The 144,179-nt window shown below is 42.5% G+C and overlaps 6 protein-coding genes across 8 annotated transcripts; 1 reads left to right on the plus strand and 5 right to left on the minus strand.

Moving 5' to 3' along the window:
- Positions 1–22,866: 22,866 nt before the first annotated feature.
- On the plus strand, positions 22,867–35,263 carry adgrf3b (adhesion G protein-coupled receptor F3b; the record flags this gene model as incomplete). The annotated part of the gene is made up of 16 exons (XM_084150791.1): positions 22,867–22,972; positions 26,933–27,018; positions 27,516–27,528; positions 29,340–29,468; positions 29,585–29,730; positions 30,168–30,226; positions 30,370–30,491; positions 30,862–31,089; positions 31,258–31,476; positions 31,685–31,825; positions 32,029–32,222; positions 32,513–32,683; positions 32,767–34,089; positions 34,197–34,238; positions 34,362–34,397; positions 35,210–35,263. 16 exons carry the CDS (start codon positions 22,867–22,869, stop codon positions 35,261–35,263), a joined length of 3,069 nt encoding a protein of 1,022 aa, XP_084006917.1.
- A 1,422-nt stretch (positions 35,264–36,685) lies between these two features.
- On the minus strand, positions 36,686–59,187 carry LOC311108174 (meprin A subunit alpha-like; the record flags this gene model as incomplete). The annotated part of the gene is made up of 24 exons (XM_084150792.1): positions 36,686–37,169; positions 37,748–37,961; positions 40,166–40,342; positions 40,578–41,027; positions 41,176–41,391; positions 41,510–41,656; positions 41,841–42,062; positions 50,991–51,166; positions 52,515–52,632; positions 52,723–52,798; positions 52,892–52,932; positions 53,065–53,118; positions 55,578–55,748; positions 55,989–56,315; positions 56,433–56,567; positions 56,732–56,947; positions 57,124–57,270; positions 57,455–57,676; positions 57,772–57,947; positions 58,151–58,268; positions 58,432–58,507; positions 58,748–58,788; positions 58,892–58,948; positions 59,172–59,187. The coding sequence occupies 24 exons, from the start codon at positions 59,185–59,187 to the stop codon at positions 37,019–37,021; spliced, it is 3,744 nt and encodes a 1,247-aa protein (XP_084006918.1). The 3' UTR covers positions 36,686–37,018.
- Positions 59,188–61,716: 2,529 nt separating this feature from the next.
- On the minus strand, positions 61,717–68,499 carry LOC311108283 (meprin A subunit alpha-like; the record flags this gene model as incomplete). The annotated part of the gene is made up of 14 exons (XM_084150905.1): positions 61,717–61,753; positions 61,869–61,946; positions 62,137–62,310; positions 62,463–62,927; positions 65,955–66,170; positions 66,295–66,441; positions 66,662–66,883; positions 67,081–67,256; positions 67,485–67,602; positions 67,752–67,827; positions 67,979–68,019; positions 68,151–68,195; positions 68,293–68,317; positions 68,440–68,499. The coding sequence occupies 13 exons, from the start codon at positions 68,497–68,499 to the stop codon at positions 61,897–61,899; spliced, it is 1,815 nt and encodes a 604-aa protein (XP_084007031.1). The 3' UTR covers positions 61,717–61,753; positions 61,869–61,896.
- A 637-nt stretch (positions 68,500–69,136) lies between these two features.
- LOC311108284 (uncharacterized protein) lies at positions 69,137–70,478 on the minus strand. Its single transcript, XM_084150906.1, has 2 exons — positions 70,322–70,478; positions 69,137–69,705 (listed from the first exon to the last, which is right to left on the minus strand). The coding sequence occupies exons 1-2, from the start codon at positions 70,449–70,451 to the stop codon at positions 69,188–69,190; spliced, it is 648 nt and encodes a 215-aa protein (XP_084007032.1). The 5' UTR covers positions 70,452–70,478; the 3' UTR covers positions 69,137–69,187.
- A 10,372-nt stretch (positions 70,479–80,850) lies between these two features.
- On the minus strand, positions 80,851–89,551 carry LOC311108285 (BRO1 domain-containing protein BROX; the record flags this gene model as incomplete). 3 transcript variants are annotated; one of them, XM_084150908.1, is made up of 13 exons in its annotated part: positions 89,274–89,551; positions 88,568–88,698; positions 88,379–88,485; positions 88,071–88,167; positions 84,725–84,820; positions 84,491–84,563; positions 84,110–84,215; positions 83,804–83,893; positions 83,577–83,662; positions 83,379–83,460; positions 83,112–83,262; positions 82,833–82,992; positions 80,851–82,626 (listed from the first exon to the last, which is right to left on the minus strand). In XM_084150908.1, the coding sequence occupies exons 1-13, from the start codon at positions 89,376–89,378 to the stop codon at positions 82,537–82,539; spliced, it is 1,374 nt and encodes a 457-aa protein (XP_084007034.1). In that variant the 5' UTR covers positions 89,379–89,551. The 3 variants fall into 3 exon arrangements, with proteins under 3 accessions (XP_084007034.1, XP_084007033.1, XP_084007035.1); XM_084150907.1 differs by having other exon boundaries at positions 88,568–88,701; positions 89,274–89,464; XM_084150909.1 differs by lacking the exons at positions 80,851–82,626; positions 82,833–82,992 and having other exon boundaries at positions 83,108–83,262; positions 89,274–89,412.
- Positions 89,552–92,136: 2,585 nt separating this feature from the next.
- LOC311108326 (alpha-1,6-mannosyl-glycoprotein 2-beta-N-acetylglucosaminyltransferase-like) lies at positions 92,137–94,791 on the minus strand. The gene is made up of 2 exons (XM_084150954.1): positions 94,711–94,791; positions 92,137–94,604 (listed from the first exon to the last, which is right to left on the minus strand). The coding sequence occupies exon 2, from the start codon at positions 94,333–94,335 to the stop codon at positions 93,091–93,093; it is 1,245 nt and encodes a 414-aa protein (XP_084007080.1). The 5' UTR covers positions 94,336–94,604; positions 94,711–94,791; the 3' UTR covers positions 92,137–93,090.
- Between the last annotated feature and the right edge of the window lie 49,388 nt (positions 94,792–144,179).

Genomic DNA, 144,179 nt, shown 5'->3' on the forward strand with positions numbered 1-144,179 from the left:
GGAGACTGGCCACTCCAGGACCTTGAAATGCTTCTTATGAAGCCACTCCTTCGTTGCCCGGGCGGTGTGTTTGGGATCATTGTCATGCTGAAAGACCCAGCCACGTTTCATCTTGAATGCCCTTGCTGATGGAAGGAGGTTTTCACTCAAAATCTCATGATACATGGCCCCATTCATTCTTTCCTTTACACGGATCAGTCGTCCTGGTCCCTTTGCAGAAAAACAGCCCCAAAGCATGATGTTTCCACCCCCATGCTTCACAGTAGGTATGGTGTTCTTTGGATGCAACTCAGCATTCTTTGTCCTCCAAACACGACGAGTTGAGTTTTTACCAAAAAGTTATATTTTGGTTTCATCTGACCATATGACATTCTCCCAATCCTCTTCTGGATCATCCAAATGCACTCTAGCAAACTTCAGACGGGCCTGGACATGTACTGGCTTAAGCAGGGGGACACGTCTGGCACTGCAGGAATTGAGTCCCTGGCGGCGTAGTGTGTTACTGATGGTAGGCTTTGTTACTTTGGTCCCAGCTCTCTGCAGGTCATTCACTAGGTCCCCCCGTGTGGTTCTGGGATTTTTGCTCACCATTCTTGTGATCATTTTGACCCCACGGAGTGAGATCTTGCGTGGAGCCCCAGATCGAGGGAGATTATCAGTGGTCTTGTATGTCTTCCATTTCCTAATAATTGCTCCCACAGTTGATTTCTTCAAACCAAGCTGCTTACCTATTGCAGATTCAGTCTTCCCAGCCTGGTGCAGGTCTACAATTTTGTTTCTGGTGTCCTTTGACAGCACTTTGGTCTTGGCCATAGTGGAGTTTGGAGTGTGACTGTTTGAGGTTGTGGAGAGGTGTCTTTTGTACTAATAACAAGTTCAAACAGGTGCCATTAATACAGGTAACGAGTGGAGGACAGAGGAGCCTCTTAAAGAAGAAGTTACAGGTCTGTGAGAGCCAGAAATCTTGCTTGTTTGTAGGTGACCAAATACTTATTTTCCACCATAATTTGCAAATAAATTCATTAAAAATCCTACAATGTGATTTTCTGGATTTTTTTTCCTCATTTTGTCTGTCATAGTTGACGTGTACCTATGATGAAAATTACAGGCCTCTCTCATCTTTTTAAGTGGGAGAACTTGCACAATTAGTGGCTGACTAAATACTTTTTTCCCCCACTGTATATGTGTATATATATATACATACAGTTGAAGTCGGAGGTTTACATACACCTTAGGCAAATACATTTAAACTCAGTTTTTCACAATTCCTGACATTTAATCCTAGTAAAAATCCCCTGTCTTAGGTCAGTTAGGATCACCACTTTATTTTAAGTATGTGAAATGTCAGAATAATAGTAGAGAGAATGATTTATTTCAGCTTTTCTTTATTTCATCACATTCCCAGTGGGTCAGAAGTTTACATACACTCAATTAGTATTTGGTATCATTGCCTTTAAATTGTTTAACTTCGGTCAAACGTTTCGGGTAGCCTTCCACAAGCTTCCCACAATAAGTTGGGTGAATTTTGGCCCATTCCTCCTGACAGAGCTGGTGTAACTGAGTCAGGTTTGTAGGCCTCCTTGCTCGCACACGCTTTTTCAGTTCTGCCCACATATTTTCTATAAGATTGAGGTCAGGGCTTTGTGATGGTCACGCCAATACCTTGACTTTGTTGTTCTTAAGCCATTTTGGCACAACTTTTGAAGTTTGCTTGCGGTCATTGTCCATTTGGAAGACCCATTTGCGACCAAGCTTTAACTTCCTGACTGATGTCTTGAGATGTTGCTTCAATATATCCACATAATTTTCCTTCCTCATGATGCCATCTATTTTGTGAAGTGCACCAGTCCCTCCTGCAGCAAAGCACCCCCACGGCATTATGCTGCCACCCCTGTGCTTCACGGTTGGGATGGTGTTCTTCGGCTTGCAAGCAACCCCTTTTTCCTCCAAACATAACGATGGTCATTATGGCCAAACAGTTATATTTTTGTTTCATCAGACCAGAGGACATTTCTCCAAAAAGTACGATCTTTGTCCCCATGTGCAGTTGCAAACCATAGTCTGGCTTTTTTATGGTGGTTTTGGAGCAGTGGCTTCTTCCTTGCTGAGCGGCCTTTCAGGTTATGTCGATACAGGACTCGTTTTACTGTGGATATAGATACTTTTGTACCTGTTTCCTCCAGCGTCTTCACAAGGTTCTTTACTGTTGTTCTGGGATTGATTTGCGCTTTTCGCACCAAAGTACGTTCATCTCTAGGAGACAGAACGCGTCTCCTTCCTGAGCGGTATGACAGCTGCTTGGTCCCATGGTGTTTATACTTGCGTAATATTGTTTGTACAGATGAAAGTGGTACCTTCAGGCATTTGGAAATTGCTCCCAAGGATGAACCAGACTTGTGGAGGTCTACAATTTCTTTTCTGAGGTCTTGGCTGATTTCTTTTGATTTTCCCATGATGTCAAGCAAAGAGGCACTTGAGTTTGAAAGTAGGCCTTGAAATACATCCACAGGTTCACCTCCAATTGACTCAAATTTTGTCAATTAGCCTATCAGAAGCTTCTAAAGACATGACATAATTTTCTGGAATTTTCCAAGCTGTTTAAAGGCACAGTCAACTTAGTGTATGTAAACTTCTGACCCACTGGAATTGTGATACAGTGCATTAGAAGTGAAATAATCTGTCTGTAAACAATTATTGGAAAAATTACTTGTGTCATGCACAAAGTAGATGTCCTAACCGACTTGCCAAAACTATAGTTTGTAAGCAAGAAATTTGTGGAGTGGTTGAAAAACAAGTTTTAATATGTGTATGTAAACCTCCGACTTCAACTGTAGATACTTTTGTACCTGTTTCCTCCAGCAGGTCCTTTGTTGTTGTTCTGGGATTGATTTGCACTTTTCGCACCAAAGTACGTTCATCTCTAGGAGACAGAACTTTTCTGCAACCCGCCTCACTCAACGTGGGAAGGATTCTATTATTTCTTTATAACTTTTATCAAGAACCTTAAGCTGAAACTAGTCTAGCTGCAACCGAATGGCTACTTGCTATTAGCCACCGTTAGCATCTTCACCATTGTCCTTGGCCTGCACTACCCACCAGCCAGCTCTAGCTCTAGCCTGGACAATTTGTCGGCCAGTCTGCACAGCGTGCTATCGACCCAGAGCATATAGGATTTTCTGCCGGAATCACTGGACCCTAGCGCCGGATCATCGCAACAAGCTAGCTGCAACCAAATGGCTGTTGTCTTTCGCTAATTACCATTGCCCATTAGCAAGCACCAGTTAGCCTTGAGCTAGCCTCGAGCCAGACCCATCTCCCGGCTATCTACCTCTCTGTCAACCGGACGGGACCCCCTAGTGTTGACACGGAGCCCCGCCGATCCAACACGACTGGTTTGCCCACGAAATCATCTGATGTGGTTTCAACAGGCTTCCCATTACGACGTCGACCACGAAGATCCATCTGCTAGCCCCGGCCCGCTAGCACACGCAAGCCGGGCCTCTTGCTCGCCAGTGCTGTAGCAGCCCCCGAACTACCTCCGAACTCTGCTATTGCTGTTCACCGGACCTTATGATATTTCAGCTATACAGCTGATGCCTGCTGGACTGTTCCTTTATACGGTACCACATCCTGTTTATGTTTAGCCTCAGCCCAAACTTTGCCACCATTACCAGCTGTTGTCTTAGCTCTCTCGAAAAACACCTGTGATTGCTTTATGCCTCTCTCCCGTGTCAATATGCCTTGCTTATTGCTGTTTCGGTTATTTCTTATTGTACTATTTCACTGTAGAGCCCCCAGCCCAGCTCAACCTGCCTTAGACAGCATATTTGTCCCACCCCCCCATACACGCGGAGACCAACTCAATCTGTGCCTCCAGTGATGCTATCTCTTTCATCGTTACCCAACGCTTAGGTTTACCTCCACTGTACTCATATCCTTTCATATCCTTGTCTGTACATAATGCCCTGAATCTATTCTACAACGCCCGGAAATCTGCCCCTTTTTTTCTCTGTACCCAACGCACTAGAATACCAGTTCTTAAAGCCTTTAGCCGTATCCTTCTTTTTGTTTTTTTATTTTATTTTTTGTCATTTAGCAGACGCTCTTATCCAGAGCAACTTACAGTTAGTGAGTGCATACATTATTATAATTTTTTTCATACTGGCCCCCCGTGGGAATCGAACCCACAATCCTCTGTTCCTCTGGTGATGTACAGGTTAACCCAGGCCCTGTAGCCCCCAGTATCACTCCTACTCCCCAGGCGTTATCATTTGTTGACTTCTGTAACCGTAAATGCCTTGTTTTTTTGCACGTTAACATCCGAAGCCTCCTCCCTAAGTTTGAGTTATTCACTGCGTTAGCACACTCCGCCAACCCTGATGTTCTAGCAGTGTCTGAATCCTGGCTTAGGAAGGCCACCAAAAATTCAGAGATGTCCATCCCCAATTACAACATTTTCCGTCTCGATAGAACTGCCAAAGGGGGTGGGGTTACAATCTACTGTAGAGTTTACAATCATACTATCCAGGTCTGTGCCCAAACAGTTTGAGCTTCTACTTCTAAAAATCCACCTTTCCAGAAATAAGTCTCTCACTGTTGCCGCTTGCTACAGACCCCCCTCAGCCCCCAGCTGTGCCCTGGACACCATATGTGAATTGATTGCCCCCCATTTATCCTCAGAGTTCGTACTGCTTGGTGACCTAAATTGGGATATGCTTAACTCCCCGGCCATCCTACAATCCAAACTAGATGCCCTCAATCTCACACAAATTATCAACGAACCTACCAGGTACAACCCTAAATCCGTAAACATGGGCACCCTCATAGATATCATCCTGACTAACTTACCCTCTAAATACACCTCCGCTGTCTTCAACCAGGATCTCAGCGATCACTGCCTTATTGCCTGTGTCCGTAACGGGTCCGCGGTCAAATGACCACCCCTCATCACTGTCAAACGCACCCTAAAACACTTTAGCGAGCAGGCCTTCCTAATTGACCAGGCCTAGGTATCCTGGATGGATATCGATCTCATTCCGTCAGTAGATGATGCCTGGTTGTTCTTTAAAAGTAATTTCCTCTCAATCTTAAATAAACATGCCCCATTCAAAAAATACAGAACTAAGAACAGATATAGCCCCTGGTTCTCCTCAGACTTGACTGCCCTTGACCAGCACAAAAACATCCTGTGGCGTACTGCATTAGCATCGAATAGCCCCCGCGATATGCAACTTTTCAGGGAAGTTAGGAACCAATATACACAAGCAGTTAGGAAAGCAAAGGCACATTTTTTCAAACAGAAATTCGCATCCTGTAGCACTAACTCCAAAACGTTTTGGGACACTGTAAAGTCCATGGAGAATAAGAGCACCTACTCCCAGCTGCCCACTGCACTGAGGCTAGGAAACACTATCACCACGATAAATCTACAATAATCGAGAATTTCAACAAGCATTTTGCTACGGCTGGACATGCTTTCCACCTGGCTACCACTACCCCAGCCACCAACTCTGCACCCTCCGCTGCAACTTGCCCATGCCCCCCCGCTTCTCCTTCACACAAATTCAGACAGCTGATGTTCTGAAAGAGCTGCAAAATCTGGACCCCTACAAATTATCTTTGCTAGACAATCTGGAACCTTTCTTTCTAAAACTAGCCGCCAAAATTGTCGCAACCCCTATTACTAGCCTGTTCAACCTATCTTTTGTAACATCTGAGATCCCCAGAGATTGGAAAGCTGCCGCGGTCATCCCCCTCTTCAAAGGGGGTGACACTCTAGATCCAAACTGTTACAGACCTATATCCATCCTGCCCTGCCTTTCGAAAGTTTTTGAAAGCCAAGTTAACAAACAGATCACCGACCTTTTCGAATCCCACCGTACCTTCTCCGCTATGCAATCCGGTTTCCGCTGGTCATGGGTGCACCTCAGCCACGCTCAAGGTCCTAAACGATATTATAACCGCGATCGATAATAGACAGTACTGTGCAGCCGTCTTCATCAACATGGCCAAGGCTTTCGACTCTGTCAACCACCGCATTCTTATTGGCAGACTAAATAGCCTTGGTTTCTCAAATGACTGCCTCGCCTGGTTCACCAACTACTTCTCAGATAGAGTTCAATGTGTCAAATCGGAGGGCCTGTTGTCTGGACCTATGGCAGTCTCTATGGGGGTGCCACAGGGTTCAATTCTTGGGCCGACTCTTTTCTCTGTGGATATCAATGATGTCAATCTTGCTGCTGGGGACTCTCAGATCCATCTCTACGCAGACGACACCATTTTGTATACATCTGGCCCTTCATTGGACACTGTGTTAACAAACCTCCAAACGAGCTTCAATGCCATACAACACTCCTTCAGTAGCCTCCAACTGCTCTTAAACACTAGTAAAACTAAATGCATGCTCTTCAATCGAATGCTGCTGGCACCCGCCCACCCGACTAGAATCACTACTCTCGACGGGTCTGACCTAGAGTATGTGGACAACTACAAATACCTAGGTGTGTGGTTAGACTGTAAACTCTCCTTCCAGACTCACATGAAGCATCTCCAATCCAAAGTTAAATCTAGAATCGGCTTCCTATTTCGCAACAAAGCCTCCTTCACTCATGCTGCCAAACATGCCCTCGTAAAACTGACTATCCTACCGATCCTTGACTTCGGCGATGTCATTTACAAAATAGCCTCCAACACTCTACTCAGCAAATTGGATGTAGTCTATCACAGTGCCATCCATTTTGTCACCAAAGCCTCATATACTACCCACCACTGTGACCTGTACGCTCTTGTTGGCTGGTCCTCACTACATATTCGTTGCCAAACCCACTGGCTCCAGGCCATCTATAAATCACTGCTAGGCAAATCCCTGCCTTATCTTAGCTCATTGGTCACCATGGCAACACCCACCCGTAGTATGCGCTCCAGCAGGTATATCTCACTGGTCATCCCCAAAGCCAACACCTCCTTTGGCCGCCATTCCTTCCAGTTCTCTGCTGCCAATGACTGGAACGAATTGCAAAAATCTCTGAAGCTAGAGACTCTTGTCTCCCTCACTAACTTTAAGCATCAGTTGTCAGAGCACCTTACCGATCACTGCACCTGTACACAGCCCATCTGAAATTAGCCCACCCAACTACCTCATCCCCATATTGTTATTTATTTAGCTAATTTGCACCCCAGTATCTCTATTTGCACATTATCTCTTGCACATCTATCATTCCAGTGTTAATACTAATTGTAATTATTTTGCACTATGGCCTATTTATTGCCTTACCTCCATAACTTGCTACATTTGCACACACTGTATATATATTTTCTGTTGTATTTTTGACTTTATGTTTTGTTTTACCCCATATGTAACTCTGTGTTGTTGTTTTTATCGCACTGCTTTGCTTTATCTTGGCCAGGTCGCAGTTGTAAATGAGAACTTGTTCTAAACTGGCTTACCTGGTTAAATAAAGGTGAATAAAAATAAAAATAAAAATAAAGAAATATCCTGGAGTCTGAGACCTTGTGGGAATCTGTGGTAGAGAAGACGAATGTATGACAATTTAGCATAAACACTACACATTACCCCTAGTTATCGTCATCATGATTTATATAGTTTAGGCATATAGCTAGCTAGGCCTAGCTAATTGATGTGTTATCCATCTAGCAATAATAGTGTTTGTGTCTCATGTAATACCCTTGGAGTATGGATATCCTGAGAACAAGGTTCAGGGAAGATAAGACCATCGAGCCCAGCTAACATTAGCTAGCTTGTTAGCTAGCAAGTAGTGACCATAGCATATTTGCCAGCTTTATGTAGGTAGCTAGCTAGTCAAGGACAAAAAACTAGCTAGCTAGCTAGAGTGCTAGCTAATTCCCCCCAAAATCTATTAACTAGCCTATAGTCCGGATGTTAACGTTACTTCCGTTAATGAACATTGGTAATTGTAGTCCTATGACTAAACTATGAACTATATAGTCAGTCAGGTTCTACATTTCCCCCTTCTTACTCTAAGACCCTAAGTCATGATAAAGTCATGGAGTCTAGCAGGTAGCCTTCTTTCACAAGCTGGTCGTGGCTCTGCTTGATGTTCTTCTTGTGTTCTTACTTCTGGCACATTTCCATGAGCAACTTCTTGTCTTTGACCTTAAATGTTCTGCTCTTGACCTTGAATATGGTCAGGTTGTGGAATGAACACCTCAGCATTCATTTCTTCTTCGGTGGGCTGGCTAGTACGAAAGTCTTCTTGAGTTCCAGAAGGTTCCATCTTCAATCTGGAAGGTGTATTTGCCAGGTCGGGCGATGATTCGATAAGGTCCAGACAAACTGGTTTTCAGCTTGTGTCCTCTCAGTGGTCTATTTACCCAGACACAATCTCCAACTTGCAGTGAGGGATCCTCCTTGACATTGTTTCTTTTGTCATAATACTTATTTTGAGCATCCTGATGTTTCTGTACTCTTCCCGTAGCTTTGCGTTGTCAGGAGGCTTGTAAGACGCAAAAGATGGATGGACTGTATCCAGCGGGACTCTCAAGGTTCTTCCAATCATGAGCTCTGCGGGTGATTTTCCTGTCACCTTGTGAGGTTTTGATCTGTAGCTCAACAGTAGGGTTTGCAATGCCTCAGAGAACTGTTTCCTTCTTGCAGCAGGGCACAAAGACTATACTTCAGGACTTTGTTAAACCTTTCCACACCTGCATTGGCTAGTGGATGGTACAATGAGGTCTTCTGGTGCACGACTCCTTTCTTCTCCAAGTAGGACGTGAAGTCAGCTTGGAATTGTGGGCCATTATCAGTCACTAGAACTTGAGGCTGGCCTCATTGTGTGAACAGATCTGAAAGTCCATTGATCACTGTTGCTGTGGTCACGTTGCTTGTGGTTATGACTTCAGACCATTTGCTGTCCAGGTCTGTCACAACGATCAGGTACTTCTGATAAGCTGGAGCTGCTTGTAGTTCTCCAAAGATGTCCACATGGATCTTCTCCCAAGGTCCTTTAGGCCATGGTGTAGGTTGTAGCAGTGTTTTTTCTGGTACAAGTGATTTTTCACTTAGTGCGCAGGGCACAGAGTTTTTCACAAAGTTGGTGATGTCATGGTCCATCTTATGCCACCCTACTTTGCTGCAAAGGAACTGCTTCATCTTTCTTGTTCCTGGGTGCCCTTCATGAGCTTGGATGAGGACTCTGTGTCTGAGAGTGATTGGTAGAATGGTAAGATCTCCTCTTCCAACACATTATTTTTTCCAACTGAAAAGTTTGTCTCTTACCATGTAGTATGGACTGAGCAGTATGTCTCTTGGTGTACCTTTACATCCTGCTTTCATGTAGCGTAGCATTTCACTTAATACTGGATCTTGTAGTGTTTCTCTTGCAAGCTCTTCTGGTGTGATGGCTGCTTTTAGTTTATCAATGGTCTGTTGAATGAATAGTTCATCTTCTTCCTCGTCAAAGTAATTGTCTTGTGGCGCCAGTCTTGAAAGGGTGTCAGCAACGTTGTTTGACTTTCCTGGGCGAAACTCTGTTTTGTATGTGTACTAGGCAAGCCGATCTGACCATCTGGTGATTCTCATGTGCCTTCTTCCTGTTCCTGCAGCCAACAGAAGAGTGGTGAAGGCCTGATGATCTGTTCTTAGTGTAAACGGTCTTCCGAACAAGTAGATGTGCCATTTCTCCATGCTCCATACACAAGCCAGCGCTTCTCTTTCTCCGACAAGTATTTCTGTTTGTGGCTGACAGAGTCTTCGATGCGTAAGCAACTGTTCGTTCTTCTCCATCCACGATCTGCGACAGGACTGTGCCTAATCCAAGTGCTGAAGCTGTGGCTCCGGCAAACTAAGTAATCAGCTCATCAAACGAAGGAAGTGGGTGTTTTCCAACTATGATCGTCTTGTTGACTCCTCGTAAGTCACAGCATGTGCAAATTTCTCCTAATTTCTTCCTGGAAACTGTAATATATCCATTCTGGAGCGTTGACTGATTCGAATATGTCCTCATGTTGCAGTCTTTTAGATAAGCTGCTACCTCATCCCTGACAGACAACATAAGTCTTCTCAGTGGTTGCACCACTGGTCGAGCATCCTCTCTCACTCTAGGTGCATGTTCAAAGCCTTAATACAGCCTAGATCTGTGAAGAGCTGTGCATTTTCCTTTACACACTCTGGTTCTGATTCTGTAGCAATCTGAAGAGCAGTCTGTGGGGGTGCAATGGTAGGGTCTCCCTGAACCAGGTGAAAGTTCAGTGCTTGTAGGAGAGGTCGTCCCATCAGACAGTCACCATTGCGTGCAACATACAGCTTAACTTGAACTGTTTTACTTTTGTGAGACACTGGCACAATTATATATCCATCAACAGGCATACTAGATCCATCATACTGACTGATTTTAGCATTCAGCAGCTGATGGAAAAAACGTATGTGCTAGCTTTGCATGGTAACATCATCAGAGTTCAGCAAAGACACCTGGGTTCCAGTGTCCAGTGTCATATTCACTTGTATGCCACCAACAGTGCACTGATGAGAAAAAATATCCTCTCTATTCTTCATGTGAAGACAGTACTTTGTATACTTGCATTACAGTGGTAACTTTCCAATCTTCATCATCATCTTCGTTATCTGTAACAGCTCTGATAGCTGAGTTTGAAGCTTTAGCTGAACGACACACTCTACTGAAATGTTCAAACTTGTTACTGTTATTACATATTTTTTATCTGGGCAGTTTCATCTTTTGACTTGTGACCCATTCTTCCACAGTTATAACATTTCACATTTGAGCTCTGCATCAACTGACTGAGTCTGTGTTCTATTTTCCATTTGGAATTACACCTACGATTTTGTGAGTAATTGATTCTCTGCACATCAACTTTTGTAGCCTGTGCTGTCCCCTGCAGGATTGTCACTTCCTCTTTTGGAGCTTCCATTGCAGTGGCAATGTCAACAGATCTAACTAAGGTAATGTCTCCCTCTTTAAGCAAATGTTCCCTCAACTTGTTGCTTGTAGTCTTATTTATCAACTGATCTCTTATCAACTGCTCTGTAAGTTCTCCCCATTCACAAGTACAGTGCCTTGCAAAAGTATTCATCCTCCTTGGCGTTTTTCCTAATTTGTTGCATTACAACCTGTAATTTAAATATATGTTTTTTGGGATTTCATGTAATGGATATACACAAAATTGTCCAAATTGGTGAAGTGAAAAAAATAAAAAAAACTTATTTCAAAAAATTCAAAGAAATAAATAACGGAAAAGTGATGTGTGCATATGTATTCACCCCCTTTGCTATGAAGTCCCTAAATAAGATCTGGTGCAACCAATTACCTTCAGAAGAAGTCACATAATTAGTTAAATAAAGTGTGCAATCTAAGTGCCACATGATCTCAGTATATATACACCTGTTCTGAAAGGCCCCAGAGTCTGCAACACCACTTAGCAAGGGGCACCACCAAGCAAGCTGCACCATGAAGACCAAGGAGCTCTCCAAACAGGTCAGGGACAAAGTTGTGGAGAACTACAGATCAGGGTTGAGTTATAAAAAAATATCAGAAACTTTGAACATCCCACGGAGCACCATTAAATCCATTATTAAAAGATGGAAAGAATATGGCACCACAACAAACCTGCCAAGAGAGGGCCGTCCACCAAAACTCACGGACCAGGCAAGGAGGGCATTAATCAGAGAGGCAACAAAGAGACCAAAGATAAACCTGAAGGAGCTGCAAAGCTCCACAGCGGAGATTGGAGTATCTGTCCATAGGACCACTTTAAGCTGTACACTCCACAGAGCTGGGCTTTTGGAAGAGTGGCCAGAAAAAAGCCATTGCTTAAAGAAAAAAATAAGCAAACACGTTTGGTGTTCGCCAAAAGCCATGTGGGAGACTCCCCAAACATATGGAAGAAGGTACTCTGGTCAGATGAGACTAAAATTGAGCTTTTTGGCCATCAAGGAAAACGTTATGTCTGGCGCAAACCCAACACCTCTCATCACCCCGAGAACACCATCCCCACAGTGAAGCATGGTGGTGGCAGCATCATGCTGTGGGGATGTTTTTCATCAGCAGGGACTGGGAAACTGGTCAGAATTGAAGGAATGATGGATGGCGCTAAATACAGGGAAATTCTTGAGGGAAACCTGTTTCAGTCTTCCAGAGATTTGAGCCTGGGACGGAGGTTCACCTTCCAGCAGGACAATGACCCTAAGTATACTGCTAAAGCAACACTCGAGTGGTTTAAGGGGAAACATTTAAATGTCTTGGAATGGCCTAGTCAAAGCCCAGACCTCAATCCAATTGAGAATCTGTGGAATGACTTAAAGAGTGCTGTACACCAGCGGAACCCATTAAACTTGAAGGAGCTGGAGCAGTTTTGCCTTGAAGAATGGGCAAAAATCCAATGGCTAGATGTGCCAAGATTATAGAGACATACCCCAAGAGACTTGCAGCTGTAATTGCTGCAAAAGGTGGCTCTACAAAGTATTGACTTTGGGGGGGTGAATAGTTATGCACGTTCAAGTTTTTTTTTCTTATTTCTTGTTTGTTTCACAACAACAAATATTTTGCATCTTCAAAGTGGTAGGCATGTTGTGTAAATCAAATGATACAAACCCCCCCAAAATCCAATTTAATTCCAGGTTGTAAGGCAACAAAATAGGAAAAATCCCAAGGGGGTGAATACTTTTGCAAGCCACTGTAGAGTTTGAAATAGCAGGTGCGATAGAGAGAGAGAGTTGAAAACAGCAAGGGCAGAAGAGTTGAAACTGGAGCAGCAGCACGACCAGGTGGACTGGGGACAGCAAGGAGTCATCAGGCCAGGTAGTCCTGAGGCATGGTCCTAGGGCTCAGGTCCTCTGGGAGGGGAGGGAGAGAGGGAGAGAGAGAGAAATTAGAAGGAGCATACTTAAATTCACACAGGACACTGGATAAGACAGGAGAATAACACCAGATATAACAGACTGACCCTAGCCCCCCAGCACATAGACTATAAGGGGGGGGAGACACTGTGGCCCTGTCCGACGATACCCCCGGAGAGGGCCAACCAGGCAGTATATAACCCCACCCACTTTGCCAAAGCACAGCCACCACATCACCAGAGGGATATCAACAGACCACCAACCTACTACCCTGAGACAAGGCTGAGTATAACCCACAAAGATTTCCTCCACTGCACATCAACTTCACCATCCGCCCATTTAATCAGGACACCACATTGCAATTTCGAGTTTGCATCTTTGAGAGACCCAATCCGTAATATAATAAACTTATCATAGTTGAGTTTTAGTCCAGAGAAACTGGAGAAATGATCCAGGTCCTCAATAAGGCCCTTCAAGGTTGAGAAAACTTGAATCATCTGTATACATTGAGACTTTTGTTGGCTTTGCCCATTTTTCATTTGAGCACCAGCCCCCTGAAAGGTCTGTGCATGGCCCTGCCTGGAAATGAATGCCACTGAGATCTGACCCTAGCTCACAGCGACTTCATTAGTCATTCTTTGTAACTAAGAGGCATTCATACTGAAATATATGGTTTGAACATTTTATCTGGATTGTTGAATATTATATTGAATAACATTATTAAATTGTTTGGATGGGGGTGGTGTTAAAATAAGAGTACTACTGTAAAACTGTTAATGGAATAATCAGTTTACATGACGAATTGAGATTGTTTCTCATTTAGTAGGGCATTAAATTGTGTCTTTAACTAATTCACTGTTAATTCATTTTGTCATCATCTATGTCAAGTTTGATCTACATGTGAAAGGTCATTTTTTGTGGAGCCTAACACATTGCACTTTGGATACTTGTTTTTGATATATCATGGTCATGGATTAAGTAATTACAGTGGGGAGAACAAGTATTTGATACACTGCCGATTTTGCAGGTTTTCCTACTTACAAAGCATGTAGAGGTCTGTAATTTTTATCATAGGTACACTTCAACTGTGAGAGACGGAATCTAAAACAAAAATCCAGAAAATCACATTGTATGATTTTTAAGTAATTAATTTTGTTTAATTAAACCTTTGTTTGCAATTAATTTCCTGTAGGTCTTGACCAGGTTGCACACACTGCAGCAGGGATTTTGGCCCACTCCTCCATATAGACCTTCTCCAGATCCTTCAGGTTTCGGGGCTGTCGCTGGGCAATACGGACTTTCAGCTCCATCCAAAGATTTTCTATTGGGTTCAGGTCTGGAGACTGGCTAGGCCACTCCAGGACCTTGAGATGCTTCTTACGGAGCCACTCCTTAGTTGCCCTGGCTGTGTGTTTCGGGTCGTTGTCATGCTGGAAGACCCAGCCACGACCCATTTACAATGCTCTTACTGAGGGAAGGAGGTTGTTGGCCAAGATCTCGCGATACATGGCCCCATCCATCCTCCCCTCAATACGGTGCAGTCGTCCTGTCCCCGTTGCAGAAAAGCATCCCCAAAGAATGATGTTTCCACCTCCATGCTTCATGGTTGGGATGGTGTTCTTGGGGTTGTACTCATCCTTCTTCTTCCTCCAAACACGGCGAGTGGAGTTTAGACCAAAAAGCTCTATTTTTGTCTCATCAGACCACTTGACCTTCTCCCATTCCTCCTCTGGATCATCCAGATGGTCATTGGCAAACTTCAGACAGCCTGGACATGCGCTGGCTTGAGCAGGGGGACCTTGCGTGCGCTGCAGGATTTTAATCCATGACGGCGTAGTGTGTTACTAATGGTTTTCTTTGAGACTGTGGTTCCAGCTCTCTTCAGGTCATTGACCAGGTCCTGCCGTGTAGTTCTGGGCTGATCCCTCACCTTCCTCATGATCATTGATGCCCCACGAGGTGAGATCTTGCATGGAGCCCCAGACCGAGGGTGATTGACCGTCATCTTGAACTTCTTCCATTTTCTAATAATTGCGCCAACAGTTGTTGCCTTCTCACCAAGCTGCTTGCCTATTGTCCTGTAGCCCATCCCAGCCTTGTGCAGGTCTACAATTGTATCCCTGATGTCCTTACACAGCTCTCTGGTCTTGGCCATTGTGGAGAGGTTGGAGTCTGTTTGATTGAGTGTGTGGACAGGTGTCTTTTATACAGGTAACGAGTTCAAACAGGTGCAGTTAATAAAGGTAATGAGTGGAGAACAGGAGGGCTTCTTAAAGAAAAACTAACAGGTCTGTGAGAGCCGGAATTCTTACTGGTTGGTAGGTGATCAAATACTTATGTCATGCAATAAAATGCAAATTAATTACTTAAAAATCATACAATGTGATTTTCTGGATTTTTGTTTTAGATTCCGTCTCTCACAGTTGAAGTGTACCTATGATACAAATTACAGACCTCTACATGCTTTGTAAGTAGGAAAACCTGCAAAATCGGCAGTGTATCAAATACTTGTTCTCCCCACTGTGTGTGTGTATGCATATTCTGAGGGAGACTAAAAAGAGGGCAAAACATGCAAAAGATAAACATTGTTATCAGTATTACATTGAGAGGAATGTAAGATGGATCCCCATTCACACTGATGTAAGCATTTGGCACAACTGAGTTTTTCTGTACCAAAATAATAACACAAGTTTGAGAAGACACAACACAATGGTTGTGTAAAATATGTTGTTTAGACAATCACCATTGTATCACAAAAATATCAGTTTTATCACAACCATTGTGTCAAATGCCTTGTATATTAGCTGAACAACCTGAGTGTGTACAGGTGCCATGATGTATCTCCTTTTTTCACTTTATTTTGATTTGGGCTTTCAGACCGCCTGGCCTCTCCAACCATACTTATCTCTTGCACGTTTTTATGTAATGTGTAGCTATCAGTTTACATGGTGTCAGCATGCTTTGTTTTTTGTATTTCAATGAAATGTGGCAAACAGCATTTTTTTGTTGCATGATCTTGCATGATCTTAATCATAGAAATGTATACCTAGACACCCCAAATGTCAGTGTCTGTAGAGATATGGAAGTTGACACACTGATGATGTAATCATTCTTTGAAGGGCAGCAATGTTAACAAAAGAGCATGAAAAGTAATGGGTCTTGGTATTGTTTGCTATTCAAATCACTGAGATGAGCACGAGACCAACCTCTTTCACACAGAGCACTTGGGCTAATTAGTTTTCAATCAAGAAAATGGCACATTAACTATTTTATACTTTCGCAAGTTTAATTATAAATAAATAAAGGATCCTTATTAAATTAGTTAAATGAATTAGATCGTTTTGTTTGTGTTGTTCTTTCTTGGTTGCAAGCATTGATACTGTAGCATGTTCAGTCCATGGGTAATCTTAATCTCTTGTGGACAGATCTACGTTAACAACTGGTACTGTAGAATCTGTCGGGAAGGAATGGGATCCCTGGGATAGCGAGCAGCAGTAGTTCCGGTGTTTGGGTTTTTCGTCACTGGTTATTTGGACAAATCACGATGTTGCAGATGTTTGCATCTTTAACATTTCGGAAGGGGAGGGGACATTTGGCCTGTAACTTGGAAAGAGAGAGGGTGGAGCTCCTTGTTCAGGTTCCACTCCTTGTTCTAGCATCTCTTCATTGCTTCTCTTAACACATATGGACCAGTGGAGGCTCCTCAGAGGAGGAAAGGGAAGACCATGCCATGTGTATCTATATGGATTGAATCTAGCCTTTTGTTCCTGCCAGTAACTATTTGCATGGTGATGATGTGTTTGCACATTGCAGCTGTATAGCTACAGAGAGCCTGTAAAACATTCATCCCAGTGTTCTAGGAGCACAACCTGGCCTTTGAGGAAACACTTATTTAACTCAGAATTGTACGTTGTCATACCATAGAACATGTTGTTTTGTCCATTTGAAGCAATATTGAGGTAGTTACTGAGGTCACTGTGGCTCAAATACAGTCAGGCCTCATCAAGCAATGTGTTCTGTAATGCTTTGCTGGTAAATATTTTCAATAAAAGAACCAAACACATTGGGCCTCTCACTGTTCCACCTGTTTGTACTCAATTCAATGTATAGGAATTACATAGAACATCCAGACAAATGTCCTCTTTACAGCCCTATTTGAACAGGACTTGTATTACTTAATTATATTACGGTTATGTAATTATTACCCCAGCAGTACTGTTTTTCCAGAGGACTATTTGGACGGGATTCATTTTACCAAACTGACCCCTGTAAAAAGTCCTGGAGAAAGCTAACAGCACCAGCATTGAGGCTAAGATCACTAAGACACAACTCCGATGGACCGGCCACACCATCAGGACGCCCCAACACCGTCTCCCAAGTAGGATCTTCTTTAGCGAACCCACAACCCCAATGGAAGCAGATGTCTGTCCCTGGACTCCAAAGCCACTCAAGAACACACAATAATATAATCTGCTTATTCTTTAAAAGAGAAATAGGCACTGGGAAAGTTAACCCATCTTTCCCAGTACACTGCCATTTTACTATTTATTTTGCAATACATCCTTCAATTTTACTGTGATGTCTTACGAGGGTCTTGAACCTCTCTATTTGTACCATTTCTACAGAGAGTGACCTAAAAATAGATACTTTATCTAAAAGTATAATCATATTTCCCATTGATTGATCGTGGTTTTTCAGATCCTAACAGTACTATTTTAGGTCCATCTGAACACAGACATTATGACTTAACAACCACTCCTGGACCTGACTCCAAAAGCGAGCCACTGAAGGATAGTACCAAAAGAGATGATCTTGTAATCGTTAAGGACTGGGGAGTTTTTCAGGATAAAAAATAAACGGAATGGAGCTAAGCACAGGCTATATCCTAGAGGAAATTCTGGTTCAGTCTGCTTTCTACCAGACTCTGGGAGATGAATTCACCTTTCAGCAGGACAATAAACTAAAACACAAGGCGAAATCTACACTGGAGTTGCTTATCAAGAAGACAGTGAATGTTCCTGAGTGACCGAGTTACAGTTTGACTTAAATCTGCTTATAAATCTGTGGCAAGATCTGAAAATGGTTGTTGAGCAATGATCAACAACCAATTTGACAGAGCTTGAAGAATTTTGAAAAGAATAATGGGCAAATGTTACACAATCCAGGTGTGGGAAGCTCTTAGAGACTTACCCAGAAATACTCAGCTGTAATCACTGCCAAAGGTGATTCTAACACGTCAAGGTGTTGAATATTTAACTAATCAAGATATATTTGTGTTTTTGTTGTGTTTTTTATTTATTTTTCTTCTAGTATTTTGTGTAGATTAAAAAAAGACAATTAAATCAATTTTAATCCCACTTTGTAACACAACAAATGTGGAAAAAGACAAGGGGTGTGAATACTTTCTGAAGGCACTGTATGTTTTGTATGCATGTATTTGAAAAAATATATTTTGGAATGTAACTGTAGAATTAGGACACCTCATTTCAAACTTTTAAACAGCTAAATACGAATCCCCAGGAGGAGTCATTCAAACTATGCAACGACAGTGCTGTCATTCAGCTGTGAAACCAAAACTAACCTCGATGACTAAGTTTAGGTATTAATTCAGAGTGGTTAAGGTTAGGATTGAGGTTTGGGTTAGGGTTAAAACAGAAACATTTTAATGAAGATAAAAAAACGAGTACCTAGGCTTGAACCCATGGTTTAGCCCATCCTCAACCCCATCCACAACACCCTAGCCCCAAGGCTACTAGGTGATCACAGCCCCTGCATTGATCACCTATTGGACGAATAATTGCTATATAAATAAATCGACCTGCCATCATGAAACTTCACTTATGTAAAAACATGTGGATAGCGCCCGATCCATTGGAGTTTGAGATTATATTTTGTCTCACAAAATAGGACTTGGGTTACAAAATACTGTAGTTGTTCTATCTATGCTGCGTTAACTTTCTAGTACATGTAGTTCTTAGAAAGAGGCAGATCTGGATTTCAATAAATTTGGCAGAAATAATGTTTGTTGATGTGCTGTACTCGTGCATCTTTATGGCTTTGTTTCCAACATTTGCATGATTGTGGCTTTGGCTCAGGCATTGTTTTAGTGAGTGGAACAACATCACGTGATGCTTCTTTAAAGACTACTGTAAGCATAACTTTATGATAGTAAGTGAACTGGCTTTGCGGTGTCATGACAACAGTCTCTCCCTCTCCCCTCAGTAAAACAAAGGAGTTGATTGTTGACTTCAGGAAGCATAGGGGGGAACATGCCCTGCTCCACATCAACGGGACTGCAGTAGAGAGAGTCACAAGTTTTAAGTTCCTCGGCATCCACATAACCGAGGACTTGTCATGGACCAACAACACCACCACTCTTGTCAATAGGGCGCAACAGCATCTCTACTTCCTAAGGCGGCTGAAGAAATTTGAGAGCGTCCTGATCGGTTGCATCACGGGCTGGTATGGGAATTGCTCTGTCCATGACTGTAATGCCCTCCAGCGGGTGGTGAAGACGTGCTCCCACTCACCCAGGACATCTACTCGAAATGGTGCCTGAGGAAAGCACGCAGGATCATCAAGGACCCCACACACCCCAGCCACAAGCTGTTCTCTCCTTTACCATCGGGCAGACGGTATCGGAGCATGAGGTCTGATACCAACAGGCTCAGAGACAATTTCTATCTACAAGCCATCAGACTGCTGAACCCTTGAACTGGACTGACCACCTGCTCTGATTCTCTGCACCGTAGCACACATGCATTCACTCATGCACACACCCGCACAGACATGCACACACACACATACACTGAGTCTACAAAACATGACGAACACCTGCTCTTTCCATGACATAGACTGACCAGGTGAATCCAGGTGAAAGCTATGATCCCTTATTGATGTGACTTGTTAAATCAACTTCAATCAGTGTAGATGAAGGGGAAGAGACAGGTTGAAGAATAATTTTTAAGCCTTGAGACAATTGAGACATGGATTGTGTATGTGTGCCATTCAGAAGGGGAATGGGCAAGACAAAATATTTAAGTGCCCTTGAACGGGGTATGGTAGAAGGTGCCAGGCGCACTGGTTTGTGTCAAGAACTGCAACGCTGCTGGGTTGTTCACGCTCCACAGTTTCCTGGGTGTGTCAAGAATGGTCCACCACCCAAAGGACATCAAGCCAACTTGACACAACTGTGGGAAGAATTGGAGTCAACATGGGCCAGCATCCCTGTGGAACGCCTTAGACACATTGTAGAATCCATGCCCCGACAAATTGAGGCTCCTCTGAGGGCAAACGGGCAACTCAATATTAGGAAGGTGTTCCTAATGTTTTGTACACTCAGTATCTATACATCCATGCTACACACATATTGCTACACACACCTTATTTACATAAGTATTCAGACCCTTTGCTATCGGACTCGAAATTGAGCTCAGGTGCATCCTGTTTCCATTGATCATCTTTGAGATGTTTCTACAACTTGATTGGAGTCCACCTGTGGTAAATTGAATTGATTGGACATGATTTGGAAAGGCACACACCTGCCTATATAAGGTCCCACAATTGGGAGTGCATGTCAGAACAAATACTAAGCCATGAGGTCGAAGAAATTGTCCGTAGAGCTCCGAGACAGGATTGTGTCGAGGCACAGATCTGGGGAAGGGTACCAAAAATGTCTGCAGCATTGAAGGTCCCCAAGAACACAGTGGCCTCCATCATTCTTAAATGGAAGAAGTTTGGAACCACCAAGACTCTTCATAGAGCTGGCCGCCCAGCCAAACTGAGCAATCGGGGGAGAAGGGCCTTGGTCAGGGAGGTGACCGAGAACCGATGGTCATTCTGACAGAGCTCCAGAGTTCCTCTGTGGAGATTGGAGAACCTTCCAGAAGAACAACCATCTCTGCAGCACTCCACCAATCAGGCCTTTATGGTAGAGTGGCCAGACGGAAGCCACTCCTCAGTTAAAGGCATATGACATCCCGCTTGGAGTTTGCCAAAAGACACCTAATGGACTCTCAGACAATGAGAAACAAGGTTCTCTGGTCTAATGAAACCAAGATTGAACTCTTTGGCCTGAATACCAAGCGTCACGTCTGGAGGAAACCTGGTACCATCCCTACGGTGAAGCATGCTGGTGGCAGCATCATGCTGTGGGGATGTCTTTCAGCGGCAGGGACTGGGAGACTAGTCAGGATCGAGGGAAAGATGAACGGAGCAAAGTGTACAGGGAGATCCTTGATGAAAACCTGCTCCAGAGCGCTCAGGACATCAGACTGGGGCGAAGGTTCACCATCCAACAGGACAACAACCCTAAGCACACAGCCAAGACAACGCAGGAGTGGCTTCAGGACAAGTCTCTGAATGTCCTTGAGTGGCCCAGCCACAGCCTGGACATGAACCCGATCGAACATCTCTGGATAGACCTGAAAATAGCTGGGAGAAACTCCCCAGATACTGGTGTGCCAAGCTTGTAACGTCATACCCAAGAAGACTTGAGGCTGCAATCGCTGCCAAAGGTGCTTCAACAAAGTACTGAGTAAAGGACCTGAATACTTATGTAAATGATATATAAAAGTTTTTTAGTTTTTTAGTTTTTGCTTTGTCTTTATGGGGTATTGTGTGTAGATTGATGATGGAAAAAAAGTGTTTTAATCAATTTTAGAATAAGGCTGTAACATAACAAAATGTGGAAAAAGTCAAGGGGTATGAATACTCTCCGAATGCACTGTAGTTATGCAAATCTGTGAGGTCAGGAAAATATGTAGACCTACCCATAGACAGTATAACCACATTTATGGTTGACATAACAGTAAAGTGGTAACTGAGTCCTAAACAAAAGTTAATGCTAAAATAAGACTACAAGTCATGTCATGAGTGAGATCAGTAAATTAGTTGAACAAAATTGATTTTCATGTTCAACCTGCCTTTGCATCAGTTGAAGATTGTGGAGGTATGAAAGTCAACTTATTTCAGTTTCAAGTTTCAAGTTTGAATGTCACGTGCATAAGTACAGTGAAATGCCTTTCTTGCAAACTCTAAACCCAACAATGCATTGATCAATATAAATGTAGTTATGAAACGGTCATAATCATGTCATAATATGTCATAACAGCTGACATAACTTGTCATAACCTGTCATTATATGCTCATAACACTGTCATGACCCATATTTTTACACCTGTTGTGACATACAGTATATTGTATTACTTTATGGCTGGTTATGACACCTACATAAGATGTGTTTTTTCTCTGCCAAGAAGTTTCCTTTCGTTTGAAAGTTTGTTTCTTAAGTCCTTTGTTGTTGTTGTAATGCATTCTTTACAGTCATGTTTTTTTCATCATATTTTAAATAACTTGTAGAAAATATGATCTGCTTTCTTTGTCACTGTGACCCTACTATCTGCCCCGTGAGTCCCCCCAATTGTTTGTTACCGTTGTGTACATTCAACCAAAAGCTAATATAGCGAAGGCTATCATTTGTCACAGAAACTGGAATCCATCTCCCCTGGCACACCCACATTTATTTTAGGGGGTTTTAACAACTGCACTTTGCACAAGGTCCTGCGCACATACCACCAGTATGGGAAATGTCACACTAGGAAAAATAAGACTCTTGATTTGTGCTATGGGACAATACCACATGCTTTCTCTGTCACCACCAGACCTCCCTTGGGGACATCAGACCGCAATGTTGTCTACCTCCCGCCAACCAACTGTCGGCTCCTGGAGAGGGAGAAACCAACAGTTAAAACTGTCCAGATCTGGAACGACAATAGAGTCAATCATCTCCAAGGGTGTTTTGACTGTACTATGTTGGAGATATTTGAGGACAACAGCTCTGATCTTAATGAACTCTTGCTGTAAACTTCTTTGTTGAGTCAGTTGTGCCTACTAAAACCTGTAAAATCTTCCCTAACAATAAGCCTTCGGTATCAAAACATCTAAAATCACTACTTAATAGGAAGAAGGCAGTTTACGCTAAGGGTGACAGACAGGCTTTAAGAGATGTACAACGTGAGATCAAAAGACAGATACTGATGGACAAGGAGGCATACAAGCAAAGGGTGGAGAGGACCCTCACCTCAGGAAACTCAAGGGTGGCCTGGCAAGGGATTCAATCCATGGCTAGTGCCCCCCACATAGGTAGGGGAAAACCAATGCCGACCTTGGGAGACCTGAGGGCCAGAACATGGCTAATGAACTGAATGTTTTCTTCTCACGATTTTAATCAGACAGCTTTGTGTCAGAGGTAAAACAAATGGAATTATCATTACAAATGTTTGAGAGGGTTGTTAAACAGGCAGATGTTTTGAAGTTGCAAAAAGGCAGATATCTCTATCTTAAACTGACAGATTTTAATGGGGTTTTTGTATTACGTTTCTTAGATTGACACATGGGTGCGTCAATAGACTCTTAATTAACCAGTATTGAAGTAGTTACGAGGTCACTGTGTCTCAATACAGTCAGGCCTCATCAAGTATTCTGTTCTGTAATGTCTAGCTGTTAAATATTTTCAATAAAAGAACCAAACACATTGGGCCTCTCACTGTTCCACCTGTCTTTCCTCAATTGAATATATAATAATTAAATGTATAGGAATTAAACATATAGGAATTACATGTAATGTCCAGGCAAATTTTCCTCTTGACATAGTCTGTAACCTCCTGAAGGAAAAGCTGGATTTGGTAGCCAAATGTGGATGGAAAGTTGAAGGTATGAAGGTCAATGTTGACCAGTCCAGATGGTATAGGGAGATACCAGCCATGCAAATGGCAGGGAACGCTTTTTCAAAGCAGCTGCTTATCGTTATCTGACGCATCTCTTTTGCTGCTTTCAAGCTTTAGCCAGACGCAGCCTGTTCACTGTGAGCATTCAGTCTACCCTGATGGCATCCTGGTAATCATGGATTACAAACTGCATCCCACCTGTTGATCACTGGTTTCACAAGTAAAACCCAGGTTTATGAACAGATTTCTTAAGTCAAGGTCAGTATCTCCTCTTCCTGAAAATATATTATCTTTCAAAGTTTCTATGAAGGACTGCATTTACAAATGGTTCATACTGTTTAATACTTGGTGGTTGCCTTGTATATTCTTCTTCAAACTTATGCCAAGTTGTGGTTTGAAAACAACTTTAAACAAAACATGTTATTGTGTGAGTGAAACATTTTGAATATTGTAATTTTTTTTTAGTTACCAATAATTAGTTAGGCTAGCAAAATGACGTACTGTATTGAGGTTGAAAAATTGTTTACTTATAGGGGAGATTTCCCAGACCCAAATTAGCCTACATCTGGACTAATAAGTGCTCAAGTTCTTTTTAAATAAACTGAGCTTCCATAGACAGAAAACAGATATGTCTGGAAGAATGAAGCCTGTTTATATAGCCTGCTTCTGCATAGTCTTCTGTTCTATTCACACTACCTGGTGTACCATCTCATTAATGCTCAAACTAATGTCATATTGAGAGGCCATACATTACTTTATAAAAGTGGCATAATTACTTTTTCTGTGTTGTGATAACTCTAAATGCACCAGGATGTTTTGTGCACACTAAAAAAGTAGAGTTCCACAAGGGTTCTTTGGGAAGGGTGATGGTTCTACGTGGAACCATACTGACTCAAATGTTCTTTGCCATTCAAAAAAGGGTTCTATCCTCTTTCAGTGATTATAAAAATGTAGGGGTGGCTTATTAGAATATTTGTGGCTTGGTTTGTTCACAGCTCTTTTTGTACAACCGTGAGTTCTACAAAGAACCTTTGAGATAGAGAAGGGTTCTTTATAGAACCATTCTCCATAAAGGTTCTATAAAGAACCATAAAAAAGAGATATATATATAGCCCCCAAAAGGGTTGTAACCATAGGGGAACTGATTTTTGGTGCTATATATAACCTTTATTTTTAAAGGAAAATGATTATTTGTAGCACCATACAGGTTCCATTTAGAACCTTATGAGCATGGTTCTTTACAGAACCTTCAAAAAAGGTACCATATAGCACCAAAAAGGGTTCTGCTATGGTTACAAGCCAAATAACCCATATTTGGCACAATATAGAACAATTTGTTTTTAGTGTGTAATTGTGCTAGCCCACAGGTTTTAGTATCATGTAAGATGGTGACGTGTAAGTTCCAGCTGACTGTGTAGGCCTACCCTTTTCACTGTTAAATTACCTCAAGTAAAATGTTTATGATATTCTTTAGTTAATAACCATATGCAATTATGTGTGCCATGCCGGTTTACACTGAAAAAATGAAGATTCTTTCATGGTTCTTCCTCAGAATTGTATGGAAGCCTGCAGATGTGTCCCTTTCATAGCACACAGCAAATTGGCCAGTGTTAACTAGTGTTGATTTTCCAGTGTAACATTTCTACTGTTGATTCAAGAGTTAACTAAACACTGTAAAGAAGTACAATAACCCTCAGTGGTGTAAAATAACCCCAGTGTAGGTGTTAATAAACAGAGTTGAACCAAAACTACACACATCATCATCATTTTTACCAGCATGCTCTATTGCAGTTATATTTTTATAATAGTTTTTATCAATATCTACAGTGCCTTCAGAAAGTATTCACACCCCTTTACTTTTTCCACATTTTGTTTTGTTACAGTCTGTATTAAAAATTCATAAAATTGAGATTTTATGTCACTGGCCTACATACAATAATGTCAAAGTGGAATTATGTTTTTCAACATTTTTACAAATTAATAAAAAATGAAGTCAATAAGTATTCAACCCCTTTGTTATGCAAGCATAAATAAGTTCAGGAGTAAAAATGTGCTTAACAAGTCACATATTAAGTTGCATGGACTCACTCTGTGTGTAAACGTAGTGTTTAACATGATTTTTTGAATGACTACCTCATCTCTGTACCCCACACATACAATTATCTGTAAGATCCCTTAGTCGAGCATTGTATTTCAAACACAAATTAAACCACAAAGACCAGGGAGGTTTTACAATGCGTCGCAAATAAGGGCACCTATTGATAGAAAAAAAAGCAGACATTGAATATCCCTTTGAGCATGGTGAAGTTATTAAGTTATTACACTTTGGATGGTGAATCAATACACTCAGTCTCTACAAATATACAAGCGTCCTTCCTAACCCAGTTGCCGGAGAGGAAGGAAACCATTCAGGGATTTCACCATGAGGCCAACGGTGACTTTAAAACAGTTGCAGAGTTTAATGGCTGTGATGGAAGAACAACATTGTAGTTACTCCACAATACTAACCGAAATGAAAGAGTGAAAAGAAGGAAGCCTGTATAAAATAAAACTATTCCAAAACATGCCTCCTGTTTGCAATAAGGCATTGAAGTAAAACTGCAAAAAATGTGGCAAATAAATTAACTTTATGTCCTGAATACAAGTGTTATGTATGAACCTGATTAAATCTGCTTTCCAACAGACATTGGGAGACAAATTCACCTTTCAGCAGGACAATAACCTAAAACACAAGGCCAAATATACACTGGAGTTGCTTACCAAGCCGACATTGAATGTTCCTGAGTGGCCTAATTAGAGTTTTGACTTAAATCGCCTTGAAAATCAATGGCAAGACTTGAAAATGTCTGTCTAGCAATTTTTTAAATAATAATGTTTGATCCAGGTCTGCAAAACTCTTCGAGACTTACCCAGAAAGACATGTATTGACTCAGGGGTGTGAATACTTATGTAAATTAGATATTTCTGTATTTCATTTTCAATACAATTACAAAATGTTATACAAACATGTTTTCACTTTGTCATTATGGGGTATTGTGTGTAGATGCTTGAGAAAAAAAAGGAAAGTTTGTCTAGTTATATTATGACTTTGTGTACCTCAGCTCATGAGATAAGAGGTTAATAATGGTTATGAAGTTGATTATTTATATGAGTAGCTACCTCACAGGGAAATATAAAAGGAAATCAATTCCCAGAGATGGATAATAACATCTGAATAGAATAAAAAAAAGCAACAAAAAGACAGACTCAAATGAGACAAATACAACAACAATGGGTATTGACTATCAGGAAAATTGATGTTATGTCTTCACTTTTTGTTTCACTCGAAGATCCGAACATTATATAATTAAGTTATGTGTCCAAATTATTGAAGCAGTGTCCATCTTCTTTACTTCCATCAGACAAACGATGTGGGCCAGAGCTGTAATACTTCTCTGTGGTGTGGTATTCCACTACCACCAGGTAAGCAGTACATTGTAATGCTATTTCAAATGAGCCAGTAAGACAATTTACACAGGAGCCATGGATGTTAGCCAAGTAAATCAAGTATAGCACAGATAAAAACAAGACACGTTATACAGAAATGGAAGTAGCCTAATGAATGTATATTATCTCACAGATTAATTATAGTGGTTATTTAAGCAATAAGGCCCGAGGGGGTGTGGTATATGGCCAATATACCACGGCTAAGGGCTGTCCTTATGCACGATGCAATGCGGAATGCCTGGACACAGCCCTTAGCCGTAGTATATTGGCCATATATCACAAACCCCCGAGGTGCCTTATTGCTATTATGAACTGGTTATCAACATAATTAGAGCAGTAAAAATAAAAGTTTTGTCATATACGGTCTGATGTACCATGGCTGTCAGCCAATCAGCATGCAGGGCTCAAATCAGCCAGTTTATAATGTTCCTTTAGTGATTAATTAAAATGTGTCTCTCTCTTCGTTGACACAGGCCTTAGCAGTGGGTGAGTTATTTATACATTTATGTCTGAATGCATAACAAACCAAGCAGCTTACTCTCTATGAAAATAACCATAAAGGGAACGCATGAGGAAAGGTGAAATTACTAACTCGCTCACACAAGCAGATGCACACTTGAAGACCCTCTGCCCTTATCATTTAAATCAGTTGTCGAACAGGCTCTCATACCTTCAGTGGGGGAAAAAAGTATTTAGTCAGCCACCAATTGTGCAAGTTCTCCCACTTAAAAAGATGAGAGAGGTCTGTTATTTTCATCATAGGTACACGTCAACTATGACAGACAAATTGAGAAAAAAAAATCCAGAAAATCACATTGTAGGATTTTTAATGAATTTATTTGCAAATTATGTTGGAAAATAAGTATTTGGTCACCTACAAACAAGCAAGATTTCTGGCTCTCACAGACCTGTAACTTCTTCTTTAAGAGGCTCCTCTGTCCTCCACTCGTTACCTGTATTAATGGCACCTGTTTGAACTATAAAAGACACCTGTCCACAACCTCAACAGTCACACTCCAAACTCCACTATGGCCAAGACCAAAGAGCTGTCAAAGGACACCAGAAACAAAATTGTAGACCTGCACCAGGCTGGGAAGACTGAATCTGCAATAGGTAAGCAGCTTGGTTTGAAGAAATCAACTGTGGGAGCAATTATTAGGAAATGGAAGACATACAAGACCACTGATAATCTCCCTCGATCTGGGGCTCCACGCAAGATCTCACCCTGTGGGGTCAAAATGATCACAAGAACGGTGAGCAAAAATCCCAGAACCACACGGGGGGACCTAGTGAATGACCTGCAGAGAGCTGGGACCAAAGTAACAAAGCCTACCATCAGTAACACACTACGCCGCCAGGGACTCAAATCCTGCAGTGCCAGACGTGTCCACCTGCTAAGCCAGTACATGTCCAGGCCCGTCTGAAGTTTGCTAGAGTGCATTTGGATGATCCAGAAGAGGACTGGGAGAATGTCATATGGTCAGATGAAACCAAAATATAACTTTTTGGTAAAAACTCAACTCGTCGTGTTTGGAGGACAAAGAATGCTGAATTGCATCCAAAGAACACCATACCTACTGTGAAGCATGGGGGTGGAAACATCATGCTTTGGGGCTGTTTTTCTGCAAAGGGACCAGGACGACTGATCCGTGTAAAGGAAAGAATGAATGGGGCCATGTATCATGAGATTTGGAGTGAAAACCTCCTTCCATCAGCAAGGGCATTGAAGATGAAACGTGGCTGGGTCTTTCAGCATGACAATGATCCCAAACACACCGCCCGGGCAACGAAGGAGTGGCTTCGTAAGAAGCATTTCAGGGTCCTGGAGTTGCCTAGCCAGTCTCCAGATCTCAACCCCATAGAAAATCTTTGGAGGGAGTTGAAAGTCTGTGTTGCCCAGCGACAGCCCCAAAACATCACCGCTCTAGAGGAGATCTGCATGGAGGAATGGGCCAAAATACCAGCAACAGTGTGTGAAAACCTTCTGAAGACTTACAGAAAACGTTTGACCTGTGTCATTGCCAACAAAGGGTATATAACAAAGTATTGAGAATCTTTTGTTATTGACCAAATACTTATTTTCCAACATAATTTGCAAATAAATTCATTAAAAATGGATGAATTCTGGATTTTTATTTATCATTTTGTCTGTCATTGTACGTGTACCTATGATGAAAATTACAGGCCTCTCTCATCTTTTTATGTGGGAGAACTTGCACAATTGGTGGCTGACTAAATACTTTTTTCCCCCCACTGTATTTGCCTAAATGTTTCCTTTATGTCACTGATTGTTTTAGATACCTACATGGCTGAGTTCATGGTAGAGAGCAATGCTACATTGTTCATCTCTGGTGCTCTATCAGCAATCAAGGAAATAACAACACCTAATAAAACAATGACTATTGAACTGCTTGAACTAACAGCAGGTACAGTATCACTATTTCTACCAAATATGGTTTCATGAAAAAAAAATGTTTTTAAAAAACGCTCCTCTATCAGTGTTTCATCCATAGCCTGATTGATAATGTGTGTTTCTGTGTAGACTGTAAAATTGTCGGGAATGCTTCTACATGTAACTGTTCATCAAAGTACATCTGGAGTAACGATGTGTGTTGGAAGTTCCAGTGCTGCAATGACTCATATTGTAACGCAAATATTTCTAATTACCCAGCCCTCTGCATACCCAAAGTGAAAGGTACTATTGTTGATACTGTTATTTCTACTATCATTATTTTATATGATCAATAGCCTAGCCCTAGATAATACTACTACAAAAGTATTATTAGGATTCGTTCTTCATTGTAACATTTTTGCTGTAATTTCTACTAATTGTCAACCACCGCTATTATTAAGGTAGTTATTGTTATTGTTGCAGTGTTACTGTATGTTGTCACTATTATAATTTTTGGTTTTTGTTGACATAGTTCACATTAAAGGAACAGTTCAAGTGGGATCAAAAAATAATCTAACTGATACTATAAAAAAACAGGTACATTTTTTTTCCAAATCTGCTGAAATAGTAGTTTTGTTTTTGATCAAAATTATCAACATGTATAATGAGTTAAAGTGACACCTGAATACACATTATATTTAATATTGATGATAACATTTCCTTTTTCTCTTAGCTTACAGATGGTTTTCAAAAATTACATGGGTTTGGATGCCTCAATGTATCTGGACTGAGGTAATACAATCTAAATTTATTAGACGTATTTATTCATTCCTTAATATTTGGCAAGAGTGCTTGTTTTTCTCCCCAAAGATGCAACATCCATTTCTGTTTTTGTCTCCCTTTCACCCATTGGCAACTCAATACTGACACATAAGGAATGATGGCCAAATTGTTGATTTCAAAGTGCATCTCAGTGTCATATTTCTGACTGATACACTTGCAAAAATAATAGCTGACCTGGAACCTACTGTTGGCAAAATTGCTGTTGAAACATCAGGTAAATGCCCCCTCTATTACAGTACAGTCATTTCACATAGTGATATTAAGACCATGTGTAGATAACCACACACACCCGGGCATTAGGCTCAGATAAGGCACAGGAGAAAATATTATATATATAGATAAATGGAGTCTCTGCACACTCCAATCAGTTGCAGTTTCAGAGTTTAACTTGCTAAGCTTTCGGTATTATGATGACCTTCGTCGGACCATACAAACAAGTTTAAAGACAATATGATATTGAGAAATGTGGCAAGGATTATGGTATGAATATAGGTTATGTTATGTTGGTAATTATTATGTAAAGCGTGTAAGAATGTACTGTATTATTTATTGTATTGATACTGTATGTTTTTACTTTTCCACAGGACTCGTGAGCATTCAGTATCCAATGGACACAGTGCAATTCTTCTCAACACCGACGTTGAACTGCACATTTGAGGAGAAAACAAATGGCTCATGGAACTGGAAACTGTTCAAAGGAAATGAGACATTTAATCTGAACAATGGAAGCAGCATAACCGTCTCATTCCCCAATGAAATGTCACCCAACCGTACCACAGTCCAAATTGTAAAGTTGTCAGGGAACTGGGCAGGTGCGTCTGAGAGACCTTTGTCGAGGGTGTAGGATTCTATTTCCTGTTTAGTCATTGGAAATATTGCATCTAATTGTGTTTGATGCTGAAATAGGCCTACTGATGATCATGTGTATTGCTTTTTGAATGATGATTATCTATTTTATCCCTCTCTTAATGCTTCTGAAGGGATTTATAAGTGTGGATTTTCCGAAGGGTCCATTGTGCACGCAGCCTCTGCAGAGTTGAAGGTAGCCCTGCTACCAGATAAGATCACCATGTCGAGTGTCCCACTGACTGTAGATTGCCAAGATACAAACTCTGTGACAGTCACTGCAACCATCGAGAACAGCACAGAGCAATACAACGTCACTTGGGCATACCAAAATAAACCCCAAACTCAACCAGGTACTCTTATGAACTCTTAGTCTTGTGTCTTGAACTATGTATAACCTTATTTCTCATCGTGCTCAAAATGTATAAAGTTGCAGTAACTTGAGAAAAATAAGCAGTTGCTTATTAACATATAGTTTGTTGATAGTATGACCATCTGTAGAGCATCTACAGATGGAAAATCTTCACTATCCAAATAAAGTGTAACCACATTCTATTCTAGTACCACCAGCGGGGACCAACTACACCGTAACTCCGATCATAAGTTGCAATCCTTCAAGCCCATCCAATGTTGTCATTTTCAAATTTCAAAACCAGAAGGATGAGAACAAGAATGCATCCATAACTATCCCAGTGATATATGGTATGTTAGATTGCATGAGTCCATAAAAAAAAAGAAAAAAAAGAAAAGCCATACAAGTTTATTACTATCACTCAAATGTGTTTCTTAAGTGATTTGTTAAAGTCCCCTTACATCCTGAAGGGGATTAAGAAGATTAATTAAGTTCACTCAATGAAGTGGAGGTTTAATTCTTATTAATACTCTTTACTGCTGTTTTTAATCAGCTCAGGACAAGGACAAGGCTTGTCCTGAAGAACACATATGGCCAAAAACCCCAAAAGGTGTCACTGTTATCATCCGAAAATGTGAGGTGAATAAAGTGGGGTACCAAGAGCGGACATGCAGGGGGCCTGAATGGATGGATGTGCTGGATAACTGTGTCAATGAGGAAATAAACAAAGTTGTCAATTTAGCAGCAGTGAGTATGGCCTTTCACCTTCTGCACTCATACAACTCTCATACTGTAAAGTTGATATGGAACATTGGTTATGTTTTGGTGAATGCCTATATTTTCAGTAAAAGTGTTTGCATTCCTGCATTTTAGTAATATGACATTAGTCACGGGTTGGTCATATGATATCTCACATTCTTCAACTACACATCCAGCCACTGGAATGATGTGTGACTTGCATTGAAATACTCTGGGCCTATAGAATGTGTTGGTATAAGAAACAAAGTTACTATTCCATGTTTGTTTTACCATCACAGAACTTTAAAGAGGGACTTGGGGCCACTCAGGAGGTTGCTCTTCAAATCTTTTCTGGTTTGAAGAACAACATGGATGCTACCTCAGTTGCTGATGTGAGTGCATCCATCAATGTTCTGGATATCATGTCGCAAGCATCAGCAAACATCAACCTGGATAACTCCATTTTAGATGTGAGCCATACCCCAATTAAGAATTATACAGTTGTGTACAATATATCTCATACAGAAACATAAATGTATATATATTTTTTCAGGAATTTCTTGGTGCAGCAAGCAACATGTTGAATAACTCTTGGAAGACAGTCAACAAAACCCTTGAATACGACATGTCCTCAAAATACCTCCAGTCTGTCGAAGGTCTAGTGAATAACATCAAAATGAATACCAGTGACGGAAATGACACCCCAAATATACAACTGATACTCTGCAATGGTCAAAACAACACATCTTGCAATGGAACTGTGTTTGGCGTAGAAGTCACATTGGCCCTGTCCTCGGGAATAGTGAAAACTGTGGGAGTAAAAAACCTAGCTGACAAATTAAACAATTTAAATTTCCCAGACTATAAGTTCCCTAGCATTGTGGTGTCAGCCACACTGCAAAACAGCAATGACTCCAAAACAAACATCAAATTGGACTTTCCCATCAACCAGTCAATGGCTCAAGACTATAACATCCTCTGTGTGTTCTGGAACACCACATTGATGGAATGGTCTGAAGAAGGCTGCAAGTGGAAGAAAATGGTCAACAATAGAAGCTATTGCGAGTGCACCCATCTGACCTCCTTCTCAGTGCTGATGTCAAAGACCCCGGTGACCCTGCTTTTTCTGGATGAGATCACCTACGTGGGCCTCGGCGTGTCCATCTGCTCCCTCCTCATCTTCCTCATCATCGAGGCGCTGGTGTGGTCGGCCGTCGTCAAGTCCAACCTCTCGCACTTCCGCCACACGGCCCTGGTCAACATCTCTCTGTGCCTGTTACTGGCCGACTGCAGTATGCTGGCTGTCTACTTCCCCAGCATCCAAACTCCTACCTGGTGCCTCGTCCTGACCGTGACCAAGCAGTTCTTCTTCCTGGCTATGTTCTGCTGGATGCTATGCCTCAGCATCATGCTACTACACCAGCTCATCTTCATCTTCCACCCGCTGAGGAAGAGGGTGTATCTGCTCCTGTCCACCGTCCTCGGCTACATCTGTCCCACAGTGATCGTGTCGGTTACCTATGTGTACTACAAATACACAGGGAAACCCTACCACGACACAGAAACCTGCTGGCTCATTTACGAGGGACTTCTGAAGGGGTCCATTCACGCATTTCTTCTGCCCGTCGGGACGATTGTTTTTATGAATTTCTTCTCCATGGGTGTTGTCATCATGACACTCCTAAAGTCCACTGTTTCTGATGGGAGTAAATCCGACGAGAAAGAGACAGCCAAAAGCATCATGAAAGGGGTGGTCTTGTTAACGCCAGTCTTTGGGATAACATGGGTTTTGGGATTCTTTGTGCTGAGCATTGATAGCAGGGCACCAATGGGTGTTGTGGTGAATTATGCTTTCTCCATCATAAACTCCTTTCAGGTACTTTTTCATATATTTTCCATTACAGATATTCCTGTCTGAAACTATTGAGTGAAAGAAGCTGAAATCAGTTTTTGCCATTGTATTCATAGTGTAATGTTTTTCAGGGCCTCTTCATTTTGCTGACTGGAGGTTTTGCAGAGAAAAGGGTATTTGTCAATCCTTAGGGAGTTTATGTAATTGAATAGTGTTACAATAGTGAATTATGTATGCTAACTGTGTAGATATTATGTATACTTACCACTACTCCTTTTTTGTCATGTTAATACAAGGTGCGAGATGAGGTGTTGAACGTTATCTTGGCTTGGGTGAGTTCTGCTCTTTTATTTCTGCTTTTGTTGTCTTTCCATTCAATTATAGAGCAGTGAAATGTGGTTACATTTTTCTTCAAGTTGCTCTTATACCTGTGTAGGAATCCTATAATTACGCTAGTTACAACATTGTACTTCCATAGTACTTTGGTAATGTCTTGTAATGACATGGTAATGGAAGTGGATGGCTTTACACAAATTGAATACTTAAGCAATAAGGCCTGAGGAGGTGTAGTACATGGCCAATATACCACGGCTAAAGGCTGTTCTTATGCACGACGCAACGTGGAATGCCTGGACACAGCCTTTAGCCGTGGTATATTGACCATATATCACAAACCCCCGAGGTGCTTTATTGCTATTATAAACCGGTTACCAATGTAATTTGAGCAGTAAAAATACATGTTTTGTCATACCCGTGGTACCTCTGTAGCTCAATTGGTAGAGTATGGCGCTTGTAACGCCAGGGTAGTGGGTTCGATCCCCGGGACCACCCATACGTAAAAATGTATGCACACATGACTGTAAGTCGCTTTGGATACAAGCATCTGCTAAATGGCATATTATTATTATTATTATACCAATCAGCCAATCAGCATTCAGGGCTCGAACCACCCAGTTTATAAAGACTGTTTAATAACAAAAAACGCCCAGCTCTATTCCTTTGTAGTTAGAAAGCAAAGCAAAATAAAGTACTATGTACCAACGTTGTAATGCCAGTGTAATTATAGTGTTACTATACAGAAAAGCAACATAATGTCATGTGTTACTGAAAGCTCAGCTCTAAATCTGCCCACCTCTCTCACCAGGCACCTACTACCAAAGAGAAATGTGAGAATATGAAAACCACTTCAAATAAGTGATGAACATCGAGGTTTGTACAGTCTTGATACAAGACACGCACATGTCTGCTGCTAAACACATGTAATTTCATTAATGTAATTAACACTTAACTCTTCAAGCCCTTGATTAGTTAAATCAGGCATGTTAGCACTGGGCTGTAACAAAAGCCTGCACACTCCAAGGGTTTGCACGATTGGGGATTGAAGGACAATGTACTCATCATATGTTTTCTGCCTCAGAAAACTATCTATATACTGGATCAGGACCAATCCATGTGTCTGCCACTACTCTCACCCAGAGAGAAACATCCACCTGGTTGGTTCCTCAAATACAGGGATGGCTGAGGTTTAGGTGGTATTTAGACAGGTCTTATCATGAATAAATTATATTATGTCAATTACCTATCATGTTTCATATTAATAACTGAACTCCTACACATTAATCAATTGCTAAACACATCTTTGTGATTTCCTGTAAACTTTTATAAGCCTATTTTCTACAAACAGTACTGTAGCATGCTATGATGTCAAAAGAGATGTCATACAATTACTGCTATGTTGGTCAATGGCATTTGGTTATTATTACTTTTGATTTAATTTATTGAGTTTTTCTGTACTTGCATTAATTATGACTGTAGATTAAAAGTGTCAATCAAAGTTATTGTAATAAAGGAAGGCCGGAATTCAATCAGAGGCTTGTTGTAGACAAACACATTGCATACTGACAAAGTGCCTTTTAAAGGCTATTTCCCCAACATTTGCAGAGATTGCATTCACGGTAAACACTGCAGATATCGGCTCAAGCAGAAATTACCTGGAAAATGCCATTCAAGTGCTGTGCACTTGATAGACAACGTGCCTTTGATTGAATCCCGGCATAATTGCAGCATCATTTGTGGCTGTAGAGAAAATGCATTTATGTATTAGAATGAGAAACCTAGGGCTGGATTAAATCCATATCGACAAAGTATCGTGGAAGATCCGCATAAAAATGTAAAGGTAATTTCCAATTGAGTTGACATATGCAGCATTTACCATGAATGCAGTCTCTGTAACCGCGGGAACGTTGCCTTTAATTGTCAATTGCGCTATACAGCGGATATTCAGTGCTATGGATTGAATAGAGCCCCTAGATTAACTAGCTTTATTAGGGAAGGGTAGTAACTCCATTAGTCTATGGCCTAGATTCAATCCAGAGTGCGATTGACATTTAAAGGCAGTGTTCCCACGTTTCACAGAGACTGCATTCACGGTAAACGCTGCAAATGTCAATCCAATCGGAAATTGCCTTTAAATGTCAATCACGCTATAACATGGATCTTCTGCAGTCCAAATTTAATCTAGCCCTATGTTAATTTTATTACATTTTTACATTGTTATCTGTATGTGTGTGTGTGCTCTTGCAATCATCTAATAATCAATAAAATAAAGAAACATAAATCTCACAGAAGCAATTATTTCATTCTTGAGCAAATTGCCACAATGTTGTTTTAGTTCATGTTATGTACAATTACAAAGGTCCAAACCTAACATAAACATAAGTCACTAATATATAATTTCACATACAGTTGATACATTTTGGAGAGGGACCTGGCCTCTGAAAAGTCACTATCTGCAATTAATTGATTGAATACCGGCCATGGTCACAGAGTTCTTATTGATTCAAACAAATGATATCAAGTATACAATAGGCGTGGCACTCTACTATCACTGTTTCTTAGAGAGGCATTGGGATTGAGGTGGTACATGAGTATAGCTGTGATGCAGTGTGGTGACTCAGTGAGTTCTCCGGATGACTGAGAAAATTGCCAGAGTCAGAACGATCGTACCTGCAGCTCCACCAATCAGAATGCCCAGAATGCTGCCATCGATATGCTGCTTCTCACACGTCTCACCAGCATAGTATGTGGCCTGGCCAGAGGCACACCTTTGTGAGAATAACAGCAATTATGAGTCAGTAATAACGGTGAAACACATACTCACTCTTTGTCTCCTATAACATATTGTACTGTGCTTTCATGGAAGCAAAAATTAGTAGAAATGCAGGGAGCATGTAAAAATTATAACGTACTGTAAATTGCACTTATCAAGCCCTGAAAAACTCAACCAGAACTACAAGTAGTGACCCAGATGTGATGTGCCCTTGTCAAAATGCCCAATTACAGAATCAGTCAACACAGACAAAGATCGGGGAGTTTTTGGAATGGAAATGTGTGTATGAAAAAAAGGAAAGGAAATGTGTGTATGGTTTGTCACACAGTAACTACAGTAGGAGCTCCATTCAATCTGTATCGCTGAAGTTCAGCGCTATAGCACAATTAATATTTAAAGATCATTTCCGATTGAGCCGACATTTGCAGCGTTTACCGTAAATGTAGTCTCTGCAAACATGGGAAGATTGTCTTTAAATTTCAATCACGCTATAGCGCTGAACTTCCGCTATACGGATTGAATCGAGCACTAGGTGTTGATATGAGGTTGTGCAAGTCATACTTATAAACACACCTGCACGTGGCTTTCCCGTGTTTCTCAACCACACACACTCCCCCGTTGAGGCAGGGGTCGGGGCTACACGGGTCACTAGGGGCGGCCCGTGCCTGTCTGTGTTTGGGACCGTCAGCCATCTCCTCCTCCTGTCTGGGGGTCTCCTCCTCTGGGAGGTCATCACTGGGACTCTTTGGTTGGACAGGGACCTCCGTCTTCACCAGGTGGGTCAAATCTGGAACACATCCACAAAGAATAATTGTTTAGCGTTAGGAGAGAGAATGTTGTTGTTTTTTATGTCTTGTGTGGTAACAATCCAGCTGCTAAATTATTCAACTCTACTATGTCTCTTTCTGTAAAGTGACCATGTCAATTGATTGCCTTGCACAGTTTTAGGGTGACGTGGGTTAGGTTAAATAGTAACAGTCCGAAACAGTTAAAATCATCACAAAACAAACCGTTCAAATCATCACATAACAATACACTATATAGAACTACAGTATAGACTACCGGTCAAAAGTTTTAGAACACCTACTCATTCAAGTGTTTTTCTTTATTTTTACTATTTTCTACATTGTAGAACAATAGTGAAGACATCAAAACTATAAAATAACACATATAGAATCATGTATTAACCAAAAAGGTGTTAAACAAATCAAAATACACTACCGGTCAAAGGTTTTAGAACACATACTCATTCAAGGGTTTTTCTTTATTTTTACTATTTTCTACATTGTAGAACAATAGTGAAGACATCACAACTATGAAAAAACACATATGGAATCATGTAGCAACCACAAAAGTGTTAAACAAATCAAAATATATTTTAAATTTCAAATAGCCACCCTTTGCCTTGATGACAGCTTTGCACACTCTTGGCATTCTCTCAACCAGCTTCACCTGGAATGCTTTTCCAACAGTCTTGAAGGAGTTCCCACATATGCTGAGCACTTGTTGGCTGCTTTTCCTTCACTCTGCGGTCCGACTCATCCCAAACCATCTCAATTGGGTTGAGGTCGGGGGATTGTGGAGGCCAGGTCATCTGATGCAGCACTCCATCACTCTCCTTCTTGGTAAAATAGCCCTTACACAGCCTGGAGGTGTGTTAGGTCATTATCCTGTTGAAAAACAAATGATAGTCCCACAAAGCCCAAACCAGATGGGATGGCCTATCGCTGCAGAATGCTGTGGTAGCCTTGCTGGTTAAGTGTGCCTTGAATTCTAAATAAATCACAGACAGTGTCACCAGCAAAGCACCCCCACACAATAACACCTCATCCTCTATGCTTTACGGTGGGGAAATACACATGCGGAGATCATCCGTTCACCCACACAGCGTCTCACAAAGACACGGCGGTTGGAACCAAAAATCTCCAATTTGGACTCCAGACCAACGGACAAATTTCCACCGTTATAATGTCCATTGCTCGTGTTTCTTGGCCCAAGCAAGTCTCTTCTTCTTATTGGTGTCCTTTAGTAGTGGTTTCTTTGCAGCAATTCGACCATGAAGGCCTGATTCACGCAGTCTCCTCTCAATAGTTGATGTTGAGATGTGTCTGTTACTTGAACTCTGTGAAGCATTTATTTGGGCTGCAATTTCTGAGGCTGGTAACTCTAATGAACTTATCCTCTGCAGCAGAGGTAACTCTGGGTCTTCCATTCCTGTGGCGGTACTCATGAGAGCCAGTTTCATCATAGCGCTTGATGGTTTTTGTGACTGCACTTGAAGAAACTTTCAAAGTTCTTGAAATGTTCCGTATTGACTGACCTTCATGTCTTAAAGTAATGATGGACTGTCGTTTCTCTTTGCTTATTTGAGCTGTTCTTGACATAATATGGACTTGGACTTTTACCAAATAGGGCTATCTTCTGTATACCCCCCTACCTTGTCACAACAAAACTGATTGGCTCAAATTCATTAAGAAGGCACATCTGTTAAGTGAAATGGATTCCAGGTCACTACCTCATTAAGCTGGTTGAGAGAATGCCAAGAGTGTGCAAAGCTGTCATCAAGGCAAAGGGTGGCTATTTGAAGAATCTCAAATATAAAATATATTTTGATTTGTTTAACACTTTTTTGTTACTACATGATTCCACATATGTTATTTCATAGTTTTGATGTCTTCACTATCATTCTACAATGTAGAAAATAGTAAAAATTAAGAAAAACCCTTGAATGAGTAAGTGTTCTAAAACTTTTGACCGGTAGTGTATTTTGATTTGTTTAACACTTTTTTGGTTAATACATGATTCCATATGTGTTATTTCATAGTTTTGATGTCTTCACTATTATTCTACAACGTAGACAATAGTAAAAAATTAAGAAAAACCCTTGAATGAGTAGGTGTTCTAAAACTTTTGACCGGTAGTGTGTGTCTCAATATTTTGTATGTGGAGCAAATAAACTGATGTTGTCAAGTTTGCTGTGCAGGCCCTCACCGTCAAAGTCGGCAATAATGATGAGATCATCGTTCTTGAGAAAGCTTTTCCTGTGCAGCTGGTCATGAGAGAGGAACGTAGTCCATCCATACTCAGATCCTCTATAGCAGTTGCAGCTCGCGTCCCACTCCGCCCCACTGGTGCTGGTGGGCTTGACCCAATATGGGTTAGTAGTATCTGGAGAAGAAAACAATTCTGGTATTAACATGTTACAAAGCCAATCATTTTACATGTATCAAAGGATTGCCTGGTGTATACATTGATATTATATTTTATGGTGGACTAAGATCAGACAAACATGTAGATTTTCACAACGAGTCAGTAAATACTGAACAATACTGTGCCTGTTTGTATGCGGTGCAAGACATATTTTACATAAGGAACTCATAAACACATGATTACATTAACTGACCGGTGGTGAAGCTTCTGGTGGCAGACATCCTCAGCTTAGCGTCGGGGTCCTGGTCCATGGCAGTGACAGTGGCCTGCCTGTTGATCACTGGCCACTCCATCACACCGTCGTTCTCCCCGCTGCATAGATGGAAGGTCACGCCCACATAGTCAGGATATGTGCCGTCTCTTCCCTTGGGGTAGAGGCTGATCCCGTAAGCGTAACCCTCAGCGCTGTAGAACGGCTTGCTCCTGATATGCCCTCCGGCTGGCGTTGTGGCGAGCAGGCCAGTGAAGTTCTGAATTCTCCAAACACCGCTGGGGCACGTGGTTTCTGTTAATGTGATGTCATCGATCAAGATGGCCCCCGCTTTATTGTTGTTGGACCCTACCACGCCCTGGAAGAAGTAGCGGAACCTCTCTTTGACCTTCAGGGTCACGTGGGCTACGTTCCAGGCATCATCTCCATCACCTGAGGAAATAAGACACCTGATCAGCTTCCTGATCATCTTCCTATACTCCGGGAGTAACATGCAACACAGACACTATCAAAACTCTACAAACCATATGTGTAACATATTTATGTCTTTCGTTGAAAGTGGGGTTATCCTGAACAGTACCTGTGATGGTGTGGACCTTCTTGACACTGCAGACATTTCCCGTCCCATCATCAGTTCTGACCCACACTAACAGCCTGTCCCCGGGGGGGCCAATCATCTTGTAGAAGAACTGCAGACACTGCTTGCTCCTCTTAGGGTAGAGGATGCGTGACTCTAGAAGAGCACTTTTCCCCACTGTCGCTTTAGATGTGTCAAACCTCATGAAATAGCCAGCATCTACGGAGAGGGTCATAGGTACAGTACAAATAATTAACCAATGATTTCTGATTGATAACATCATGTGGAAGGATGAAGGATGTGAAAGATTTTGTCCATGTGTGTATGTAGTAGGTACCTCTGCAGCGGCCTGCCAGTGTGTGGTCTGTCTCCTCAGCGCTGCTCAGGGTCTGGACCCAGTCTGCCTGGTCAGTCTCACCTTGGATCATACCACAGATGTTGATCAGCTCAAAGGAACACTGGTCCAGGAGAGTGTGTGTATTGGCTGCAAAAATAGAAACTCTGTTAGCTAACATTCATAATCATCATCATCAAATCTCTATCAGAATGGCAATGTCTAAGGCTGTGGTTGTTCATCATAATTTCCTTACACTTTATTTGATGCTACTGAGCAAAGTTGATGGCTCTTGCAGTTTGATCATATAGGTCATTCTATCTGGGTCACTTACTGCAGTCGTACATGCGGTTCAGCCTGAGCAGGTCTACTGCACTGAAGTCCAGACGCTGTCCGATGATCTCATTGAACGCTGGGATGGCTGTGGTGATGGTAGGGATGGTGGCGTTCTTGTTGAAAGACAATGGCCTGTAGTGCATGACGGACTCATAGTCATACGGCGTGTTCAGGTCTGTGATGAAGTCGTCCTCATACTTGTTGAAGTTGTGCTCCTTTCCTGTAGATACAGTGGGGAGAACAAGTATTTGATACACTGCCGATTTTGCAGGTTTTCCTACTTACAAAGCACGAATCTAAAACAAAAATCCAGAAAATCACATTGTATGATTTTTAAGTAATGAATTTGCATTTTATTGCATGACATAACTATTTGATCACCTACCAACCAGTAAGAATTCCGGCTCTCACAGACCTGTTCGTTTTTCTTTAAGAAGCCCTCCTGTTCTCCACTCATTACCTGTATTAACTGCACCTGTTTGAACTCGTTACCTGTATAAAAGACACCTGTCCACACATTCAATCAAACAGACTCCAACCTCTCCACAATGGCCAAGACCAGAGAGCTGTGTAAGGACATCAGGGATAAAAGTGTAGACCTACACAAGGCTGGGATGGGCTACAGGACAATAGGCAAGCAGCTTGGTGAGAAGGCAACAACTGTTGGCGCAATTATTAGAAAATGGAAGAAGTTCAAGATGACGGTCAATCACTCTCGGTCTGGGGCTCCATGCAAGATCTCACCTCGTGGGGCATCAATGATCATGAGGAAGGTGAGGGATCAGCCCAGAACTACACGGCAAGACCTGGTCAATGACCTGTAGAGAGCTGGGACCACAGTCTCAAAGAAAACCATTAGTAACACACTACGCCGTCATGGATTAAAATCCTGCAGCGCACGCAAGGTCCCCCTGCTCAAGCCAGCGCATGTCCAGGCCCGTCTGAAGTTTGCCAATGACCATCTGGATTATCCAGAGGAGGAATGGGAGAAGGGCATGTGGTCTGATGAGACAAAAATAGAGCTTTTTGGTCTAAACTCCACTCGCCGTGTTTGGAGGAAGAAGAAAGATGAGTACAACCCCAAGAACACCATCCCAACCGTGAAGCATGGAGGTGGAAACATCATTCTTTGGGGATGCTTTTCTGCAAAGGGGACAGGACGACTGCACCGTATTGAGGGGAGGATGGATGGGGCCATGTATCGCGAGATCTTGGCCAACAACCTCCTTCCCTCAGTAAGAGCATTGAAGATGGGTCGTGGCTGGGTCTTCCAGCATGACAACGACCCAAAACACACAGCCAGGGCAACTAAGGAGTGGCTCCGTAAGAAGCATCTCAAGGTCCTGGAGTGGCTTAGCCAGTCTCCAGACCTGAACACAATAGAAAATCTTTGGAGGGAGCTGAAAGTCTGTATTGCCCAGCGACAGCCCCAAAACCTGAAGGATCTGGAGAAGGTCTGTATGGAGGAGTGGGCCAAAATCCCTTCTGCAGTGTGTGCAAACCTGGTCAAGACCTATGCAATGCAAATTAATTACTTAAAAATCATACAATGTGATTTTCTGGATTTTTGTTTTAGATTCCGTCTCTCACAGTTGATGTGTACCTATGATAAAAATTACAGACCTCTACATGCTTTGTAAGTAGCAAAACCTGCAAAATCGGCAGTGTATCAAATACTTGTTCTCCCCACTGCATGTAGGTTACAGAATGTGTTATTCAAAATTGTTAGAAGCTTGTAAATCACTTCTCCTAGTACAGTTGCTCTTATTTTTTTGTGTGGATTGTGTTTTCTTTTCTTATTATTGCTAAGTACAGTGCCTTGCAAAAGGATTCATCCCCCTTGGCGTTTTTCCTATTTTGTTGCATTACAACCTGTAATTTAAAATTGATTTTTATTTGGATTTCATGTAATGGACATACACAAAATAGTCCAAATTGGTGAAGTGGAATGAAAAAAAATATTCTAAAAAAACTATTCTAAAATTCTAAAAAATAAATAACAGAAAAGTGGTGCGTGCGTATGTGTCAATGCTGAGGTGTATGCTGCGGTGAAGTCAGGCGCAGGACACAGAGGATCAGTAACAACTACTTTACGTTCCAAAGTAAAATACGCACAAAACAAAAGCCTCCAAACACAAGAGGAGAAATGTACGCGGAGTGCGTAATAAACAAGATGGTCAATGCCGAACATACATACAAGAGACGCGGACAATAACACACAAAGGCAAACATAAAACAAGGGAACTTATATGGTACATAATCAATACAGAATACGAAACAGGTGTACCAACTAGACAATACAAGACAAACATCGAAACATCGAGCGGCAGTAGCTAGTACTCCGGGGACGACGAACGCCGAAGCCTGCCCGAGCAAGGTGGAGGAGCAGCCTCGGCGGCATCCGTGACAATATGTTTTCACCCCCTTTGCTATGAAGCCCCTAAATAAGATCTGGTGCAACCAATTACCTTCAGAAGTCACATAATTAGTTAAATAAAGTCCACCTGTGTGTAATCTAAGTGTCACATGATCTGTCACATGATCTCAGTATATATACACCTGTTCTGAAATGCACCCGGAGTGTCACGGAATCTGCCGAGGCTGCTCCTCCTCCTTGTTCGGGCAGGCTTCGGCGGTCGCCGTCCCCGGAGTACTAGCTGCCACCGTTAGATGTTTCCTGGTTTGATTGCTTTTGTCTGTATGTTACACCTGTGTCCGTTTGTGTCTGATTATGTGTCCTATAAGTTGCCTGTTTTTAGTTGGTTAGGTTGTGTGTTGTTATTTCGCCTGTCCGTTAGTGCTGCGTGTTTTTCCATGTTTATTATTTTCTAGTTTACGCACAGTCTGCGTAATCGCTCGCCTCTGTTTATGGTTTGAGGCCGTTCTTTGTATTGTGCTTTGTTTGCACTAGTAAACTTTGTTGGACTAAGCTTCGGTGTCCTGCGCCTGACTCCCGCACCACATTAACCTCAGCTACTGACAGAACAACACACCACATCTATGGAGTCAGCAGGAGCAGCGGCGGCACCCAAGTCGCTGGAGGAGCGGATCAGCGACCAAGACACCATGATCCGGCAACTTGGGGCCGCCATGAACGAGGTGTCCAACACACTGCGCCGATTGGTTACGGGAGAGGTGCCCACGCCTTCGCACACCTTACCATCACCATCGGCCAGTCCTCCTCTCCCAGCACCGGAACCCAGTGGCATTCGGCTCTCGCTCCCGAGGGCATATGATGGTTCTGCAGCCGGGTGTCAGGGGTTCCTCCTGCAGGTGGAACTCTACCTGGCCACCATACACCCGGCGCCCTCGGGATACGAGAGCGTCTCCGCCCTCATCTCCTGTCTATCCGGCAAGGCGTTGGAGTGGGCCAACGCCGAATGGAGGGGAATAGACGCCGCCACCATCACCTACGCGGAGTTCTCCCGCCGCTTCAGGGCTATGTTCGATCATCCACCTGAGGGGAAGGCGGCGGGGAGCGTCTGTTCCACCTCCGACAGGGGAAGAGGAGTGCACAGGAGTTCGCCCTGGAGTTCCGGACTCTAGCGGCGGATGCGGGGTGGAATGAGAGGGCCCTCATCGACCATTACCGGTGTAGCCTACGAGAGGACGTTCGTCGTGAGCTGGCCTGCCGGGACACCAACCTATCCTTCGACCAGTTGGTGGACATTTCCATCCGTCTCGACACCCTGCTGGCTACCCGCGGACGTCCCGAGTGGGGGTCGTCCATTCCACCCTCCAGCACCTCCGAGCCGATTCCCATGGAGCTCGGGGGTGCTGGCGCTAGGGAGAGGAGGAGAGAGAACCCGAGTGGGGCCGTCCCCTGCACCAATTGTGGCCGGGGAGACACACTGCGGCTAGGTGCTGGGGAGGGTCTCCTGGGAGAGGGGACAACAGGTCACGCACTGGGGAGTCATTTCAGGTGAGTAAGCGCCCCACTTACCCAGAGCTCTCTGTTGGTCACTTGTGTATACCTGTGAGATTTCCACAGGTGGCACCTCATTCCCAGCATAAGGCGCTAGTAGATTCAGGCGCAGCTGGGAACTTTGTTGATCGTGAATTTTGTTATAGGTTAGGAATTCCCCTTCGGCCGGTAGAAGCCCCCTTTCCTGTTCATGCCCTAGACAGCCGGCCGCTGGGGTCGGGGTTGATCAGAGAAGTCACAGCACCACTCAAGATGGCGACGCAGGGGGGTCATGAGGAGATCATTCAGTTTTATCTGATCGACTCTCCTGCGTATCGCGTGGTGCTGGGGCTTCCCTGGTTAAGCGCCCATGATCCTACCATTGCGTGGCAACAGAGGGCTCTTATGGAGTGGTCTGCCCAGTGTGTAGGGAGATGTCTAGGTGTTTCCTTAGGGGCGACCTCGGTGGAGAGTCCGAACCAAGTGCCCGCAATGCGCATTCCCCCTGAATATGAGGATTTAGCGCTTGTGTTCAGCAAAACGAGGGCAACACGGCTACCACCTCATAGACAGGGGGATTGTGCGATAGATCTCCAAACAGGAGCGGCACTTCCGCGGAGCCGTGTGTATCCCCTGTCTCAAGAAGAGACAGCGGCTATGGAGACTTACATAGCCGAGTCCTTGGCACAGGGATACATACGGACCTCCACTTCCCCGGTTTCCTCAAGTTTCTTCTTTGTGAAGAAGAAGGACGGGGGTTTGCGCCCGTGTATTGATTACCGTAGTCTCAATCAGATCACGGTTAAGTACAGTTACCCTCTTCCTCTGATTGCGACTATGACAGAGTCATTACGCGGAGCGCGGTTCTTCACAAAGTTAGATCTCAGGAGTGCGTACAATCTGGTGCGCATTAGGGAGGGGGATGAATGGAAAACAGCATTTAGCACCACCTCGGGTCATTACGAGTATCTCGTCATGCCATACGGGTTAATGAATGCTCCCTCAGTCTTCCAATCCTTTGTTGACGAGATTTTCCGGGACATGCATGGGCAGGGTGTGGTAGTATACATCGACGACATCCTAGTGTACTCTTCTACACGAGCCGAGCATGTAGCCCTGGTGCGCCGAGTGTTGAGGAGGCTGTTGGAGCATGACTTGTATGTCAAGGCAGAGAAATGCTTGTTTTTCCAGGAGTCCGTCTCCTTTTTGGGTTATCGATTGTCCGCGTCTGGTGTGAAGATAGAGGTTGACCGTGTGTCGGCCGTGCGTAATTGGCAAACTCCAGCCACTGTAAAGGAGGTGCAGCAGTTTTTGGGTTTTGCTAATTACTACCGGAGGTTTATCCGGGGCTTTGGACAGGTGGCAGCTCCCATTACGTCCCTGCTAAAGGGGGGTCCGGTGCGTTTGCAGTGGTCAGCTGAGGCGGACAGGGCATTTGTTAAACTAAAGAACCTGTTCACTTCGGCTCCGGTGCTGGCGCATCCGGATCCCGCTTTACCATTCCAGGTTGAGGTAGACGCGTCCGAGGCCGGTATTGGGGCAGTCCTGTCGCAACGGTCCGGCACGCCACCTAAACTCCGCCCCTGTGCGTTCTATTCTAAGAAGCTCAGTTCGGCGGAGCGTAATTATGACGTAGGGGACAGGGAGCTGTTAGCTGTAGTCCAGGCCCTAAAGGTGTGGAGGCATTGGCTTGAGGGGGCTCAACACCCTTTCCTCATTCTGACTGACCACCGTAACCTGGAGTACATCCGGGCAGCTAGGAGACTAAACCCTCGTCAGGCTAGGTGGAACATGTTCCTAACCCGGTTTGTTTTTAAAATCACATACATCCCAGGGTCCCAGAACGGTAAGGCAGACGCCCTGTCCCGGCGGTATGACACAGAGGAGAGGTCCATTGAGCCTACTCACATACTGCCGGAGTCTTGTCTGGTGGCTCCGGTGGTGTGGGAGGTAGATGCGGAGATCGAGCGGGCACTGCGTACCGACCCTACTCCCCCAGAGTGTCCTGTGGGGCGGACGTACGTTCCGCTCGAGGTTCGTGACCGCCTCATCTATTGGGCTCATACATCACCCTCCTCTGGACATCCAGGTATTGGCCGGACAGTGCACTGCCTTAGCGTGAAAAGTACTGGTGGCCAACGTTAGCTAGGGATGTGAGGGTTTATGTCTCCTCCTGCTCGGTGTGCGCCCAGTGTAAGGCGCCTAGACATTTGCCCAGGGGAAAGTTACATCCCCTGCCCGTTCCACAACGACCATGGTCCCACCTCTCGGTGGACTTTGTGACAGACCTTCCCCCCTCCCAGGGGAATACCACTATTTTGGTCGTTGTGGATCGGTTTTCCAAGGCCTGTCGTCTCCTCCCAATGCCGGGTCTCCCTACTGCCCTACAGACCGCTGAGGCCCTATTTACCCACGTTTTCCGGCACTATGGGGTGCCCGAGGATATAGTGTCTGACCGAGGTCCCCAGTTCACCTCCAGAGTCTGGGGGGCGTTCATGGAACGCTTGGGGGTCTCGGTAAGCCTTACCTCGGGTTACCACCCAGAGAGCAATGGGCAGGTTGAATGAGTCAACCAGGATGTGGGTAGGTTTCTGAGGTCCTATTGCCAGGGTCGGCCGGAGGAGTGGTCAAGGTATATCCCCTGGGCAGAGATGGCCCAGAACTCTCTCCGCCACTCCTCCACCAATCTAACACCTTTCCAGTGTGTTCTAGGGTATCAGCCGGTTCTGGCACCATGGCACGAGAGCCAGATCGAGGCTCCTGCGGTGGACGAATGGATTCGGCGCTCGGAGGAGACGTGGAACGCTGCTCATGTCCATCTGCAGCGGGCCATCCGTCGACAGAAGGCGAGCGCCGATCGCCACCGCAGTGAGGGACCGGTGTACGCACCGGGAGATCGAGTCTGGCTCTCGACTCGAAACCTGCCCCTCCGCCTGCCCTGCCGGAAGCTGGGTCGGCGGTTTGTGGGGCCCTTTAAAGTCCTGAGGAGATTGAACGAGGTGTGTTACAGGTTACAATTGCCTATTGATTATAAGAACATTAACCCCTCGTTCCATGTGTCTCTTCTCAGGCCGGTGGTAGCTGGTCCACTCCAAGAAGATGAGATAGGAGAGATCCCTCCGCCCCCATTGGACATCGAGGGGGCTCCGGCGTACAGGGTCCGGACCATCTTGGACTCGAGACGCCGGATGAGTGGTCTCCAGTATCTCGTGGAGTGGGAGGGGTACGGTACGGAGGAACGGTGCTGGGGGCCTAGGAGGGACATCCTAGATCCATCCCTCCTGACTGAGTTCCACCGTGGTCATCCCACGCGCCCGGGTCCGCGTCCTCCTGGCCGTCCCCGAGGCCGGGGTCGGCGCACGGCTGGAGCCGCACGTCAAGGGGGGGGTACTGTCACAGAATCTGCCGAGGCTGCTCCTCCTCCTTGTTCGGGCAGGCTTCGGCGGTCGCCGTCCCCGGAGTACTAGCTGCCACCGTTAGATGTTTCCTGGTTTGATTGCTTTTGTCTGTATGTTACACCTGTGTCCGTTTGTGTCTGATTATGTGTCCTATAAGTTGCCTGTTTTTAGTTGGTTAGGTTGTGTGTTGTTATTTCGCCTGTCCGTTCGTGCTGCGTGTTTTTCCATGTTTATTATTTTCTAGTTTACGCACAGTCTGCGTAATCGCTCGCCTCTGTTTATGGTTTGAGGCCGTTCTTTGTATTGTGCTTTGTTTGCACTAGTAAACTTTGTTGGACTAAGCTTCGGTGTCCTGCGCCTGACTCCCGCACCACATTAACCTCAGCTACTGACACGGAGTCTGCAACACCACTAAACAAGGGGCACCAGCAAGCAAGCGGCACCATGAAGACCAAGGAGCTCTCCAAACAGGTCAGGGACAAAGTTGTGGAGAAGTAAAGATCAGGGTTGGGTTATAAAAAAATATTAGAAACTTTGAACATCCCACGGAGCACCATTAAATCCATTATTAAAAAATGGAAAGAATATGGCACCACAATAAAACTGCCAAGAGAGGGCCGCCCACCAAAACTCACGGCCCAGGCAAGGAGGGCATTAATCAGAGAGGCAACAAAGAGACCAAAGATAACCCTGAAGGAGCTGCAAAGCTCCACAGCGGAGATTGGAGTATCTGTCCATAGGACCACTTTAAGCCGTACACGCCACAGAGCTGGGCTTTACGGAAGAGTGGCCAGAAAAAAGCCATTGTTTAAAGAAAAAACTAAGCAAACACATTTGGTGTTCGTCAAAAGGCATGTGGGAGACTCCCCAAACATATGGAAGAAGGTACTCTGGTCAGATGAAACGTAAATTGAGCTTTTTGGCTATCAAGGAAAACGCAATGTCTGGCTTAAACCCAACACCTCTCATCACCCCGAGAACACCAACCCCACAGTGAAGCATGGTGGTGGCAGCATCATGCTGTGGGGATGTTTTTCATTGGCAGGGACTGGGAAACTGGTCAGAATTGAAGGAATGATGGATGGCGCTAAATACAGGGAAATTCTTGAGGGAAACCTGTTTCAGTCTTCCAGAGATTTGAGACTGGGACGGAGGTTCACATTCCAGCAGGACAATGACCCTAAGCATACTGCTAAAGCAACACTCGAGTGGTTTAAGGGGAAACATTTAAATGTCTTGGAATGGCCTAGTCAAAGCCCAGACCTCAATCCAATTGAGAATATGTGGTATGACTTAAAGATTGCTCTACACCAGCGGAACCCATCTAACTTGAAGGAGCTGGAGCAGTTTTGCCTTGAAGAATGGGCAAAAATCCCAGTGGCTAGATGTGCGAAGCTTATAGAAACATACCCCAAGAGACTTGCAGCTGTAATTGCTGCAAAAGGTGGCTCTACAAAGTATTGACTTTGGGGGGGGGGGGGGGGGGGGGGGGTTATGCACGCTCAAGTTTTCTGTTTTTTGTCTTATTTCTTGTTTGTTCCACAAATGTTTTTATTTTGCATCTTCAAAGTGGTAGGCATGTTGTGTAAATCAAATGATACAAACCCCCCAAAAATCAATTTTAATTCCAGGTTGTAAGGCAACAAAATAGGAAAAATGCCAAGGGGGGTGAATACTTTCGCCAGCCACTGTATTACTGCAATGTTGGAGCTAGAAACACAAGCATTTCGCTGCACCTGCGATAACATCTGCAAATCTATGTACACCACCAATAACCTTTGATTTGATTTGATACACAACTGATACTGTATCTGCCACCGTCTATGCCTAATTCCATCACACCCACCTTCTATGATTTGGTCCCACCAGATCTTGACGTAGTCGTCTCTGTCAGAGCGTGACTGCTCATGGTAGAAGCCCAGAGCGTGGAGGAGCTCATGTTCCACGATGGCCTTAGTGTCACAGCGCGCCCCTATGGAGAGGTTCTGTCCTACCTTATCATCTCCTACAAATGACCAGCATCTGTGGCCGTCACAGACAGGATTACGCATTATGACACCAGAGTAAACACAAAATCAATTCAAATTAAATCAAATCAAATGTTGTTTGTCACATACCGTGAAATGCTTACTTATTTACCCCTAAGAGTCAATTGACGCACCGGTAAGTAAAATAATAAAGAAATCCCCATCAAAATCAGTCAATTTAAGCTAGAGATATCTGTTTTTTTTAAATTGGCTGTTTCTCAATCCACATCATCCGCCGATGTTGCGGTGAAAGGTGTTTGTCAAACCATGAGACATCCCGATAATCGGTCTTCTCGCGAAAACGCCTGTAGTGTCTGAACAGTTTGGCCTGTTATATAGCAATTATGACTCCCACAAGTGTCAGAGGACTCATCTGAAGTTGGTGCCGTTGATGTGCAAACTTCTGTTTGGTAGTGTCCAAACCGTTAGGGCTATAAACTAATGTGACCCCACTGTGGAAAGGGGAGATTCTCACGAACACAATGATGTTCTCTCGTTTTGCTACAACCCCCACAAGTGTCACAGAACAAGTGTCAAGGGACTCGTCTGAAGGTAACCGGTACCAGTTTAAAATAATGTTTTCTGCCTACCACCCAAAAAAAGGGTTAAATATGTGTAAAAAAAAACCACACAAATATTTCCTGAGCTCCTAGATATAGGACAGACACTTAAAAACCTTGTTTCTTATTATTACTTTTTTGACTGTCTTTTTTGCCATTTATGAATGTGTTTTGCAATGTGTTTCTATGGGCTATAGTAGAAAGGCCAAATTTCATATGTTATTAATACTTTTTTATATATTTATTTTATACCTAAAGGGGTCCTAAAATTCTAGATCAAATAGCTAAATGATCCATACATGATTCTCTTAACCAAGAAGCCCTTAACCAACAATGCAGAGTTTTTAAAAAGTAAGTAAGAAAAATTTGCTAAACTAAAGGAAAAATATGAACAATCTACTACACAATGTTTCCTCATTTGTTCTGTGGAGAAAACTGATTCACAATAGTACATCTTACTTCATATTTCACCATAACATTACTGTACTGTGGTCCACACAAAATATATACTGTACCTCATCATAACAATGGTGACATGAAGGACTGTATTCAACAAAATGCTTTAGGACATTCATCGACTTTACACTAAAAGAGGGGTCACCGTTTATTGCAGGTTTGGAATCTGTAGATGCATAGAACACTATAATGAATGTAATTTCCTTAGATAAGCATTTTCTAATCTGTGCTCTCCATAAAACCTTGCATTTTATGCTTTGGAAGGACAGACAGTCCATAAAGTTAAGCAAGAGCTCATGGCATTACAGTGTATTTGGCTGAACTCACCCACTCAGCTTTGTGAAGGAGATATATGTGCTTTCTCCCTCGTAGGGCTTGAAGTCCACACAGGATTTCAGGCGGTATGCTTCGAATGCCTGCTGAATAACACCTTTTGCATTCAGCTCTGAGGGAATGAATATGAACTAGTTTTCAGAATGTTGTCAAAAATTGTATTTCATTCAGCATTGAGACATGGTTGGTAGAGCCTACATACCCAACGAATCTGTCAAAATGTAAGGAATGGGAAACTTCCATCTTCTCCTTTCATCCAGGATTGCATTTCGCCTTGGCTGCAAAATCCATAAAATAAATGAAGTAGGCTAACTGATTTATATTTAGTCAACTATTACATATAATAAGGCTATGAAGAGAAGTGTCCTTACATCACCTGCAATGTCTCCCTCAAACAGGTTTAGATCTGCTTCTGAAATATCAGAAAATAATAAAATCAATCACTCTCAGTAAAAAATTGTATTGCCAGATTTGTGAGATTATTGCACATATTATTATATAACTTCAGTAATGTTACAGTTTAACAGAGTGTAGAGCTAATTACCTGAATTGATATCGAGTATATCCTCTCGCAATTCACCTGCATCTGCATCACCACCTAATAATTCAACAGAGAAACCATTCTGTAAGAACACAGAGCATTATCACACATACACCCTTATGCACGAGACGATCTAGAACTTACCATAAAGTGTCAGAACAGCTTGCACCTACAACAAAAAGAGACACTGCTTGACTCACAACATATAATTGATAAAATGTACAATTATTATAATGAAGTCAATTCCTTTCAATAACACAGGATGTGTGCCCTACCTTGAACACAACCAGAATTGCGATGAAAGTGGTGATCCTCCATGGTGCATAGACAGAGCCCATGTTTAATCTAGAGGAGTTGGATATGTGTTCATCTGCTATTGTAAACAGACCAATAAAGTCAGTGTCTGGGTGGAACTTGATCTATACAGATGTAGGATCTTAATTTGAAATGCAAACTTATAGTGTATTCCACTTTAAAATATCAGACTTGATTTGCCCTAATGAAAATGTATCAATCCCTACAAAAATGTCCATTCATTATAATCCACATAATAATTCACATTTTCTGTTGCTGCAGGATTATTTTCCTGCTGTAACAAACTGGTTCAAATTAAGATCCAACATCTGTTTGTAATGACTGTAATGAGTAATGTGAACTTCACACGACCATGACATCTCTCTCTCACTTTGACGTTCAGTCAGATGTGCCTTGTCATGTCATTATCTTCACTGATCTTATCTTGTAACCTTAGCAGATAAATATGTTATTGTGTTTTGAAATAATGTATTGGTACTATGTCAGCAACAGTTTCAAACATGATTTAGTGTTTTCGATTGAGTTTCTGACATGCACTTTAGCATGCAGGTTTAAGTTTCTTAAGTTTAAACTTATTTCTAAATGATTTAAATATAAAACAAATAGTGTATTAATTGCAGTTGTGTTTCCTCCAGGTTTATGTATTTACTAGTCTTAATATATCCTGAGATACATGATGTTATGAATGACAGGCAGAGCAGGTAATAGTGTGTCAGTGTGTTTGAACATACAGTGAGCTCCAAAAGTTTAAGAAAAGTGTTTTATTATTTTTGGGGGGGATTTGAAATGATACAATGACTATGAGGTTAAAGTGCAGTCTGTCAGCTTTAATTTGAGGGTATTTCCATCCATATCGGGTGAACCATTTAGAGATTACAGCACTTTTTGTACATATTTTAGGGGACCAAATGTATTGGGACAAATTCACTTATATGTGTATTAAAGTAGTAAAAAAGTTAAGTATTTGGTCCCATATTCATAGCACGCAACAACTACATCAAGCTTGTGACTATACACATTTGTAGGATGCATTTGCTGTTTGGTTTGGTTGTGTTTCAGATTATTTTGTGCCCAAAATAAATGAATGTTAAATAATGTAATGTGCCATTTTTGAGTTACTTTTATTGTAAATAAGAATAGAATATGTTTCTAAACACTTCTACATTAATGTGGATGCTACCATGATTAGGGATAAACCTGAATGAATCATGAATAATGATGAGTGAGAAAGTTACAGACGCACAAATATCAAATATATGGTTCCCAATCAGAGGCAGCTGTCGCTCGTTGTCTCTGATTGGGGACCATACTTAGGCAGCCTATTGGCCCTGTCTAGTTGTGGGATCTTGTTCCGTGTAAGGTTTGTTTTCTGTACTACCTTGGACTTCACGTTTCGTTTCGTTTATTGTTTTGTCGTGGTGTTTATTCAGTTAAAATAAACATGTATGCATATCACGCTGCGCCTTGGTCTGACCCGTCTTTCAACGAACGTGACAGAGAGAGAACATTGTTGTGTCATGTGTTTACATGTGGTGTTTTTTTGTTGTTGTTTGGTTAGTGTGATATATTGTATGTGTTAAAAAATTAAAAAAATAAAAGAGTCTGCACTTTAACCTCATATATCATTTCAAATACAAAGTGCTGGAGTACAGAGCTAAAACAACAAAAAAACGTTGTCACTGTCCCAATACTTTTGGAGCGCACTGTATATCCTTATATTTTATTCTGGTTATGGGTGGCAGGGCAAATGGTGGTTAACTGGTGAAAAGACTAAATTAGAGACGACAATACTTTGAATAGCTTGATTTTAATTAGTTAAAAGCTGCATGAAGCTGCATTTCACAGGTTACAAATAAACAAACCGGTTTCAAGATGGAGGCCACAGACAGATTGTCAGGACAGTGTTTAACATTGCAACTGACAACTGATAATTTACTTGTATAGGCATGCTAATGTTGACTTCCACCGCCTTTATGTAAATGTTTGAAATAAAAAGAAAAGTGAACATTTGACATTTAAAAATGCATAAATGTTCTGGTCAAACTCAGTCCTGACTCCGGAGCTGAACTGGAAGCTTGATTGGAACTTCAGTTTTGATCAGTGGAGTAAGATCTGGAAATACAAACAACAGTGAACAGGTTTAATACAGTTTCAAGTGGTCAAAAATATCTCAGAGCCCTTGAACGTAGAGTCAGACGCACCTTCAAACTCAACGAAGAGAATGAGGTCATCATTCTTCAGGTAGCTCCTCCTATTTAGGTGGTAGTGGGAGAAGTAGGCGTTCCAGCCCCAGGTCCAGCCATGATAACAGTCACAGGACGGGTCGTACGTCCCCATCTTGGACGGGTTGTCCCAGTACAGCATGTTGGAGTCTGAAAGAGTGGGGAGAGTATTATAAATCAGCAGATAATCTACATATAGATTATGTGAAGTGAATTGATTTCCATGTCCTGTCGGATATAGATGTATAGACGTCTTTTTATGCTGACTCACACACATGTTGGTATTGCTATGACAGTTGTTTGACCAAAAGCTTTAATAGCCACAATAATCTGAGTGTGAGGAAATTCTCTTTATGTGCCCCTTTGAACCAACATTAGCCTGCCCCATACCTGGGATGAGATGAGTGGGACTGGTGGTGAAGCTGTAGGAGAAGGACTGCCTCTGCCTGACGTCAGAGTCCTGGTCCAGCAGTGTGATAGTGACCTGTCTGTTCCCTGCCGGCCACTCCAGGGCCTGGTCGTTCTCCCCGGTGCTCAGGTGGAAGAAGGCCCCGATGTACCCGTCGTAGTAGGAGTTGGGCAGCAGCTGGATTCCGAAGGCGTAGCCCTCGGGGCTGTAGAAACGTGGGCTCTGGATGTACTCTCCCGTGGCGTAACTCTTCATGTACTGGCTGAAGTTCTTGATACGCCATGTTCCACTGGGGCAGCGTGTCTCCGCTAATAACAACAACAATAATGACAATATAAACTTCATTCGGATAGCACCTGTCATATAATGCATTGCACACTAAAGTGTTTTACAGTTACTTAAAATGTTAAGACAGAGTACCGTACCTAGGGTGATGTCATCCACCTGGATCCCCCCCAAGGAGTTTGCTGGGTCGCCCCTGATCCCCTGGAAGGCATAGCGGAACTTGGAGTCCATCGTTAAAGGAACGTGGGCAATCTTCCAGGAGTGGTCATCATCACCTGTGAAAACAGATGTGGGGGAGATGCAGGGTAATCATCATTTTTAAGGTTGAACATTTTCAAACAATACCTGTTGAAGCTATATTATGATGCTACAACACATAGCACAGTCATGGTTTATCAGATTATTGAGCACGGCTGTTCACCACTTTTCTCAAGCCTACCTGTGAAATTCCCAGCTGCAGTAAGGGATAAGACTTTGCCCTTAGCATCCTCCTTCCTGGTCCAGACCACCAGCTTGTCCTTGGGGCTTCCTGTCATCTTGTAGAAGAACTGCAAACACTGCAGATTTCTCTTGGAGTGCAGGACCCTGGATTCCAGAAAAGCTGAGTCTTCCGCCCGGCCGGTGTCAGTGTAAAAGTTCATGAAGAACCCTGCGTCTACACAGATCACAAACAAGATGTTATCATAAATGTATTATAGTAAAATAGTAATGTATGCCATTCAAAATGGTTGATAAACCTATGTGTTCACCCTTGCGATGTGTAGGGGCAGGAGTTTTTCTTCTGACAATGTCAGGGCTCCTGACCCTAGTAATACTGTAGGTTAACCCTACCTTTGCACTGGCCAATGAGAGTGTGGTCATGTGACCCTGGCTGGCTCTTGGTGCGTACCCAGTCACCATCATCGTTACGGTTCTGGATCATCCCACAGGTGTTGACGGTCTCAAAGGCACACTGATCCAACAACGTCAGAGAGGAGGCTACAGGACAGACATCATACACAGGCACACTAAGCAAACTTAATCAGCTCAAAACAACATAAGTTAAACACAACATCAGCAGTTTTTTCTGGTCAAATCAAGTGATTAGGAAAAAAATGATGGTCCTCCTGATCATGTGACCTGATCAGGAAAAACTCCTGGTCCTAATGAGAAAGGGTCTCACAGCAGTTATACATCCTGTTGAGCCTCAGTAGATCCAGGCTGCTGAAGTCATTGTACTGGCCCAGCACTTTGGTCATCTCTGGGTCCTTGGCTGTGATGGTTGGGTACCGTGGGTCTTTGTTAAAGGAATATGGACCGTAATGCATGATAGACTCGTAGTCGTATGGCGTGTTCTGGTCGGTGATGAAATCATCAGCGTATTTATCAAAATTGTGGTCCATACCTGTAGAATGTACACACAAAGGCTGTGGTAAGCTCTAAAATAAGGCTTGGCTTGCCATGCAAAAATGTTTTGGGTGTTGAGCTCTTAGACCTTACCAGGCAGGACCTGGTCCCACCAGATGTCCACATAGTCATCTCGGTCGGTGCGAGACTGTTCGTGGTAAAAGCCCAGGGCGTGGAGGAGCTCATGCATTATGGTGCCTTTGTAGTCACAGGATGGGCCCAATGACAACTGCTGGCCTGTCTGTAGGTCTCCGACCATAGACCAGCAACTGCAACAATTCCATGATGCCACAGCAGTGAATTACCTCTTGAACACGGGAGACAGATCTTATCCACATAGTGCCAGTGTGGGTGCAGACCTTTGTTCCAGCCAACCAGTAATACACAAGATTCAACTAAGGCTGTTAAGACTATGATCATTAGAAGCATCGAGTGGAGGAGCAGACTCGTATATCAGAAAAACAAACTATACCCATCTAGCTTTTCAAACTTGATAAAGCTCTTCTCTCCTTCATAGGGTTTGAAATCCACACAGGATTTCAGCCGGTACATCTCAAAGGCCTGGAAAATGACCCCCTTGGCATTCAGGTCTGAAAGACAAACAAGGGATTAACGGACTATAAATATTATAATCTGTATGTGCATTGATTATAATGGTAGAGGTAACAATACCGATAGTTTAGTCTTCTTTAATCATGGTTCATCACCAGTGTATATCATGTTACTAGGATGAGAGATGGTGCACATTTTTACCAAGGCTGTCAGCCAGTATGTAAGGGATGGGGAATTTCCACCTGAAGGCTGGATCCACAAGGGCATTGCGTCCAGGCTGATGGAGTGATATAACTTTTATTGCAATACTTAATTATTGACTGGACGTACTATCGTTAACTTTATTGAAATCACATTAATCGAAATCTAGATAGCAAAAAGGTCAAAGTTTCATTTATAGAGTGCAGGCTATTTAGCACACTTATTTTTTTTATTGAAAGCCCTATTTTTTCTTCTAATTGGAAAGACAGCGAACATACTTGCAGACAATGAAAGGTTTAACACAGTATAAACGTACATTCAATGCAATGTCGCCCTCGACAACAGGGGTCTTCAATCCTATGGAAAATAAAAGATTATAGACATGGAAGATAGTTTTAAAACATCACAAAGAGGATATCAAATACATCCACTGTATACCAGCATGCACAAAGAGACTTACCTGAGTTGACGAAGGGGATGTCTCGTCGTATTACCTCATCAGCATCAATGGCAAAGGCTACAGTAAGAGCCACAATGTTAGATGATGAATGTATTTTACTTTTGCTATAAGCCCATTTGAACACTTTTTCTTAGACCTGTCTTGAACTAAAAATAAGTATTGTTATGTAAAATAGCTCACCAATGTGACATGAGCACCATAAGGATTGGATACATTACAAATGTATATGTACCACATGATTTGATTAATTATAGGACAAAATATATATACATGTTCTCACATTTCTCCTTTGACATCCGCCTAATCTGTAAAGTGAGATGAGAATGTTTTTTTCATAATCACGCATTCATGGGAAATGTATTAGATAGAGCGAGAGAGAGAGAGAAAGAGAGAGAGAGATCTTACTGTGAATGCAGAGGACAGAGACAGCAGCAGTCCCAGACAGCACAAGAGCCCTAGTACTGTCATTTTGGAGAGGTTGACCACAGACCTGATACCACAGCACTTATTAAAGCCCTTTAAATACTCTTAATACAGCAAGCTGGAAGGGAAACTTTGACCCACAGGTGATCATGTTACATATTCAAAACTTCAATACAACACCAATACTTTATCGTTGTGTTGAAACTGTCTCGTCAGGTTCAGTGGAAAGTTTTGGTTAATGATCAGATATGGCCATGAGAGTGATAAGTGTTGATAAGTGTGTTCAAGAGTGCAATAGTGGGTTTTTGTGTTCTGCTAGTGTCCATTGGTAACAACATAGTAATTACACTGAACCAAAATATAAACGCAACACGCAACAATTTCAAAGATTTGGAGTTACAGTTCCTATAAGGAAATAAATCAATTGAAATATATTCATTAGGCCCTAATCTATGGATTTCACATGACTGGTCACAGATACCTTAACAATATGTAGGGCATGGATCAGAAAAACAGTCAGTATCTGGTGTGACCACCATTTGCCTCATGCAGCGTGACACAGCTCCTTCGCATAGAGTTGATCAGGCTGTTGATTGTGGCCTGTGGAATGTTGTCCCACTCCTTTTCAATGGCTGTGTTAAGTTAATAATAATAAATAATATGCCATTTAGCAGACACTTTTATCCAAAGCGACTTACAGTCATGCGTGCATAAATTTTTTGTGTATGGGTGGTCCCGGGGATCGAACCCACTACCCTGGCGTTACAAGCGCCGTGCTCTACCAGTTGAGCTACAGAGAAGTTGCTGGATATTGGCGGAAACCGGAACACATTGTCGTACATGTCGATCCAGAGCAGTCCAAACATGCTCAATGGGTGACATGTCTGGTGAGTATGCAGGCCATGGAAGAACTGGGACATTTTCAGCTTCCAGGAATATGCTACAGATCCTTGCGACATGGGGCTGTGCATTATCATGCTGAAACATGAGGTGATGGCGGCAGATGAACGGCACGACAATGGGCCTCAGGATCTCTTCACGGTATCTCTGTGCATTCAAATTGCAATCGATAAAATGCAATTGTGTTCATTGTCCATAAGTTATGCCTGCCCATACCATAACCCCACCATCACCATGGGGCACTCTGTTCACAACGTTGACATCAGCAAACTGCTCGCACACACAACGCCATACATGCTAAATGCCATCTGCCCGGTACAGTTGAAACAGGGATTCATCTATGAAGAGCACACTTCTTCAGCATGCCAGTGGCCATCGAAGGTGAGCATTTGCCCACTGAAGTCGGTTACAATGCTGAATTGCAGTCAGGTCAAGACCCTGGTGAGGATGACGAGCACGCAGATGAGCTTCCCTGAGATGGTTTCTGACAGTTTGTGCAGAAATGTTTTGCTTGTGCAAACCCACAGTTTCATCAGTTGTCCGGGTGGCTGGTCTCAGATTATCCTGCAGGTGAAGAAGCCGGATGTGGAGGTCCTGGGCTGGCGTGGATACACTTAGTCTGCGGTTGTGAGGCCGGTTGGATGTACTGCCAAATTCTTTAAAACAACGTAGTCAGCATGCCAATTGCACGCTCCCTCAAAACTTGAGACATCTGTGGCATTGTGTTGTGTGACAAAACATGCACTTTTAGAGTGGCCTTTTATTGTCCCCAGCACAAGGTGCAACTGTGTAATGATCATGCTGTTTAATCAGCTTCTTGATATGCCACACCTGTCAGGTGGATGGATTATCTTGGCAAAGGAGAAATGCTCACTAACAGTGATGTAAACAAATTTGTGCACAACATTTTAGAGAAATAAGCTTTTTGTGCGTATGGAAATGTTCTGGGATCTTTTATTTCAGCTCATGAAACATGAGACCAACACCTTACATGTTGCGTTTATATTTTTGTTCAGTATATATTTCTATGGGTAATATAACGCGCTATGGTAACAAATGCAAACATATTGTATATGATGTACATGATGATTGAAGTATGTGACATAAACTGTATTACAACATGGACATTTTGAGGTACTAAAAGTGATAGCCTATTCGAAATAATCCCCCGTCATTTAAGTGGCATATAAAGGAGTCATGACCCTCATACATATATGACTTTATAAATTGTATTTTACTGTGATCATGTCTACGAAATATTTATTTTTATTTCAAAACAAAAAATCCTGTGCAACAGAAAAAACATAATGAAGCATTTATTTGAAGACTCAAACTTTAATGAAAGAAATGTGAATAAGAATATTTGAACAGTAAAAACACATACAATTTCAAGAGTATTTAGTTATTTTATAAAGTTTGCAAACCAATCACATTTTATACAAAATAATGTATATTTACGAACAACATTAGTTTACATAAATTGTGCTGTTATTTTCTGTACTTTTCCTGAGTCTGTCCAAATCCTCAGGACTGCCGGTTCTGCCGAAATATTAAATACAAAGACACAAAAAACATAAATTGGAACAATATTAATGAAAATACAAATGTCACAAAAAGGAAAGAAATTTTAGAGAATTTAAAAGAAACAGCTTACCTCCCCTCTGTGGTAGTAAAACACGTTCTCACTCCTTTGGGTTGATGGGAACCTCGGTTTTTATCAGAGATGTTATGTCTATAGAGACATTAAAAGCAGTGTTGCCATTCAATCAGCTGACCTCAAAATCTAACAAGCTCGTTTATTGCTCTGGCTATCGCAAAGCATTTCAGGAGGTCAAATCCTGATATCTGACAGTGATGTAAAACAAATTTGTGTTTTAATAGTATGATCTGACCAGTAACGATACTAGTCCTCCTCCACTTACCTTCAAAGTCGACAAAGATGATGAGGTCATCGTTTTTCAGGTAGTTCCGTCGTCGCAAGTCAAAATGCTTGATCATATTGCGCCATCCTCGCGACTCTCCCCTGTAGCACCCACACTCTGGGTCATAGGTCCCCACATTGGTTGGATTGTCCCACCACAGCTTCCCATCTGGAGCTGGAGAACACAGAAACATACTGTATATCATAAGACTATTAAATCACATTACAGCTGTTTCATGGCCGTCGTAATCTGATCAGATTATGGGCCAGATATCATGAAGACAAATCTAACCACAAGTGTAGTCTCTAAACACAATAATGACCTACTCTTTATCAGGTCTGTAGTCAAACTGCGAGCAGACGACATCCTCAGTTTGATGTCAGGATCCTGGTCCATGACCACGATTTTAGCCTGCCTGTTCAGGGCCGGCCACTGCATGACCACGTCATTAGCCCCGCTGGCCAGGTGGAAGTACAGCCCAGTGTAGCCACCAGTGTAGTCACTGTAGTCAGAGACGGGACGGACACGTACACCGTAACGATAGCCCTCTGGGCTGTAGAAGACTGGACTGTCCATGACAGTGGTATTGTTTGCAGTGTTGAGGATTCCGGTGAAGTTCTTGATCTGCCAGACAGCGTTGGGACAGCGAGTCTCCGTCAGGCTGATGTCGTCAATGAAGATTCCTCCACTGGATGTAGCTGGATCTCCTCGGACACCTTGGAAAGCATAGCGGAACTTCTCTTCGATCTCCATGGAGACGTGGACAATCCTCCATGTGTGGTCGGCATCTCCTAGTTTACGAAACAAAATTAAATCAATGTAGTACAGTGAGGGAAAAAAGTATTTGATCCCCTGCTGATTTTGTACGTTTGCCCACTGACAAAGACATGATCAGTCTATAATTTTAATGGTAGGTTTATTTGAACAGTGAGAGACAGAAAAACAACAAAATAATCCAGAAAAACGCATATCAAAAATGTTATAAATTGATTTGCATTTTAATGAGGGAAATAAGTATTTGACCCCTCTGCAAAACATGACTTAGTACTTGGTGGCAAAACCCTTGTTGGCAATCACAGAGGTCAAACGTTTCTTGTAGTTGGCCACCAGGCTTGCACACATCTCAGGAGGGATTTTGTTCCACTCCTCTTTGCAGATCTTCTCCAAGTCATTAAGGTTTCGAGGCTGGCAACTCGAACCTTCAGCTGACGTTTGGCAAATCGAACCTTCAGCTCCCTCCACAGATTTTCTATGGGATTAAGGTCTGGAGACTGGCTAGGCCGCTCCAGGACCTTAATGTGCTTCTTCTTGAGCCACTCCTTTGTTGCCTTGGCTGTGTGTTTTGGGTCATTGTCATGCTGGAATACCCATCCACGACCCATTTTCAATGCCCTGGCTTAGGGAAGGAGGTTCTCACCCAAGAATTGACGGTACATGGCCCCGTCCATCATCCCTTTGATGCGGTGAAGTTGTCCTGTCCCCTTAGCAAAAAAACACCCCCAAAGCATAATGTTTCCACCTCCATGTTTGACGGTGGGGATGGTGTTCTTGGGGTCATAGGCAGCATTCCTCCTCCTCCAAACACGGCGAGTTGAGTTGATGCCAAAGAGCTCCATTTTGGTCTCATCTGACCACAACACTTTCACCCAGTTCTCCTCTGAATCATTCAGATGTTCATTGGCAAACTTAAGACGGGCCTGTATATGTACTTTCTTGAAAAGGGGGACCTTGCGGGCGCTGCAGGATTTCAGTCCTTCACGGCGTAGTGTGTTACCAATTGTTTTCTTGGTGACTATGGTCCCAGCTGCCTTGAGATCATTGACAAGATCCTCCTGTGTAGTTCTGGGCTGATTCCTCACCGTTCTCATGATTATTGCAACTCCACGAGGTGAGATCTTGCATGGAGCCCCAGGCCGAGGGAGATTGACAGTTCTTTTGTGTTTCTTCCATTTGCAAATAATCGCACCAACTGTTGTCACATTCTCACGAAGCCGCTTGGCGATGATCTTGTAGCCCATTCCAGCCTTGTGTAGGTCTACAATCTTGTCCCTGACATCCTTGGAGAGCTCTTTGGTATTGGCCATGGTGGAGAGTTTGGAATCTGATTGATTGATTGCTTCTGTGGACAGGTGTCTTTTATACAGGTAACAAGCTGAGATTAGGAGCACTCCCTTTAAGAGTGTGATCCTAATCTCAGCTCGTTACCTGTATAAAAGACACCTGGGAGCCAGACATGCGTTTATCTGGATTTTTTTGTTGTTATTCTGTCTCTCACTGTTCAAATAAACCTACCATTAAAATTATAGATTGATCATTTCTTTGTCAGTGGGTAAATGTACAAAATCAGCAGGGGATCAAATACTTTTTTCCCTCACTGTAACAAAGTTTCAAACGAAGAGGATAAACAATACATATACAGTTGGAGTCTGAAGTTTACATACACTTAGGTTGGAGTCATTAAAAGTAGTTTTTCAACCACTCCACAAATTTCTTGTTAACAAACAATTCATTGACATCATTGGAGTCAATTGGGGGTGTACCTGTGGATGTATTTCAAGGCCTACCTTCAAACTCAGTGCCTCTTTGCTTGACATCATGGGAAAATCAAAAGAAATCAGCCAAGACCTCAGAAAAAAAAATGTAGACCTCCACATGTCTGGTTCGTCCTTGGGAACATTCATCTATACAAACAATAGTACGCAAGTATAAACACCATGGGACCATGCAGCCGTCATACCGCTCAGGAAGGAGACGCATTCTGTCTCCTAGAGATGAACGTACTTTGGTGCGAAAAGTCCAAATCAATCCCAGAACAACAGCAAAGGACCTTGTGAAGATGCTGGAGGAAACAAGTATCTATATCCACAGTAAAACTAGTCCTATATAGACATAACCTGAAATGCCGCTCAGCAAGGAAGAAGCCACTGCTCCAAAACCGCCATAAAAAAGCCAGACTACTGTTTGCAACTGCACATGGGGACAAAGATCGTACTTTTTGGAGAAATGTTCTCTGATCTGATGAAACAAAAATATAACTGTTTGGCCATAATGACCATCGTTATGTTTGGAGGAAAAAGGGGGTTGCTTGCAAGCCGAAGAACACCATCCCAACCGTGAAGCACGGAGGTGGCAGCATCATGCTGTGGGGGTGCTTTGCTGCAGGAGGGACTAGTGCGCTTCACAAAATAGATGGCATTATGAGGAAGGAAAATTATGTGGATATATTGAAGCAACATCTCAAGACATCAGTCAGGAAGTTAAAGCTTGGTCGCAAATGGGTCTTCCAAATGGACAATGACCCCTAACATACTCCCAAAGCTGTGGCAAAATGGCTTATGGACAACAAAGTCAAGGTATTGGAGTGGCCATCACAAAGCCCTGACCTCAATCCTATAGAAAGTTTGTGGGCAGAACTGAAAAAGCATGTGCGAGCAAGGAGGCCTACAAACCTGACTCAGTTACACCAGCTCTGTCAGGAGGAATGGGCCAAAATTCACCCAACCTATTGTGGGAAGCTTGTGGAAGGCTACCCAAAACGTTTGACCCAAGTTAAACAATTTAAAGGCAATGCTACCAAATACTAATTGAGTGTATGTAGACTTCTGACCCACTGGGAATGTGATGAAATAAATCATTCTCTCTACTATTATTCTGACATTTCACATTCTTAAAATAAAGTGGTGATCCTAAAACAGGGAGTTTTTACTAGGATTAAATGTCAGGAATTGTTAAAAACTGAGTTTAAATGTATTTGGCTAAGGTGTATGTAAACTTCTGACTTCAACTGTATCAGTGATTGTATATTTGAAAATGAATACCCCAGATAGTGTGCATTTTCTTCAGTTTGCGAACTGTCCCAGTCCCATCGTCCATCTTGACCCATATCACAAGTCTGTCCTTTGGTCCGCCTGTCATCTTGTAGAAGAACTGCAGACACTGCAGGTGTCTCTTGGGATAGAGGATGCGAGACTCTAGCAGAGCTGACTCCTCCGCCTTCCCAGTTTTAGTGTTGAAGTGCATGTAGTAACCTGCATCTAAAAGACCACAAAGATATCACACATACTGTTAGAGCTCTTCACTCTAATGGTTAGGATTGGGGATATGGTAATCTACTCCTAGAAGTGGTTGATCTGAGGCTATGTATCGTTGAACTCTGACCTCTGCATTGGCCAATGAGAGTGTGATCCTCGTTCCCAGTGCTGCTCTTGGTGTGGACCCAGTCTGCATCATCAGTGGGGCTCTGAATCATCCCACAGATGTTGATGTACTCAAAGGAACACTGGTCCAGGAGAGTGATAGGGGAGGCTGGAAATGGAGGGCATATCTCAGTTGACACGTTTGCACGTGTATCACAATGAAGCAACTTTAATTTCATTATCACATCTGACACTAGAACATTTTAACTTGACAAAAACAGAGAGGTGATCAGCTTGTTCTTAAAACTAGTAGTTTACATTTTCCTACACCGCTGCCACACAGCTGTGTCAGGAAAAATAGGTAATACTCTCTGTCTCACAACACTTACAGCAGTTATACATCCTGTTCAACCTCAGCATGTCCAGTTTGCTGAAGTCCAGGTACTGGCCAATGATATTGTTGAATTCTGGGATGTTGGTGGTGATGGTGGGAATGTTGGGGTCCACGTTGAAGGAGTATGGCCGGTAGTGCATGACAGACTCATAATCATAAGGGGTGTTCTGGTCAGTGATGAAGGAATCATCGTATTTGTTGAAATTATGTTCCAGCCCTGCAAGAAAGAATACAAAACATGTCATACTAAAATGTTCCCACTTAACTAATAATGTTATTGCATCTAGACAGTCACATTTTGTGAATCAGCTGTGTTAGTGCTAGGCTGTAACAAAACCCTCCACTTGGCCCTTTGTGGCCAAGATCAGCCACCCTTGCTGTCTCTCATCAACCAGAGGGCTGACTGATACTGACCTGGAGTGACCTGGTCAAGCCAGATCTTGACGTAGTCGTCTCTGTCCTGGCGAGACTGCTCATGGTAGAAGCCCAGAGCGTGGAGGAGCTCATGTTCGATCACAGCCTTGTGGTCACAGCCATCGCCAAGGGACAGGATCTGTCCATTCTGCTGGTCCCCAACGCTGGAGAAACACCTGGCAAACACAGTTCAAAGTTGCGTTACATGGATGTGTGAGGGCGGACATGTTTAAAGTCGAATGTTAAAACTATGCAGCAGTTATGCAAGAAGGCAATCATTTTGCGTAACAAATTGACTGAGATTTGTTCATTTAGTCTGTCCTGGTGAATGTATACATGAAAGCTGTAGAGCATCTGTGTAAAATAAATGGTTGTTGGACAATCTGTACATAATCAGCTCATACCCGCCTCTCTTTTCAAACTTGATGTATGTCTTCTCGCCTTCGTAGGGCTTGAAGTCTATGCAAGATTTCAGACGGTACATTTCAAATGCCTGATGGACACAACCTTTGGCATTCAAATCTGAAAGACAAGGAAGAACAAAGCTAAGACATCACAAGTGGCTTACTGTGTAATAAATGGATATTGTGCCTTTTATGCTGTGTTGCATGTAAATAAATGAATTCAAGTAATTTTAGTTGGACTCTATATCAAATTCAACTTGCACTTACCCAAGTCATCTGACAGAATGTACGGTATGGGAAACTTCCATCTGTATTTAGTGTCAATCAAGGCATTGCGTCCTTGCTGTTAAAAGGAGGAAAAGGAGTCATGTACTAATTGGACTGAATCTTTCTGGACTCAGGGAAGACATAAAGATTATCAAGGGACAATCTGTTTTTTTAAGTGATAACAGTTATCTGATAACATATAGCAAAATAATACCACTGTTTCTTACCAGAATGAGCATATCCCCTTCAACCAAGTCTTCTTCTGCCCCTGTCAGGCCAAATATCATTTGAAAACAATGAATTCAACATTTGATCACTATTCATGTCATGAACATCAAACATGAAATGTTTAATCAAAATTACCACATACAAACATCAGGTTAAGTTCCTCAAACTCACCCAAGTTAAGTAAAGGATTATCATCTTCACCCTTTCCGTATACCTCTGCACATAAAAAGCATAGCTCAGATCAAGACATGGAAGTAGAATAATTTTGATGTACTTAGAATTGACTTTATGTAAAGATATTTGGTTGACATACCATGCACACGAGATGACAGAGGAATCTGTCCCCCCAAAGAGAAACAAATATGCTATCATTTCAATTCCACTATTCCTTTAAGCACTACCATTACATGTCTAGTAATCATCTTAACAATCATAATTAAAATGTATTTACTGTACTTACAGTGTATGAACTGGACAGCGCAACCAGCCCTGTCAAGAAGAGAAGTGTCTGCATGGACATGATGAATATGGCTAGAGATTTGAGTTTCTGCTTTGGTTTAAGTTTCCAAGTGAACCAGAGGACCTTTAGCCCTTGATAAAGTTTATGTCTGCTATGGTAAAAAGTAACTGGGGGCCTTGACTCTACAGTGCTGCTGACATGTGGGATGTTATAAAACCAGTTCAGAGCACCTTCCCAAGCAGCTCAGGGAAAACGAATGTGAGCCAACACTCATTGGCTGGGGGAAAAGAATAACACTTTTTTTATATGACAATCAGTGAGACTGTGACTGCCACCACCTTGTAAGTATTGAAAAGTACCCCTCTCTGCTTCTGTGTTAAAAACTTCTAAAAAGCATGCAAAACAGTGTCAAAGCTGGCTAGTGAGATCTTATATTAATGTTTAACCTTGCTTAACAGGTAGCATCACCATTGCCAACAGTCTCCACATCTGTCCAGGGGGAAGGGAGTAGTGATTCATTATCCTGAGCAAGTTGAGAATTGCTTGCAGACACAGCAATCAGTTCAGGCCCTCAAATGTATAAAGTATTTATTTGTTAACAATTGACCTTGCAATCACCATAAACAACAGGCATAGTATCAAACTGAGTATAGAATAATAGTTGGTAACATGACAAAATGTAGGCTTATGCTTTACAAAATAGTGGAAACAGAATTGAGGGAAGGAGGGGGCGTGGCGGGGCAGTGGGTTATTGGAATGCTGCTTCATGTAAAAGTTGGTGTATTTTCAGTTTTACAGCACTCTTCTTTCTATGGGGGAGCTTCCTAAGATACGGGAGCAAACTAAAGAAGAACATCTCGTCCTCTATTCCATCCATCCCATCCATCTGCCACCTCCTCTTCTGGCTGGGCCCATTGGATCCCGACGCAGTGTCAGGAGAGGGAGCATCCTCATCGTCTGCCTGGTCCCCCTCGATCTCGTGGATAATGAAGGCTGATTTATTATCCACGCCTTCTGTGGCACTTTCCCCGTTCCTCTCCCTTTCCTTATCATCCTCTCCCCACTCCTCATCCTCCAAGTCACCTGAGGTGTCTCCTTGCCAGCCCTTGGCCTGGATGAAGGGGGTGAGGAAGGACATTCTCCTGCTGTGCATCCAGTTCTTCTTGTGACTATCTGGCTCCCCAGAGGCTTTCCTCTGCTGCTCAGCCCGCTTGAATCTGACAAAGGTGTCCCTCAGGTTCTTCCATTTCTTCTGACAGTCATCAACTGAACACACCAAATGACACATCAGACAAAAAGAAGAGGGGAGACGGGTAAGGGTACCTGCATCTTACACAAATAGAGCAATCTCAATCTGACCTATCAAAGGTTGAGGGAATTACACACCATGCCATTTCTTGAATATTATGTAAACATGTATTTATTCCTAATTTACCTTATTGCAGGGATCACATTGTTGTTTTATTAGGGAAATAACAATTGGCAGGTAGCTAGCTAAGTATGTAGCTGGCTATGTATTTAGCTAGCTACCTACTAGGTGAGAGAAAGTTGGGTCTTTGGTCAACAACACAGTTCAAGTAGGTTGCTAGCAAGTTGGCAAGCTTACTTGCGGTTGTGGCTAGATGCTGTACTGCTACGGACGGAAGTGACGCAAATACCGTCTAAATCTTCACAAAATCATGTCGTTTCGGGAGTTTTTCCATTTTTAGTTATCCCTAAACCAAACAATTGTCCAAGCCTTAACCTAATTATTCTAACCTGATACATGAATTATCCTAACCTGCTACGAAAAGTAAATTCTCTTCGTAGCTGATACCATCTAGTCCTCACCCTTACGAGTTAGCTAGCTAAGGTTGTCTTGCTAGCAGCAAGCTGTCCTTACCAGGCATTTCCACTTGCAGACTTACAGCCCTCCATGCCCTTGCCTTTCTCTGTGAGTCCTTGTACGAGTTTAAAGTTATGTTATACAACTCGGGATAATCCGAAACAGCCGAAATTACTCTGTCAGCCATTTGCATGTTGGCTAGCGTGAGCTTTCAAAGCACTAGCTGCTGCTACTAGATATTTGTTGAATTTCGAATGCGCCTGCGTTTCAAGTGTTTTCTTACGCTCATAGGTCCAGCTTGAAATGCTAGCTGGCTAACGTTAGCTATCTACCACAATAGAATGATTAAGACAGATGAGGCTAGCTAAAATGAAAACATTTTATTTATACAAATCAGAACGATTCTGAAATGCAACGTTACATGTTGCGAAAACTAATCAAACATGCAGTAGAATATATTGTATAGCTATCTGGGGGGAACATATGTAGCCTGGTTGGTTTCATAAAGCTAACTGTTTAGCGTAGGGAAGAAAGACGAGGTGGCCGAGTGGTTAAGGCGATGGACTGCTAATCCATTGTGCTCTGCACGCGTGGGTTCGAATCCCATCCTCGTCGAATACTTTTAACCCTATCCTGAATGTAGTCATATATTGCAACTAGCTATGCTCTGTGCTGTACACAATATGTCTGACATAATTGTGGTCCTCTGTAGCTCAGCTGGTAGAGCACGGCGCTTGTAACGCCAAGGTAGTGGGTTCGATCCCCGAGATCACACATACACAAAAATGTATGCACGCATGACTGTAAGTCGCTTTGGATAAAAGCGTCTGCTAAATGGCATATTATTATTATTATTATGTACAACCGCATCTAGTCAGAAATTCAATTAAATTGAAGGGATGCATGGAAAATGTTTCCTTTTTTTTTAAACAGCATTTTATTAAAATAAAATAAAGTGCAATAGGAGTAGAAACCAGACCTGGGTTCAAAAACTATTTCAGATATTTCTAAGGCACTGCATCTCAGCGCTTGAGGCGTCACTACAGACCCCCTGGTTCGATTCCAGGCTGTATAACAACAGGCGGAGTCCCATAGGACTTTGCAAAAATCTCTGAAGCTGGAGACTCTTATCTCCCTCAATAACTTTAAGCATCAGTTGTCAGAGCACCTTACCGATCACTGCACCTGTACACAGCCCATCTGAAATTAGCCCACCCAACTACCTCATCCCTATATTGTTATTTATTTTGCTCTTTTGCACCCCAGTATCTCTATTTGCACATAATCTCTTGCACATCTAGCATTCCAGTGTTAATACTATTGTAATTATTCTGCACTATAGCCTATTTATTGCCTTACCTCCATAACTTGCTACATTTGCACACACTGTATATATATTTTCTGTTGTATTTTTGACTTTATGTTTTTTTACCCCATATGTAACTCTGTGTTGTATTTTATTGCACTGCTTTGCTTTATCTTGGCCAGGTCGCAGTTGTAAATGAGAACCTGTTCTCAACTGGTTTACCTGGTTAAATAAAGGTGAAATAAAAAAAATAAAAAAAATAGGGCGGCGCACAATTGGCCCAGCATCGTCCGGGTTTGGCCGGTGTAGGCCGTCATTGTAAATAAGAATTTCTTCTTAACTGACTTGCCTTTTTAAATAAAGGTAAAATAAAAAAACAAGTAGTTGAGTATTGGAATGTATTTGGAAATACACTTGGAAAGTATTAGAAAATACTCAAATACTGGCTCCCATTAATTTAACCCAGGTATTTGAAATAAGTAGTTGAAAATACAGTACTTTCAAATACAATTTGGAAGACTATTTGTTTGTTTTGTCAAACAACCATGAAAATACTAAAATAACCTTCTGAGAGCTGGGGGGGGGGGGGGGGAATAAGGGATATACACTACCTACTCATTCAAGGGTTTTTCTTTATTTTGACTATTTTTTACATTGTAGAATAATAGTGAAGACATCAATACTATGAAATAACACATATGGAATCATGTAGTAAACAAAAAAATCTTAAACAAATCAAAGTATATTTTATATTTGAGAATCTTCAAATAGCCAACCTTTGCCTTGATGACAGCTTTGCACACGCTTGGCATTCTCTCAACCAGCTTCACCTGGAATGCTTTTCCAACAGTCTTGAAGGAGTTCCCACATATGCTGAGCACTTGATGGCTGCTTTTCCTTCACTCTGCGGTCCGACTCATCCCAAACCATCTCAATTGGGTTGAGGTTGTGGGATTGTGGAGGCCAGGTCATCTGATGCAGCACTCCATCACTCTCCTTCTTGGTAAAATAGCCCTTACACAGCCTGGAGTTGTGTTGGGTCATTGTCCAAATGATAGTCCCACTAAGCCCAAACCAGATGGGATGACTTATCACTGCAGAATGCTGTGGTAGCCATGCTGGTTAAGTGTGCCTTGAATTCTAAATAAATCACAGACGGTGTCACCAGCTCCGCAACCACACACCACAACACCTCCTTCTCCATGCTTTACGGTGGGAAATACACATGCGGAGATCATTCGGTCACCCACACAGCGTCTCACAAAGACACAGCGGTTGGAACCAAAAATCTCCAATTTGGACTCCAGACCAAAGGACAAATTTCCACCGGTCTAATGTCCATTGCTTGGCCCAAGCAGGTCTCTTCTTATTATTGGTGTCCTTAAGTAGTGGTTTCTTTGCAGTCATTTGACCATGAAGGTCTGATTCACACAGTCCCCTCTGAACAGTTGACGTTGAGATGTGTCTGTTACTTGAACTCTGTGAAGCATTTATTTGGGCTGCAATTTCTGAGGCTGGTAACTCTAATGAACTTATCCTCTGCAGCAGAGGTAACTCTGGGTCTTCCATTCCTATCACGGTCCTCATGAGAGCCAGTTTCATCATAGCGCTTGATGGTTTTTGCGACTGCACTTGAAGAAACTTTCAAAGTTCTTGAAATGTTCCGTATTGACTGACCTTCATGTCTTAAAGTAATGATGGACTGTTGTTTCTCTTTGCTTATTTGAGCTGTTCTTGCCATAATATGGACTTGGTATTTTACCAAATAGGGCTATCTTCTGTATACCCCCCCCCCCCCCCCCCACACACACACACACACACACACACACACACACACACACACCTTGTCACAACACAACTTATTGGCTCAAACACATTAAGAAGGAAATAAATTCCACAAATTAACTTTTAAGAAGGCACACCTGTTAATTGAAATGCATTCCAGGTGACTACCTCATGAACCTGGTTGAGAGAATGCCAAGAATGTGCAAAGCTGTCATCAAGGCAAAGGGTGGCCATTTGAAGAATCTCAAATATAAAATATATTTTGATTTGTTTAACACTTTTTTGTGTTATTTCATAGTTTTGATGTCTTCACTGTTATATTACAATGTAGAAAATAGTAAAAATATAGAAAAACCCTTGAATGAGTGAGTAGGTGTGTCCAAACTTTTGACTGGTACTGTATTATATATACACTGAACAAAAATATAAACGCAACATGCAACAATTTCAAAACATTTACTGAGTTATAGGTCATATAAGGAAATCAGTCAATTTAAATAAATTCATTAGGCCTTAATCTGTGGATTTCACATGGCTGGGAATACAGATATGCATCTGTTGGTCACAGATACCTTTTTTTTTAAAGGTAGGGGCATGGATCAGAAAACCAGTCAGTATCTGGTGTGACCATAATTTGCATCATGCAACGTAACACATCTCCTTCACATAGAGTTGATCAGGCTGTTGATTGTGGCCTGTAGAATGTTGTCCCACTTCAATGGCTGTGCGAACTTGCTGGATTTTGGCGGGAACTGGAACACGCTGTCGTACACATTGATCCAGAGCATCCCAAACATGCTATGTGGGTGTCATGTCTGGTAAGTATGCAGGCCATGGAAGAACTGGGACATTTTCACCTTCCAGGAATTGTGTACAGGTCCTTGCGACATCGGGCCGTGCATTATCATGCTGAAACATGAGTTGATGGCGGCGGATGAACGGCACAACAATGGGCCTCAGGATCTCGTCACGGTATCTCTGTGCATTCAAATTGCCATCGATAAAATGCAATTGTGTTCGTTGTCCTTATGTTATGTGTACAACTACCTTATCTTAATGGCACGCTGATATTCGTCTACAGCATACTGGTATTTGGCAGTGTTAAGGCCAAGTAGACCAGCTAGTTTTTCCCCAATAAAATCACAAGCTGAAGACAAAAATACTTTATGTAAGACATTTTCAAAAATGTATTTAATGGACATACAGTGGTAAAGTATTATTTCTATACAATGACTGAATTATATGGAGTACACTGCCTTGCTGAATTTGAATGTTTCAAGAGCACACTGGAATGGAATGCAACAGGTTAGTGCTACATTTAGACTACTAATGGACAACAACAAAAAATCTACTAAGAATCTAAATCTTATCTGTTTGAAAACTTCCATACCATGTCATCAGGCTCCCTAAACACCTGCTCATGTGATGTATCCTCCTCTTCCTCACTGTTATCTTCCTCCAGCGTCTCACCGCTGGAGAAATGGATGACCCTCTTCTGCTGGGACAGAGAGGGACCCCCGAACTGTGTCTCCTGAATGTCAGGGCCCTGAGAGACACACTGTGAATTACTCCATATTCTCTCGAATACCCCTGTTCTGCATAAACAATGAAATTAACAAAAGTTCTGTGGTTGTGCGTGATAATGGTTTGGGATTGTATTAAAGCTAGAATCCGCAGGTGAAACAATAACAAAGTGAATACCCCACCTCTGTTTTCGTAAAAAGCTGAGGGAAGGGCCTAGAGAAATGCAACCACTCAAATTCATAGACAGAGCTATGGATGCACCATCCATGATATCGAACTTATAGTTTTCACCATGTTTTGAGTCTATACAGTGTTTACATTTTGGGTTCTGATATGGTAGGACAGTTGAACTAAGGTATTTATATGTTATATTCAATGAGAATATATTGTACATTTATAAATCCAAAAATGGATGTAGCAATTGCAGATTCTAGCTTTAAAGAGCTATTAGCATGATCCATACAGGAAGCAATCATAAAAGTAGCTCTGAATTGAGATACTGAAAAAGTAATTATTATTATTTTTTATTTATTTCACCTTTATTTAACCAGGTAAACCAGTTGAGAACAAGTTCTCATTTACAACTGCGACCTGGCCAAGATAAAGCAAAGCAGTGCGATAAAAACAACAACACAGAGTTACATATGGGGTAAAACAAAACAAAGTCAAAAATACTACAGAAATAAATATATATACAGTGTGTGCAAATGTAGCAAGTTATGGAGGTAAGGCAATAAATAGACTATAGTGCAAAATAATTACAATTAGTATTAACACTGGAATGATAGATGTGCAAGAGATGATGTGCAAATAGAGATACTGGGGTACAAATGTGCAAAATAAATAACAATATAGGGATGAGGTAGTTGGGCGGGCTAATTTCAGATGGGCTGTGTACAGGTGCAGTGATCGCTAAGGTGCTCTGACAACTGATGCTTAAAGTTAGTGAGGGAGATAAGTGTCTCCAGCTTCAGAGATTTTTGCAATTTGTTCCAGTCATTGGCAGCAGAGAACTGGAAGGAATGGCGGCCAAAGGAGGTGTTGGCTTTGGGGATGGCCAGTGAGATATACCTGCTGGAGCGCAGACTACGGGTGGGTGTTGCTATGGTGACCAATGAGCTAAGATAAGGCAGGGATTTGCCTAGCAGTGATTTATAGATGGCCTGGAGCCAGTGGGTTTGGCGACGAATATGTAGTGAGGACCAGCCAACAAGAGCGTACAGGTCACAGTGGTGGGTAGTATATGGGGCTTTGGAGACAAAACGGATGGCACTGTGATAGACTACATCCAATTTGCTGAGTAGAGTGTTGGAGGCTATTTTGTAAATGACATCGCCGAAGTCAAGGATCGGTAGGATAGTCAGTTTTACGAGGGCATGTTTGGCAGCATGAGTGAAGGAGGCTTTGTTGCGAAATAGGAAACCGATTCTAGATTTAACTTTGGATTGGAGATTCTTAATGTGAGTCTGGAAGGAGAGTTTACAGTCTAACCAGACACCTAGATATTTGTAGTTGTCCACATACTCTAGGTCAGACCCGTCGAGAGTAGTGATTCTAGCCGGGTGGGCGGGTGCAAGCAGCGTTCGGTTGAAGAGCATGCATTTAGTTTTACTAGTGTTTAAGAGCAGTTGGAGGCTACTGAAGGAGTGTTGTATGGCATTGAAGCTCGTTTGGAGGTTTGTTAACACAGTGTCCAATGAAGGGCCAGATGTATACAAAATGGTGTCGTCTGCGTAGAGGTGGATCTGAGAGTCACCAGCAGCAAGAGCGACGTCATTGATATACACAGAGAAAAGAGTCGGCCCAAGAATTGAACCCTGTGGCACCCCCATAGAGACTGCCATAGGTCCAGACAACAGGCCCTCCGATTTGACACATTGAACTCTATCTGAGAAGTAGTTGGTGAACCAGGTGAGGCAGTCATTTGAGAAACCAAGGCTATTTAGTCTGCCAATAAGAATGCGGTGGTTGACAGAGTCGAAAGCCTTGGCCAGGTCAATGAAAACGGCTGCACAGTACTGTCTATTATCGATCGCGGTTATAATATCGTTTAGGACCTTGAGCGTGGCTGAAGTGCACCCATGACCAGCTCGGAAACCGGATTGCATAGCGGAGAAGGTACGGTGGGATTCGAAATGGTCGGTGATCTGTTTGTTGACTTGGCTTTCAAAAACTTTTGAAAGGCAGGGCAGGATGGATATGGGTCTGTAACAGTTTGGATCTAGAGTGTCACCCCCTTTGAAGAGGGGGATGACCGCGGCACCTTTCCAATCTCTGGGGATCTCAGACGTTACGAAAGAGAGGTTGAACAGGCTAGTAATAGGGGTTGCGACAATTTCGGCGGCTAGTTTTAGAAAGAAAGGGTCCAGATTGTCTAGCCCAGATGATTTGTAGGGGTCCAGATTTTGCAGCTCTTTCAGAACATCAGCTGTCTGGATTTGTGTGAAGGAGAAGCGGGGGGGGCATGGGCAAGTTGCAGCGGAGGGTGCAGAGCTGGTGGCCGGGGTAGTGGTAGCCAGGTGGAAAGCATGGCCAGCCGTAGCAAAATGCTTGTTGAAATTCTCGATTATTGTAGATTTATCGGTGGTGATAGTGTTTCCTAGCCTCAGTGCAGTAGGCAGCTGGGAGGAAGTGCTCTTATTTTCCATGGACTTTACAGTGTCCCAAAACTTTTTGGAGTTAGTGCTACAGGATGCAAATTTCTGTTATAAAGAAAAGCCTGTTACCCTCCGACAGGTAAACCCTTTAGCCTACATATGAACAGCACTTACTTCCTTGAAACGTTCGCTCATTCTTCACTGAAGAAAATGTTTTCCTTTCCTTGTGCTGCTGCCTGTAGAGTATACATGTTTTCTCAGCTCAAGAGTAAATACATTTCCTCCACTCTGATGCCACTGGAATGGTCAATCAATGCAAAAGAAAAAAGCAAGATACTGAGTCCTTCATTAGTTTTGAAACCTGATACACACCACGTGGTCCTCTGTAGCTCAATTGGTAGAGCTTGGCGCTTGTAACGCCAGGGTAGTGGGTTCGATCCCCGGGACCACCCATACACAAAAATGTATGCACACATGACTGTAAGTCGCTTTGGATAAAAGCGTCTGCTAAATGGCATATTATATTATTATTATTATATTACACCAAAAACACACATTTGAGTCATGATTACTGTGTACACCAGTCAGACGCTGCCTTTGGATGACAAGCTACTCATTTCAGTTACTTCTAGGCTGATGGTTGGGCTTGTTCAAATGTCAAAGGTTTATTGTTAACTGCTACATGCAGTAATGTTGTTCCTCTGGCTAATGACACTAACCATAGAGATAGATAGAGGATGCTAGTGCCCAAAAGCCCATTTTTAGCATGGGCAGTGCCATTGAGGACTTTCACAATTTTTAAGTAGTCAGCTGGGTGGGACTTCTTATGGGTTAAGGAAGGATCACACGAGGAGGTATCAGCCAATTAATTGTACTCCTGAGCAAACATTCAATAAATGCAGGTGGCAGTAAATCACCAACCTTGGCTTTATCTGTTCAAACAACACACTACAGGTGGCAGTTTGTTTGCCAACCCATAAAAGTAGTAGAAGAACAAAATGTACTACTTCAAAATGGAGATGACCTCAATGGCACACTGCCCGTGCTCTCACAGACGCCATAATGGGACAGATACAAAGATGTGATGTCTATCTATGGCTATGACTACAACTAGGGTTGCAAAATTCCAGGAACTTTCAAGAAATTCAGTTTATACAGAAATCCTGGTTGGAGGATTCCGGAGTTCCTGCTTATTTCCTCCTGATCAAATCAAATTGTATTTGCCACATGCGCCAAATAAAACAGGTGTAGACATTACCGTGAAATGGTTACTTACAGCCCTTAACCAACAGTGCATTAATTTTTTTATAAAAAAGTAAAATAAAACAACAACAAAAAAGTGTTGAGAAAAAAAGAGCAGAAGTAAAATAAAATAACAGTAGGGAGGCTATATACAGGGGGGTACCGGTGCAGAGTCAATGTGCGGGGGCACCGGCTAGTTGAGGTAGTTGAGGTAATATGTACATGTGGGTGGAGTTAAAGTGACTATGCATAAATAATTAACAGAGTAGCAGCAGCGTAAAAAGGTGGGGGTGGGGGGGGGGGCAGTGCAAATAGTCTGGGTAGCCATGATTAGCTGTTGAGGAGTCTTATGGCTTGGGGGTAGAAGCTGTTGAGAAGCCTTTTGGACCTAGACTTGGCGCTCCGGTACCGCTTGCCGTGCGGTAGCAGAGAGAACAGTCTATGACTAGGGTGGCTGGAGTCTTTGACAATTTTGAGGGCCTTCCTCTGACACCGCCTGGTATAGAGGACCTGGATGGCAGGAAGCTTGGCCCCAGTGATGTACTGGGCCGTACGCACTACCCTCTGTAGTGCCTTGCGGTTGGAGGCCGAGCAGTTGCCATACCAGGCGGTGATGCAACCAGTCAGGATGCTCTCGATGGTGCAGCTGTAGAATTATTTGAGGATCTGAGGACCCATGCCAAATATTTTCAGTCTCCTGAGGGGGAATAGGCTTTGTCGTGCCCTCTTCACGACTGTCTTGGTGTGTTTGGACCATGATAGTTCATTGGTGATGTGGACACCAAGGAACTTGAAGCTCTCAACCTGTTCCACTACAGCCCCGTCGATGAGAATGGGGGCGTGCTCAGTTCTCTTTTTTTTCCTGTAGTCCACAATCATCTCCTTTGTCTTGGCCACGTTGAGGGAGAGGTTGTTATCCTGGCACCACACGGCCAGGTCTCTGACCTCCTCCCTATAGGCTGTCTCATCGTTGTCGGTGATCAGGCCTACCACTGTTGTGTCATCGGCAAACTTAATGATGGTGTTGGAGTCGTGCCTGGCCATGCAGTCATGGGTGAACAGGAGTACAGGAGGGGACTGAGCACGCACCCCTGAGGGCCCCCCGTGTTGAGGATCAGTGTGGCAGATGTGTTGTTACCTACCCTTACCACCTGGGGGCGGCATGTTAGGAAGTCCAGGATCCAGTTGCAGAGGGAGGTGTTTAGTCCCAGGATCCTTAGCTTAGTGATGAGCTTTGAGGGCACTATGGTGTTGAACGCTGAGCTGTAGTCAATGAATAGCATTCTCACGTAGGTGTTCCTCTTGTCCAGGTGGGAAAGGGCAGTGTGGAGTGCAATAGAGATTGCATCATCTGTGGATCTGTTGGGGCGGTATGCAAATTGGAGTGGGTCTAGGGTTTCTGGGATAATGGTGTTGATGTGAGCCATGACCAGCCTTTCAAAGCATTTAATGGCATTTAGGCAGGTTATCTTAGTGTCCTTGGGCACGGGGACTATGGTGGTCTGCTTGAAACATGTTGGTATTACAGACTCAGTCAGGGACATGTTGAAAATGTCAGTGAAGACACTTGCCAGTTGGTCAGCACATGCTCGGTGTACACGTCCTGGTAGTCCATCTGGCCCTGCGGCCTTGTGAATGTTGACCTGCTTAAAGGTCTTACCTCACATCGGCTACGGAGAGCGTGATCACATAGTCATCCGGAACAGCTGGTGCTCTCATGCATGCTTCAGTGTTGCTTGCCTCAAAGCCCTTTGTAGTCTGTAATAGTTTTCAAGCCCTGCCACATCCGACGAGCGTCAGAGCCGGTGTAGTACGATTCAATATTAGTCCTGTATTGACTCTTTGCCTGTTTGATGGTTCGTCGGAGGGCATAGCGGGATTTATTATAAGTGTCCGGGTTAGAGTCCTGCTCCTTGAAAGCGGCAGCTCTACCCTTTAGCTCAGTGTGGATGTTGCCTGTAATCCATGGCTTCTGGTTGGGGTATGTACGTACAGTCACTGGGATGCTGGGAATCTTCCATACCGGGATTTCGGGAAAACCAGGGATTTTATTGAAAGCTCCTGGAATTTTGCAACCCTAACTACAACACACACCAGGAAAGTTAGTGTTTGAATGCAACATAAAATAGTAATTCAGGTTTCTTGATGTTTTTATTTCCATTTGAAACACATTTTCAATGAAGGACACCATTAGAAGAAGGGTAATGTGAGACTTGTGTATACATTATGATACAGCAAACTACATTCATGTGTTAATTAAAATAAATATTGGTCCTTGAATGTGAAAATCCATTGTTCCAAGAATAAAAAGGGCTTGTAAAGCTAACGTATAGCCTAATATGTTATTTTAATTATAATTTAGAGCTGGATACAGTACATCTACACTGAGTTCTGACATCTGTGTGACTAATACGATTTAAAATGTAAAGGCACTAAAATGTGCTCTGAGGTTGCACAGAAAGAATGCAAAATGGTCTTCCTTGATTGGCAAATTAGTATACTATACTGGAGGTTACTTGTCCCCCTATTGTACTGCCTCAGAAGAGGCTAGTTGTCATTAGTTCTCAAAAACAACTGTTAGGAAATGATGGTGAATCAGTACTCTGAAAGCTACAGTAATGCATACATATGGAGTATATCGTTGTCATTTACAGATAAAATGAAAATGAGTAATGAATTTGATAGATTTACATACATAGGCTACTTCTTTCTATATTGTTTTTCATGTGTAAGACCATGTGCCAAAGCACAGCATTACTCCCTTTACTGAAATGGTTTGAGCAGGTTATGATTGACATCATTTTTTAATTTTTCTTAATGAACCATTATTCTATTGTTCCTGCGCTCATCAATCAGTCTTAACAGCAACCATGGCCACTAGTCTGGGTTATTTAAAACAGATTTCTGAGATCAGAGGAAGACCTACAATTGCCTTCCATAGGGCACAATGTTATGGAACGTTCAGACAAAGATTTTGAGTAGAACAGGCATGCTCATGTCAGCTTTATGAATTACATGTATTATCTGCAACATTCAGCACATTGCTCTCTCCTGAGTGCTTCCCAGATGTTGTTCCATGTTCCTACTGAACAGCTGGCCTTGTTCTGGTTATTATGACCCAAAACAAGCACCACCTTGTCCTCAAATATTTCACAATGGTTATTATGATAAATACAGGCCCTACCCAGCAATGGAGAGTCTTGAGAGAGTATGAATAATGTGCTCCTGTATGTACAGGAGTGTCCTTTCAGTTGCAAGAGAACTGTGATTAAATTAAATCAAGAGACAGAAAAATAAAATAATTGAAAACATACGATTTGTTCAAATGATTGGATATTCATCATGGAGTGTTATAAGTTCTTACTATCTGATTTGTCCGTTTCTTAAATGAGAGCAATAAATAAAGATCCAATATGACGGGGGCTTTTAACAAAATCCCCAACAGCACTAGTGAGAACAATTCAGCTGTAAGTTTGACCCAATAATATTTTATCTAAAAGAAAACAGTTACGTATAAAATGATGCTACTGTAAATCACTGACCATAAAACACTACAGATAAAACAAGCCAATGCATGAATAAATCCATGCTTTTCTTCCGTTCCTTGTTGATTAACATTTCTCCTCCCATATCTATTATGTTATCCCCCCATCACCAATAACCTTTTCTCTGAGGCCATTTTATACTCAATGACTGAATATTGTCTGGCTTGGTAGCACTGCATATCATCATAATGTAAAACATTTGACCATAAATCAAAGAAACAACAAGGACTTTTCCTATGGTTTACTTTTCATGGAACGGAAATTGACTGTTTTTTAAGAGATGACGCAGCCTGTATCTTTCTGGGGCTTCAAATCTGGCTCCTTCATTGGCTTAATAACCTCTTCTTCCCGCTTTGGTTTGGCCTGAAATCAAAATAGTGAGGGGGAAAAATGTGAAACCTTTTGTCCCAGACAAGCAAATGAACAAAACCCTATCAGTGTCTTTATATGATTATTATCAGTAACAAGACAAAATATGTGAAGACATAACTTCAAAACAAATTCAGAGCACAAAAACTATAGTAACCAAGTTATATTTGTTTCAGTGCCAAATGGCTGACCAGCATTACCTTCTCGTCTTTGGCCCCCTTGGTGAGGTCAAAGGTGGCGTAGACTTCAGGGGTGCATTGCTCGCTGAGGGCTGGCAACTCAAAGGAGATTGGCTCGGCCAGGCCATAGCTGGCCTTCAGCTCCAGCTGGGGCGCCTCGGCTGGGACCTTGTGGAAGTATCTGGAGAAATGAAACACTTGTGTATAAATGCTACAATTGCTTACTGTTATTTACTCTACACAAATCAATGTTCTTCTGAAGGTGGGTGTGTGTGTCTCTGTGTGTATGTGTTGACTCACATGAATCCGTTTTCTCTCTCGCACTTCTGCAGGGTATTTTTGATCAGGCCACCCAGCTTGGTGAAGAAGAGCTGCTCAGAGGGCTTGGCCGTGCTACCCGGCCCTTTGGTCTGACGGTACTCTTTGCACAGAGCCTCGGCTCTGGAGTAGCCTAAACACAGTAAGCAAGACCTGTAAGTATTTACACTTGTTAAGATGAAGAGACATCTGTTTAGTGCTTCAAAAAGGCAAAACATTATGTATTATCTCTAGAACAGAAATACCAACACTTTTCTGCCTCTTGGAGAGATCTTATTGACTCCCCACACTTGTCACTAGCGAGGAGAGTCTGTCCATGGTAGCAGTATGCCTGAAAGTGACAAATGAAGGGCATAAGCATAATTAGAAACGTAGTATTTACAGAACAGTCAAAAACAAACAAACAAAGACTTTCTCTCAACTGTCTAGAACTGCTCAAGGACTTACATAGGACATGTAGAAGTGCTGTTTCAGCTGGAGGTACTTCCTCCACTTACTGCTGCACTCTGGCTCCAGGGTGTTCAGTGTGTGGTCTGGGAAGATAGAGAGGATAACATTCATTTGAGTGATCAGGAGGACCAACAGTGGTTAGATCCAGACATTCCAACACAATTTAAGATCATTTAAAAAATGCAACAAAGTCAGGAAGTGACAGGACAGGCCTAAATACTAACCAGCTTTCTGGTAGAAGTTTGCAGTCTCGAAGGCCAAGGCTGCAATGAGAGTGGCGTTATGCTTGAGCTCAATCGCTCTGGCAATCGTCACTGCAAAAATAAATACAAATTAGGTTAATAACTGCTAATATCATATTCATTGCAAACACTTTCATAAGTAGGCTATTCTGCCTCTCTCACATACACACTAATACATGGGGCCATGAGTTTGCCCTAAGGCCCCAGAAGTTTCCCTGGCCAAGTCACATTGTCAGCTCCTGACCCTAATCATTATTTAGAGAAGTTGGCTGGGTCCAGTGTAGCTACCTTCCTGTGCCTCTGCTTGGCACTGGACTATGTAGGTGTCGATGACTCTGGGTTCCAGGTCTCGGCCCTTCTCTGCTGGGGTGATGAGGCGGGGGATGTGGACCTCCTAAAGAGGAGAGACCAGAGAGGAGAATGAGTCTGCTGCTAAACACAACCATGCACCAACAACCAGTGGCTTGTGTTCAGGTTGATGATACTGTAATGTATTCACATTGTTCACCATGTGTTGAGGTTAATGTAAAGTGGGCAATATAGGAACCATATTTGATAGGTTTATCAGTGTGCTTTTTTAACTTGCTGATTATCTCTTAAAATGCTTAAAATCAAATGTCTTATTATTATTATTATTATTATAATACAGAGACAATATGAGCTAATCACCTTGAGGTGTTTGAAAATCCCAGCAGCAAATTTCAGGCTCCTGTGGACATCTTTTGCATCTACCTCTTTTACACTGAAAAGGGGTGAAAATTACAATGTCAATGTGTACCCTTTACAAAATGTATATGTAAATAGAATGAGTGTGAATTGACATCATGGTCATAAATGACCTAATTTGCATAACCAGATGCATTGTATGATAATAAATTAGTAACGCAGAAAGTAAACACTTGCTTTTCCTTTCCTGCAAGTCTTGAGGCAAACTTGGTGTGCCAAATTGCAACATTGTAGGCCATGGAGACCAGTTCAAAAATAGCATCTTGTTGGGCACTGTAAAGAGGCAATGGGACAGGATGTTAATAACAATAATAGTATTAGAGAAAGAGATTGTGTATTTCTATAATGAACGGAGACATCTATTTGCAGTGAGAGCACTATACAAATGTTTAACCTGAGTAATGATGTAATAACACATGTGACTCGTTTCAGGAAACTAGGCGTATGTCGCTTTCATGTGCCTTAATAACAAACTTGTATGCCATCTGTAAATACGAATAAAATGGTTAAATTACGAGCCTAGTTGGTTTAGCCACGGAAAAAGACAGGAACCTTCCAGATAGCCATGATTGGCTGAGATAATGGCTGGGCTGGACATGCCGACATGTCTGCCATGTACCACGCTTGTCTATAACATGAGCTGCTCAGTATGTGTAAGTAATCTTTTCTAACGCTGCTTTTTTGAAAGATATCACAACAAACTGCAAAAGTGTTGCTAGCTAATGCTCTCCACTTTCTGGAGGATCGAGTTTTGAAATAAGTGGAATGTCCGGTGGAAGCAGAGTATGATAACTAAGGAGATGGAGAAATTCTGGCATTTGATTGCAAATATGCGGAGGGAGTCGAAAAGAGAACACACAGAAGGCTGTTAAAACACCTGTCTCCGGATTACATCTTCAAACTAAGGGCAACCATGGCATCCATCCAGAGCGTTCATCCATGTATATGGGTAAGAGAGCCTAGCTAGCTGTGTATTAATATTATTCGTATCTCAGAGCCTAATGTTAGCTAGCTAGCTAACATTGAACCTAGTTGGTTAGTTTTAGCTACCAGCAGATTCATGCAGGGTAGTAACATTATGAGTTGGGATTATGGTTCATTGTTTAGCTAGCTAGCTAGCTAGCTAGCTACATGTCTAAACAAAAGACTCCACTATGCAAGTAACCATTTCACTGTACCGTTTACACCGTCTGTATCCTGTGCATGTGACAAATACACTGATTTTATTTGATATAGTGTGTGTTTACCAGAGACGGTCATGTGAAGAACAACATGACCTGCACCAAAGTCAAATTAGGATATAACGTTAGACCAACGAGACAGTGTCCAAGTTCTAAAATTCTCTGGTATTATTTTGTCACACTCACAACTGTAACGTATTTTCTGTAATTAGCTCGCCATTAACTTGTAAATAATGATCTCGTTGTCCGTTTATTTTCCTGTAATAATGAATACAAATTAGCTAAAGTTAAGACGTTGTCAGCTATTATATAGTCATTATTTGAACTGGCTAACTTAAGAGGGTGTGAACGATGCTGAATGGGTGTAGAAAAAGAAGAGCTCTCCAGTACGTGTACCAAAACATTCAAGAGCCATTTTCTCAAAGTGGGGTTACAAGTTTATCAACTTTCAAAGCATAATTATTTTCCCATTGTTCCTCAACTGTGGAGTATGATATACAGTGGGGAGAACAAGTATTTGATACACTGCTGATTTTGCAGGTTTTCCTACTTACAAAGCATGTAAAGGTCTGTAATTTTTATCATAGGTACACTTCAACTGTGAGAGACTGAATCTAAAACAAAAATCCAGAAAATCACATTGTATGATTTCTAAGTAATTAATTTGCATTTTATTGCATTACATAAGTATTTGATCACCTACCAACCAGTAAGAATTCCGGCTCTCACAGACCTGTTCGTTTTTCTTTAAGAAGCCCTCCTGTTCTCCACTCATTACCTGTATTAACTGCACCTGTTTGAACTCGTTACCTGTATAAAAGACAACTGTCCACACACTCAATCAAACAGACTCCAACCTCTCCACAATGGCCAAGACCAGAGAGCTGTGTAAAGCATCAGGGATACAATTGTAGACCTGCACAAGGCTGGGATGGGCTACAGGACAATAGGCAAGCAGCTTGGTGAGAAGGCAACAACTGTTGACGCAATTATTAGAAAATGGAAGAAGTTCAAGATGACGGTCAATCACCCTCGGTCTGGGGCTCCATGCAAGATCTCACCTCGTGGGGCTTCAATGATCATGAGGAAGGTGAGGGATCAGCCCAGAACTACACGGCAGGACCTAGTCAATGACCTGAAGAGAGCTGGGACTACAGTCTCAAAGAAAACCATTAGTAACACACTACGCCGTCATGGATTAAAATCCTGCAGCGCACGCAAGTCCCCCTGCTCAAGCCAGCGCATGTCCAGGCCCGTCTGAAGTTTGCCAATGACCATCTGGATGATCCAGAGGAGGAATGGGAGAAGGTCATGTGGTCTGATGAGACAAAAATATAGCTTTTTGGTCTAAACTCCACTCGCCGTGTTTGGAGGAAGAAGAAGGATAAGTACAACCCCAAGAACACCATCCCAACCGTGAAGCATGGAGGTGGAAACATCATTCTTTGGGGATGCTTTTCTGCAAAGGGGACAGGACGACTGCACCGTATTGAGGGGAGCATGGATGGGGCCATGTATCGCGAGATCTTGGCCAACAACCTCCTTCCCTCAGTAAGAGCATTGAAGATGGGTCGTGGCTGGGTCTTCCAGCATAACAACGACCCGAAACACACAGCCAGGGCAACTAAGGAGTGGCTCCGTAAGAAGCATCTCAAGGTCCTGGAGTGGCCTAGCCAGTCTCCAGACCTGAACCCAATAGAAAATCTTTGGAGGGAGCTGAAAGTCCGTATTGCCCAGCGACAGCCCCGAAACCTGAAGGATCTGGAGAAGGTCTGTATGGAGAAGTGGGCCAAAATCCCTGCTGCAGTGTGTGCAAACCTGGTCAAGACCTACAGGAAACGTATGATCTCTGTAATTGCAAACAAAGGTTTCTGTACCAAATATTAAGTTCTGCTTTTCTGTATCAAATACTTATGTCATGCAATAATATGCAACTTAATTACTTAAAAATCATACAATGTGATTTTCTGGATTTTTGTTTTAGATTCCGTCTATCACAGTTGAAGTGTACCTATGACAAAAATTACAGACCTCTACATGCTTTGTAAGTAGGAAAACCTGCAAAATCGGCAGTGTATCAAATACTTGTTCTCCCCACTGTACCATTGTCTAGCTCTGAGTCTTTACTTTAATCCAATGTAAAAAACATAATTTCACATTTTGCTACATAAGACCGAATCGAGCCACTCTGTCACATTTATAAAACATGGTCAGCAGGAAATACAAAAGAACCAAGACTATTGTAACTCAAATGTATGTGTGGACTGTGGAGCTCTGACTGTGGGGCTGATGGAGGTAACCAACCACCTCTGTGAAACCACCTATGGGCTAGAAGCCTTTACCTTGGGATGTTTCCTTGCAAAGTGTCAGTCCACTTGAAGTTCTGCATGAACCGAAGCTTGTTCTCTTGTGTGGTGCCATCCAGAGATGAAATGAATCCTGTGTCATGTCAATCAAGAGACCAACAACTACTTGTTAATAACAACAAAAGGAAAATAGTTCAGCATGATGAACTGAGTGTAGCTAAAAGACCAAACAAAAACACTACTGCTAAATGACCAATTATTTATTATTTATTATTATTACTACAAAACAGTGAGCCCGGCTAAAGACAGAGGAGAAAAGGCACAAACAAACAGCAGAAATTCACCTTGTAAGAGGGAGAAATAAGCATCGGTGGCATTTTTCATGATTTCGGGATTGCAGGTGGTATCTGTGAACATCTCCAAGAGTCTTGCCCTTGTTGTTCTCAAGTCACTGATGAGGCGGATATAAATGTAAGCAAACATGTTTTCAATTGCCATACTAAGAATGGATATCAATGGCAAAGTGTACATACTTGCATATCTTGTTTGCTGATGGGCTTCCAGCAACTCCATAGAAGTTGAAGGAGACAGGTGCAGTTGCTTTCAATGGGTTTCGGTGGAACCAATGAGTCATTCTGTGGCTTGGATGGTAAAAGCTGGATGTCTGCTAGATGAAGCACAGGGATATCCATTAACAATTCAATACATAAATAGTTGGACATATAATGGCTTGATTAGCTACAAATAAAATACTTATGTTATGACAGTAAACGTATCTTAATTGCTGGCTGTGCCTTGATGACAACCATCAACTGACTGTCTGATGCACTGATGGCCTAGCTAGCACACAAATAGTTAGCTAGCTACAATAGCTAAGCGTAGGTAGCTAGCTAACATTCGTTTCCATTTAGGCTAGTCGGGATAGCATATTGCAAGACGACGTAGCTATTGTAAACATCTTCCTCACCACATTGTTCGTATAATGTTACTAGATACCAAAAATACATTGACGTGAATATCAATAAGTGGTTTGTTACGTAAGCTCTATCCAAATGTGACAGCAGCAACTCCAACTAACGTTAGCTAGCTAGCTTGCTAACGTTAACAACTTGGCATCTAGCTTGTTAATTGCCTAATGGACTAACAATATCGAAAATCTAAAACCACAAAATTCAGATATTTTTCATGATGGACCATTAAGCTAGATTGTACAATATTGTGGAAGTGATGTTTACGAACCTTGGATCTGGGAACTCTGACAATCTGAAGATGTACTTCCGGAAATAAAGGCACAGAATGGTTCTTGACCAGTGGAAAGAGCGTATTGAGTCCACATGGAGACATATGATTTTCAAACCTAGCCCATATGTTGCTTCTTGCGACTGGTCTAGGATCCGCCTTTCTGCTCTAGCTTTAATGTTAATCAATCTGAGTTAAAATTTTAAAACTGATCATAGACCAGTTAAACCTACAGAATGTACCAAATACACCCACTTATGGGAACGCTTTGGGCATGTACAGTAATTTGCTCACATGGAGACATATGATATTCAAACCTAGCCCATTTACAAACCATTTCATTCTGAAGAATGATATCACTGATGATGGTTACCCTGTAGCCTACGTTTGGTCTTTCCATCTCAAACTGTAGTTCAATTTCTTTGGAGAATAAAAACCAACACTAGATTGTCAATGCCATCTTTTCTTTTCCCATATTGTTAAACATTAAATTAAGAGATGAGAGTGCAAATGGACAGCTATGCTGTCTATAACAGAACTATAGTAGCCTACAACCTTTTTGTCTGAAGAGAATTTCATAAAGCAATTTCCCAAAGGAATGTGGATCAGCCACCCAACAAGAAACCGTGTTAACATGGAACATCTCCAAAATATTGTGCTTTAGAATAAAAAGGTGGGGGAGTAACCATTCATGGCATTCATCATTCATTTGCATTCAGCGTTCATATAATGTATTGCATATGAGATCTTAAACTACACATTATATAAGAAGCAGAAAGGGGCATCTCCACGAGGCACTGATAAAAAAATAAGTAACTGCATCCTACACATTTCCACCACTGAAGGGAAACCCATCAGAGCACCTCAGGTTAAATTTCCATCTCTATTTAAAGACAGTTCCAATGATGACAGCACGTTTTCAAAAACACAGGTACATTGTCAAATTCACAGGCATAGGAGAGGAAACTACAAATATTTCCCTTTTAGGCAAATTATGTGAAAATAGATTAAGATCGTGCAAGGCTATGGAAATATTTGCTCAAGCTTAAATAGCTAATCAAAAGGGGATCACGCTCTCCCAGAAATGTGGTTGGTGCATACAAATATTTTTTCTATTTATTAAGTAAGCTTTATGCAACATATTTTTGAGTGCGGACCCATCACACTCTTTTGCTCAAGCAAGAATAGGTAGGTCATTGTTGTAAGGTCATAATGATAAGAAATCCTAACCATCACAATAAAAACAAACACACACACATCAATATCAGTCAATTCCTGTTGTTCCCATGTAAAACATGTTATGTTTTATTTTACACACATTTCAGTCAAACAAATGACATACTGTAGGCTATGTACAGTAAGTATTTCACAAGTAAAACCAATTGTCAGATACAAAGTGAACATTGGTTTATTGACATTATATATATATATATAACTATATATATAACTATAGATATAACTATATATATATATAAAATAATTAAGTAATTTCAAGATTGTCACTTTTAATGTACAATATAACCTATAGGTTTGTTAATTACATACCGAACAATCACTGTTGCTGTTATTTTTCTATTTGTACCATATGCACAACATATAATTTAAAGGAAAAATATTATATTCTGCATTTTATATTCCAGATTTTGTGTGGATGGGTAAGAGATCCTGAAGTTGGACAAGCGTCGCCACATTTGGGCAAATGGCTCAACTCTCTTATTTGTTCTGAAAAATGTGTACAAATGACAGTGATCTAACATGTAGTCGAAGCCAAGGATGTATCACTCCGATTTAGATTTGTTTTCAATATGAAGTAATTTATGTGTACCATAATAATTATCTGCTGGCGTTGAAACATTGTTTGTTCTTTTCATGAAGTCTAACATAGTAATTTTACTTCAACAAAAATGTGGTCTTCATTTTTTAGAAAATATAAAGCAAACACTGTTACAGTACATAAGAATCAGCTTGCATAATCTGTAAAAAAAATATAAATACAGTGGGGAGAACAAGTATTTGATACACTGCCGATTTTGCAGGTTTTCCTACTTACAAAGCATGTAGAGGTCTGTAATTTGTATCATAGGTACACTTCAACTGTGAGAGACGGAATGTAAAACAAAAATCCAGAAAATCACATTGTATGATTTTTAAGTAATTAATTTGTATTTTATTGCATGACATAAGTATTTGATCAACTACCAACCAGTAAGAATTCCGGCTCTCACAGACCTGTTCGTTTTTCTTTAAGAAGCCCTCCTGTTCTCCACTCATTACCTGTATTAACTGCACCTGTTTGAACTTGTTACCTGTATAAAAGACACCTGTCCACACACTCAATCAAACAGACTCCAACCTCTCCACAATGGACAAAACCAGAGAGCTGTGTAAGGACATCAGGGATACAATTGTAGACCTGCACAAGGCTGGGATGGGCTACAGGACAATAGGCAAGCAGCTTGGTGAGAAGGCAACAACTGTTGGCGCAATTATTAGAAAATTGAAGATGTTTAAGGTGACGGTCAATCACCCTCGGTCTGGGGCTCCATGCAAGATCTCACCTCGTGGGGCATCAATGATCATGAGGAAGGTGAAGGATCAGCCCAGAACTACACGGCAGGACCTGGTCAATGACCTGAAGAGAGCTGGGACCACAGTCTCAAAGAAAACCATTAGTAACACACTACGCCGTCATGGATTAAAATCCTGCAGCGCACGCAAGGTCCCTCTGCTCAAGCCAGCGCATGTCCAGGCCCGTCTGAAGTTTGCCAATGACCATCTGGATGATCCAGAGGAGGAATGGGAGAAGGTCATGTGGTCTGATGAGACAAAAATAGAGCTTTTTGGTCTAAACTCCACTCGCCGTGTTTGGAGGAAGAAGAAGGATGAGTACAACCCCAAGAACACCATCCCAACCGTGAAGCATGGAGGTGGAAACGTCATTCTTTGCGGATGCTTTTCTGCAAAGGGGACAGGACGACTGCACCGTATTGAGGGGAGGATGGATGGGGCCATGTATCGCGAGATCTTGGCCTTACTTACCTCAGTAAGAGCATTGAAGATGGGTCATGGCTGGGTCTTCCAGCATGACAACGACCTGAAACACACAGCCAGGGCAACTAAGGAGTGGCTCCATAAGAAGCATCTCGAGGTCCTGGAGTGGCCTAGCCAGTCTCCAGACCTGAACCCAATAGAAAATCTATGGAGGGAACTGAAAGTCCGTATTGCCCAGCGACAGCCCCGAAACCTGAAGGATCTGGAGAAGGTCTATATGGAGGAGTGGGCCAAAATCCCTGTTGCAGTGTGTGGAAACCTGGTCAAGACCTACAGGAAACGTATGATCTCTGTAATTGCAAACAAAGGTTTCTGTACCAAATATTAAGTTATACTTTTCTGATGTATCAAATACTTATGTCATGCAATAAAATCCAAATTAATTACTTAAAAATCATACAATGTGATTTTCTGGATTTTTGTTTTAGATTCCGTCTCTCACAGTTGAAGTGTACCTATGATACAATTTACAGACCTCTATATGCTTTGTAAGTAGGAAAACCTGCAAAATCGGCAGTGTATCAAATCCCACCGTATATATATATATATATATATATATATATTTCGCAATCATGTTACTTTTGGTAATAACAGTAATAACAACCAAGCTATAAATCACACTGCTGCATACACCAAAACATTCCAAATCACATTTTCGCTAACCCTTGGAAGACACACTGCGGTCTTTGGAACCCTGAAAGTATGAATGGCACTTATTTCCTCAATCCTCAGTACATCAAAAATATGAGAGTGAGAAGCCCTTAGTTCAAAGACGTGTAGCATAGTTATTACAAAGGACATGGTCACGGATATCACCCCACCCGCCGTTTTTCATGTGAGCCTTGTGCTCCATTGACTCTGCGTTTGTTAGGACCAGGGACTGAGGGAAGAGGGAGTCTTTGGTGAGCTTAAGGGACTCCTGTGCTTTCTGTAGGGCCAGCTCGGGCCGACAGGCCTCCTTGTTCTGGTGCAGCTCACAGTTCCCAGTATGCAGAACCCTGGATCCCTGGGCCACCAGCACTTTGAGTGGCTTGGAGATGCAAGTTCCTGACAGGTGATTGAGGGTCCAGTCCCAGTTGTAGTCATCATAGGTGCAGAAGTCATAATTGCAACCCATCAGCTTGTAGTACACCTCTCTGGAAATGCCCATGCCAATGTTGTGCTTGGTAGACATCCACCCGGCAGTCTGCACCTTGTTGCTGAGCTTATCAAACTCTGCCAGGCCATTGTGGTTGCCTAGCGCCAGCATGTCGCAGTCAGGGCAGCTTCTCTTCCTGTATTCAACCATCTCCTTGTAAAGGTGGTAGAGGTCAGGCAAGATATAGTTGTCCTCCTCGAGGAAAACTGCAAAGCCACTGTAACCATGCAGAGCCTGCACTCGCTCCCACAAAAAGTGAAGTTTCCACCACCAGTGGTGTTTGGTCTGTGTGATGGATGCTTCCCTATAGTGGCCATATGAATCTGGATGCTCAGCGTTGAGGCATCCTGTTTTTAAAGCATCATCCTTGGATATGTCTCGTGGACAGTCCCGTGGATCCTGCCCAGGAAACTCACTGGGATAGAGCTGTGTGCTGTAGGGGAAGTATATTTGTAAAACCTTGCAGAAAGTTATCCCTTGCACTATGTCATTGTCTTCCTCTGAAAAATAGTTGTGGCTGAAAATCAGCAAAAAGTTGTGGACCTCAGCTGCATTTTCCAATGACTTGATTAGTATTTTGAGGTGGTCTGGTCTGTTGTGAACCTGAATAACCAGGACCAGTTTAGGCTCCCCAGGATACTTGTCCGCATTCAGAACGTGTTGCTTGTAATTGGCATTGTAAATCGCCTTCATCAATTCAGGAACCGAACCATACTGAAACTTTGCCATGTCATCAGACAACATGTTTTCCTGAGCGACAACACCCGTGACTTCATCAGAAATTAATACACGTGTTATGATCATGGCAGTGGCAATAATTAAAGAAACACCCATGAGAACGAGCAGGTTCTTTTTAAAGCATCGTAACCTCATTTTCGTAACGGTAAAGGCTAATTTTGAATACAATAGCAATGACTTGAATCACCTGACTATTGAAAGAGTCCACATCGTGTTTCATCTTACTTGCAGTTGCAACATTGTAACTTTCGATGGAACCCTGAACCCAGAGGCTGCGGTTTCCGCAGAACGTTACAAACTGGCACGCGAAAAAATTTATAAAAGTGTATTGATGATGACTCCTTTTGCTGCCACTAATATCGGTCAATTCGGTTGATATAATCTGTTGCGTTCGGTGGTATCACCTGTGAAAAGTTACAAGATAATGAAACAATGTATTATTCTCTATGTCAGACATATTAGATTTGTTTCCATTCATGACGTTAATTTACAGTCATCAAGTCGACTTACCAACAGAATGTCATGTGTCAGTAAACTGCTATCAGGAAGTAAGGGTGTTTTAGGACTATTGACGCATTCAAATGATAGTCGGAACTAGAATACTCGGAAATGTCCGATTTACTAACTGGTTGAACGCGGCACGTGTATAACTACAACCTATTATCATGTCAGACATTTCCGAATTTCACAGTTCCGACTAGCACTTGAACGTGGCATATCTGCGGTATAGTGAACGCGTAAATTTACAAAATTGAGTGCTGACGTGTACAATTCAGCCAACAGGAACGGACTGACTTCTTCGTCAACGAATAAGTGTCCTACCTATGCTTATGTAATCCTACTACATAGGGAACATCCATTACTTTGGAGGAGATCTGTTGAGAGCAAATGAAGGTTTAGTGCCAGCAAGTTATGGTATGATTTATGCTATTAAGTGTTATTTGAATTAAATGTAGAATGAGATTGCAGTAAACGTAAGATTACATTTTTATTATTGGGGCAAGACCAGGCTTTGGCTTGTGTAAACTGACCTGGTTAAAGCTGCCCAGCTGGTATGAATGAGACGTGCCCCATACCCACATGGAGTGAATGTGTTAGGGGCTGTTGATTACAGTAGTTAGTTGCCTAAACATACTTGTTAGAGAGTTACACAATGAAAACAAAACTGTTTTTAGCACAGCTATTTACCATCTCCATTCGCTGTGTCAGTTTGTGGGTGTGTCTGAGTGTGAGGGATGCTGCAGTGCTGAATGAATGAATTATATAGCTGTGCCTAAATGTTCGAGAAGACAAATGCTCCTCATCAAACTAAGCCTCCTGTAACTATCCAATCCAACATTCAACTAGTCACGGTGCACGTGCTCTTGTACACTTGTAGCCTTCCACACTAGTGATTACATTTTTACATTTACATTTTAGTCATTTAGCAGACGCTCTTATCCAGAGATTACATAGGGTATTAATTCCACCAGGGGGCTGTGACATGCTCTCTCTGGATGATATTCCAGAGGGCAGAGAAACACCCATATTCATCTGATGGTAATAACACACACATTTACATGAGTAAAAGTAAAGATACCTTAATAGAAAATGACTCAAGTAAATGTGAAAGTTGCCCAGTAAAATCCTACTTCAGTAAAAGTATTTGGTTTTAAATATACTTAAGTAACAAAAGTAAATGTAATTGCTAAATATACTTAAGTATCAAAAGTGAAAGTAAAAGTATTATAATTTCAAATTCCTTATATTAAGCAAACCAGACGGCACGATTTTTCTTGTTTTTTTATTTATTTAGGGATAGCCAGGGGCGTGCTCCAACACTCAAGACATAATTTACAAATGAAGCATGTGTTTAGTGAGTCCACCAGATCAGAGGCAGTAGGAATGACCAGGCATGTTCTCTTGATAAGTGTGTGAATTCGACAATTTTCCTGACCTGCTAAGCATTCAAAATGTAACGAGTACTTTTGGGTGTCAGGGAAAATGTATGAAGTAAAAAGTACATAATTTTCTTTAGGAATGTAGTGAAGTAAAAGTAGTCCAAAATATAAATAAGAAAGTAAAGTACAGATACCCAAAAAAGACTACTTAAGTAGAACTTTAGAGTATTTTTACTTACAGTTTTTCTCAATTGCTTAAACACTAAAACCCATTGGCTGAACAAAGTTCTCAGTTGCCTGGACTCATTTAGCTAATTATGCAGTCTGTTGTCAATACCTTAAACCATTTCACATGGTAAAACACAATTTGCAGATCTCACTTAGACTTTTCAGCAAAACTCTAAACACATTCTCATTCTCAAAACACATTCTGCACTCTAATGCACATGTCATCCATACTGGTAAACACAAGTGGCAACAGTCAAATACAAATAGAGAACACATGTCATTGATTGAACACAACCACTCAAAATTGATTTAACCTGTTTCAAATGATGCGACACAACCAATATAAGCCAGTTCAGAGAGCAAACAGGTTGTTGAAGGTGGGAAGGAGAAAGTCTGAGAATGGAAAGAAGAAACAATGTGAGAGGACGAGTGCGTATGCGAGGTGGGCGACGAGGAGGAAGAGGAGGAGGAGGACAAGAAAGAGGAAGAGGAGGACGAAGAGGAAGAGGACAAAGAGTGGAAAGATCTGATGAAATTCGAGCAACAGTCATAGACCATGTTCTTGTCCATGGACTGACAATGAGGGAAGCAGGACTTAATGTGAAACCCAATTTGAGCCGATTTTCAGTGTCCACCATAGTAAGGACATTCAGTGAAGAGAACAGGTACAGTATACTACTGTATTTTTGTAATTGCAAATTTACTGTACTACACTATATGCAGCTGTTTCAATAGACATTTGTAAAGTTAATCACTGTATGTATTGTACTGCATGAATATGTTTTGTAACTGCACAACTACTTTTTGTAGAATTGTAAGGCTGTCACATACAGGTGGAAGGACAGCTATATTCACTCGGGAGCAAGAGGTCGTTATAGTTGGCATGGTCCTTCAAGATAATGCAATACGACTTCAAGGGAATCAACAGTGTGAGCATTTCCACAATTGACCGTGTCCTCCATCGTAACAGGATGCGAATGAAACAAGTATACAGAGTACCTTTTGAGCGCAACTCACCAAGGGTGAAAGAACTGCGAGCTCAGTATGTGCAAGTAAGTGTACATTCAGAAACATTTACTGTAATCCAGATTGTCTACAGTACTAACACATACTATGTGAATGACATTACTCTTCAGTACATACAATGTATGTGAATCAGAAGTGCATACAGTAGGCCTAATTGTACTCTACAGTATAGCACTGTCTCTGTACGACTTACAAAATCCTACATACAGTATATTGTATTTCTACACAGACAATATTTGACTTGGAATCCTTGGACAGACCCCATGAGTTCATCTTTGTCGATGAAGCAGGCTTCAATCTAACAAAGAGGAGAAGGAGAGGCCGAAACATGATTGGACAGCGGGCCATTGTTGAAGTCCCTGGTCAACGAGGTGGCAATGTCACAATCTGTGCTGCTATCAGCAACCATGGTGTTCTACATCACCATGTTACACTCGGGCCATATAACACCCAACACCTTCTAAGATGTATTGCCAATCTAAGATATATTTTATTTGAGCAGCAGGTTCAAGAGCAGCAGGGTCAAGAGCTAAATGAGAATCCCATTCCCACCTATGTGACAGTGTGGGACAATGTCAGTTTCCACCGAGCTGCTCAGGTAAGGGAATGGTTTAACATCAATGGGCAGTTTATGAACTTGTACCTCCCTCCATACTCGCCTTTCCTGAATCCGATTGAGGAGATGGAAAGTATATGATAGACAACCCTACACTAGAGTAAGTCTGCTGCAAGCCATGGATTTAGCCTGTGGTGATATAGGTGAGGAATCATGTCAGGGCTGGATACGGCACACTAGAGGCTTCTTCCCCCATTGCCTCAGGAGGGACAATATTGCTTGTGATGTCGACAAAGTGCTCTGGCCTGACCCAGCCCAAAGACAAGAAGAAGCACATTGATCACATGTTTAATCCTTTGATTTTTGTCCCTTTTAGTATTGTATACTGTAGTACAGTGCATTGTAGGCTGTATACTGTACAATGGACAAATTGTATGGCCCTGAACATTGTGCTTTCCATTTGTTAACAGTACTGACTGCTCAATAGATTTTGACTGGTTGCAGGTTCATATCAACAAAGAACAAGATGCAGGGTACAGTACTGTAAAAATAGGGGTACAAGGAGGAGGAAGAACAAAAAACAAAATTGCAAAGAGCAAAGCAGAGTAGTAATTTCTGATCAATTTTGAGCTACTATGATAGAACATGTTTTCGTTCATCAAAAGAATATTCTCCCTGAGAACTGTATGTTTTGAACAATGTGTTTTCTATTTTTCGGTGTATTGTTTACTGGCTGCTTGAGAGTGTATATCATTTTGATCACTTTGTTTATGATTTGAGAGCAGGGTTTGATTTTGAACACAGGTAAAACTGTTTTGAGGCGAATGTTTCATTTTGCGAGAGGAGTCAGAGGTTTTGTAAATAGTGCTTGAAGATGAGGTTTTGTGTTTAATGTTTTCAGAAAATGGAGCAAGGTTTCAGAAATTGTGTTTTAGCAATTGAGAAAAACTGTAAGCACTTTACACCACTGCACTCAGCCCCACCCGGCACTGCTGTCATCTGTCTGTTTCCCCCACCCAGACCCTAATCAGCATGGTCAAACCCACCAGAGGCACCAGCCCTCGTCAGTATAGCCAACTTTCCGGGTCAGACTCAAGCCTAAAAAATGTACGAGTCATAAGTTACAAAGTAATGAGTCACTAGTGAAAACTTGTTCACCACTTTCACCTCTAGATGGCAACAGTAGACAGAAAATACAGTAGCTAGACCAGGGCTGGGCAACTGGTGGCCCCCCCTTTTGTAGGCCCCAGGATCAATCCCCCCCTCACTCGGGGGCTCAACATACTGTTGAGAGAATAGTAGCATAAACAAGGTGAAATTTGGTTGTATATCAGCAGTTTCTCTTGTTGTCAGTCACTCAATTAGCCCATGTCAGCATTCTGCCAAGGTCTGGAACCAAGGTCTGGAACTCCTTGTGCCTGCCAATGGTGGCTCCTTGGGAGGAGATGGCGTTGCGGAGCTGGTCCGAGTCTGCTGGGTCAGTCATGGCCAATTCGTACTATCACGTTTCAGGAGAAGATGCAGACAGTGTCGAAGTAACAAAAGTTTGTTACAAAAACAGGGGGCAGGCAAACGACAGGTCAAGGGCAGGCAGAGGTCAGTAATCCAGATCAGAGTCCAAAAGGTACAGAACGGCAGGAAGTGTCAGGGTCAGGTCAGGCAGAGGTCATTAAGCCAGGGTGGTGTGACAAGGTACAGAACGGCAGGCAGGCTCAGGGGAGGCAGAATGGTCAAAACCGGGAAAACAGGAACTTGAAAAAGACAGGAGCAAGGGGAAAACCGCTGGTAGGCTTGACGAAACAAAAGGAACTGGCAACAGACAAACAGAGAACAAAGGTATAAATATACTGGGGATAATGGGGAAGATGGGCGACACCTGGAGGAGGGTGACAGGTGAAACAGATCAGGGTGTGACAAGGGCATAACATTGGAGAAGCGTTCGAGTTAAGGAAGGCAGCAAATGACTGTACCTGTTTAGCAGCATGTGTCCAACAAGTCATTTGCCAACCCGGGCCTCTGCCTGTTTGGCGACACTTTTCCTATGTCCGAATGTATATCCGTAATCGGTCGACGGTTCTGATTAAGAGGTTGTCGTTTGCATCGCCAAGCAGTGCCCAATAAATAATTAAATCCAATTGTTAGATGCTACCACCCCACTCCAAATCAAAACAAAACATGGATGTCAATGTTTGCGCACACACGTCCATTGTACTTCTTGTCTGCTTCCTGTCTGCGGCAGCATGATGCCCATATAGTGAGGCTGATTAGCTAGGACGGTCAGGTGTGAAACACAGACAGGTGTGCACACAAAGTGAGAAGACAACACGGGTCGGCAAATAACTCGTAAGGTGGGTGTACTGTACGTTATAAGACCGGCATTCCACAGAGATAATTACAGACACCTGTGATAATCTGACGTACTCAAAAAGGCCTCTTGATGTCATACTATCAGATAGAAATACCAATACTAGATAGTACAATACATCGATGTAGTTCTACTGGAAAAAAGCACATGGTATAAATATCTCTCCGGGAAGCATAAGGGCGGAGGTGTGTGTTTCATGATTAACGACTCATGGTGTAATTGTAGTAACATACAGGAACTCGAGTCCTTTTGTTCACCCGACCTAGAATATCTCACAATCAAATGCAGACCGTATTATCTCCCAAGATAATTTTCTTCGGTTATAGTCACGGCCGTGTATATCCCCCCTCAAGCCGATACCACGACGGCCCTCAAAGAACTTCACTGGACTTTATGCAAACTGGAAACCACATATCCCGAGGCTGCATTTATTGTAGCCGGGGATATTAACAAAACAAATTTGAGGACTAGGCTGCCGAAGTTCTATCAACATATCGACTGTTGTACTCGCGCTGCCAAAATCCTTGACCATTGCTAATCGTACTCCAGGATGGTTATAAGGCCCTCCCCCGCCCTCCTTTCGGGCAAATGTGACCACGACTCCATTTTGCCCCTCCCTTCCTATAAGCAGAAACTCAAACAGGAAATACCCTTGCTAAGGACTATTCAAGTGCGAACTACCGCATTCAACCATGGCAAGGTGACTGGGAATATGGCAGAATACAAACAGTGTAGCTACTCACTCCGCAAGGCAATTAATCTGGCAAAATATCAGTATAGAGTCAAAGTGGAATCGCAATTCAACGGCTCAGACACGAGACGAATGTGGCAGGGTCTACAGACAATCACAGACTGCAAAAGGAAAACCAGCCACGTTGCCGACACCGATGTCTCGCTTCCAGACAAGCTAAACACCTTCTTCGCCCGCTTTGAGGATAACACAGTGCCACTGACGAGGCCCACTACCAAGGACTGTGGCCTCTCCTTCTCCGTGGCCGACGTGATTAAGACATTTAAGCATGTTAACCCCCGCAAGGCTGCCGGCCCAGACGGCATCCCTAGCCGCGTCCTCAGAGCATGCGCAGACCAGCTGGCTGATGTGTTTATGGACATATTCAATGGACATACTCTCCCTTTCCCAGTCTGCTGTTCCCACATGCTTCAAGATGGCCACCATTGTTCCTGTACCCAAGAAAGCAACGGTAACTGAACTAAATGACTATCGCCCTGTAGCACTCACCTCTGTCCTCATGAAGTGCTTTGAGAGACTAGTCAAGGATCATATCACCTCTACCTTACCTGTCACCCTAGACCCACTTCAATTTGCTTACCGCCCAAATAGCTCCACAGACGATGCAATTGCCATCACGCTGCACACCGCCCTATCCCATCTGGACAAGAGGAATACCTATGTAAGAATGCTGTTCATTGACTATAGCTCAGCATTCAACACCATAGTACCCTCCAAGCTCATCATCAAGCTCGAGGCCCTGGGTCTGAACCCCGCCCTGTGCAACTGGGTCCTGGACTTCCTGACGGGTCGCCCCCAGGTGGTGAAGGTAGGAAACAACATCTCCACTTCGCTGATCCTCAACACTGGGGCCCCACAAGGGTGCGTGCTCAGCCCCTTCCTGTACTCCCTGTTCACCCATGACTGCGTGGCCAAGCACGCCTCCAACTCAATCATCAAGTTTGCAGACGACTCAACTGTAGTAGGCTTGATTACCAACAATGACGAGACCGCCTACAGGGAGGAGGTGAGGGCTCTGGGAGTGTGGTACCAGGAAAATAACCTCTCACTCAACGTCAACAAAACAAAGGAGATTATCGTGGACTTCGGGAAACAGCAGAGGGTGCACCCCCCTATCCATATCGACGGGACCGCAGTGGAGAAGGTGGAACGCTTCAAGTTCCTCGGCGTACACATCACCGACAAACTGAAATGGTCCACCCACGCAGACAGTGTGGTGAAGAAGGTGCAACAGAGCCTCTTCAACCTCAGGAGGCTGAATACATTTGGTTTGGCACCTAAAACCCTCACAAACTTTTACTGATGCACAATTGAGAGCATCCTGTCGGGCTGTATCATCACCTGGTACGGCAACTGCACCGCCCGCAACCGCAGGGCTCTCCAGAGGGTGTTGCAGTCTGCTGAACGCATTATCGGGGGCAAACTACCCACCCTCCAAGACACATACAGCACCCGATGTCACAGGAAGGCCAAAAAGATCATCAAGGACATCAACCACCCGAGCCACTGCCTGTTCACCCCGCTATCATCCAGAAGGCGAGGTCAGTACAGGTGCATCAAAGCTGGGACAGAGAGAATGAAAAACAGCTTCTATCTCAAGGCCATCAGACTGTTAAATAGCCATCACTAGCACATTAGAGGCTGATGCTGCCTACTGAAATCACTGGCCACTTTAAGAAATGGAACACTAGTCATTTTAATAATGTTTACAGTCACTTTAATGATGTTTACATATCTTGCACTACTCATCTCATATGTATATACTGCATTCTATTCTATAATATTCTACTGTATCTTAGTCCATGCCGCTCTGTCACTGTCTTGTCCATATATGTATATTTTCTTAAATTCCATTCCTTACTAGTTTTGTGTGTATTAAGTATATGTTGTGAAATTGTTAGATATTGCTTGTTAGATATTACTGCACTGTTGTAGCTAGAAGCACAAGCATTTCACTACACCCACTATAACATCTGCTAAACACGTGTATGTGACAAATAACATTTGATTTGATTTGGTAAAATGAAACTATTTTGGTTTGTTAGAATAAGGAACCCATACTCTCAAAAAGAGAGAAATAAAGCCGAGAAGCGGCAAAGAAAGAAAACATAAACATGTAGAACCAGGAGAAATGTAGAAAACAATTAGGTAAAGCTAAAGGTTACCTGTCGGGGGAAGTATTGGGCCACTAGAGCCGTCTTAAATTCAGGACACCCATGGAAAAACCTCACAATCCCTCTGTGCTTATAAGACCAAGGAGCTGATCGTGGACTATAGGAGAAAGAGAGGAGAGCACACCCCCCTGCACATCGACAGGGCTGTTGTGGAGCTGGTCGAGAGCTTGATGTCCACATCACTAAGGACTTAACATGGTCCACACACACCCGCATAGTCGTGAAGAGGGCACGGCAGCGCCTCTTCCCCCTCAGGAGGCTGAGAAGATTTGGCATGGGCCCTCAGATCTTCAAAACGTTCTACAGCTGCACCATCGAGAGCATCTTGACTGGCTGCATCACCGCTTGGTATGGCAAATGCACTACCCTTGACCACAAAGCGCTACAGAGGATGGTGTGGACAGCCCAATACATCACTGGAGCCGAGCTCCCTGCCATCCACAACCTCAATATCAGGCAGTGTCAGAGGAAGGCCCGAAAAATTGCTAAAGACTCCAGCTACCCAAGCTGTTCACTCTGCTACCGGAGCATCAGCTCTCGGACCAACAGGTTTCGAGACAGCTTCTACCCCCAAGCCATAAGACTACCAAATAGCCAGACTGCCAAATAGTCAATTAATGGTACCCGAACTATCTGCACTGACTCTATATTTCACTGACCCTACGCACACTCATTAGATTTGATATACACACCATATTCACACTCACTCACATACACTACATTGTCACTCCCACACAAAACTCCCACACATTCACATACACTATATACACACACACACAAATAACACACACACACACGCATACCGACACAACACAAACACACATACAGTACATACTGTACACACATCCACACTCACACACACAGTTTTACACTCATCATATGCTGCTGCTGCTACTCTGTGATTAATTTTTACTGATATTATTATCTATCCTGATGCCTAGTTACCCTGCCTTCATGTACATATCTACCTCAAATACCTCGTACCTCTGCACATTGATCTGGTACTGGTGGTCCCTGTATACAGCTCCATTCTTGTGTATTTTATTTTATTCCTCTTGTGTTACTATTTTCTTAAGCAGGCATTTCATGGTAAAGTCTACACCAGTTGTAGTCGGCGCATGTGACAAATATAATTTGATTTGATTTGATTTGATTTGTAACTTTAACCACATGAGACATGATGCTGGTGTTTTAATCTAAAGGTTAAACAGGCTTATTTGTGGTCTCAGTCATTGAAAGGATGTATGAACATGTGGAATTTCTGAGCCACAAACAGCATGAGATCAGACACAACCTCTCACATGGTTGTATTTTCATGTGTGTTTAAGCATCAATAGGAGCATCATGTTTCAAGGAACCTACCAGTCGGCTGTACTGGTTTACTTGCAGAGTGGTGAAAAGGTAGGAAATAGATCTCATAGACAGCCAGCTTTGTGTGTAACGATTAGGATCTCTTGTCTGTGGCTTATGAAATAAGGAACTGCAGCAAAAACCAATCAAACGTGATACATTTCATTTTAGGACAATAACCTCTCACATCAGATGTGATAACTCTCAGCAGAAACACATGACATAAAAATACATCTAAATGTTGTATGAGTACACAATGTCCCTTGTCCATTAACAGGAAGAATGTGGAACCAATCAATGAAGAACATGGCTGTGCTTTAAAGCAGATTTCATAGATTTCTACAAAGGCATTATGTTATAGGTTACACATATTATAACATTTGTTATACAATAATGTAGGCTACACTGTTTATCATGTGTTTGCTGTAAAATACATTAAAACATTGTTTATGGCATTCCTTCGAGCCAAATTCTGCATAGTATTGTATGTCTATAACATGCACTTGTAGTAAGGGGGGTTTGGACAAAAGTGACTTGCAGTTATACGAACCGGCTGGAAACGCTCTCTTTCTCTCTCTCTCTCTCAAGGTTATTAAGTGAGCGTTTTCCAAAACTATTACTGACTGTATGCATAAAGTTATATCCAAACATTTTCAAAGATGAAGAATTGCTCATTGTGCAAAGACATACAGTATATACAGTTGAAGTCGGAAGTTTACATACAACTTAGCCAAATACATTTAAACCCCTTTTTTTTTTTTTACAATTCCTGACATTTAATCCTAGTAAAACTTCCCTGTCTTAGGTCAGTTAGGATCACTACTTTATTTTAAGAATGTGAAATGTCAGAATAATAGTAGAGAGTGTCACGATCGTTGCAGGAAGCGGACCAAGGCGCAGCGTGGTAAGCGTACATCTTTATTAATTAACGTACTAAACACACACGAACAAAACAACAAACCAAACGATACGTGAAGTCCTAGGTTAACACCAAAACAAACCATACGGAACAAGATCCCACAATAAACAGTGCCAAACAGGCTGCCTAAGTATGGTCCCCAATCAGAGACAACAAGCAACAGCTGCCTCTGATTGGGAACAACCCTGGCCAACATAGAAATACATGAACTAGAACAAAACATAGAAAATAACACATAGAAAATCCACACCCTGGCTCAACATATAAGAGTCCCCAGAGCCAGGGCGTGACAGAGAGAATGATTTATTTAAGCTTTTATTTCTTTTATCACATTCCCAGTGGGTCAGAGGTTTACATACACTCAATTAGTATTTGGTAGCATTGGCATTAAATTGTTTAACTTGGGTCAAACGTTTCGGGTAGCCTTCCACAAGCTTCCCACAATAAGTAGGGTGAATTTTGGCCCATTCCTCCTGACAGACCTGGTGTAACTGAGTCAGGTTTGTAGGCCTCCTTGCTCGCACCCGCATTTTCAGGTCTGCCCACAAATGTTCTATAGGATTTAGGTCAGGGCTTTGTGATGGCCACACCAATACCTTGACTTTGTTGTCCTTAAGCCATTTTGCCACAACTTTGGAAGTATGCTTGGGGTCATTGTCCATTTGGAAGACCCATTTGCGACCAAGCTTTAACTTCCTGACTGATGTCTTGAGATGTTGCTTCAATATATCCACATAATTTTCCTTCCTCATGATGCCATCTATTTTGTGAAGTGCACCAGTCCCTCCTGCAGCAAAGCTCCCCCACAGCATGATGCTGCCACCCCCGTGCATCACGGTTGGGATGGTGTTCTTCGACTTGCAAGGACCCCCTTTTTCCTCCAAACATAATGATGGTCATTATGGCCAAACAGTTCTATTTTTGTTTCATCAGACCACAGGACATTTCTCCAAAAAGTACGATCTTTGTCCCCATGTGCAGTTGCAAACCGTAGTCTGGCTTTTTTATGGTGGTTTTGGAACAGTGGCTTCTTTCTTGCTGAGCGGCCTTTCAGGTTGTGTCGATATAGGACTTGTTTTACTGTGGATATAGATACTTTTGTACCTGTTTCCTCCAGCATCTTCACAAGGTCCTTTGCTGTTGTTCTGGGATTGACTTGCACTTTTCGCACCAAAGTACGTTAATCTCTAGGAGACAGAACGTGTCTCCTTCCTTAGCAATATGACGGCTGCGTGGTCCCATGGTGTTTATACTTGCGTACTATTGTTTGTACTGATGAATGTGGTACCTTCAGGCGTTTGGAAATTGCTCCCAAGGGTGAACCAGACTTGTGGAGGTCTACAATCTTGGCTGATTTCTTTTCATTTTCCCATGATGTCAAGCAAAGAGGCACTGAGTTTGAAGGTAGGCCTTGAAATACATCCACAGGTACACCTCCAATTGACTCAAATGATGTCAAGTAGCCTATCAGAAGCTTCTAAAGCCATGACATAATTTTCGGGAATTTTCCAAGCTGTTTAAAGGCAACGTCAACTTAGTGTATGTAAACTTCTGACCCACTGGAATTGTGATACAGTGAATTATAAGTGAAATTGTCACACCCTGGCTCTGGGGACTCTAATATGTTGAGCCAGGGTGTGTAGAGTCTATGTGTTTTGGTTCTACGTTCTATTCTAGTATTGTGTTTCTATGTTGGCCAGTGTGGTTCTCAATCAGAGGCAACGAGTATCAGCTGTTGCTTGTTGTCTCTGATTGGGAGCCATACTTAAGCAGCCAGTTTTCCCACAGTGTTTGTGGGATCTTGTTCCTGTTGGTTTGTGTTAGTACCGTTGGACTTCACGTATCGTTTGTTGTTTTGTTTATCGTGTGTACACTTAATTAAAAAAGCATGTTCACCTTCAACGCTGCGCCTTGGTCCTCCTCCTTCGACGATCGTGACAGAAATAATCTGTCTGTAAACAATTGTTGGAAAAATGACTTGTGCCATGCACAAAGTAGATTTGCAAAACTATAGTTTGTTAACAAGAAATTTGTGGAGTGGTTGAAAAACAAGTTTTAATTACTCCAATCTAAGTGTATGTAAACATCCGACTTCAACTGTATAAACGTCTCTACTAATAGTTCTCATGCTTTCTCACTTCAAGACTGCTTTAAGCCACACAAGCATCCGCTTTAAGCCACACAAGCATTTTTATAACTACACCCAATGCAGTATACTGTCGGTATTGCTAATAAATTAAAGTTTTGCTTCTTTATTTCAGTGAACAATTCAGAGGCATTGATTGGAAATATTTAAGCACAGAACACATGCCACTGCCAGCATTTGGAAAATGTTACTGACCTTTTCCCCAACTAAAATTATGTTAAACATATACTGGTTTTCATGTATGGTTTTATTGTATTGGAATAATTGTTTGGAGAGCCAAGGACATTACTGGCAAACACTAGCGTACAAATACAATGTTTCTGAAGCATTGTTTTTTCTGCCTAGTCTAAAACTGCCTGGGTATAACTTTGCATGACTGTAAAATGCTAATTGTAGTAAACACATCACTGATAACAAACATTTGACATACTATTAAATTGTATTTGATTGACACTTGATATTTTACAACACTTTACATTAAATTGTTCTTATACATGTGTAGTAAAAATGTAATTACTTCAATAACAACAGTGTTGTTAAATAGGCTAGTATTTGTAGAATAATAATTCAATTGCAAAAAAGGACAGTTCAGAGATTGCCTCATCAAATGTAATGTCATCAAGCTCATGACAAGCTAGTCCACTGTGCATGAACCAATTTACAGTTCAGGTTATGGGGCTGAAGAGTGGAGCCAAAAGAGTGAAAATAGAGACGTGTTAAAAGACCCAGAGGCCACAGCGGTGGATCGTCTTTCCAAATGACATACTTTCCACATGGTCTTATGGTAATAGATATTGCCTCACAATAAGGAACTGCAACAAATAACTAATCAAGCATGATACATTTCATTTTAGGACAATAACCTCTCACTCTCAGCAGAAACACATTACATAAAAAAACATCTAAATGTTGTATGAGTACACAATGTTCCTTGACCATTAACAGGAAGAATGTGGAACCAATCAATGAAGAACATGGCTGTGCTTTAAAGCAGATTTGGGGTTAACGTCATTCATAGATTTCTACAAAGGCATCACGTTATAGGCTACACATATTATAACATTTGACATGTTATACAATCATGTTGGCTACTCTGTTCATCATGTGTTTGATATAAAATACATTCAAATGATGATGGATGGTTTATGGCAGGCTTCCTCAACTGGCGTACCGCCAGTCCTTTTTAAATGTTTTAATGTTGGACACAAAAGACAATAAAAACACCAGCAAATCCGCTCCAAGTTATAAAAATTTTGGAAATCTGTTCCAAAGTATTCCCACGCATAATAGATATATATATATATATATATATATATATATATATATATATATGTGATTGTATACAAATGTAAGCAAGGTTTGAAATTATTATGTAGCAAGGTTTGAAATTATTAAGTTTTAGTCAAATATTATATCTGTTTGGGCTTCTTGTGGTCAATTTGCAGTCCACAAATTATTTGTAATTATGTTCTGGCCCCCTGACCATCCGCTCAACAAAAAAATTGTCCCACGGCTGAATCTAATTTATGTTCCCTGGTTTATGGCATTCATTCCAGCCAAATTCTGCAAATGAATGTAAGTCTATAACAAGCACTTGCAGTTATATGACCCGGCTGGAAACTCTATCTCTCTGTCTCTCTGTCTCTCTGTCTCTCTGTCTCTCTTGCTCTCCCTCTCCTTCTGACTTTTTGTGTTGGACAAACTTTTTATGCACAAGGTTATTAAGTGTTTTCCAAAACGATTACTGTTGCATAAAGTTATATGTAAACATTTTCAATGATGAAGAATTGCTCATTATGCAACGACATACAGTATTTCCTCCAATAATAATTTGTACTTTGTTTGGTTTAAACACTCATGATTCTATGTAAACATAAAGGGATATTATTTTGTACTTACATTTCCTTATTAGCTGAACAAATGGTAGAGAATACACATGTTCCTTGCGTTGTCTTAGATAGAGAGTAAAACTGTAGGCACAAAGTTACGATACACTTTACATGATCAAGGAACTGTAATGTAGCTTCCCTCAATTTGACATAAACACAGAACCAGCCTCTCTAGCTCCCAAATTGAGAAAGTGGATGCAAAGGTTATAAACATTCTTGATTGCAGCTGATATTAGGAACAAAGCTAGGAGATGAGCAATGCTATAGGAACATTTTCGAAACACTTATGTATATTGTAATTTATGGGCATAGTAACAAACCCCTACCTCGCAACCCATGTGACCCCAAACTGTTCACACCTATCTTTTTGGCGGAGAGAAAATTGTGCAGTTTTAAAGCTAATTTCCTGCAATTCTACACATTTTGCCATGTCTTATGTGTGCTCATTCATTCAGGCACGTAATCTGGCCATGTTAACTGTGAGGCTTAGATAGCTGGTTAGCCTCATTTACCGATCTAGCTAACATGGGCTAGTAGTTGATCGTCTGGACATTTCTGACAGGTTATAAATAGCTCTCTAAGTCTAAGGTCTGTCAGTGAATGACATAATAAGAGGGAAACTGCCCATGCACTACCAACTTTCCAAATTCTACTATTGCAACTCATCGCTCCTCTTTCACCCCAGCTGCCAAACGAACCCTGATTCAAATGACAATCCTACCCATGCTAGATTACGGAGACATAATATATAGATCAGCAGGTAAGGGTGCTTTTGAGCGGCTAGATGTTCTTTACCATTCGGCCATCAGATTTGCCACCAATGCTCCTTACAGGACACATCACCGCACTCTATACTCCTCTGTAAACTGGTCATCCTTGTATACCCGTCGCAAGACCCACTGGTTGATGCTTATTTATAAAACCCTCTTAGGCCTCACTCCCCCCTATCTGAGATACCTACTGCAGCCCTCATCCTCCACATACAACACCCATTCTGCCAGTCACATTCTGTTAAAAGTCCCCAAAGCGCTCACATCCCTGGGTCGCTCCTCTTTTCAGTTTGTTGCAGCTAGCAACTGGAACGAGCTGCAAAAAACAATCAAACTGGACTGTTTTATCTCCATCTCTTCATTCAAAGACTCACTCATGGACACTCTTACTGACAGTTGTGGCTGCTTCGCGTGATGTATTGTTGTCTCTACCTTCTTGCCCATTGTGCTGTTGTCTGTGCCCAATAATATTTGTACCATGTTTTGTGCTGCTACCATGTTGTGCTGCTGCCATGTTGTGTTGCTACCATGTTGTCATGTTACCATGCTGTGTTGTCATGTGTTGCTGCCATGCTATGTTGTTGTCTCAGGTCGCTCTTTATGTAGTGTTGCGATGTGTGTTTTGTCCTTTATTTTTATTTTTTATCTCCCATCCCCGCAGGAGGCCTTTTCCCTTTTGGTAGGCCGTCATTGTAAATAAGAATTTGTTCTTCACTGACTTGCCTTGTTAAATAAAGGTTAAATAATAAATACAAAAAAAACTCTCAACATAGTAGATTTCTGTTTTTTAATTGACCCCGTTCTGGGTACAGATCCGGACCGCGATCCTCCTGTTGAGTATGGCTGATATATACACTGAGTGTACAAAACATTAGGAAAACCTGCTCTTTCCATGACATAGACTGACCAGGTTAATCCAGGTGAAAGCTATGATCCCTTATTGATGTCACTTGTTAAATCCACTTTAATGAGTGTAGATGAAGGGGAGGAGTAGTAGGTGCCAGGTGCACCAGTTTGAGTGTGTCAAGAACTGCAACGCTGCTGGGTTTTTCACGTTCAATAGTTTCCCGTGTGTATCAAGAATGGTCCTCCACATAAAGGACACCCAGCTAACTTCACACAATTGGGGATCAATGGAGTCAACATTGGCCAGCATCCCTGTATAATGCTTTCGACACCTTGTAGAGTCCATGCCCTGATGAATTGAAACTGTTCTGTGTAATGGTGGCCCATAACCCTCCCAGTCCACCAGAAATAGGAGACCCCTCCCCACCCGCCGGCAGTCCAGCATCCGGGCCATCATAAAAGCAGGCTGCCCTCAGACAAGGCGCAGCGGGGGAACAGGACGAGGAGGGGGAGCCAGGGGACAGGTGGCGATGGGCTTGAGGAGGGACACATGGAATGTGGGATGCACCCACATGGTGGGGGGAAGTTGCAGGTGGTAGGTCACTGGGTTGCCTCGCCAGACTCCTCTGAATGGTCCGACAGGACTGCCGCCTCCTCCTCTTGCTCAGGGAGTAGGGGCGCTTGGGGATAGGCAGGGGTCGGAGCAGCCTTGCCGCGGGCTGACGTGAGCTCTTTGTGCGTGCGCACACCGGGCAAGCAGCCACGAAGGCGCGCGTATCCCCCTCATCAGATGGCCACCAGAACCTCCTACGCAGGAACTCCAACGTCCTGGCGCACCCCGGATGGCTGGTGAGGTCGGACGCATGCGCCCAGTGAAGCAGTCGCGAGCGCGCAGCCTTGGGTACGTATAACCTCCCTGATGGACCTCCGCCCGGAACGGGCTCCCGCCGTAGCGCTTCTCTGACCAGCCTATTGATTCCCCACGAAACTGGGGCAGCCATCAGGGCGTTGGGGACAATGGGGTCGTCCCTCATGGCCAGCGTCTCCGGCCGGGACAAGGAAAGCAATCGCCCTCATGTGGGCATGGTGCCCGGCAGGAGATCAATAGCGCAGTCATAAGGCCTGTGAGGAGGTAGGCCTTTGGCACGCCTCCTACTAAACACCTCCCCCAGATCCCAATACTCTCGGGGAACGCCTGCCAGGTCTGGGCCGGTGACAGAGCGCGGGACCTGGGGAAGAGGTGAGGACTGGTAGGTGGTCTGGGATGGTGGTTTGGCCTGATGAGTGGTCGGTGGTGACTGGAACAGGATGGGGGCGGAGCCTCCCTCCAGGATGAGCCGCCCCGTGGACCAGTCTATCCTGGGGTTGTGGGCGACCAGCCAGGGGTGCCCGAGGATGAAGGGACACTCCGAAGAGTCCACAATGAAAAACTGGATATACTCTCATAGCCCCCCTGCCACCCAGACACGCACAGGGACAGTGCGCCGGGTGATGCAGCCCGACCCCAACGGCTGGCCGTTCAGGCCCATGACTGGAACCGGCTCGAAGAGAGCGAGTAACGGAACGCTCCACCCTTGGGCCAGCCCCGCATCCATCAAGTTTCCCGTGGCCCCAGAATCCACCAGTGCATGCGTCCGATGCGCAGCGCGGGCCCACTGAACCCTGACAGGGAGAAAAGTCAGCGAGTCTCTGGAGTTGGGATTTTGGTTCCGGCTCGCTAGCACCCCTCCCGATCCTAGCGAGCCCTCCCGTTTCCCTGGCTTTTCCGGGCATGAGTCACAGTGGTGACCTGCGTGGCCGCAGTACCGGCAACACCCCTGGGGCAGACACCTCCGCCTCTCCATCCTGGACAAGCGCGCCGCACCCAGCTGCATAGCCTCCTCCTGAGGCGTCTCCTCCCTGAATCGGTGGAAAGCCTCCGGGCTGATAGGGAGACACGGAGGCGAACCTTGCGTCATGCCTCTCTCGTACGCCCTCTCACAACGCTGATTGTCCACCCGCACCGAGAGGTCAACGAGGCCGTCCATTCGCTAAGGCAGCTCCCTGAAGGAGAGTTTGTCCTTCATCCCCTCCGATAGCCCCTGCACGTACAGGACGACCAGGGCGGCCTCCTCCCATCCTGCCTCTCGAGCCCGGGTCCGGAAGTCCACCACCGAACGGTCACCCTGCTGACAAGCCTTGAGCCACCTCCCGGCCTCGTGCCCCGACACCACCCAAGAGGTATCGAACACCGGAGTTTGGCTCTCCCACTCCGCGGTAGACCAGGAAAGGGCCTGACTCGTCAACAGAGTGATAATGTAGGCCACCCGGCCCTGCTCCGTCGGGAAGGAGGAGGGTTGTAGGCTGAACATCAGGGAACACTGGGTGAGGAATTCCCTGCAACCCTCTGGACGTCCGTTGTACCTCTCCGGAGGTGGTAGGCGTTTCCCGCGATGTCACAGGCGAGACTGGAGATGCTGCTGCCGCGGCTTCCGCTCTGCCGGGTGTCCACCCGGCTCTGCACGGCGATCGTCAGCTGGCGGAGATTCTCGATGATCTGCTGCAGGCTGCAGTCGTGCTGATCCAGCATGGCTCCCTACCTCCTATGATACTGTGCTGCCTCCGCTGGGTCCATATTGGCTCAGTTTTCTGTAAGGGTTGGTGTGAGGTGTGACCCAGGTGCGGTGCAGGATAGACAGTAGGCAGTCGGCAAGGATGGTGAAACAAGGATCTTTACTGGTGGTCCAAAAGCCAGGATACAAAACAACGGACTATTCACGAAAACAAATGAGGAGCACATAGGTCTCCAAAAAACAGTCTGACAGCAAACAATACGAAATACTAACTCTGACTGGAAAAACATAATGACACAGGGAGAACACTTCTCGAGTACCTGTAACTCCGTCACATGACCCGACACTGATACGGACTGCTTGACATCAAGGAACTAGCAGAGAAAACTGAGCTGGGGAACACAGGGAAGTGAGGGCATAAATACACAAGTGAATCAGATAGACACAGGTGACACCAATAGGCAGATAATTAGTCCCGAGTGTGAGTGAGGAGGTCGCTCCGGAACTGCGACCCACTCCTGTAACAGTTCTTAGGGAAAAGGGGGTGCAACTCAATATTAGGATGGTGTTCCTAATGTTTTGTACAATCAGTATATGATCTTCTCTCTACTAGTAGTTCTCATGCTTTCTCCCTTCAAGACCACTTTAAGCCGCACAAGCATCCGCTTTAAGCCACAGAAGCATTCTTATGACTACACCCAATGCGGTATACCGTAGATATTGCTAATAAATTAAAGTTTTGCTTTCTTATTCCAGTAAACAATTCAGAGGCACTGATTGGAAATATTTAAGCACAGAACACATGCCACTGCCAGCATTTGGAAAATTTTACTGAGTTTTTTCCCCAACTAAAATAATGTTCAACATATACTGGTTTTCATTTATGGTTTTATTGTAATGGAATAATTGTTTGGAGAGACAAGGACATTACTGGCAAACACTAGCGTACAAATACAATGTTTCTGAAGCATTGTTTTTTCTGCCTAGTCTAAAACTGCCTGGGTATAACATTGCATGACTGTAAACACAGCACTGACAAAAGTTGTAATGATCAACAAACATTTGACATACTATTAAATTGCTTTTGATTGACACTTGATATTTTACAACATTTTAAATTAAATTGCTCTTATACATGTGTAGTAACAATGTAATTACTACAATAACAACAGTGTTGTTACATAGGCTAGTATTTGTAGAATAATCATTCAATTGTAAAAAAGGACAGTTCAGAGATTGACACATCAAATGTAATTTACATTTTAGTCATTTAGCAGACGCTCTTATCCAGAGTGACTTACAGTTAGTGAATACATATATATATTTTTATACTGGCCCCCCGTGGGAATCGAACCCACAACCCTGGCGTTGCAAACGCCATGCTCTATCAACTGAGCTACATCCCTGCCGGCCATTCCCTCCCCTACCCTGGACGACGCTGGGCCAATTGTGCGCCGCCCATGAGTCTCCCGGTCGCGGCCGGCTGCGACAGAGCCTGGATTTGAACCAGGATCACTAGTGGCACAGTTAGTGGCACAGTTAGCACTGCGATGCAGTGCCTTAGACCACTGCGCCACTCAGGAGGTAATGTCATCAAGCTCATGAAAAGCTACTCTACGACACATGAACCAATTTACAGTCCAGGTTAGGGGCTGAAGAGTGGTACTGTGTGGCTCAGTTGATAGAGCATGGCACTTGCAACGCCAGGGTTGTGGGTTCAATTCCCACGAGGGACCAGTATGAAGAAAAAAGTAGGAAAATGTATGCACTCACTACTGTAAGTCGCTTTGGATAAGAGCGTCTGCTAAATGACTAAAATGTAAACTGAGTAGAGTCAAAAGAGTGAAAATAGAGATGTGTTAAAAGACCCAGAGGCCACAGCGATGAATCATCTTTCCAAATAACGTATTTTCTACAGGGCCTTATGGTAATGGAGATGACCTCGTCATGCACAATACCACAACAGTATTCTACTATGTGAAATTCTCTTTGGACTTAAGCAGCTGTTTCTACTCAGCAATGTCTCTAAGCAAGCTAACCACTGCCATGTGTCTGCATAGAAAAAAAGAGGAGGAGGGAACTGGGCCGTGGCGTAGCACCAAGCCACACAGAGAATGGCGGCATCATGACATGAGCTGGTGAGGCGTAATTGAAAGCAGATGAGAACAGAGCACGCTGGAGCTGGAACACAGAGTTATGCAGACACGCCCCTCTGACACTTGAACTGTCACTCGAGCCAGGAAATTGCGAATGGGGAAAGGGGTGTGTGTGTGCGTGTGTGTTTAGGTGGGGATCCCAATTTAATATCGTCAGAGAGCAACTGAAATGTGAGTAAAGGGCAAGTCATTCTCATATGTGTACAACAGAAATGATGTTTTCCTGTTTATTTCAAGGGCCTTATACTTTTAAACACTACACAGACTTTCTACTGCATGGAATTTCAGTTACAGATTGGATCTTACGCAAAGACGTGTTTCTTTTGTAAGGGGAAGTCAACCAACCAATACAGGTTACTCAAACCAAGTCTCGCTGTTTGATGCAAAACGGGGAGGAAAGGAGTGACCTCCAATTCAACCATAGTGTTTCCACAGAAGACCACTGTTATATCTTATGGGGATCAAATTGTATTGGTGTGCCGTAACCCTGAACCTTTCAATACGTTTTCCAAATCCCTCCAAATCCCTCTGTTCATTGGAAAAAAACACCTAGGACCATAAACGCTATACTTGTGTTATATAGTGTTCTGTACACTCAGTGTATATAAATAGTGTGTAAATAGTATTTTTGTTGTCTCTTGGTGTCTTTCCTATATATAACTATTTATTTATTTATTTTGAATTTAATGTAATATTTCCTGTTGTTCTTGTCTATTACTGTTCTGTACTTTGCCATGTATTTGTACATTTTATGTGGACCCCAGGAAGAGTAGCTGCTGCATGTGCAGTAGCTAATGAGGACCCTAAAAAACTCAACTATTCTGTCTTCGCTTTCCTTCTATCTCAAGTCAATCTAACTACTAACATTCTGTTTCTACTTTATTTGAACGGCGGATGTTATTGCCACTCTAAATAAGATAAAAGGATAGCCTTTGGCAGATTTTGCAACCATTTTCAGTTGTACTCCCCTCCTCATAACCCTATTGGAAGATAAGGAAAACCGTGCCCTTTTAACTGGCTTTGAATATGACAAGAGTCAACCTAACAGTTTGTTACACAGGCTTATTTTGATCCAGTCAATTATCCTTCACAAAGTTTACTCTGGTCCTAAACATGAGGACACTTTGAGTGTCAGAGAGCTCAGGGTATTGGCTCTTTAGAACCAAAGAGAGAGAGAGAGCTCCATGACAGAGAGAGAGAGAGAGAGAGCACTGAGTTATGGAGACGGTACATCTGGTTTGAAGTTGCTCCCCCTCTCTGCATGAAGCAATGTAGGCTTGTTGTCAAGAGGGGCCTTGTTCTTTGATGCACTAAAACTACTACAGCTGTGAGACAGCAGTGTTGAACTGTTACCCAGTCTTCTGAGTCCTAGAGCGGGAGGAATGTTTGAAAGCCAGCGGATAGGGGTAGAGTGACTAATGTGTATTAAAGAAACATTAAAATGTGGAGACTGAGAGCAGCAGTCCTTGAGGGAAGCAGATCATCAGGTCAGAAGACAAATGTTAATAAGAACTCTCCTTGGTAACAGCTAAACAAAATAAACGTTTGTTTGTTATTTGTTTACAAAGATATGGAAGCACTAGCTTGTAAGGTACACATGTAAGGTACACATACTGATGATTTGTCCAACATCTGGAAACGTAATAATAATGGACCAATAACAACTGGTGGAGGTTTAAGGTGTTTATTAAATATGTTGAATACATTAGCATTTTGACCATGTCTGCCATTACCTTCTGGGCAATGTGAGTAAAGCAAATATGTGTTTCAAATGAGCAAATAAACAAATTGGTGAGAAGGAGACAGACTTTCCCCAGTGTGTAGTAAAACTGTCACATTACATAACAGAAAGGTTCAACAAACTGACCGGATTTGAAACACCTTGTAGACCACTCGTTGTCTGCCAATTTGAATAATGTCAAGAGACTCATTTTTCAAAATGTCATACATTTTGATTGTATGTTTTGATGTAATTCAGAAACTATTTCTTTCTACATCCCTTTAGGTTAGCCTATCTATTAGATAAAGAGGGAGTAACTGAGGTAGCTACAATGAATCATTCCATGAGCCTGGGTGTTTAGGAGCCTCCTTTACATATGTTGTACTCTTTAAAATATGTATGTGGGAGAGCTTCACTACATAGGCCTGGCCTATGTATAGTAACATGTAGAGCTGGTACCACTCTGTGTCAGACAGTGACATTTGGGACCGGCCACCTTTTAACCCTGAGATACTCCTCTCTTTCCTTACGGTATATAGAGATTTGTACTTACATTATGGATTTTTTCCTTGCAAGTTACCTGTGGAACCAAATGCACAAATGTACAAATCCTCTGTAAATTTGTGAAGTGTCATCACATGGCGTACTTTAATAGGGATGCAAAGGTACATTCGTAAAGTCTCAACAGAGAATCAGGAGACAGATGATGGAGGATTCCCAAAGGAAGCAGCTGGCCCTGTTGCAGAACAAGTATGGCCTGCAGAACACTAGCATGGTAAGCCAGTGGCTACTGTGGAGAGGTTCTGGGAAAACAATAGAAGAGACATCTCTCCAGACTAGCCAAGGTTACTGAACATCAACAGCTCCACTCTCATAATTCACCATGGTCTGGAGGGGCTCCAAAAGCAAAAGGTCGTTTTGGTTATGAAAATGAGCTGAAATTAATTGATGGTCACGTTGATTATAGACTCTGGGAATCTGAAAGGAATTATAGTTGTTTATCATGACTACCAATGTGTCAAGCTCAACAAGGCAAGAGCATCTGATGACCGAAACTATCTTAATTTTCTTCTAAACTACTTATTTAAATTGTATCAAATATATCTGGCCTAGTTACACAGATTCATCTGACTTAGTTCCACATATATTTGAGCAAAGCCTCAATTGACCCTTCGCTAAACCCCACCCCAGAATTTTGAGCAAGCAATCACAGCGCTCCAATGGATAGCAACTGTCGTCAATTCCGACACCTCGGACAAGCTCACGTTTAAATCACATGCAAGCCAATGAGGGCTATGGTAAAAACTGAGAGTTTTCTTCAAAAAATCTATGTTTAAATGGATAAATAATTGAACAGTGCACCAGGAGTACTTACTAATGTGAGTCCTGAAATGCAGAGCCTGTTAGTACAGTATTTTTCGAATTCCAAAATTATACTTTTATTACATTGTTTGCTAGCACTCAGTCTCATTGACCACTAAATGTTGCTAACGCTAGCTAGCCACTTAATATAACTTGTTTTCTCAAAATGTATGTTAGCTAGCTAAGTTAGCAATGTTATGAATATAACTCCCATTTGTTGTTGACATCATGGTACGATTTGAAAGCACTAGTTAGCTCCAAAAGTGGGTATAGCTTTGACTGCAGGCTGACAGTAAAAGCCATTCAGTGACTACACTACAAACATAATTTTACCAGGTTCCCATGAAGCAATTGTAATGGCAGTCCACCACAACATACCCAAGAGTTTCCTGATTAGCAAGGGGTAGTTTGTGTTTAATTTCATTGTGTATTAGAAACACAGTTTGAGATCATTGTGAGAGGATTTCGCCAGTGGTTGGATGGGGAATTGGGCTTCCATGGAAAATGTTGTCCGAGGTTGCAACAGTAACCAAGGGGGGCGGGGCTTACCGAAGGGTAAATTGCCCTTTAAACGTTGATGTTTCTTTTTGCCAGGTAGGTCATTTTACAATACACACATTAGTGGTTGTGAATGGTCACATTATGAGAGGGATGTGGGAATGTAGGAATATCAGCTCTTCTGAGTTTTATTGCCCTAAATTTGGACTTCACAGCAAGAGCGCAACAATGTGTTATTGTGGGGATTGAGGTACTTACTGTAAATTAGAGTGTTCAATGAACATAGTAATTCATGTGAAAACTATCATTTTTTGGGACTAGGGCCAGAATTTTTCCTGCTCAGGTCTCATAGTCAGTACTAACTCCTGGCTCTAGTGTAGGTACACCATGTCATTGGCTGTGCTTTTAGAACAGATGACTCATCATTGCTATTTCCATGGTTAAGCCTCACATAAACTCTCACTCTCTCTCTCTCTCTCTCTCTCTCTCTCTCTCTCTCTCTCTCACACACACTCTCTCTAGAAGAAGATGGTGTCAACACTAATGGGGTGCATGTGTGACCTGAGTAATGTCTGCAGCTGTTCCTAATGTCACGCTAATATTTCTGTACTGAATGTTCTTTTACATCCCCAATGCATCATTACATGTAAGAATTCATATGTGAATGTACTGAGTAGTAATATGTCCAAAGAAACACACACAGTATGTCAGAAAATCACTGAGGAGTGCAGTAAGTAAGGGCTAGCTGGAGTTGTGTTATGACCTTAACACCATAGGCCATGATTTAAAATCCACTATTGGTTGTTATAGCTATTGGTTGTTAACTATTTGTTAAGTGCTCTTGTGGCATTTACATAGAAGTCAGAGTAAATTTTGAATGCGACAGTTGTATACACTCATCCATTTATGGGCTGTTCTCACATTCTAAAGGAGGCAGCATGGAAGCAATGGCAACCCGAATTCAACCATAATCGCGCCATTGAAGTTGTAGTTAAAAAGTCTTAAGATTTACAAGGAACGTTAGGCTGCTAATCTGAAGTCTGACATTTAACAAATAAATTAACGAGAGGGGAGAGCAGCTTTCTACCCGTCTGTTTCAAATTAGTTTAGATGAGAATTTGGCTGATACTGCCATGTTGTAGCTTCAAACACGGTATTAGGGCAAATTCTGTTATTGGCAGTGCTTCATTTGCAACTCGGGAGGTACCAGAACAAAAAGAGAGCTCGAGAGGAGGGTGGGGGAGTTCTGAGTTCGCTCATGAGAAAATAAAATCACATTTATAATAAAGCATTGCATGCAGATCCTCACATTTGTGTAGTGACATAGACCAGTAGAGTAGAGGCACTTACAGAAGTTGCACACATTGAGGGGGAAAATTGTAGCCTAGGGTCCGGGAAAAATGTGGCCTTTTATAAACGCATTTCATGCAATTCTAGACTTTGGAAGAATATTTTTTAATACAGCACAAATGATCGAAATGTCAGGCTACTTTGACACTGGCCTAGGAGTGTGGAGACACATATTGTAGGCTGCAAATGAGGATGAAATGATAGTCCTAAAAATGCTTTCCGGTTTCACTGTCTCACCCAATGACGCGCAGCTCACTCACTGGTGATGGCCGATGCGCTCGTGCCAAAAGCCTATCTCTCTTTTGTTTTACTTTGTAAAACAATATTTGGAAGTTGATCATATGTTGGTAGCCTACAGCATAGAGTATTTTCTTTTCAGCAGGAACCATTTGCTTTCCAACCTGTGTTTTCCCTCGATTGTATTTGAAATATTGCGAAAGGCCTGTTTTATCTGCATGCTGTTTGTTCACTGACAGATTGGCTGCGCGTTCCTGACTGTAGGCAATTCCTTGTTATTGTGCTACAATCCACAAGAAGCTATTGATCCTCTGTGGCTAAATTATAGGCCTTGTCATGGTGTTGTAGGCCATTCTGAATTATTTCATTTCTTTCTGAACAGACAGCAGTAATTCTATACATTCATCAGGGGTGCTGCAGTTCCTTCAGAACCCTTCGCATGACAATGATTCTATAAGGAAATAAATGATGAAGTGCAACGCTGGAGAGATGAGAGTTGCAGGCTCATGTCTACCAGAGCAGAGAGGGAGAGAGATCATAGAAAGTGAATCTCATTCTAGTTATGTGAGAGATACACAGCCACTTCTCACACAGCCACGGTCACCCGTTGATCTCACACATACAGTAGGTTACAATGTTGTACAAACCATAAACCCGGGCCGGCCCAACCCGAATCAACTCTTAGAATGTTAGGCCCGGGCTGAAAATCTACTTTTTCACATTACGTTTTTTTGTAGGGGCAGGATAATTAACGAAGAGCCAACTCGAATGAACTTTGATCGCTTTTATTATAATTTTTACATTGCAAAAATTGAAAATAATTTTTCATGCCATGAGAGTTACCAGATCCTGCCAAATAGGTTCTGGAACAAAACAGTCCAAAACTGGCTCAAATTAAGCACTGGTTATTGGTCTCCACCGTCTCCTTACTGATTTCTTAGAAACACAGGGATGAATGAAGCTCTGATACACGTCCAGACTGTGTGGAATAATTTCCAAGACTGGGGTATTTTGAAACTTTTATATGTAGACAATTTTGTGCCAAATCACTATCCTCTGTTCTTCTACACGTTTTTTTTTTCTTCCAATAAATCAACAGACGGGTAGACTAGCAGGCGACTGTTAGGTGGTTTGATACTTCTGTTCAGTTTTGGAAAAATAAACCTTTGACATTTGAACACTTCTAAATCTAAGCGTGTTTACATTCTGCCAATACAGTTTCAAGATATATCACATAAAGCATGTCCTGATGGGGGACACAGTAACAATGATCAATGTTTTTGTGGAAGGACTCAATCGTCCTGTCAGCTGCTGGAAAATATCAGTAAAAATTATGGAAGTGCAAAAACGTATTTATGAGGTAGATTTATGGAGTTGAGCATTTCATTTTCATTTTTATTAGTCCCTATACAGGTTGGATTCCATGTACAAGCAAACAATAACTTGGCATAGGGATGCTTGAGGATGTGGTGGAATATGTTTAGACCTGTACAAAACACAATGTTCTCTCCAATCATTAGTCAATAAAGCACATCCAACTGGGGAAAGAGTATGTTGACTAACAAGTATTGAAGTACTATTGTCACTTTTTGTATTACCAGAACTGGCACAGACACTCAGGCTTACAGGCTCAATGTCTCTGGCACTGGGATGGCAATGAATGACAGGGTGGAACATTGGCTAGAAATATTTAAAAGTTCACTTTTCTAACGTTTCCATGGGTTTGCTTGTCATTGCCAAACACAACACCCAAAGGACATTGGAATTGAAAATGTGTTTGTCAGGCCAAGATGGCCATTTCCCCCCACACACAATATTGGAAAGCTCAAGTCAGAGCTAAATTAACAAGCGCGTTGGGGAAATAATTGTTTTAAGGTTTTAATGGGGTTCGATGTCATTTAAATCAGTCGTTAAATCAGTTGTCAAGTCGTCAAGTCGACAAGACAAGATTAATTGTGGAGTCCGACATATTGTGCACTTGAATGATGTGAAATTATTTTCTTTCATAAACATTACGTGTAATAATCCTCTAAGTCTAAGGCACACCAAACATATTATACTGTACCTAATCACATTTTCCTCCTAGTGCCCAAAGGAATACTGAATCACTGACCAACCCAATGTACCTTCTCGTAAATACAGAAAAGATGTCAGGTAATTCCAAAGAAAATGTCATAATTACACAGTCATGGTTTTGGACCAAATGTGAGAGGTTGTAGATCTCTAAGTGTAAATGATTAGATTAACGTTGAAATATCAATACCTTGTAACCATGGATTGGTCTGTCAGCTGAGTAACTTGGCCACAGTTGGACTACAAACTTCTTGTTATTACTATCGTCATCTTACTATGAGTCTTGCAGTGGAGGCCTCTGAGGGAAGGACAGCTCATAGTAACGGCTGGAATGGAGACAATGAAGTGGTATCAAAACATGTGGTTTCCATTGGTTGATACCATTCCATTTCCATTCCAGCCATTACTATGAGCCGTCCTCTCCTCAGCAGCCTCTACTGGTCTTGTGTGACATAAATTGACAAGATCCCCAGTGGAGTAGGAGAGAACATTGTGGCAAAGGGCATTGTGACTTATGCTGTAGTGGGAGAATAAGTATTGCTGTACTTGCCAAACTCTGATGACTATTATATTTGTATGAATTATTTTTATAATTGTAAAAAGGAAGTGATTTCTCCATGTTGTGACGTCTCAAAGATGTCATAATAACATCTGTCCAGGGTAGTAACACATGCAGTCTGTTTCTTTTCCCTCTGTGACGTCAACAGATACATACTCACTCTTTACTCACTGCTTCTGATCAGACCCGATCGGCCGAAATGTGTCCACTGGCGCACGCAAGATGATGCAAGCCAGACAGAAGCAGCAGGTCACTGATGACAACAATGCTTACACATGACCACCACAAGTCTGTGGGTCGCGTGGGTTTCTTTTGAGGTGACCTTATTATCACAAAGCACTCTGTTGCCAAACCAAATAAAGTCATTTTCAGGAATCACCACAACAGATGTAAACAGACCTAAAACACAGTAATGGAAAGTCAGAGGTGACTCTTAAGTGAAAGTTCCCCTTTGTGTTGGCTTGTAACAGCAGTGTGTATTTCCCCAGCCGGCTGTCTGTCTGAGCAGGACGGTGTCTGGGTTGGGGTGCCCACAGGGTTCCAGGCTCCTGGTGATTTGAGATCAACAGGAGAACATAAACACAGGGAAAGGAAACCAGTGTGATGTGTTTACCATGCAGACCTGGGAGAGGGAGGAGACCACATCAAACTGGACCAAGCATTGGGAGGGTTTAGTTTATGTAACAACTAATTTGTCTATAAAAGAAGCATGCTTTGCTTTACAACAAAGTGCCTGCTTCACTAACAAACATACTGTAGCAAACACGTGAACATGCTTCCGTGCACGCTTGCATAATATGCAGATTATATGCTATAACACACACAGGTGAAACTGTGTGAGTCAGGTGCCATAGACAACCCTAGAAGACAAAGAACACACATGGGCTCATGTAAACCCAATATGCAACAAGTATATTAACATTAATGTGATGTCATATGCCATTGCCACCCTTACAAACAAATATATGTGGTGTTCAACACACGTGAACAAATCACATGACATTTTCACATGAATCAGACACGTGTGAAGTTTCACATACATTTTTCACGGGTTTTCCCCTCATGTGAAAAAAATTCCCCACGTGTTCTTTTTTACATTTACTCTCACCGCTTCCAGCTACATCTGGTCTCCCATACAGGGACCGACCAGGACTGACCCTGCTTAGCTTCAGAGGCAAACCAGCAGTGGGATGCAGGGTGCTATGTTGCTTGAATGAATGTGCCAAAACTTGCAACTGGATAAAAAGCAGTGAAAGCAAAGGCCAGGATAACATAACCAACAATAGGGAAAATTGCAGGAAAGAGGGAGGCGTTTTATTTAATCGTGTTAAATATATATTTTTAAATCACTGAAAACTTTTTTTTGTACCAATTTACAATTAATCTGCTCTCGCATTTAAACATTATTTCCTTGCATTATTTTGTTTTGCTATCTATACTTTTGTGTTTGTGTTTTGCTTTCAATATCATTATTTTTGTTTGTAATACTAATCATTTGTTCTCGACTTCAGAAGTTTTGCTTGATATTAATGGCACAAAAGTAACTAACTCACTAGAGGATAGCACCATATAATACTATTAATGTATTAAAGGTGTTTAAAGCGGCCTTCATTTAAACATTAACAAAGTGTTCTTCCCACCACAGTTTCTTTAAAAAGCTGAGGAATGACTAAGCTATGTATGCAAGGATTGACCATCCATGATATCACAATTATAGTTTTAACCATGTTTTTAGGCTATACATTGTTTGTTTACATTTACTTTGTTCACAAACATTGGCGTAAATGTGGAGTTTTCTTACATGTGAAACTGCAAATTAGATTTTCACTTTCAGTTGTGGAATTGCAAGTTCACATGTGAAAAACAATCAATTGTAGAAATCTAATTTGCAGTTTCATATGTGAAAAACTCACTTTCACATGTGGAATTGCAAGTTCACATGTGAAAAGTATTACATGTGAACTTGCAATTCCACATAAAAGTGATTTTCACATGTGAAATGCGGTTTTTGACGTGATGTTTTTTGTTGTTGTTGTAAGGGCAATGATAAATCCTTACATTTGAATGCATAGCAGGGGTTTAACAAATGTCAAAATGCCTAAAATACCTCTGGAAAAAGTGAACAGTGATAACTTTACAGGAGTCTTGCTTCAGGCATTTTGCTGGGAGCGCAGCCTTTTTCCAGATGTTGCAGGGTGCATGAAAAGATCTGGCCGAGTTCACTCAGTCCTGCTGGATTAATAAATATTGTTTCCAGCCAAGAGAGGAATATGTTTGTGTTGCTCTGGGGGAATGTGTACACAAGAATGTGCCTCCCTCAACCTCGCCAAACCATTAGAGGTGCATTCTCATTTCATTGGATTTGGTTTTTGCTAAATTACCATGAGCTTGATTTTGTCTGAGGGTCGAATACCTAAGGCTTGCTAACACCTCACTTGGAGCTAAGCACTAATTATATTCTTGTGAAGTTTAGTGATATTGCAGTCAGAACCCGAATACGAAATCATTTGTGGTTGTGGTTAATGTAATCCCTATGTGGGAAGAGCAGAGCAGGTGGGTCATTTCCAAAACAGTAATATAATCATCAGGGGACAACCCTAGGCTCTCTGACGCTAGTTATTCTAAGAAAAATGTGGGTTAAGTAGCGGTTAGCTATAGGCCTCCCTGTTCAGGGGGAAACCTTCCCAGGCATACATGGAGAGGGGTCAAGCATTCCAGAATGTACCCCAGTACCCAGGGGGGATCTGGGTAATTATCAGAGGCCTGTAACTTTCATCTAGAGTCAAGTGCTCTTCCGAGAGGACTCCTGACCTCTATATTTCACACACACCGGCCTAGCTCAGATAGAATCCCAGGCACGGGATCATGGACACAACGGTAGTTAGTTATTGGAGACTTTAGAGATGACAGGTCATGTTTATGCAAATGTCCAAAAAGGGGAATACAAAAGAACATTTCACTTCCTCAATCGACTAGTCTTGTGAAACAGATACAGTGGGGAAAAAAAGTATTTAGTCAAATCAAAATCAAATCAAATCAAATTGTATTGGCCACATGCGCTGAATACAACAGGTGCAGACATTACAGTGAAATGCTTACTTACAGCCCTTAACCAACAGTGCATTTATTTTTAACAAAAAAGTAAAAATAAAACATCAACAAAAAAAGTGTTGAGAAAAAAAGAGCAGAAGTAAAATAAAATAACAGTAGGGAGGCTATATATACAGGGGGGTACCGATGCAGAGTCAATGTGCGGGGGGCACCGGCTAGTTGAGGTGGTTGAAGTAATATGTACATGTGGGCAGAGTTAAAGTGACTATGCATAAATAATTAACAGAGTAGCAGCAGCGTAAAAGGATGGGGTGGGGGGGCAGTGCAAATAGTCCGGGTAGCCATGATTAGCTGTTCAGGAGTCTTATGGCTTGGGGGTAGAAGCTGTTGAGAAGTCTTTTGGACCTAGACTTGGCACTCCGGTACCGCTTGCCGTGCGGTAGCAGAGAGAACAGTCTATGACTAGGGTGGCTGGAGTCTTTGACAATTTTGAGGGCTTTCCTCTGACACCGCTTGGTATAGAGGTCCTGGATGGCAGGAAGTTTGGCCCCAGTGATGTACTGGGCCGTACGCACTACCCTCTGTAGTGCCTTGCGGTCGGAGGCCAAGCAGTTGCCATACCAGGCGGTGATGCAACCAGTCAGGATGCTCTCGATGGTGCAGCTGTAGAATTTTTTGAGGATCTGAGGACCCATGCCAAATCTTTTCAGTCTCCTGAGGGGGAATAGGCTTTGTCGTGCCCTCTTCACGACTGTCTTGGTGTGTTTGGACCATGATAGTTCGTTGGTGATGTGGACACCAAGGAACTTGAAGCTCTCAACCTGTTCCACTACAGCCCCGTCGATGAGATTGGGGGCGTGCTCAGTCCTCTTTTTTTTCCTGTAGTCCACAATCATCTCCTTTGTCTTGGTCACGTTGAGGGAGAGGTTGTTGTCCTGGCACCACACGGCCAGGTCTCTGACCTCCTCCCTATAGGCTGTCTCATCGTTGTCGGTGATAAGGCCTACCACTGTTGTGTCGTCTGAAAACTTAATGATGGTGTTGGAGTCGTGCCTGGCCATGCAGTCATGGGTGAACAGGGAGTACAGGAGGGGACTGAGCACGCACCCCTGAGGGGCCCCCGTGTTGAGGATCAGTGTGGCAGATGTGTTGTTACCTACCCTTACCACTTGGGGGCGGCCCGTCAGGAAGTCCAGGATCCAGTTGCAGAGGGAGGTGTTTAGTCCCAGGATCCTTAGCTTAGTGATGAGCTTTGAGGGCACTATGGTGTTGAATGCTGAGCTGTAGTCAATTAATAGCATTCTCACGTAGGTGTTCCTCTTGTCCAGGTGGGAAAGGGCAGTGTGGAGTGCAATAGAGATTGCATCATCTGTGGATCTGTTGGAGCGGTATGCAAATTGGAGTGGGTCTAGGGTTTCTGGGATAATGCTGTTGATGTGAGCCATGACCAGCCTTTCAAAGCACTTCATGGCTAAAGACGTCAGTGCTACAGGTCGGTAGTCATTTAGGCAGGTTATCTTAGAGTCCTTGGGCACGGGGACTATGGTGGTCTGCTTGAAACACGTTGGTATTACAGACTCAGTCAGGGACATGTTGAAAATGTCAGTGAAGACACTTGCCAGTTGGTCAGCACATGCTCGGAGTACACGTCCTGGTAATCCGTCTGGCCCTGCGGCCTTGTGAATGTTGACCTGCTTAAAAGTCTTACTCACATCGGCTACGGAGAGCGTGATCACATAGTCATCCGGAACAGCTGGTGCTCTCATGCATGCTTCAGTGTTGCTTGCCTCGAAGCGAGCATAGAAGTGGTTTAGCTCGTCTGGAAGTCTTGTGTCACTGGGCAGCTCGCGGCTGTGCTTCCCTTTGTAGTCTGTAATAGTTTTCAAGCCCTGCCACATCCGACGAGCGTCAGAGCCAGTGTAGTACGATTCAATCTTAGTCCTGTATTGACTCTTTGCCTGTTTGATGGTTCGTCGGAGGGCATAGCGGGATTCTTATAAGCGTCCGGGTTAGAGTCCCGCTCCTTGAAAGTGGCAGCTCTACCATTTAGCTCAGTGCGGATGTTTCCTGTAATCCATGGCTTCTGGTTGGGGTATGTACGTACGGTCACTGTGGGGACGACATCATCGATGCACTTATTGATGAAGCCAGTGACTGATGTGGTGTACTCCTCAATGCTATCTGAAGAATCCCGGAACATGTTCCAGTCTGTGCTAGCAAAACAGTCACGTAGCTTAGCAGCCACCAATTGTGCAAGTTCTCCCACTTAAAAAGATGAGAGAGGCCTGTAATTTTCATCATAGGTACAGGTCAACTATGACAGACAAATTGAGAATTTTTTTCTCCTGAAAATCACATTGTAGGATTTTTAATGAATTTATTTGCAAATTATGGTGGAAAATAAGTATTTGGTCACCTACAAACAAGCAAGATTTCTGGCTCTCACAGACCTGTAACTTCTTCTTTAAGAGGCTCCTCTGTCCTCCACTCGTTACCTGTATTAATGGCACCTGTTTGAACTTGTTATCAGTATAAAAGACACCTGTCCACAACCTCAAACAGTCACACTCCAAACTCCACTATGGCCAAGACCAAAGAGCTGTCAAAGGACACCAGAAACAAAATTGTAGACCTGCACCAGGCTGGGAAGACTGAATCTGCAATAGGTAAGCAGCTTGGTTTGAAGAAATCAACTGTGGGAGCAATTATTAGGAAATGGAAGACATACAAGACCACTGATAATCTCCCTCGATCTGGGGCTCCACGCAAGATCTCACCCCGTGGGGTCAAAATGATCACAGGAACGGTGAGCAAAAATCCCAGAACCACACGGGGGGACCTAGTGAATGACCTGCAGAGAGCTGGGACCAAAGTAACAAAGCCTACCATCAGTAACACACTACGCCGCCAGGGACTCAAATCCCGCAGTGCCAGACGTGTCCCCCTGCTTAAGCCAGTACATGTCCAGGCCCGTCTGAAGTTTGCTAGAGTGCATTTGGATGATCCAGAAGAGGATTGGGAGAATGTCATATGGTCAGATGAAACCAAAATAGAACTTTTTGGTAAAAACTCGTCGTGTTTGGAGGACAAAGAATGCTGAGTTGCATACAAAGAACACCATACCATACCTACTTTTAAACTCGGACAAAACAGAGATGCTTGTTCTAGGTCCCAAGAAACAAAGAGATCTTCTGTTAAATCTGACAATTCATCTTGATGGTTGTAAAGTCGTCTCAAATAAAACTGTGAAGGACCTAGGCGTTACTCTTGACCCTGATCTCTCTTTTGACGAACATATCAAGACTGTTTCAAGGACAGCTTTTTTCCATCTACGTAACATTGCAAAAATCAGAAATTTTCTGTCCAAAAATGATGCAGAAAAATTAATCCATGCATTTGTTACTTCTAGATTAGACTACTGCAATGCTCTATTTTCCGGCTACCCGGATAAAGCACTAAATAAACTTCAGTTAGTGCTAAATACGGCTGCTAGAATCCTGACTAGAACCAAGAAATTTGATCATATTACTCCAGTGCTAGCTTCCCTACACTGGCTTCCTGTTAAGGCAAGGGCTGATTTCAAGGTTTTACTGTTAACCTATAAAGCGTTACATGGGCTTGCTCCTACCTATCTTTCCGAGTTGGTCCTGCCGTACATACCAATACGTACGCTACGGTCACAAGACGCAGGCCTCCTAATTGTCCCTAGAATTTCTAAGCAAACAGCGGGAGGCAGGGCTTTCTCCTATAGATCTCCATTTTTATGGAACAGTCTGCCTACCCATGTGAGAGACGCAGACTCGGTCTCAACCTTTAAGTCTTTACTGAAGACTTATCTCTTCAGTAGGTCATATGATTGAGTGTAGTCTGGCCCAGGAGTGTGAAGGTGAACGGAAAGGCTGGAGCAACGAACAGCCCTTGCTGTCTCTGCCGGGCCGGTTCCCCTCTCCACTGGGGTTCTCTGCCTCTAACCCTGTTGCAGGGGCTGAGTCACTGGCCTGCTGGTGCTCTTTCATGCCGTCCCTGGGAGGGGTGCGTCACTTGAGTGGGTTGAGTTACTGACGTGATCTTCCTGTCTGGGTTGGCGCCCCCCCCCCCTTGGTTTGTGCTGTGGTGGAGACCTCTGTGGGCTATACTCGGCCTTGTCTCAGGATTGTAAGTTGGTGGTTGGGGATATCCCTCTAGTGGTGCGGGGGCTGTGCTTTGGCGGAGTGGGTGGGGTTATATCCTTCCTGTTTGGCCCTGTCCGGGGGTTTCTTCGGATGGGGCCACAGTGTCTCCGGACCGCTCCTGTCTCAGCCTCCAGTATTTATGCTGCAGTAGTTTATGTGTCGGGGGGCTGGGGTTAGTTGGTTATACCTGGAGTACTTCTCCTGTCTTATCCAGTGTCCTGTGTGAATTTAAGTATGCTCTCTCTAATTCTCTCGTTCTCTCTTTCTCTCTGAGAACCTGAGCCCTAGGACCATACGTCAGGACTACCGGGCATGATGACACCCTGCTGCCCCCAGTCCGCCTGGCCTTGCTGCTATTCCAGTTTCAACTGTTCTGCCTGCGGCTACGAAACCCCTACCTGTCCCAGACCTGCTGTTTTCAACTCTAAATGATCGGCTATGAAAAGCCAACTGAGAGACCTGAGCCCTAGGACCATACGTCGGGACTACCGGCCGTGGTGACTCCTTGCTATCCCCAGTCCGCCTGGCCTTGCTGCTATTCCAGTTTAAACTGTTCTGCCTGCGGTTATGGAACCCCTACCTGTCCCAGACCTGCTGTTTTAAACTCTAATGATCGGCTATGAAAAGCCAACTGAGATTTATTCCTGATTATTATTTGACCATGCTTGTCACTTATGAACATTTTTGAACATCTTGGCATGGTTCTGTTATAATCTCCACCCGGCACAGCCAGAAGAGGACTGGCCACCCCTCATAGCCTGGTTCCTCTCTAGGTTTCTTCCTAGGTTTTGCCTTTCTAGGGAGTTTTTCCTAGCCACCGTGCTTCTACACCTGCATTACTAGCTGTTTGGGGTTTTAGGCTGGGTTTCTGTACAGCACTTCGAGATATTAGCTGATGTAAGAAGGGCTATATAAAATAAAATTGATTGATTGATTGTGAAGCATGGGGGTGGAAACATCATGCTTTGGGGCTGTTTATCTGCAAAGGGACCAGGACGACTGATCCGTGTAAAGGAAAGAATGAATGGGGCCATGTATCGTGAGATTTTGAGTGAAAACCTCCTTCCATCAGCAAGGGCATTGAAGATGAAACGTAGCTGGGTCTTTCAGCATGACAATGATCCCAAACACACCGGCCGGGCAACGAAGGAATAGCTTCGTAAGAAGCATTTCAAGGTCCTGGAGTGGCCTAGCTAGTCTCCAGATCTCAACCCCATAGAAAATCTTTGGAGGGAGTTGAAAGTCTGTGTTGCCCAGCGACAGCCCCAAAACATCACTGCTCTAGAGGAGATCTGCATGGAGGAATGGGCCAAAATACCAGCAACAGTGTGTGAAAACCTTGTGAAGACTTACAGAAAACGTTTGACCTGTGTCATTGCCAACAAAGGGTATATAACAAAGTATTGAGAAACTTTTGTTATTGACCAAATACTTATTTTCCACCATAATTTGCAAACAAATTCATAAAAAATCCTACAATGTGATTTTCTGGATTTTTTTCCCTCATTTTGTCTGTCATAGTTGACGTGTACCTATGATGAAAATTACAGGCGTCTCTCGTCTTTTTAAGTGGGAGAACTTGCACAATTGGTGGCTGACTAAATACTTTTTTCCCCACTGTAGGAGCTGGTACAATAAACTACAAATCCTTTGGGCTGTGTATGCAGCCTTTTCACCCTTCCCTGCCATGTCACGAGATGCCTACTTTCACCATGTAATTTGGCCTCTTTTGAATGTGATGTTATTCCCAGTAGGTGAAAACAAACGAGTGCTTGTGTTTGTGTTAACTTTCTAGCCTCTGAAGTTATGTGTTGTTTGGAATATGAGTACCCCTCATCTCCTACTGTAATGAATACTCAGGGAGAAAAAGGTGTAGATTCACACGCAGAGCGCGGCAGGTGTTTATTTCGCCTTCGCAGAAGGCAGGAATCGTGGTCACAGGCAGGCAATGGTCATGCACAGGTAGGAGAATCAAAAACTAGGACTGAAGGCTATAACTGGTGCTCACAAACGAGCTAGGGAAAGGCTTAGTAGAGTCAAAACAAACAATACCTCACAAGGCACAAACAGAATGAACTGAACTAAATAAGGAGCTGATGAGACCAGGTGAGTAACTAACACAGGTGAAATCAATGAACAAAAATGAAAGATAGGGCTACGTTCAAGAACACAAAGAAACAGGGCTACGTTCAAGAACACAAGGTTGACTAAGAAAATAAATACAGAACCTTACACCTACTTGAGAGTTGAAGTGTTGTGCATGGTCCAGCTGAGACCCAGCCAGAAGTGTTTGTTCTTGTAAAAGGGATTGCCGCAAGTTCATAATATTCCTGCCACGTGCCAGACTGGCCAGCCCTCGGGAAGGCTTATTTTTCACAGAGGGGAGATGTTGAGAACTGTAGGGTTGTTCATGCTCCCCATGCTCAGGGCTCAGCGCTCAGGGCGGATGGAAATCGTGTGTAGGAAGGCTGAGGATAAATATTTGCTTTAATGTGGAATCAGTAATGTATAGAGAAAATAATATCTTGGGGGAAAGAATTGCCTATCCCGGAAAAACTTGTTAGAGCCCTAGTTATAAGCTATTCCTGGTCAGGGTTCTAGTAATGACTAAAGAAAAACCTGATAATGATGTGACTCTGCTTTGGATCAAGTCCTTAAAAGAGGCTGGTAAACAAGAATACAATGCATTTCTCTCTCAAAGGTCTGTAAATTCTTAAATAAAATGCATGAGTCAGCAATTAAGAGACCGCAAACTAAATTATTTGTAGCTCAGTCTGACGTATCTACTTGTCTACCGACACCACTCTCTAAGCTATGAGTACATGGGTTTGCCTGCAACTACCAGTAGTCTGTGTAGATAGGATATGATAAGGCAGAGGCTATGACATGTCAGAGTTTGTTTTCCTGTCTCTGGAGTTCTATCAATCTGATTAAATTAATCCTCTTTGCATGTACCGAGTGGCACAACACAATTGCTGGAAACACATTATTACAATGTGTCCAAACCGCTCCATTGTTTTCTCAGTAGTAAGCGAATGCTGGCAATAGCAACAGTCTCTGTGTGATGGCCTGTTGGAGAGGCCTTAAAGTACTGTGTGTCTGAACACACATTCCACCACAAGCACATGTCTTAGAATCAGGTCTGACCACGCTGCCAACACACACAGCTTGCTAATAATCTTTCTTTATTCATCAGGCCCTCTGAATTAAATCAACTAGATTCCAGCAGATAAAAAGTGCCACAGACGTCAGTTCAACCTCTAGTTTTGATTTACATTTGGTTGAGTTGTCAACTAACGTGATTTCAATGTGAAATCAACAAAAAATGTAACCATGCCATTGGATTTAGTTTCAAAGTTGGGTAAAAAAAAGACAAAATTCCCTTATGTTGAATACTTTTTGCAAATCCAATTCAACCCGTTTTTGCCAAGTGGGGAGAAGCCTATCAGTTTTAGCTGAACGTCCCCTGTGTCTCTGTCCATCTCCTACCATTATTCAACAATCTCACTCTGAGATCTAGGAAGAGATAAACAATGACTGGATTCTGAGACTTTAAGCCCCCAGTGATACACTCTTAGAAAAAATGGTGCTATCTAGAACCTAAAATGGTTATTTCTGCTGTCCCCATAGGAGAACCCTTCGAAGAACCTGTTTTGCTTTCAGGTAGAACCCTTTTGGGTTCCATGAAGAACCCTTTCCACAGAGGGTTCTACATGGAAGCCAAAAGGGTTCTACCTGAAACAAAAAAGGGTTTTACCTGAAACCAAAAAGGGTTATCCTATGGGGACAGCCAAAGAACCCTTTGGCACTGTTTTTCTAAGAGTGTGGAATTTGAACTCAGTCTACCCAACAGATGTAGTTTGTTGTCCGTTAACCTAGATTTGTCAGTCTAGATGTGTAAGTTCGGTGACTTACTTGATGATGAACCTTGTCTGAGACCTGAAGCCTAGGCTTTAGCTCACATTTGATACACATGCAGTCAGTGCGCTGGTTTCTTTTGAAATCACTTTCATCATCTCTGGTTATCTTATCTTCATGCTGTGCAAGCACTGTTGCTATGTTGCCAAGACCGTAAACATTACATTCAAAACACTATTGTCAAGATATAATATTGCTAATATTGCTAATATTTTCCCATGTTACACTTACCCCAGCGTATTTTTTTTTGACCCGTGGGACAGTTTTGCTAGGGTGTGGGGTTTCGATGAAGATGCATGGTATTTTGCTTGTTTAAGCTTCAGTGAGCTGTGAAGGAGTGATGTGATGTAAAGCCTTGTTCACACTGCAGGCCTAAATGCTCAAATCAGTTTTGTTTTTCAAATTAGTTTTGGAATACTGACCGTCCAAACAGCAATTTACAAGTGACCAAATCGGATTTGTGTGCGTTCAGACTGTAGTCATTTGCTGACATGGCTACACTAGTTGTCATGGTAATAGCAGGTATGTGTGCAGTGGCATAGGCTGATTGGTGGTTGTGCGCACATGCTTCCTCTCACTCAGAAGTTGTTGGTGCTAAGGTGACAACAATGCCTGCCAGTTGCTTTGAATTGTTCTAAATCTTTTAACACGTTTAAAGCCTCAAAGGGTAATCAACTTTCAAAATAAGTCATTTCTGGCTAGCCACAGCAGTCAACTAGCTAGCTAGCTAGGTAGCTGTTTAGCTGTTTAGGGGGGGGGGGGGGGGGGGGGGTACAGGGAAGTCATCGGTACAGACCTTTTCCCTTTCTCCTCATCCCGGCTACACCCTGCAGGGGAAGACCTCCCATTTCCTCCCATATGAAAGACTGTCGTCTTGAAATGGGCCCAAAGAAGTGGGCCCCTTTGAGGTATTGTTTACTCAATGATATGCTTCAGATATGTTGTTGGTGGCACCAGCAACAATGGAACTGGCTCTGTCAGAATGTAGCTATACAAACATAAGTGTTGGAAAGAACAGGCATGGTTTCTTCCATTCTGGATATCTTTGATATTCCAAAAATAAACAGTCTGCAGACACATCTTGAAGTTTCCCCTTGTAAGTTTTAAATAAATACGCAAAAGAGACATGACATTTTTTTCCAGATATATCAAGCAGCCAACAATAATCTACAAACGCCACTCCTTATCATACAATGTAGCCTACATAGTGGCCTTCATCATGACAGCATACCAAATCAGTAGGACTAATCAAATATGAGGGTTGGACAGGTTTTGTTCCCATTGCATGAACAAAACCACACCCACTTCCACCCCATTCCCCATTTCTCTCACTCCACCCATTTTAGTAAAGGAAATATGGGAGTGCTGAAATAGCATGCCAGCTCTATCTACTACCAGACACTGTGGGATGGTCTTAGAGGAAGTGAGCCAACCTTCTACTTCCTGTGGCGCATTTGTGCCACTCCTGACTCACTCTCCCCCTGAGTGATCATGTTCCTACTCCTCCTAGGCTACCACCTCTGGACAAACAGAGAGACCCAGATATTGTCATGGTTGCCTCTGAATATTCAGCATAGCCTATGTAATAACATAATAATTCATAATTCATGTATTCTAATATATCCTAAAACATCTTGTCTTTAAATGACCTCATGAAGAAGGTGTCTGTCTTCAGGATGTCTATTTGTGGACATACAGGGGTTCTAAAATTAATCCTAAAATAGCTCAGAATGTGACATCTGAGCTGCCTAAAGGCATACTCATGAGAGAGAGAGACCTGTAAATACTAGGGGAAAACTGAGCAAATTAGTCTGCATACACTGAAAGATCTAGGTTATCTACGTTTTTGATTTTGCAATGATTGAAATTTATTTTTTATTTAAATTCTAGGCCATACATTTTGCAATTTGAGTATTGGACTATAGCCTCCTACACTGCGTGTGCGTGCATGCGTCCATGCATCAGTGACATGATGACACTAGTAATATGGCATGACGGGCCAGCGTGGTCTCATAGACTAGAGGTAACAAAGTAAACGTAAAATCAGGACACTCATATTAGTATGATACAGAATGTTAAGTTTGGGATGGTTACATGAGACAGAAGGTTACTTAAGGCCAAAAACGAAAGTAGGGTGGTTGGCTGAGGTGGACAGGTGGCCATATAACGTGAATGTCTAGCAACCCAAAGGTTGCGGGTTTGAATCTCATCATGGGCAACATTAGCAATTGATCTAATTTGCAACTTTGCAACTACTTACTACTTTTTAGTTACTTTGCAACTGCTTATCATGTTAGCTAACCCTTCCCCTAACCCTAACCTTAACCCTTTAACGTAACTCCTAACTCTAACCTTAACCTTAACTCTAACCTTAACCCTAACCTTAACCCCTAACCCTAACCCCTAGCTAACATTAGCGTTAAACACCTAGCTAACTTTAGCCACAACAAATTGGAATTCATAACATATCATACATTTTGCAAATGTGTAAGATATTGTATGAATTGAAATTTGTAACATATTGTACGAATTGCAATTCGTAACATATCATGCAAATTGTGATTCGTAATATATCATATGAAATGGATAATGGACATCCACAAAATAATACATACCATACAAAACGTAACATATCATACAAATTTGAGCGTTAATACATTTACTTTTACTATGTTAAGTCTACCCCTGAGTCCGGGTTGCAGCCAGCCAGCAGGTTCAGAGAGAACTTGTTTGTTCTTAGTCAGCAACCACGCCATCCAAAAAGGAACTTCCTTCCTTGATCAATCAAAACATGGAGGGAGGCTTTTATAAATGGCAGTTATCGGCAGTCTTAACATTCATTGTACTAATCAAACCGTGATTTATAGCAGAGTAGCCGAGTAGCCTATATCTAAATTATATGCGAAATTGTTATATTTGATTTGAGGCGTAGGCTATTGTTTAAAAATGAGGGATACTGGAGGAATACTCGTTGCGCTAACATTCCTGTTGAGAGTCAAGGGGGATGCCCCTCGTGGCGGATACTGCATCGAGAAGCAGTGCTTTGCGGTTTTCCAGGACCAAGCCGACTTTGGAACGGCACAAAATCATTGTGAGGATAATAATGGACATTTAATGACAGTGCGATCTTTGATATCACATAGCATCCTTTTAATATTACTCGGTATTCATACAGGAGATTATTGGATTGGTTTGCAGTTACCGAGCGGGCAATGCCCCGACCAAGCGTTGGGTTTACGAGGGTACAGGTGGATAACTGGAGATAATGAAACGAAGTTCCAGAACTGGGGACACTTTGATGATGTCTGCTCTTCAAAATGCATTTCAGTATCAAAATACGACTTTGTATGGACGGAACAGCCATGCAACAGTAAAATAGATGGATTTATTTGTGAATATAAACTTGACAGTCCTTGCCAACATGTCATGGTAAAAGGGGACGAATCCGTTCTGTACGAGACCCCGTTGGGATTCAAGGGAGACAACCTACTGGCATTACCCCAGGGAACCATTGCAACGCTCAAATCCCTCGGATCGAAATATTTATGTTTCTTTGAACAGTGGATGCAAGCACCATGGAATTGCGAGGTATTTAAAGGTGGCTGTTCGCATGACTGTTCCTCAGTTAACCATAAACCTGTATGCACCTGTCAACCTGGAAAAACTCTGCAGGACAATAACGTCACATGTGAATATGCGATGAATGACCCCTGCCTTGACTCAGGGTGCGCGCATCTCTGCCAGAAAAAAGATGACAGCTACGCTTGCATGTGTCACCGTGGGTACGCACTGGCAGAAGATGGGAAGGAGTGCAAAGACATTGATGATTGTGTCGATGATAGACAGTGCCCGGGACAGAACTTTGAGTGTGTCAATAGGCCTACTCTTGGTGGATTTGAATGCAGATGCCAGAAGGGATATGAGTTGGAAAATGACAAATGTGTCGATGTGGATGAATGCTTCATGAGACCATGTGACCACAAATGCACGAACACAATAGGCAGTTACAGTTGCTCCTGTTTTGATGGATTCATTACAATGGCAGAAGACACCAACAGGTGTCAATTTCTTTGTTTAGCAGAAGAGTGTCCCCCAGAATGTGACCATAGTAAAACATATCATTGCAACTGTCAATTGGGTTACTTACTCGATGACAGAAATGGGTCATCAATTTGTGTCGACATAGATGAATGTGAGATGGGTTCTTACTGCTACCATAATTGCACAAATACTTATGGAGGTTACCTGTGTTCTTGTAACAAGGGATTCGACTTGGTTGGTGTATATGATTGTGTTGAGAGAGAACCATCGGAGGGTTCAGGTTTTATGAAACCTTATACACCAAGTGCCAATCATCCAACTGAGCGCCCTTTCACTGTGAAGGCGGGAGGTCTTCTTGGAATGATAGTATGTATTGTCATTGTTATTTTGGTGATGGTTGTACTTATTCACCTTATACTAAAACGTCGAGGTAAATTAGACATTATTTTCGAAAGCCAAGGCGTTGGTAATTACGATTTGCAGCAAGTCACAATGGATAAGTACCAAAAATTGTCATTTGACAGACATTTTATAATATGACAATTAATATGTTGTTTGATCATTTTGCCATTTTCATTGTCATTCCTTGTTTACAGGTCTGCAAAGGAGAATCAGCTGGTTTGAACTTGTAATGTTTTTATTTCATACAGTTTTAGTAGGCATATATCAGAAATGGCTCATCTCATCACTAAAAATTCAAACCAATTTCATAAGTGAACAAAGCCAATAACAAAGTAGGCCTATAGGCTAATTATATATATATATATATATATATATATATATATATATATATATATATATATATATATATATATATATATATATATATATATATATTAGCCTATCAAATTATTATAAAAGAAAACTTAATAAATTATTATTTAACTTCTTTGGGATTATTCTTATTATTTACTCACTAAAATAATAATAAATAAATAAATAATATGCCATTTAGCAGACGCTTTTATCCAAAGCGACTTACAGTCATGCGTGCATACATTTTTGTGTATTTTGTAAAACTCGTTATTGAAATAAAAGCAAATAACAACCCACTGTTTAGCAAATGGTAAATTAAGCAGCCATGTGTGAAATTATCTTTGCTTGCTCCACTTCCACTTTTATTTGTGCTAACAAGTTGAATATAGACCATGAATTATATCAGTGTAGAAACTATAATGCATCTTTGGAGTAAGGCTGTGTGTGTGTGGAGGGCCTATATTAGGCTATACTGTCATTAGTTGGAGGAAAATAACATTGTCATTCCTTCTGTATTGGAGGCATAGTTTGGTATTTGTAACTTAAAGGTCTAATCAAATTTTATGCAAATACCTGAAACCATATTATGCGTAAATCACCTTAAAGGGGCAATCAGTAATTGCTACATCAATTTTTGACTTATAAATGTATTATATGAACCCATTGATTCTTGAATAATATAATTTAGAAATGCCTGTAGTACCCCATCAGAACCCAAAATGTAGGCCTAAACTTGTTTTACTTCAATGTTTGTAAACAAAGTAAATGTAAACAAACACTATATAGCCTCAAAACTTGGTTATAACTATACTTTTGATATCATGGATTGTCAGTCCTTGCATTCAGCTTTTTACCAAAACAGGGGCCGGGGTTCACTTTGTTATCATTTCTACTGCTGATTGATATTTTCAGAGCCTTGATTCTCTTCTCATGGTGCCCATTTCTGGATGGGGTTCTAAAATGTATCCCAAAATAGCTTGAATGTGCCATCTGAGCTACCAGAGAGAGAGAGAGAGAGAGAGAGAGAGAGAGAGAGAGAGAGAGAGAGAGAGAGAGAGAGAGAGAGAGAGAGAGAGAAACATGAACATGTATTAGGCTTCTGCAAATAAATTGAACTATATCCAAATTCCATTTGTTGAAATATAGGCCTATTCAATTGTAGAGGTTATCTACCAACGTGTATTTCATGTTTGCAGTTTACTAGCCTAGACATTTGTTTGAGTGCCAAATGCTGGCTAATATTTGCGCCCACTCGTGTGTGGGTAGGCTCGCGTGCCTCTGCGTTATTCAAAATATAGGCTATAGTGATGTGCACGGTCGCGGTGGGAGAGAGAACGTTTTGGGAAGGGGATGAAGCAACCAGCTGAAAAGAAACTTCCTTCCAAGGAACTTCCTTCCGTGACCAGAGCGCAAACATGGAGTGAGTCTTTTATAAGCGGGAGCGATCAGCAGGATAAACAGTCTAAACTAGGCTATAGCCTATATTGACTTCTAATACGCGCAAGAGTTGTAGGCCTAATTAGAAAGTTGTTACAACTGAGTTAAAAAATGAGGGACATAATAGTGATGGTGTTTGTTACTCTAACATTCTTGATGAGAGTGGGAGAAGCCAAACATAACGCATACTGTATCGGGAATCAGTGTTTTGCTGTTTTCGAGGATCCAGTCGATTTTGCAACGGCTCAAAAACATTGTGAGAGCAATAATGGACAATTAATGACAGTGCGATCTTCGGGATCACAAGACATCATTTCGATTTTAATTGCTATTACAGGAGATTACTGGATTGGTTTGCAGTTACCGAGTGGACAATGTCCAGACAGTGCCTCTGATTTGCGGGGCTACAGATGGATAACGGGAGATAATTCCACAGACTTTCAAAACTGGGGGGTCATTGACAATGTCTGCTCTTCAAAATGCGTCTCGGTGTCCAAAGACGAATTTAATTGGACAGAACAATCATGCAACAGGGAAATAGATGGATACATTTGTGAGTATAATTTCCTAAGTGTCTGCAAACGTTTTGACATAAAAAGCGATCAGTCCGTTCTGTATGAGACCCCATTGGGATTCGAGGGAGATGACCTACTGGTATTGCCTATGGGAAGCACTGCAACGCTCAACCCCTTTGATTCCAAGTATATATGTCTCTCTGAACAGTGGATGCAAGCACCATGGAATTGCGATGTATTGAAAGGTGGTTGTGAGGATGAGTGCTCATTGATTAATCAACAACCTGTATGCATCTGCCCAACTGGAAAAACTCTGCATGACAATAAATTTACATGTGAAGTTGTGCAAAAGGATCCCTGCCTTCATTTCGGGTGTGCACACGTTTGCTACCAGAAAAATGACAGCTCCATCGCCTGCATGTGTCACCATGGGTACGCACTGGCAGAAGATGGGAAGAAGTGCAAAGACATTGATGATTGTTTCGATGATAGACAGTGCCCGGGACAGAACTATGAGTGTGTCAACAATATTGGTGGATTTGAATGCAGATGCCAAAATGGATTCGAAATGATTAATGACAAATGTGTTGACATAGATGAGTGCTACATGGATGGCCCATGCGAGCACATGTGCGAAAATACATTGGGCAGTTATAATTGCTCCTGTTTCGAAGGATATATTGCAACGAGAAAAGACCCTAACAAATGTCAACTTCATTGTCCTTTCGAAGAGTGTCTTGCAGAATGTGACCCAAATGAGCCACATCAATGCAACTGTCCCGAGGGTTTCCTGGTTGATGTAAGAAATGAGATTAGATTTTGCTTGGACATTAATGAATGTGAAATGAGTTACTGCGACCATAATTGCACAAATACGTATGGAGGTCATATGTGTTCTTGCTATGAGGGATTCGACTTGGTTGAGGGATGGACATGTGTTGAGAGAGAACCGTCGGAGGGTTCAGGCTTTACGACACCATCTGATTTTATTACACCAAGTGTCAAATATCCAACTCAGCGCCCCTCAACTGTGACAACAGGTGGTCTAATTGGATTAATAGTGTGTATTGTCATTGTCGTTTTGGTAATGGTATTTTTACTCCAACATATTCTCAAACGTCGCAACAAATTAGAAGTTCCAAGTGCGCCCAAAACCCAAGGTGATGATGGACACGATTTGGAGCAAGTAACGACAGAAAAGTACCCAAAACCAGTGGTGGAAAAAGTACCCAATTGTCATACTTGAGTAAAAGCAAAGATATGTTCATAGAAAATGACTCAAGTAAAAGTGAAAGTCACCCAGTAAAATATTACTTGAGTAAAAGCCTAAAAGTATTTGGTTTCAAATATACTTAAGTATCACAAGTAAATGTAATTGATAAAATGTAAGTATAAATCATTTCAAAATCCTTCTATTAAGCAAACCAGACGGCACGATTTTCTTGTTTTTTAAATTTACGGATAGCCAGGGGCACACTCCAACACTCAGACGTAATTTACAAACGAAGCACGTGTTTAGTGAGTCTGCGAGATCAGAGGCAGTAGGGATGACCAGGGGGGTTCTATTCCTTTGGGTGTCAGGGAAAATGTATGGAGTAAAAGGTATATTATTTTCTTTAAAAATGTAGTGAAGTAAAAGTAAAAGTTGTCAAAAATAAAAATAGTAAGGTAAAGTACAGATACCCCCCCAAAAAACGTAGGTAGTACTTTCAAGTATTTTTACTTAAGTACTTTACACCACTGCCCAAAACCATATATGGACAGGAATTTCAAACAAGACACTTTGAGTATGGAATTATGGGTGTCATTTTCATTGCCATATAGGAAATGTACGCTACTATTGGCAATCAATTGTTTGTTTTTTATTTCATTGTATGGTATCCAAAGTGCAGGCCATGGCATATACAGTTGAAGTCGGAAGTTTACATACACCTTAGCCAAATACATTTAAACTCAGTTTTTCACAATTCCTGACATTTAATCCTAGTAAAAATTCCCTGTTTTAGGTCAGTTAGGATCACCACTTTATTTTAAGAATGTGAAATGTCAGAATAATAGTAGACCGAATGATTTATTTCAGCTTTTATTTCTTTCATCACATTCCCAGTGGGTCAGAAGTTTACATACACTCAATTAGAATTTGGTAGCATTGCCTTTAAATGGTTTAACTTGGGTCAAACGTTTTGGGTAGCTTTCCACAAGCTTCCCACAATAAGTTGGGTGAATTCTGGCCCATTCCTCCTGACAGAGCTGGTGTAACTGAGTCAGGTTTGCTTCCTTGCTTGCACACGCTTTTTCAGTTCTGGCCACAAATTTTCTATACGATTGAGATCAGGGCTTTGTGATGGCCACTCTAATACCTTGTCTTTGTTGTCCTTAAGCCATTTTGCCACAACTTTGGAAGTATGCTTGGGGTCATTGTCCATTTGGAAGACCCATTTGCGACCAAGCTTTAACTTCCTGACTGATGTCTTGAGATGTTGCTTCAATATATCCACATAATTTTCCTTCCTCAAGATGCCATCTATTTTGTGAAGTGCACCAGTCCCTCCTGCAGCAAAGCACCCCCACAGCATGATGCTGCCACCCCCGTGCTTCACGGTTGGGATGGTGTTCTTCGGCTTGCAAGCCACCCCCTTTTCCTCCAAACATAACAATGGTAATTATGGGCAAAATGTTATA

This window comes from Coregonus lavaretus (genome assembly GCF_964263955.1).
Source record: "Coregonus lavaretus genome assembly, chromosome: 33".
Classification (NCBI taxonomy): Eukaryota; Metazoa; Chordata; class Actinopteri; order Salmoniformes; family Salmonidae; genus Coregonus; species Coregonus lavaretus.

Bases quoted from the DNA above. Each gene is read 5' to 3' on its own strand.
- LOC311108284 (XM_084150906.1), bottom strand. From the start codon at position 70,451: ATGGCTGACAGAGTAATTTCGGCTGTTTCGGATTATCCCGAGTTGTAT. The intron at 69,706-70,321 runs GTAAGGACAGCT...TGGTGTGTTCAG, and splicing joins TCTGCAAGTGGAAATGCCTG to TTGATGACTGTCAGAAGAAA.
- LOC311108326 (XM_084150954.1), bottom strand. From the start codon at position 94,335: ATGAGGTTACGATGCTTTAAAAAGAACCTGCTCGTTCTCATGGGTGTT.